Below are 144,179 nucleotides of genomic sequence, written 5' to 3' on the forward strand. Positions count from 1 at the left end.
TTGATGATAATAAAAGTGTAGAAAAAAGGAAGTCATGTGATCGGCTATAAAGGGATGATATATATATATATATATATATATATATATATATATATATATATATATATATATATATATATATATATATGAGAGAGAGAGAGAGAGAGAGAAATTTAGAGGCACAGTGGTTCAAAACTGACACCAGAGTGTTGTTATTAGGAAATTGTAGTAAAAACATTTCACCTTTAAAAATAATGTAATTGGAATGAAAATATATTAATCTCTTAATAGTCTGCCGCTTGATATCACTTTATTTACTGACACTATAAATAATTTTTGTCAAGAGAGGGAGGGGGAACTAGTGTAGACAGAGATGAAAATGGGGGATACGGTTTAAAGGACGTAATTACAGTGAAAGAAGGGAAGGGGGGGGGGTTCAAGGCCTCAGTTCACAGACGTCTAAGATCCCGTACACATCAATATAAGCAATTTAGTTATTAATATACTCGTGGATAGATAAATAGATAGACATATAGGTAGGTAGGTAGGTAGGCAGAGAGAGACAGAGAGAGGTTGAGAGTGAGATTTGTGTCTCTTGCTATTGTCTGGACCTTTTCAACTGATAGTAAAGATTGAGATCTGTAGCTGATAAACTTTGTATATTGCTCTCTCTCTCTCTCTCTCTCTCTCTCTCTCTCTCTCTCGACATCAGTGCTGACATATCGGTCCCTGTCCACCCCTATCACGAACCCAATAACATTTTACGTCGGTATCTCAATCTCGTCCGGACCAGTTATTGCGAAACAGGTTATTCGATTTCCAGTTATAATAAATCCATAAGAACGGCCTGTAATAATAAAAATACATGAAGTCTGAAGAGTCCATCTGTATTTCATTAATTTTGTATGATTATAGTCCTCTGAAGTGTTATTATAAAAAAATGAAATATTAGGTTACGAAATCTGCCGCTAGGTGGGGTAAAAATGGAGGGAGTGAAGTCCAGTTTCGCCCATACCTCGCCATTTAATTTTTTGCTTGAGAGGTATGCTTTGCGTTTCACAAAATATCTTAACACTTTGGAATATATTAAAACGACGTATTGTTTGGACTTTACTCGACAACAAGTGTATTCAGTACCGAAGAGCTTACGTATAATGCGAATGAAATATTGATGGTTATGTTTTTGTTCTCCATCTGTCAATTTCTTTCAGCCCAAATTGTCTGGTGCTAGCAGGAGTACAGTACAAATAATGTCCTTTTATGTGAAAGGGTTACTGTTGATCTAGAATACCCTGAATATATATTTGGGTATGTATGTATGTATATGTATGTATGTGTATAGTTAGCTTTAACAGATGTATAAAAGTTTTGTGGTACGTTGAGGTCGGCGAGTCATGGTTACATTTTGAACCACCATCATCACCATGGCGGGATTGACTCTGTAGGCTTTTATGGAAGCCCTTCAGGTGACACGGCACAATCCTATAACCGAAATTTTTGTGTTCCATCAAAAATGTTGGAGGTCATGGAAGGGAATAGGACTTTCGTGGAATTAACTTGGATATCAAAATGGTGATTGGCTGTTTGAAAAATTACCCGTCAGTACAGTTATTTCTTTCATCCCACTTGATTTTTCTCTTGTCGGTTGATTTTATTATGTCACCTTGCCAGCCTTTGTAAAAATAGGAATTACTGGTATAATGTACTGAAACAGGTTCATTTTGACGAATCGCAATGTTATTTCCTATTTTTATGACCGTCCCTAGGTGGAAAAAAATGGTCAGGATTATGGTGAATGATGGATTATGCGTGTAAACACCTTAAGGGAGTAATATATATATATATATATATATATATATATATATATATATATATATATATATATATATAATAGTTGTCATTTAGCACGTCACTGCACACCGAAAGGAAACAAGAAGGAAAATAAGTTAAAAAAAAAATAACGCCGTGCCGTAGATAACAACGTTCCTTATTCAGAGGATATTTTTAGGGTGAAGTATTGTGTTTTGTACTAAGCCCTTTTATACGGTGCCGTCTTTTTACATTTTATTCATGTTTTCGGATTCTTACACATCACAGGGATTGATGAAGTCTATCTTATCCCTTCAGTAATAGTATAGTAATAGTAGTAGTAGAAGTAGTAGTAGTAGTAATAATAATAATAACAATAATAATAATAATAATAATAATCAGTGCTGAATCAAATGATCTAGAGACAGCAAGAGTATGAGATCGCTGTATTGAAGATGTTGGAATTCTTATTGTATAAGTGCCGTTTGTAATGATCAAGCCGAAACCAAGACAAAATTATTAAGTCAGTGTACCTTAATGGTAGGTGCTGGAAAGGGACGCCTTCACGTGGTGACACCACTAGGGCTGGACGGTGGTTCTGCCTGCTTAAACGAAGTCGTCTGAGAGTGGATGTGATAGGAAGCGTTATGAGGAACACACTGAGGTGGTTTGGCCATGTGGAGAGGATGGAGGGTGAAAGACTGACGAAGAGAGTGTATGTGAGTGAGGTGGAGGGGGGAAGAGGGAGGGGGAGGCCTAGGATGATATGGAGGTTTGGGGTGGAGATGTATATGAGAGAGGGGGGTGTGAGTTGGAAGCAGGGCACTGAAATGGCGGGGGACAGGGCGACTTGGAGGCGATTTGTTTGTGGCCACCCCAAACGGGATTGAGGCGTCTGGCAATAGATAGATAGATAGTCTGAGAGTAGCGAGCATATTGAAATATTAACTACGTTATCGTAGCTTAGAGGTTAGCTTTTCAGTACTGGTGTGAGGGGAAGAAATAGAACAGGGGACTGTGGAGGGATGTGAGGGAGGGAGTAAAACTACAGGGCCCCTATTCGCAAAGTATCTCAGCTAATTCTTTCAGTAAACCAGTCTCCATCGGAGTTATTTATCGTCAAGGTCGTTTTGTTGTATTCTCCTACTCGACTGAGTGGTCAAGGCGTAGTCTTTTTTCAGGAAGAGGAGGAGAAAGAGGGGAAGTAGTTATAACAGAAAGTTTTGCGTTGCAACCGGGAGGGTTACACAAAACGATCCTGGGAGTAACAGCTGTATAGTTAAGGAGATCTTTTCAGGGCTACCTGTGGTATTACATGTGTTTGTTCAGAACTCCAAAGTTAAAGTATCCTGTGGAGTGGGGCTGCCCAGTTGTGCGGTGCTTTGTCACTTAAGAATTTTTATTTGGTTTGTAAAATGGTCAGTAGCTGTATGAGTGAAGATATACATTTAAAATATCAGCAAACAGTCTTATACATAGCTTCCAAGAAAGTTCATGAATACGGCCCATAGCGAGTCTGCTTACGCATTAGTCATTGAATATGTATGGATTACCAGCGAACATCGTTCACAGATAGACTTGAAGACCTACCTCATGTTGCTTAGTAAAGTAGCCGGGTTCCTCCTTAGTATGTGTTTTTGCTGCCGTAATTATTAAATCATTATGTCAATATTCGGAATGCACTACTTTGTCCGCTCCACACACACACACACACACACACACACACACACACACACACACACACACACGCACACACACACACTTTTATTTTTTTTTGTCTCATTATAGTATTTTCTTTTTAGTAATTGTCTTTGCATAGTGCTGTAGATTACTGAAGTACAACAGAATGAATAATATGCAAGGTCATAACGTCGCAAGGTATAATTGACCAAGAAGTTTCTCGTAACTGCCGAATTCGTACCCACACCGACCTCATATTTCGTCCAAACACAGGGGTAATGGCGGCCGAGTGAGCTACGAGCGTATGCCATTTTACCCTCGCTTCAAGGTAAAACGAAATTTAAGAACACAGCAAGCAAGTCAAGGTCGCGTAATACTTGGAAAAATGTATATAAATTTCTATCATAAGATTGATTTTCGTGTCAAGTACATGGGGAAAGTTTGAGCCATAGTAAGTTTTCGAAGTTTTGCCATTGGCGTTTGGTGGTTAGAGGTTGTAAAGAAGGAAAGTTTGACAAAAAAAGTATAATTCCTGCGATATAATTACAGAAGAAACTTGTCTGGGCTTGAAGTAGGGATTGAGGTTGGCATATTATTATTATTATTATTAGTAGTAGTAGTAGTAGTACGGGTATTAGTAGTAGTAGTAGTGCAGTAGTTCTTCATATTAAGTTTGTCCCTAATTAGTTTTCAATCCTACCGTTTTGAAATCAAAATTTCCTCATTATCCTAATCAAACTACCGTCCTCCATAAACGGAGAGATGAAAATGATAAGGAAAAAAAAAGTATTTACAGGTAATGTCGTGACCTTAGGTGTGGGTCTGTGATGTAACAGAGAGAGAGAGAGAGAGAGAGAGAGAGAGAGAGAGAGAGAGAAAGGTGTACATGAAGCAGGACGATTTCGCATGTTGGGAGTAGTGATAGACCACTCAGGATAACTCTGGGATTGGTCTCTCTCTCTCTCTCTCTCTCTCTCTCACACACACACACACACACACACACGTACGTTTCATGTCCTAAATTCCTCCCCCCCCTCTCTGATATTGAAGTCCTTAGATCGATATGATTGTGTGGGTGTATGCCCCTTCCCCACCTCTCTCTCTCTCTTTCTCTCACACACACACACACACACACACACACACACAAAACTTTTTACGGCCCGTCGAATCAGTTCATGCATTGATTAACCTTTCAGACCGAAGACTTCCTTATTCGCCTTTGTTACCAGACGATTTTATTTATTATTTATTCATTTATTTATTTTTACTCAGGGTGACTTCGAACTTCAGGAATAAATATAGCCTTCATTAACGAGTTCAGTGTGATGGCTTATTTTTGACACTTCTGGCTGCTTACAGACGATTTTATTCATCCCTGGAGACACTCAGAACTTAAGGAGTTAGCTACAGCCTTCAGTAACTCCGTCAGCTCAAGAGGACCTTTCTGTGTTGAATTATATAATCTGGAAGTAGTAAGCCTAAAACAGTAAAATGCCACCGTACTGATTAGGTTAACTCTCCAGCCACTAGGATGCTCTCGTGAATTGAATATAATTGACAGGAGGTGGCAAGAACAGGTAAAAATGACACCCTTGAGAGAGAGAGAGAGAGAGAGAGAGAGAGAGAGAGAGAGAGAGAGAGAGAGAGAGAGAGAGATTAAAAGAAGTACAAGAGGAAAAGAGGATCTGACCGCACTCACCTTTAGCCAGTTCACTATAAGGTAAGTTTATTAAATCGCTAATTGATAGCAAGAATAGCGAAAAATTAATTGTACTAAAAGGATAAAACAATCTAGTTATGCAGAGAGTTAATTCAGGACAAAATTGCACACACACACACACACACACATACACACACACACACACACGGATATTGCAGTGTGGATTAAAAAGCAGAGAAAATTATACCGACAACCATATTGTTTCGCTGGCTTTCGTGTCCGGTGTTTTTGAACCGGGGCTGAAATGTAATGGATTACTGCATTTTCGGTTTTTCATTATTCATACACGTAGGGCGGAAAGTAGCGTCCATATCACGAGATTTTGTTTATATTATCGGTGTGGTTTGTCTCAGTTCTTGGTAAGGACTGGAATGATTTGCTGTATCACGAGAGCATAAAGTTTTTGAGGTTTTATTGGATCCGATAAGAAGTGTGACTGGATTTTCCTAGTTTTGTTCGAGAAGTTTAACTGGATTATTCCGGTTTCGCGCAGTGGTGTGTGTGTGTGTGTGTTCTTACCTAATTGTTCTCACCTAATTGTATCTTTACAGGAATGAGTCAAGCTCGTACTGTCCCGTGTCTTAAACCATATTTATCATACATATCCTTAAATTTGTGAATTGTTTTGGCACACACTATTTCATTCGGTAGTGCATTCCATTGATCAGTTGCTCTGTTTGGGAAACTGAATTTCCTTACGTCTTTATCACCTCTCTTCTTATGCAGTTTTTTGCAGTGTCCTCTTGCTGATGCTTCCCCATATGTTAAGTAATCATTTATGTCTATTTTCTCCTTCCCTGATATGCATTTATATAACATTATCATGTCACCTCTTTTCCTTCTCTCCTGTAGTGTTGGTAGATTCAGTTTATTTAGTCTTTCTTCGTAGCTTAGATCCCTTAAGCTTGGTATCCATCTTGTAGCGGCCCTTTGAACTTTTTCAATCTTGTCTATGTGTTTTTTGAGATGAGGACTCCAGACTACTGATGCATATTCCAGGGTTGGCCTGATGAATGATGTTATTATCCTTCTTAGCATGTCTTCATTTATGTATGTGAATGCTGTTCTCATATTTGCAAGCAGTGTATACATGTTCCGTACCTTCTCGCTGATGTGGTCAGCCGGAGATAGTCTGCTCTTGATAATCACACCTAGGTCCTTCTCTCTTTCTGATGTGTGTAGGGTTTTATTTCCTAACGTATAATCCCAATCAGGTCTTTTTCCACTTTTACCAAACTTGATTACATGATACTTGTCCACATTGAATTCCATTTGCCATGTATTACTCCATTCATGAAGTTTATTTAATTCTTCTTGTAGCTCTTTACAAGAGTCTGTGTTAGTAATTCTCCTTTGTATTTTTGCATCATCTGCAAACATATTTAGATAGCTTTCATTTCCAGTGTTACTGTTTATATCATTTATATACACTAAAAACATGATTGGTGCCAGCACTGAACCCTGTGGTACTCCACTAGTCACATCTTTCCATGATGAGTAGTTTCCCATTAGTACTGTTCTCATTTCTCTTTTTATGAGAAAATCTAGCATCCAGCAAAGCAGTTTGCCTCGAATTCCTCCTTGATGGTACAGTTTCCATAAGTCTTTGGTGTGTGTGTGTGTGTGTGTGTGTGTGTGTGTGTGTGTGTGTGTGTGTGTGTGCGCGCGCGCGCGCAAGAAATTTGGGATATTTGTGTTTCTCGTATTCCCAGTGCATTGTAACTTGAATTGTTCGTGAAGAAGGAACATTTTTAGGGTAAGGAAAAGATCAGTATTCGATATTGGACGATTTAACGATTTTTTTTCTTCTCTCTTCAGGTGAGGGTAGTATGGGGGAATGACCGTCCACATCCAGGAGCTGACTGTGACCTCATCCGCATCACGTGTCTCGGGACTTAGGTCATCACTGACGTCATGCTGGCAGGGCTGAATACGTCATTTCGTGAACATACACACTTTCATCATCACATGATCACCCCAGGAAACCAGTGTCGGTAATCTATCACGTGAAAGTAACATGAACGCGAGGAATAGAACGCAGCCTTCGACATCCGCCAAAAATGTTCGATGGTCTTCCTTGTAACAAGCAGTAAATATTAGACATTTTATTACTGTAAAAATGAAAACTTTAGAATCTAGACAAAAAAGGACACTGTATTAATGATGTAAAAGGTAATATATGCATTGGAATTTAGAAAAAAAAAATGTATACCATCACACCGAATCCATTAATGATTAGCCATAACTTTCGTGCCCGATGACTCTGAATCATGCAGCACGCTGAAGCGTTTATCTGACATCGCCTCGTGCTCAAGGTCGGACAAAATACAAAAACAATTGAACAGCGAGGAGGGAGCAGCACTGAGGCAGCTGGAATTACTGAAAGGTAAGAACCATAATGACTACAGTACATGACAGTTGACTGACTCGAGGTCTCTGTTGATGCATCTAGTTTTAAGGTTTTTACTTACTCCAAAAATGTTGCAGGCAGTGTACAGTATATTGTTATTGTTAGTATTATTTTGACACGTGCTTCCCTGCTCGTATTTCTGTATCCCTTCTTTCCACTGCCTTTCAGTCAGTTATTGTCCTATGAGGTGCGTATGGACCCGAGACTAGGGTAACCGACACATAAGGCGAAGATGACTGGTGGCTTTTTCCTGAGTGGCATTATGCTATTATTATAAGAGCATGAAGTAAACCATTACGGGCCACATCCGGTTGGAGCCCCAACACTCACCTTAGCACTAGACGCCTATTTGGTTATATGGCCAACACCAGCATATTAAATAGTTTCCAGCACAATAGGAAAAGCTAACTTATCACTCAGTGTAGTCACCTGAAGATAGCACTATTGTCAAGTGATTGAATGCTGGCTGCCCCCACCTAATGGTTCCTGTTATCAGTAAACAGGTATACGTGGAGAATTGGTATGAGCCAAGTAAGGCGGCGCTTACAGTGAAAATACAACTTGAACCTTGTCTCAGAAGCTGGAATAAAGAATTCCCCCTCCGCCTTTGCAACCAACCAGTTTACACCAGTTTCCTCATCCCTTGCATGCTTCCTCCCTGATATCCAGGCAGTGGAGGTCAGATGTGGCAAGTTGCGAGCACAGTTTTTTATGTGCATCATACTTTACCCCATTGATTTTATTTTTGCTTACTCAAGGTCAAACAGGAAGGAGCTGTTGAAAACTCCATGTGATGTCTATCTATCTATCTATTGCCAGACGCCTCAATCCCGTTTGGGGTGGCCACAAACAAATCGCCTCCAAGTCGCCCTGTCCCCCGCCATTTCACTGCCCTGCTCCCAACTCACACCCCCCTCTCTCATATACCTCTCCACCCCATCCCTCCATCTCATCCTCGGCCTCCCCCTCCCTCTTCCCCCCTCCACCTCACTCACATACACTCTCTCCGTCAGTCTTTCACCCTCCATCCTCTCCACATGGCCAAACCACCTCAGTGTGTTCCTCATAACGCTTCCTATCACATCCACATCCACACCACAACGCTCCTTTATATCCTCATTCGTCAGCCTGTCTCTCCACGTGACTCCACAGGCTGATGTGATGTGATATCCGTAATGGGAATAAGAATTGTATGTTCAAAATATTGCTGGAATCACGTTATTGTTGCAACTTTGACTTTCATCTCCTACAGATGGCATGCGGGCGGGCGCGAGCGTGGGTGTGTGCAGGGTTGGCGCTGTGGGTGGTGGGCGGGTCATGGTGTGTGGCCATCACAACACATGCACCACCAACAGGTTACATATCTATTCTGTATCTGTCTAGCTGTCTGTCTTTATCTGCATGTCTTTGCGTGTCAGTTTAGTTATTTCTGACAAACTGTCAGTGTTGGTGTATGCCAGTAAGTTTGGTTCTTTTTTTCACCAGTGAATTTATGTCGGTGTCGGTAGCAATTTTTATGTGAGTCTACTTATCTGTATGTTTGCCTCAAGTTATTTGTATTTATCAAGCTATCTTAATTTTGTTTGTCAAGCTCTCTATGTTTGTCAGTCTATTAGCTATCTGTGTTTGTCATTTTATCTGGAGTACAGTATTTGTCTTTCTCTACAGCTCTCTGTATCTCTGTCTAGATGTCTCTGTGTATCTGGTCGTACCTGTCTGCTTGTGTAGCTATCAGTGGCTGTCTGTCTAACAATGTTTGTTTGTCAGTATCCATTAGTGCTATATACCGTATTTCTTTGTTTATGTTGTATTTATCATTGTATCTGTATGTCTTCTTTTCTGTGTCTGTTTTTCTTGTTGATATCAATGTCAGTTTCTGTCTGCCATCGTCTGTCAATCAGTCATTGTTAACAGAAGCCGTCATTTTATCTGAGTCTATCAGTTTGTGTCTTTTCTTTCCATTTGTCTGTCTTTATCAGTGTCATTCAATCTCTGTTCAGTTCTCTGTCCCTCAGCCACCCATTTATCCTTTTCATTCATAATTCACATCAGTCTGTCCACCCACTCACCATGCATAGTTTCTCTCTCTCTCTCTCTCTCTCTCTCTCTCTCTCTCCTGTAGATATATATATATATATATATATATATATATATATATATATATATATATATATATATATATATATATATATATAAAGGAGTTCCTTGACTGAGCCAGTCTCTGCCACATTTTCCTTGCAGACTTCTCTATCTTCACTCTCATCTTAAATGCCAGGACCAACTTTCCTTGCCCCGGGCTCCTGCTCTCCTCATGGGGCGGCATAGGATTGGATGATGGATGGGTGGATTTCTCTATCTTATCACTCCATCTCCTGTCTGGCCTTTTTCTGCTATGCTTACAATCTCTTGGTGTACAGTAAGTCAGCCTCTTGCACCAACGGTTATCCCTCATTCTTACTACATGGCCTGTCCGCCTCCATTTTTGTTCTTGTATAACTTCTCTAATGTCTTTGACTTTAGTCTGCTCTATCACCCAAGTTGATCTTTTCCTGTCTCTAATAATAATATATATATATATATATATATATATATATATATATATATATATATATATATATATATACAGTAATAACTCTAATATCCGGACACCCAATAACCGAACATCCCCACTAACCGAACCTTATCGTCCTGGGATCAAACATTCCCAAAATGGTCCAAAAATCCAAAAAAAAAATTTTAAAAATCGATTTTTTGCCGTCCGTAATTTGAACTTGCCACGCGCGCTGCGTGAGAGCATTGTTTTGGTTCGTCATTCCTCCGACGTCCGATAGAGCGCCGCTGCATCCTCCCCACTTCCCGCCTGTCTCTCACCGCGACTGGACCTACGCTCTTCGCAATGGCTGCCCACGTGCTCGCTTTTGTGGTGGAGCCGTACTTGCTGCAAGGCCTCCTGCTGCTCTCTGCCCTCCTCTTAGTGTGTGTGATGATGGCCCCGCCTCCTGAGAAAAGGAAGAGAGTGGTGTTGACTCTGGAGAAGAAACGGGAGATATTGGAGAAAGTTGATGCGGGTTGGTCTTCTTCATGCATTCTCCGCGAGTTTAACCTGGCCCGGTCGACTTTGTTCGATATCAGACGTTTCAGAGACAAACTCATGCAGTACACGGCTGACTTCTCGTCGAGAAGCAAACGCAACGTGGAAAGGAAGGTTATGTTTACCCCCAAGTTTGCAGAAATCGACTGATCCACGTTGATTTGGTACCGACAGCAACGTGCAGCTGGTGTGATGGTACGTGGAACGGAGCTGAAGGCTGCTGCTGAGAAGTTTGCAAGGCATCACAACGCCCTAGACTTCAAGGCATCCGAGGGTTGGCTCTTCGCATTCAAGTTGCGACATGGCCTTACTAACCGTAAAGCACATGGCGAAGCATTGGACGCTAACGAGGATGGAGTTGACGAGTTTCGGCACAAGGTGAAAGGCTTGATCGACAGGGAGGGCCTCACTCTCGGTCAAGTCTATAACGCAGACGAAACTGGCCTATTCTATCGCTCGGTGCCAACGAACACTCTAGCCAATGAGACGGAGAAGCGTGTACCTGGCCGCAAGCTTTCTAAGGAATGGATATCTGCTTTGTGTTGTGCCAGTGCTAACAGCATGCACCGGCTTAAGCCCATTATTGTTGGCCGTGCAAAGCAGCCTCGGTGCCTTCGTGGGATGATGGATGTCCTTCCTGTCGTATGGTACCATTCTTTGAAGCATGGTTCACAGCTGTGATTTTCAAAGACTGGTTTCACCGTCACTTCGTCAAGGAGGTCATCCAGTACCAGACGAAGACACTGGGAATCCCTCGCGACAGGTAAAGGCTCTCCTTCTCCTCGACAATGCACCTGCCCACACGTGCGACAAGGACTTGGTTGCTGAGAATGGCCGTATTAGGTGCATGTTTCTGCCACCTAATACGACTGCTCTCATTCAACCCATGGACCAAGGAGTGATCGTGGCAACAAAGCGCCTGTACCGTCGGAAGTTCCTGGATGAGGTGATGGTTGTTCTCGAGAACGAGGACGAGCGCAGGGAAGGACGTGACACTCGAGGCAAGCGGACTTTGGAAAACCTTCGCCGCTACAACATCAAGTCTGCGCTGTACAACTGGGCTAGTGCATGGAAGGAAGTCCCTGTGAAAACTCTTGAAAATGGTTGGTCTCGTCTGCTTCTCAGAACAGATGTGGAGTACGATTTTCTAGGGTTTGACGTGGATGACTTCCATGCACGGCTACGTACGCACGGCGACGATGTTGATGTGGACAATGTTCGTGAGTGGTTGGACGACGACGAGGGCGATCCTGGGTATCAGATGTTGTCTGATATCGAGATCGCGTCTTCGGTTGCTGGTGTCAGTCCTGAACTTGAAGATTCCGACGACGAAGGCGATGATGATGCGGACTCCTCTCAGCAGGACACTACTCCAGCCATCCCCAAGCTGAGCGCACTCCGGGAACATCTAGAGTTCGTCCTAGACTACCTGGAACACCCGGACTGCGACAGGGAGATGGGGCCCTTGGGACTCGTGGAGGAAGTGCGTGCTTTCCGGCAGCGCATCATCAATCGCCAGAATCGTCGGTCCTTGCGTCAGTCAACGATTGACAGTTTTTTCAGGCCCGTGACCCCCGCTGTGCCAAGCCCTGGTTCCACTCCGTTGCCTCCCCAAGACAGGCCCTCATGCTCCGAGCCACAGCCCAGCACATCAGCTACAGTGGAGTCACTGCTCGATGTGAGTTTGTGGCTTTCCTCAGAGTCTTCTGTAGTCGGTACGCCATCACCACGACCCACCGATGCACCCCTTGGTCGCCTGCCAGTGATACTCTCGGACTCTGACAGTGAATAAACAGCAAGAACTTCTCCACTAGACCACACGGGAATTTTGAGTGTTGTGCAGTGAAAAAAATGGTATGTTGTGTTAAGGTTTTCGAAATGAGAGAAAAGACTCAGTGGAAACAAAATTTAACGTAACTAACCTTCTTTGTTTTGGCTTTAGAAATTTTGAAAAGATTGGGAAAAGTTAATGTGCAACACTAAAGTTAACTGGAACATTATTTGGACTAAAGTGAACACTGTGAAGAGAACGGACTTCTGTGTGTTATTGACTAAGTTCAGTGCAAGACTTCAGGAAGAGTGTACTGCAAGTGCTTCAGGAAATCGTTCTTACTGTCAGAGTCCGAGAGGAGGCGGTTATTCATCGAGGTGGCCAGGGACTTGCCGTAAGTAGCCAGAATGTTTCATATTGTACTTTTTTCCATACTATACTTACCAGAATGTTTCATACTGTACTTTTTTCCATACTATACTTACCTCATGCATGTGCAGTAGGAATGTGTTTTTCAGAGTTAGGCTAGGTTAGGGTCCATAAGTACCAGAATGTTTATTAATGTATGAACATACGGTACTTCTAAACCCTCATTTTATGTTTCTTTTGCATTTATTTCAGTCATTTATGTGCCTTATTGGTGTGATTTGGGTGTTAAATAGGTGCTATGCATGTCCAGAGGGAGTTGTATAGGTGTTTCTCTGAGTTAGGGTCCATAAGTACAAGTCCATAAGCTGGGGCCCAATATCCGGACGAAACCAATAACCGAACCTACCGATGGCTCTATTGATCCGGATATTGGAGGGGTTACTGTATATATATATATATATATATATATATATATATATATATATATACTGTATATATATGTATATTCATTCATTCATTATCCAAGCCTACGTTGCCCCATTAGGAGCGTAGGAGCCTGGGACTAGGCAAGTTGGTCCTGACATTTAAGATGAGAGTTACCAGCCTCACTCATCCCTGAGTGGCATTACGTGAGCAGTAAACTCCAACCAACCCTTGGATATAAACCTTCACTGGCTCAATCCAATTGGAGCTCCGTAATTGCCCACTAAACCACCAGGCGCCAAAGTTTGGTTATATGGTTACCACCCAGCATAATAAATGGTTTCCTGATGTACAGGAAATAATTTGGCTTGTCACTCAGTGTAGAGTCACCCCCAGGCAGAAGGAAGAGGAAAGACTGAAGGAAAGAAAGACAGAAGAGGGAGTGTAAAGTCACCTGTAGGAAGAAGGATGGAGGATAGGAAAGGGCAGACACCTGAGAGCAGAACTACATCGAGTGAGTGGATGGTGAGTGCCTTCACCTACCACAGTATATATATATATATATATATATATATATAAAATATCATTCTCATCATAAACCATAATGAAGGTGGTGGCAATAAGAGGAATCTCATTATTGTCATCATCATTATCATCGTTACCACTACCATTATCATTATCAATCTCAGCCTCTCTTCCTCCCTGTGCAGGCCTCAACAGCCCAGTAACCCTAGGACCGATAAGCAACAATAGCACTGATGATAGCCACAACCACACCTGCCCCGAGGAGTCTCATGGGGGTGGCGTTAAGTTGGCTTCACTCAGGTGGCGGGAGGTGGGGGTCTACTATACCATTACAGCCTTCGTCATCATCGCAGGACTTGCTAAATTGGGTGAGGTGGGGTTAACTTATGTGGGGCTGTGAGAAGAGATACAATAGACTGAGTCATTTGTAGGGAACCAGAATGATTTCCTATAACCCTATAACTCAGGAAGCCATGGCTTCAGGTGGCAGGAGGGAGTATGATCTACAGTATTTCAGTGCAGAATTACACCATGCCTATGCCACAACTCACACTCTGCCACATCTGTCCATGTTCTCTCTGTAATACCATTGACTGCTTGTAGGGGTAGTCCATACCAGTTTGAGTTACAGTGGATGGAATATAGATTGAGGGGATATGGGCAGGTTTGAAAGTAGAGCTGTGCTAGTGGAATTCTAATTTGGAATGTGAGAGAACATGGGCATGTGTGGCAGGGTGTGGTTGTGGCAGAGCGTAAGTCTGATTTAAGATAAATTGGTGTTCAGTGGTGACTATCCTTGATGAGTATTTTAATTGAGTGTTTGACAGAAGATATGAGTACCAGAAAAATTAGTGACAGTACAGAGGCTTGGAGGTCCTGACAAGATAGTTAAATTTAAGGGTGAAAGAATGGTTTGGAGGTCTGACAGTTAATAGATAGGTAAATAAGAAGTGATACAAAAGTTTAGAGGTCTGATAGTAGATAGGTAGGTAGATATATGGTGATAGAGATGCTTGGAGCTGTGTTTGTGGTTATCTTGGATAAACTTTAGATTTGGGAACCTGGCAGTAGCTTAACATAGACAGATAAGGTGTGAAGTAACATTTGGAGCCAGGCATTAGATTATCAGATAGAAAGACAGATAAATGAGTAGAATATCAAGAATGGTAACATGAATGTCCTGTAACATATTTTTACCTGCACATTTTTCAGTGTTCCATCACCTACACTGGCTATCCAGCAAGGTGCCTGAGTCCTGCATCTTAGTCATACTGGGTGTGGCTCTGGGTCTTATTGTTTACTTCACTGCACAGTAAGTAACACCCTGTGCTGGACTCTTTATGAAGGGAAATTAAACATAGCATCTTCTCCTTCACTCTTTATATGGGTAAATTTAACCATCAATCCCTCACTTTTATATGGGGAATTTTAACCTTACAACCATATCTGTACTTTTATATGGGAGAATTTTGCCCTGCATCTGATATTTCATTTTAATATAGGGATTTCTGATCAGCTGATAAGGTCAGGTGTGGGTAAAGAGATGGGTCCATAATGATGTGACAAGGGTAAACCAGCTCTGCTGTTGGGCCCAGCTGAGGATGTCGCTGATTGCACTGCACACTTGACCCTCGTGCGGTGAGGATCTGTCCCTTCTCTTGGGGCTAAGATACGAATAAATGTGTGTGTGCGGATGAGTAAATTGGGAGTGTGTCGTCCTGTCTCAGCTACCTCCTTTTCTTTGTGGGAAGCAGCTTAAGTATATAGATAGATAGATAGGGAATTCAACTGAGCATCTATCCCTCACTTTAAATGTGGGGTAATTTAACCTAGCATCTAATCCTTCACTTTTCATGTTGGGGAATAAAAATCCTGTCTTCAGTTGCCACTGTAGGGGAGTTTTACCTTAATTATCAGTTATGAGTTTATGGATTTGGAGAAAGCATATGACAGGGTGGATAGACAAGGATTGTGGAAAGTGTTAAGAATATATGGAGTAGATGGGAAGTTGTTGAATGCTGTGAAGAGTATGTATGATGGTGCGAAGGCTGCCATGCGTGTGGATGGTGAACTAAGTGAATTTTTCTCTTTGAAAGTTGGTTTGAAACAGGGATGTGTCATGTCTCCATGGTTGTTCAATCTGTACATGGATGGGGTAATAAAAGAGGTACAAGGTAGGGTAGTGGATGTTGGAGTGGCCCTGGTGAGAGAGGATAGTGTTTGGAAACCCACTGTACTGTTGTTTGCGGATGATACTGTGTTGTTGAGTGAAGACGAAGGGGAGCTGCAAGGCTTGGTGGATGAGTTTGAGAGAGTGTGTAAGAAACGGAACCTAAAGGTGAATGTAGGGAAGAGTAAAGTGATGGTCTTTGAGAGAGGTGAAGTTAGTGAATGTACAGCGAGGTTGGATGGTGAGGAATTGGAAAATGTGAGTACGTTTAAGTACTTGGGTAGTGTGATGAGTAAGGATGGAGGTTTGGAGGGTGAAGTGCTTGAAAGGGTACAGCAGGGAAGAAAGGTTGCTGGTTCTTTGAAAGCAGTGATAAGAAACAGGGAAGTGAGCATGAAAGTGAAAAAGTTACTGCATGACAGTATTGTGATACCAACTCTGACGTACGGAAGTGAAGCTTGGACATTGTTGGAAGGACACAAGTCAAGAGTGAGAGCAGTGGAAATGAGTTATTTAAGAGGAGCCTGTGGAGTCACATGGAGAGACAGGCTGATGAATGAGGATATAAAGGAGCGTTGTGGTGTGGATGTGGATGTGATAGGAAGCGTTATGAGGAACACACTGAGGTGGTTTGGCCATGTGGAGAGGATGGAGGGTGAAAGACTGACGAAGAGAGTGTATGTGAGTGAGGTGGAGGGGGGAAGAGGGAGGCGGAGGCCGAGGATGAGATGGAGGGATGAGGTGGAGAGATATATGAGAGAGGAGGGTGTGAGTTGGGAGCAGGACAGTGAAATGGCGGGGGACAGGGCGACTTGGAGGCGATTTGTTTGTGGCCACCCCAAACGGGATTGAGGCGTCTGGCAATAGATAGATAGATAGATAGATAGAGTTTATATATGCATGGTCTCAGTTGATAGGATATTTAGCCTTCATAAAACTCATAAGCTGATCATTAATTGATTTTCCATTCCGACTCCATGGCTCTCATATCTGTTCGATTACCACTTATCCCATCTCCACTCAAGATCACGTTACTGCACTATCTATTTATTCAGATATTATTATGCACACACTCCTATTACCTGTCCATCCATGTATCCATTTAACTTTCTGTGCACTCCTCATTTGAGCTCATGCCATCACTCTCCATTTGTCCAGTTCCCTTGTCATATAGCTTCACTCCATCCAAGCATGTTGCTACTCTGTCCTTTTGTCCAATTGCCATTTCACATACCCCCTTTCCATCCATGCTTGTTACCATTGTCTGCCTGTCCGGTTACCACTTTACACCCCTCTCTCTACTGAGGTTCTTATTGCTTCATCTATCTGTCCAGCTAACATTTTACATACCATCTCACCATGTATGCTCTTGTTATTGCTCTCGCTAGCTATCTTGCTACTTTTGTATGCTTCCTATCTCCACTTCTGTTCATGATCTATCCATCTGTCCACCTAACTTTGTAGACACTATCTTTCAATCTAAGCTCTTATTATCAGTCTATCTCTTGGTTTCATTTTTGCGTGCCCTTTGTCAATCCAAGCTTATATTACCCGTCTTCTATCTTACTACCCTAATACACAGCCTTTCTCCATCCAGACTAGTTATGTTGGTGTCCATTTAGGCAGCTGTCATTTTACACACCGTATTTTCATCCACACACTTGTTATCCCTGTCTGTCTATCCACATACCTTTGTACGTGCCCTCACTAACCAGACCTCCATCTGCCTATGTAGTTCCCTTTTTTACATTTCCTCCCTGTTCACACACATTTTACCTTTCCATTGTTTTATCCAATTTTTTTTTTTGACACACCTTTCATTCCAGTTTCCATTACCAGTCTATCCGTTTCCCAGCTGTCTTTTTTACAGACCTTATCTCTGTTCACACTGTCCTTCAATCCAGCTACCTTTTTTTTACACCCTTTCCCCATTCCAGCTTTTGTTACCACTGCCTTTTTATTCACAGTGATGAGGGAGATGCATCGTGCCACTACCATGTTCCACTTCCTCACTTCACCTCCGATAAGTTCTTCTTCGTCCTCCTTCCTCCGTAAGTAGCCACATGGCTGAATGGTTGGATGAATGGAGGGTCAGGTGGACGGTTGCAGGGTTAGGAGGACCATTGCAGAATTGGATGGATGGCGAAGTGAGAGGAATGTTAGATTTTCATGCAAGATGAATGATGAGGTAGGTGAAATGCATAGTTGACACGTTGGGTAAATGGTTGGTTGATATGGATGATTAGATGATCAGGTGATGAGTGGATAGTTGAAAGGGTGTATAGGTAAATTTTTTGTGCTTGGTGTATGGTTTGGTGGGCTTTATGGATGTTAGAGTGGCATGGTTGGTAGTTGGATGGTTGGATTGTCAGGCAGATGGGTTGACTCTCAGATGGATGGTTGATTGGTCAGCTAAATGAATCATTGGGTAGATTTAATACAAGATGGATGATTGGAGGGTCAGATGGATGGGTGTGTGAAGATTTAGGTAGATGAATGGTTTGGTGACAGCCTGACCAAATAATGTATTGATTGTATGGCAGATGAAAGGTCAACTAGGCTTATAAAAAGATGGTTTGTTGGCAGATGTTGATTGATGGATGAGTATAAAAAAGAATGGTTTGTCAAGGAGTGTTGATAGATGGATAAGTATGTATAATTATCATAATTATTACCATCATCATCAACATTCAGTAACATAATTATCTTCATAATTTTCATCATCATCATCATCATCATCATCATCATCATAACTGTTTTCATCATTATCATCATCATCCTTCTCTTGCTCATTATCATTGTCATCACCATTAACAGCATTGTCATTAGTCTCACTCATCACCAGGAAAGACTTTCTCCCTCCTCCTCCTCCTTCTCCTCCTCCTCCTCATCCTCATCCTCAACCTCATCCTCATCCTCATCCACATCCTCACTCTTGTCATTGTCATCTTCAATTTCCTGTAAATGAAAGAAGTGGCTAGGATCCATACTGTATGGAAATGTAAAAAGTAACTAACTAACCACAAAGACAGGTGGATGGATGGATTTGTAATCAGTTTTCAGTGGCAGTGGGTTGGGATAATGACTGTGTTGAGCATGGTAGGAATATTGAGCTGGGTAGAGGGGATAGGTGGAAGAATAGTTCATTGGTGAGATAGGTAGGTAGATATTTGAATAGGTAAAGAGGCAGATAAATATAAAATATATGATAAATAGTGATTGATTGATAGTCTGTTAAATGCATAGATAGATGGATAGAAATACATGGTTACGGATAGACTGATGGTTAATTTAGTAGACGAGTAGACAGTGGTGCACTGGAGAGAGAGAGAGAGAGAGAGAGAGAGAATGTTAGGTTGACTATTAGATACAGGACACAGAAATAGCCTTAGAAAATAAATAGAAAAACATAATATGGTAGCTGTTAACCAGAGAGCAGTTCATCATCATCATCATCATCATCATCGTCTGTAGCCTAACTTTACCCATCCTCCTCTCCCACAGGATAGTGTTGGAGTCGGCATATTCTCTCCATGACCGAGCCTTCTTTGACAACCTGGGTACTGTCCTGGTCTTTGCTGTGGTGGTAGGTATTCAGGGGTAGATAGGTGGATGAGTTGGTGAACAGATGAATGGACAGATTTGTTGGAAGGATGGACAAATAGATGAAGTGATGGATGGATTGATAATGATGGATGAGTGGGCTTCTGGGCTTTGGATCCTTTTTCCTTGCCTTAAAAAGAACATAGATGGATGGTTGGACTGATGGATAGGTAATTGAGGTGGGTTAATAAGTGATTGATTGATATGGGTAGATGGATAAATGGATGGGTATATAACTCGGGTGGATTTATAAGTGGTTGAGAATGATGAATACTCAGTGTATGAATGAATAAACAGATGACTGAGCAGATGGAGGTGTGGATAGGGTGAATTTTTGGTTGATGGCATGGCTGAATGGATGTGTGGTTAGTTGGCTGGACCCTTATTTGGTTGATTAGAGGGAGAGCATAACTGAATGGATGAATGAAGTGTCAGGTAAGTGGATGGTTGGATGGATAGAGGACCAAAAGGTTGGTTAGTTGCTTTTGGATGCAGTGATAGATAACCGAATGAGTGAACAGATAACTGAGGACTGGTCACCATTAGATAGAGTATACATAAAGGTAAATATGTTAGGTAGATAGATATATAAATAGGTGACAGCATGAAAACATCAGTGAGTAACAGATGGGTAGATAAACAGGTGACAGCATGGATAGGTCAGTGAGTAAAATAGACATAGATAAATTAATAGGTGACAGCATATAGATCAGTATATAGACAGATAGATGACATTTTGGATAGATAGATAGATAGGTGACAGCATGAATAGATCCGTAAATTAGACAGTGAATAAGTAAAACTCACTTCAACCTGTGATCTTTCAGTACATCCCAGTTGTGAATTTTATTTTTGTTCTATATTTTAAAATCTCTCTTAAGTTCAGAGGGATCAGCTAAATGATTCAGAGTTTGGAGTCATTTTTGTCTGGATGCAGCTAGTGTGTCAGAGAATGGTAAAAATTGGATTGGCTATAAATGTTTCAAAGAGGTTCAGTTAAGTAAATGTCTGGTTTAGAGTGGTGTTTTGGGCTAATATGTTTTTCAGTAAGTTAACATGTTGGGTTTGGTTTCCTGCATCTTGGTGGTCATGCTTGTTAGTACAGTACGGTATTTAATTGATACCATACTGACTCGTGTTATCATAGTTTATTCTATGTTGTTCTGTGTTTTTCATTTCCCTCAGAAGAGGATCCTTCCCATCTCATTTATGATGGTGGGAAGATTGTTGGGGTTGTGATAGTGACGTCAGAAATAGATGTTTGCAGTTGTTGCTATGTAGAATTTCATTTCATAGTAAGCTAATACACATTTTATCTTTCATGTTGCATCAAGGGGACAGTGTTCAACATATTCACTATTGGTAAGTGCAACTGATTTTTCACTTAACACTCATGGCAGTGTTAATGTTGATCTTATATTTTATTTATACTTTGTCACATGTTAGGTCTGTTTAACTTCAGAACACTTATGTTAATTATATATTCATTTTATATTTCGTCAAGTGTTAGTCCTGTTTAAGCTTTCATATCCTTTAGTATATCTTAGTGAACATCAGTAATGTTTGAATTAGCATCAAACTACTAGAAATCCACTCTTGTTTGATGTGTAACATTTGCAGCTTTATTTATTAGTATTTTACAGTAGTCAGATCAATGTGTAAATTTTGGAAATTGAATGATAATTATACCCCACTGTCTCCATACTTTTGCAGGCCCAACTCTCTACGGAATGAATGCTGTAAATGCAATGGGTGATATTAACTTCACGTAAGTGTAAGGAAAATTCACAGACACCTCTTGCTTGAATGTAGAATGATGTTACTGCTGAATAGTAATGAGTCTCTTGGCAGACTTACATCATCATCATCATCATCATCATCCAGGCCTCCTTTCCTACCTTAGGGCAGCATGAGGTGTAGCAATGCCCAGACAGCCCAGGTTTGCCCAGTCTAATGAACCATGCTTCCATTCACTCACCATTCAATCCCCTGGCATCCTGGCTCTATCTGATACACCAAAAAACTTTCACCACATTCTTCAGCTTCACATAAACATATCCGATAGCATCAGTCCGAACGCTGTCACGTTAAAAAGGGGTGCCAGATCTCTGATCATGTGCTTCTTCTCACAACATTTGTACAGCCGGCTTGATCTCCTGACAGTCCCCTAGCCTCACCAACTTCCATACCTCTCTTCCTCACACACTCATCCACCATATCCATCCACCTTCTCCTTGGCCTACCTCGCCTCCTCCCTACTTCAAATTCGCTCAGATATACCTTTTTCACCACTCTGTTGTTATCCATTCTCTCCACATGACCATACCATCTCAATACATTTTCTTCAATTCTGGCGTCCACGAGTTCCTCACTCCGCATCTTTCGTGAGTCACAGTATTTCGTATCCTGTCCACTCTATGCACTCCACATACATTCCTCAGCAGTCCAACCTCCACTGCTCTCACTCTTGACTTTTCATTTTCATGCCACACCATAGTCACACGACCATATGTTAAAGTTGGCACCAGCACTCCATGCAAGCATTGCACAGCTGCAGCACTCAAACCTCTGCTTCTTATCAAGGCCCTCATAGCACTAACTACGTTCCTTCCTTGTGTCACTTCACCTTCCACTTCTTTTGCACATTTTCCTCTCTTTCCTATCACTGTACTCAGGTATATGAACTCTCACCAATTCCAATCTCTCTCCATTCACTGCAATGTGACACTGGGAGTCACCCTCACTCTCAGTTACCATCACTTTACTCTTTTCTACATTTACTCTCAAGGCACGATGCTCACAGACATCAGCAAAACTCGTCACTAGTCTACCAAGTTCTTGTCCAGTATTTGGAAGTAGCACTGCATCATCAGCATTCAACAAATTTGAGATATTCCATCCATCACCATCATCACCAATGCCATCTCTCTCCTCATTACTCATGTTTTTACTTCTCTCATCTTCCCATCCACATATATATTGAACAACCATGAGGACACCCTGTAATTTGCATATAATAAATGAGAAATAGTTCAGAATAAAATGCCATCTTGGCCCTTCTTGGTCATTTTTAATTCAGCCAGGGTATTATTATCTCAGTCATGGACAGGAAGAGTGATAGAGGTTGTTTTTTAGAGTCACATTCATGCAATTCCACACATCTGCAATTCCAAACTGACAAGGGCATACTAAAGCACAGTTCATTTTCACTGGTTAGTATAAGATCTCATGAAGTTTTGAGAGAGTGTTAAACAACAGTTGGCATGAACTGTACCGTATTGTCCCTTGCTGCCCTGACCAGGTTCTCGGAGAGTCTGGTATTCTCATCCCTGATCTCAGCAGTGGACCCAGTGGCAGTGCTGGCAATCTTCCAGGAGTTGGGGGTTAACAAGGACCTCTACTTCCTTGTCTTTGGAGAATCTCTCCTAAATGGTATGCAGGGGGGATGTAGCAATAACAAACTGGAAGTAGGGTGACATGAATCAGATTTAAAGTGTTTCCTGTCAAAATTTTAAGGAGCTTGATGGATGCACTTTCATTTATGTCTAAGGTCAGAGTGTTGCATGCTTTGATTTACTTGCATTAATTAAGTGGCAGCCTTTATCATTTTTGGTATTAGGGGGACAGTTTAGGCAGCATCACCAACCTATTTTTCAGATTAGCAGTGATTTGTCTTACTGAATGGGTTAATATCTTCAGTATGCTAACATGTCTTTATTTAGTGCTCACTTCTGCTGTATGATTTTATTCACCTGAGGGGAGACTTCAGATAAAAAAGGTTACTAGAGTTATTTCTAATGCCTTCACAACAACATGTCTTTCATAGGCCAAACAAAATTATGAGGACATAGCAGGCACGAAATGAAAAGGCAATAGTTGCAGCAGAGAGAGATAACAGTTCCTCTATCCCCAGAGCCAAGCAAAACTATGAGGGCATGGCAAGCATGGAATTATAATGCCATTGTTGTTGAGAAAGGGTTAATAGTGTCTTATGATGGCCAACAGATGGTGTGACTGTGGTGGTGTACAACACAATGCAGGCATTTATGGAGCAGGATGGTGCAGTGCCAGCAGGGCAGTACGCACTGGCAGTGGCAGCTGTTGGGGTTGTTGTATTTGGGGGTACCTTCATCGGGGTCGTATTCGGCTTCCTTACAGCTCTCATTACTAAGTCAACCACTGATGTCAGAGGTTAGTGTGGGGGTACAAAGAGTCCTTGCTGTAAGACCATGCATGAGGCAACTTAATGTTAGAACTTACTTAATAAAGCATAGGTTGATGAAGAATGCAGGGAATAGATCAGCTGGGAGAATTTGGCTTCCTCATACCTCTCATCACTAAATTCACTGTTATTATCAGAGGTTGGCAACAGAGTGTAAGGAAAGAAGTGGTTTGGGAATATGATAGCAAGTAGAAGGTAACTGAGTGAAATATAAATAGCTGAAGGATGAAGGGTATGTGAAATAATTTGGCTTCTCCACGCACTCGTGACTAAATCAACGACAGATGTTAGAGGTCAGTGCTGGAATGTAAGGAGAGAGACGGTTGGGGAATATAGTAAGAGATATGAATAGGCAGTGCTACTTACAAGAATGTCAGAAAAGGTGGTTTATAAACAGAACTAACTTACTGAATACAGAGTAGATAGATGAAAAAGGTAAAAATAAGATATAGCTTGACTTCATCACCAGGCTCATCACCAAATCAGACACTGATGCCAGAGATTGATATGGGATGTGAAGATGTTGACAGGTTAGGAATACAGTACTGTATATAGTGACAAATACAACTTCATCATCATCTTTTCTCTGTCTTTACCTTCATCTATGTCTTAGTCTTCAATATTCCTAATTCCTGCTGAACAGATGAGATGAGGTGTGATTTGGAGACAGAGATGGTACTTAAAAACTATCAGTCAACATGCCATGGGAAAGAGATCACACATTCACACATCAGTCCAACTTTCAAATATAAACAGGTAGTTGAAGGCACAACAGGCAGTGCCAAGGCACAGCAAACCTGTCCCCAGCAGTTGTTTTAGTGTTGATGTATAAACACAAGAGGATATCTACTCAAAAATGTCACATTTGAAATCAGGTGAAAATTGACAATTTTACGCCCATTTGAAATTTTAGGCCCGACCCACCTGACATTGACCCCCCTACTGCTAACTGGGGTGTGACCCCCCTGATGTAATGAGGCATGTTATAGGATGCAGGCTTGAAAGATGCACCTTTAGATTTTGTTTCATGTCAAGATGATGAATTTGAAAGGAGTTATGGCTTTTTTTTTTTTTTTTTTTTTTTTTTTTTGGGGGGGGGGGGGCATACAGCTTAGGCCTTGGCCTAATTTGGCCCAAAATTTAATCAGGTGATCAGAGGGTCATAGCCCATCATCCCTACAATTTTAGTCAAAATCACACCTGTAGTTTTCGCGTAGAGTTGTCAACTGACAGACCGACAAACAAACAGACAAACCGAGTGAAAACAGTACCCATCCCTGAGCCCCTCTGGGGTGGGGATGAGTAATGATACAGGTAATAGATAAATTCCCTCAATATGACCTGAGGTTGAATAATTAGGTCCTTTTCAACTCTCTCTCTCATGTTCTTCCGAACCCCTAACTTTCCTCTCCACACAACACTCCCCCATGATATTGGTTGATGTGTTTAGAAAAGCAACTTAACCAAACCTGACCTAACCCAGCCTGACCTGACATAACTTAATCTAACCTAATATAGGGTAACAAACCTACGATCTGTTACAGTGGTGGAGCCGCTGGCTTTACTGGCACTGTCATACCTCAGCTACCTCACTGCTGAACTCTTCCACTTCTCTGGTATCATCAGGTATGATTTTATTGACCTAATTTTCTTACTGATATCATCATCAGCCACATTTCATATTCTTATCTGGAGTAAGGTATTTTCACAAGGGTCTTTGACCTCAGTGAAAACTTAATTTAAGTATGATAGAATCCATAAGTTCCATCTTTTACTCTCGCTATGATTTTTGGTTTTTGGAGTTATGAAGTTGCTTGCAGGACAGATGCTGGGGTTACCACATCTCCATACCAGAGCAAAAGAATGTTTCCAGACCCCATTGCCACCCCTTTTAGATGCCTTTGTATCAAATGCACAGAATACTTAAGTAAGTCCTTCATGCAAAGGAATTAGTATACTTGATATACCCTAACTAATTTTTAGTGTAAGAGACCTTCAGTAGGTTCGATGTCTTCAGAATAATTACTTTGTCTATACTGTTATACTTGTAGTTTATTACTGCCTTTTTCCATTGTTACCTTTGTACATTTTATTTTATTTGGTTTCCTTGTCACTCATCTGTTGTCATGACTGTTTCCTCATGATAAAATAATTTTTTAACTTAATATTTGATTTTTTTCCCCAAATACTGTTTTTATCTCCTCATAACTTTTGTGACATTCCCTCATTCCTTCCCTTCATCTTTCCTCATGGTCTGTTTACAGTTTGATTGTGTGTGGTCTGATCCAGGCCCAGTACGCCTTCCAGAACATCTCCCAGAAATCATACACCTGCGTCAAATACTTCACTAAGATGGCCAGGTTGGTTGAGCATTATAGTGTTTGTTCTAGCCTGACAAGAATCCCTAACCCCATTCAGCCCACTTGATAGCCAAATGTAGTCAGATTGGAGAGTGGATATGACTAATAACAAAGGAGACCCCCCCCCCCCCCAAAAAAAAAAAAAAAAAAAAATACTATAGTGCTGGTGCTCTTTGTCTCTCTTAGGGTGGTTGATAAGAGGTTTACTTTATAGTCAGCAGAAAAATTTCTACTCCTAGTTTTAATGAACCTGGAACTGAGTAGTGTATCTCCATGCTTCATTATGTCTGGTAATTTTAACTAACTAAGAATTCTGGCTGTTGCCATAGTGTTCTACTTCACTGAGTTTTGTTTTGTTTATAAAGGCTCCAACATGTTTGCATGCATTGACTTTGATCACCTAATGGTGGCTCTCCATGCTGCCCAATCTCTGGCAGCCTCCCTATTGAGCCCTGTAGTTCTGAGGTCAACACTCTGTGACCTCATTCCAGATTTTTTTTCCTGTTTGAGAGGAATGAAGTCACAGTGTGTGCAGTGAGGTTGGATGGTGAGGATATGGAGAATGTGAGTGCATTCAAGTACTTGGGTAGTGTGATGAGTAGGGATGGAACTTTGGGGGATGAAATGCATGAAAGGGTACAGCAGGGAAGGAAGGTTGTTGGTACACTGAAAGCAGTGATGAGAAATAGGGAGGTGAGTATGGAAGTTAAGAAGTCACTGCATGATAGTATTGTGATCCCTACCCTGACGTATGGAAGCGAGGCATGGACCTTGCAAGAGGGGAACAAGTCAAGAGTGAGAGCAGTGGAAATGAGTTACTTGAGAGGAGCATGTGGAGGGACAGGTTGATGAATGAAGAAGTGAAGGAACACTGTGGGGTGGATGTGGATGTGGTTAAGAAGATTAAGAGAAATACACTGAGGTGGTTTGGACATATGAAGAGAATGGAGAATGAAAGACTGACTAAAAGGGTGTATGTAGGTGAGGTGGAGGGAGGGAGAGGGAGAGGTAGACCGAGGATGAGGTGGAGGGATGGAGTTGAGAGGTATATGAGGGAGGGGGGGGTGAGTTGGGGGGAGGGTAGTCAAATGGTGGGTGACAGAGCGACTTGGAGGCGTTTTGTCTGTGGCCACCCTTTGCGGGATTAGGGCGTCAGACTATAGATAGATAGACTTATAACCTTGCCCCCAGTATTCACAGCTCTCACCCTCTGCACCCAGTTGTCATCTTCCATTCTCTCCGCATGTCCAAATCATCTCAGTCTACCCCTCCTCATCAGAACACTAATACATTCAAGACCCATCCTTCCTCTCAACTCATTATTTGCAGTCCTAAACCCCCGGGCCTCTTATTCAAGGATGCACTACACATCCATCTAATCATTGTCATCTCTATGTCTGAGACTACGAATACCCTCTTCCTTTACTACCAAGGTCACGCTACCTTGCAGCATTACCTTCTAAACACATTCTGCCTACAAAAACCCCTTAGCAAAGAGGGAGAGCCCTCTCAGTGTCAGGAGGGAGCATCACTGTCTCTCATAAATATTTGTTTCTGTTCATCAGCTTTCTTCCTCCAGCCTCCCATTACATCAAGAGACACCTAACCTGTCCCTCTGTCTGGACTGTATCTTTTCAAGTTTTTATCAATTTATATCGAATACAGATATCCATCACTTAATATCTAGTACATTATATGTGCTGGCTAAATGCTACACAATTGCATGTGAAACAGACAAAAGTGAGGTACTGTACATAGTTTGGATCATGGTTTACAGATTATGAGTGCAAAAACACTTATTTCTAATTTCAGTAGCAGATGTATTCATGATAAAGTTTTTGTGAACCTTAGGAGCTTGGAGTAAAATAACTTTACATGAGTACAGTACTGTATCTACACATCATGCACACACGTTTCAGCAGATTTTTTTCACTGATTTATGCCCCTTTTGTTGTCAGTGCCACAAGTGATACCATCATCTTCATGTTTCTGGGGATGGTGTTGGTGAGTGATGAGCATATCTGGCACACTGGCTTTGTGCTCTGGACTCTCGCACTCTGCATCATCTTCCGCTTTATAGGTGATTTCCCATCCCACGTTATGGTACTCCTTTCAGAGCATAAGGTCCTGAGGCTAGGCAACAGTGGTCTAGAATATTCAGTGGTAGGAGACTGACATATACCTGTGGTAGCATTTTTTGTGATATAAAAATATTTGATCATGGCAAGAATTTGAACTGTAGCACTAATACAATGCCATTTCATTTTGAAGAACCCTACCACCACACCATCTGTCATTAATTGTAGAAAAATGTCATGTAGAATACTTGTGTTCACTGTGTTCTCCTATAAGAGTGTGTTTTGATAAGCCAGTAAATGTGGTAAGGGTATTTTTATTTGCCTTGTACAGTATTCTTTTAACTTTATATGAAAACTACACCTATGACTGAATCAAAACAGAGAACTCAGTTAATTGTTGTTCCAGTTTTTGTAGATCTCTTTTTCACTCTTGAAGTTACTTCATTCTTGCTGATTATCTTTTTTGTCTGTCTCATTACCTTTCCCCTTTGCTGGGCAGGAGTGTTTGCGTTGACGGGCATAATGAACCAGTACCGTGTGAAGAAAGTTGGAGTTGAGGAGCAGTTCATTGCAGCCTATGGTGGTCTGCGAGGAGCCGTGGCATTCTCCCTTGTCAACATGCTCGATGAGTCTTTGGGCCCCCGTCAAATCTTTGTCACCACCACCCTCGTAGTTATTCTGTTTACCATTTTTATACAGGTGAGCTGAAGGGGAGTATAAGAAGGAGAAGGTGGAAGGGAGAATGGGGAGGAAGAGGGTGGTTGAGCAAATGGAGGAAATAGTGGAAGAGGAGAACGGAAACGGAGAGAGGAAAAAAACAGAGTTCTAGAATAGGCCGAAGAAAAAGATGATGTTCTGAGAGGTGTAGGTTTTAGAAATACCTGTATGTTGTTTTTCTGTTGCTGCTTCTCATTTTTAGCATTGCAAGCAGGTAATGGCAAGGAAGAAGAAAGGAAAAAGTTGTGAGAAATTTGTTTAGGGAAAGTAGGGAGTTAGAATGCAGGCTACTAAATTTGCAGTACTGTATAAGTTGCTTTATTTTTATTTTTTTCTGAATCATACACTTTACTGACTGGACACAAACTTGTAAGTGAGGAAGAGATGGGTTTAAAGGAAAATAGAGGAAGAGGAGAAGAGTAAGATGCATGAATTTTATGTTTTTCCATACTTTAGTATAACATCACAATCAAGCTTTTCACTCTTAAGGGAGTGAGAGAGGGAGGGAGGTGAGGTGAGAGAGTAACAGAGGAGAAATATAATGCAGGGTTGTATACTATTCTGGTGTTGCTTTACCATTCTTTGCACTCATAACATTTTGCTAAAATGGCATTGCCTTCATTCAGGGTTGAAAACGGAAATACAGTACTGTACTAGAATTTTCTTATTTTTATTTATTTAGTATTTATTTATTCATTTTTTTGGAAGGCAAATATAGCCTGTCATGTTGGAAATTTGGTGATCTAGCTTAAATCATAGTTCATCAGGCAAGATTTGAAATTTGGTTATATAAAGTTCAGGTTGGGAGTCACAAAGGTGGCTCGACCATTTGGAAAAAGAAGGGGAGGAAGAGATGAAGCAGTAGTGTCAAAGTGTGAGAGAGATGGGAGAAGAGAAAGTAATCTAAGGATGAAATGAAGGAACAGAAGGAAAGGAAAGTATACTTAACCTAGTCAGTATGATGATATCTTGTTATTTTTTTTATTTGTTTATTTATTTTTTACCAAGTGTAATAACTGAAATGAAATTTAATCACATTGTCCTGGCTGGGATTTGAACTCAGGCCCCTTCCGCTCCAAACACGCGCATATTACCACTGAGCCAAACAAAGGATCCCTGTTTGGCTATGGGCAGTGCGGGCTTTTATAGATCCCTTAACACCCATCTTTTCTCCCCATGGTGATTAATTTGGGGAGTTTCGAACACATGGTAGCCTAGCATTGGAGACCACCATTAGGGACACTGTGAACCACACCGAACAGCTCATCCCTGGGATGTAGGGACAGGGACTCTGTCAGCTAACCAAGGAACAACATCAAATTGCCAACCAAGCCTCGCCTCACCTCACATACCACACTGCAGCCAGCCAATGTAATAACTGAAATGAAACTTAACAAATTAGTCACACTGTCCTGGCTGGAATTCAGAAGGCCCCCACACACCAGATGCGTGCATATTACCACTGAGCCAAGCAGAGGATCCCTGCGTTAACTATGGTCAATACTGGCATTTATAGACCCTATTACACGAAACAACCATAGATTTCGTAGGAAAAATCTCTTGTAGTAAAGTCATTAGATACAATATCCATTAACCCCTTCACTCGTGGGTTGTTCCCTAAGTTTAATAAAATTGTCTGGTGGTGCTAGAATAAGATTTGGGGGGGGGGGGAATTATTGTATAAGAAGGAAGACCATATATGAGTAGGAACAGAAATTATGAAGGCCACGCTTTACAAGGCACTGCATTTTGTGGAGAATGTGAGTAAATAGGCTGTGTCATGTTTCAGGGTACAACTATCAAGCCACTGGTGAGACTGCTACACATCCAGCGTGCCAGTAAGGGCCGCAGAAACCTGAGTGAGGAGATTAATAACACCACCATGGACCACATCATGGCAGGGGTGGAGGAGATACTTGGACAGCATGGAGACTTCTACCTCAGGGTCAGGGTCACTTTTCTGAGAAAAGTTCATGTGCTGTACACATGTCCAGTCTCTGCAACCTGCCCATACAGATGTCTCAGATACTGAATGAAAAAATTTGTTATTCAGATTAGAATATCAGAGTTTGACTGGGTTTAAATGAGATAATTAAACTGAATTATGTAGAAATGGAAAGAGTATGTAAGATAAAGACCTGTCATGAGATTTCACAGTTACCTATTCTGACCTCCCATCTTGCTGCTGGAGAAGGGTGCTTCACATGGTGGCACCACCAATTATATAAATGTCCATCTCCCACCATACCTTCCAAAGGGAGGGTGTTGGTCTTCAGGAGAAGCAAAACTTCAGCCTGCAGTTCACTGGACTTATGGTGGTCGAATGAGCTTGGGGTTACAACAGCTTTCAGTCTCATCAAAATGTAATTTTTTTTTTTACTGCGTTTAGTTTAAGTTGTTGTTGATGTGGCATAGACAGTTGAGAGGCATGATTACTGGGATGATTTGGAATGGTGTTGTAGGATTGGATGATGGATGGGTCTATCTATCTATCTATAGCCCGACGCCCTAATCCCGCAAAGGGTGGCCGCAGACAAAACGCCTCCAAGCACTCTGTCACCCGCCATTTGACTCCCCTCCCCCCAACTCACCCCCCCCCCTCCCTCATATACCTCTCAACTCCATGGGTGGATGTAAATAATTTCCAACTACAGTTAGCTTATACTGTACAGTTCAGTACACTTCCTCAGATATTCAGCATTTGCTGTTTCTGTCACTAGTTGCAAAGGTAAAAACATTTGCTCCCTGTTTTGGAAGTGCCACAACATTCTATGAGCTAATAACTAGAAAAGAATAATAATAGTATTCATCATTATCATCATTGTCGTCATCATCGTCATCATCATCATCATCATCATCATATGAAGATGATGATGATGATGAACATTTTTTCCGGCCTAAAGATGGGATGAAATAGGATCAGAAGCAAGGAGAGAAAAAGTATGACAGTGGGAGAACTGTCAACAAGATGCACAGTGAAATGGGCCACACAGTTGTCACATATTATTCACACCCCTGGAATCCTGGCATTACCTCATTAAAAAAAAAAAAAAAAAAAAAAAAAAAAAAAATGCAGATAATTTAGTAAGGGAATTATGAAGTTCGATAGACGTCACACGAACAGTGGGTGCCACTAACCACTTCCAACATCCTCTCAGGAGCTGCTGGTTCACTACAACGACAAGTACTTGCGGAAGTGGTTCCTGCGCCCCACCTGTGACTCCAAGCTTAAACGACTCTTTGAGAAGATAACTCTTTCGTGAGTTGGCATGTCTGAACTCTTAATGTTGCTTATATTTGTGACAATTTCAGTATACAGTACTGAAGAATTCTTCATATAATTGTACAGGGTATAGATATAAATCTTTTATTTGATTTAAAAAAGATGAACACTTTATCCAGGTTAAGCACTGCTTCATTACGTAATTTTTGTTAAATCCAGGATATTCTCTAGGGTTACAGTGCTATAAAGATAGAAAATATACGTCTAACGAATGGTTGATGATAATGAAGTAGAGTTAAAAGCACCGATCTTGTAGGGGTACAGAGTGTTCTGAATAACAGCTAATAACTTGACTGCAGTAGTGCATATGTCTTTGGGCTGAAAAGTTAGTGACTGAATACTGACATTTAGGATGTAGCTGTCAAGGATCAGGGTCTGTGTTCATGTACTCACAATGCACCTCCTGCTTAGTCATTTACTTTGTATAGTATGTCTTGATATTCTCATCAGTAATCTGTGGCTCTTATGTATCTGAGTGGGAGTTGATAGTGAGCGGCACAAAAATCCGAGGCAACCACTAATGGTACTCAGATCTGCACCTTTTCTTGGGTGACACACTAACTCTTTACACCATGTTGGTGCCCCGTCTGTCCTGCCATTCAGAAGAACTACTGTCCCTGAGCACTGTTACATTTAGATACTGATATGAATTGTAATAAAAAACGTACAAGGGTGTCATATGCATAAATACCGAAAACTGGATAGGAAGAGGTGCTAGTAAGTCTTTTGAAGTCTTTAGACTATGGCTGAAAGACCTTGTTCCATTGCTCTTTACTCCTTGAAATCATTATTCACTTGTCTGATCTAGTTAGTAGTATACAGGCAATCCTTGTTATGAGTAAGGGTTATGTTCCTGTTTATTTATTTTTTATTTTTATTTTTTTATTTTTTTAGCAGATACTGTACAATGGGGGGAAACTGGCAGGTTAATTGTATGGTAATAATGGAACTTCAGTAAGAGATTATAATAAATAAAAATGTCAGTGAAGGTAACTTATTATGAACATTTGCTGTATAAAATTATGTCTCCTTCTTTGGATGACAATGAAACTGTAATAGGCAGTTCTTTATAATTTTCTCTGGACTTAACAGCAAAACAGAACATCAGACACCCATTACAAGGACTAACTGTATAAAAGGATCTTCCCTTCCCCAGAGAGCACTATGCCCATCTGTATGGCCCGGTTGCAATGATCGAGGAACACGTGAAGCCCCTCTACACTGGCACCAGACCCAGCAAGAGAATCCGTAATGACTCCTTCACTGCGTCACATCAGGATGAGCTCTTACTGCAGCCAGGGTCAGTGTCAAATTGGGGGAGAGGTTGTCAGGTCAGGTTAGGTTAGGTTAGGTTAAAGGCATATTGAAGTGGTGAGAAGGTGTTGAAATATGACAAAGGGTGATGTGTCCTGGAAGGAAGGATTGTAACCTTGTTAGGAGAGGAATATCAGAGGTGAAGTGACAGGGTGGTGAAATATGGAGGACACTTGTGTTTCATGGGAGGATAAACACATTTTTATAATTTATATATAGGCAGGTGCAAGAGGAAGATCAACAACAGGATTAGAGTTAGATTAGTCCTAAGTTAGAAGCAGAAAGATGCAGAAAAAATGTACTGTATGATAGAATGTTGTGAGGGAAGGGATCATGCTGTGTTGGGACAAAAATTTCTGGAGGTCCCCCTTTGAGGGCTGCCCTCTCCCTTTTAGCTGCTTCCATAAGATACAGTTGTAGAAAATGTTGGTAGTATTGTTTTTCCCTGAACCAGCATTAGGCAGTACAGTAGACAAACACCTGATGCCATACGTAGATAGAGACCAATGCTGAAGATAGATAGATACCAGATAGGTAGTCTTTTGATAGTACCATCCCATTTTATTATTAACATTATTATTTCTTTTATGCTGCCTTGCATGTTGAATAGGACTAAAGTAACAAGGTCAGACGCAATGTGTGGATCACTGTTTGTTATATGTAGTGATGAGCATGAAGTGTTATGCTGGTGTGACGAGTGTATTTGTTTTTAGTTGTATGGTTTGTTTTGCTTTATTTTTATTTACTTTGCACTAACATGCAGCCTGTGTTTTTGCTTGTAGAATTAGCCTGGAAGGGGAGGTGTTTGAGGAAATGGACGAGAAGGAGGAAGTGTAAGTACCATTGGTGTTGTATGTAGTATTTCTTTCCCATTATTGTCTGGATGTATGTTTCAGAGTACACACACACACACACACACACACACACACACACACACACACAGATTGAAAAAGTTCAAAGGGCCGCTACAAGATGGATACCAAGCTTAAGGGACCTAAGCTACGAAGAAAGACTAAATAAACTGAATCTACCAACACTACAGGAGAGAAGGAAAAGAGGTGACATGATAATGCTATATAAGTGCATATCAGGAAAGGAGAAAATAGACATAAATGATTACTTAACATATGGAGAAGCATCAGCAAGAGGACACTGCAAAAAACTGCATAAGAAGAGAGGTGATAAAGATGCAAGGAAATTCAGTTTCCCAAACAGAGCAATTGATCAATGGAATGCACTACCGAATGAAATAGTGTGTGCCAAAACAATTCACAAATTTAAGGATATGTACAAATACGATAAATATGGTTTAAGACACGGGACAGTACGAGCTTGACTCATTCCTGTAAAGATACAATTAGGAAAGAACACACACACACACACACACACACACACACACACACACACACACACTTATAACCTTTACACCAAGTCTAGAGTACAATTCATTTAAACCCCATCATTCCTATGATCCTTATCCAGAATGCACCCACGCAATTTTATTCATATAAGGGATGACATCTTAAGAGTGCAGGGGTTAGAAACAGTGTCCAGTGACTTTTCCAGTACTGTGACATCTTTATTATTACTGTATATATGTATATACAACGCTGGGTGGTAACTATATAACCAAGAAACACATGTACTCCCTACTTGTCAACAAGTGGGTTGGTGGAGGGTTAGTGCCCCTCCCCGTAAAACAGATAACTCAAAGTCAAGTGGCCACCCCTTACGGGATTATGGCGTCTGGCAATGGATAGATAGATAGATAGATATATACTGTATATACATATATATACTTTACCCAGTACAAGTACACTACCATCAGACAGTTTTATCCTGTGATTTTATTGAACTTCAGTACAAGTACACTACCATCAGACAATTTTATCCTGTGATTTTATTGAACTTCAGTGCAGTCCTTAAGATAAGATTAGCTACAGCTAAGCCATCTAGTTTGAAAAGTTTCCCCAGAGCTGAACAAAATTGTCTGGCTGTACTAAGAACAATAAAAAAAAAAGGCTCCACATTTGAGGACTTGATCCTTGCTTGCCACCTCACACTGTATGTTTCTATATCCCTGGATCAACTGTACAGTATTTTGATTTCTCTGTATGACATATTATTATAGGCTGGCCTCATTAAATGTCAGATGTGTAACAAATATCACAACTTATTCCATACATCATTTATTATTGTACGATTGGGGGGAACTGTCAGTTCATTTTATAGGAAAAAATGAAACTGTGGGCAGCCTTTCTGTAAATTTATGTGGACTTTAAATTAGTATTACCGGTAAAAAAGATGACACATAATGAGGACAGTCTGTACTATGTTTTCACCTCTAGGTCCCTCTGGCATCAGACATTAATTCACATTTACAAACTCACACCTCTGTCACCCTTAGAGAGCCAGAGGTGGAGCTGCGACCCAAGCGAGCAACACCACTGCTGCCACAGCGCCAGAGTCGTGTGGGGTCACAGGAGCTGACACAACACGAGCCAACCACCACACCGACGCAGGACGCCCAGATGCTGCGTAGGGCACTCAGGAGCAATCCGTACAACAAGGTGAGCTGGTTTCCTTTTTGTGTGCTGATTGCCCATTTTATGCTACTGGCAAGAAGCAGCTGTTGTCATATCTTTTACTGAGGTCAACTATATTGCAGGCTTGGGGTCGTATGCAGGCTGATGCATCTATACATGTAAATGTTTTAAAGCCATTGAATCAATATACAAGTTTAGAAGCTATCAGACACAGCTGTATTAATGTGCAGTTGCATTTCAGTGGTGGCAGTGTTCACACAACTTTTTGCATTTTGCTGTGAATGCCTAAAATGTTGCTAGGCTTGTTTGCATAATAGTGGTCAGATATGCAAGAGAAGTTGGAAGACATTTTTTGCATGACCTGTCATACTGGCTCTGAAAAATCTATGCTCAAGAAATAAGAAAAAAAATTTTGAGTTTGAAGTTCAGTACAGATACTTCTTTCATACTGCTACCCCAGTAATGGTAATAATAGAAACAGTGATAATAGTTGATGGGCTCTGTGTTTCTGCCTTATAGCTATCCCTGGAGTAGGGATAGATGACACAGTCAAAGTGAGAGCCTGGTTGGTTCTATGAGAGGTGACCTAAGATGTTGGTGCCATACACTCAGGTGTCACCTAACCATGTGAGAGATAAATTTGCAGTATGTATCCTGCTTTGCTTGATACCATTTCATTTGTCAGTTGATTGCTTTGTTTGTGTTTCTTTGTGGCTTTATCTTTCACCTGTTCCTCCATCCCATAACTCGATGCAAGGTGCAAATTGTATTTCAGGATATCCACAGAAAATACAGTCAAGTGTTGAATCTTGAGATAATAAGAAATTGAGGCTTTCAGTAATAACATAGGTATTTTATTTCAGTAGAAGTGTTGTACAGGTACCTGTAATGTCAAATCAAGTGCAGGTGCATGTGCATTTGATCCCAAGTTTATTATAATTAGTGTTAATATTGTATGTGATAATGATATTTACAGATGTCAGCTGTAGGTGTAAATACTTGTAACATCTATAACATTCACCTTAAATGTTTCTAGACATTAACAGTAGAGCGGCAAGTATCTGTACGGCCAGAAACTTACACTTTCACCAGTACACTCACTGCAGTTAGAATTATATTTCCTTGTAGTCTTATAGTTCTGTATTAATCATACTGTATGTTATTTGATGCTAGTGCAGTAGAGTACATACCTGTATTTTTATTTGCCTTTGCATTGTTTATTTATGTGGTTGAAAAGTACATCTGTGAGAAATGAAATGAAGACAATAGTGGTACTGGTACTGCTGCAGTGTTGGAAATGTGTTATGAATGTGTAGTACAGACAGCTGATGCAAGAATGTGAGGGTGTTGCTGCACAGACATCTTGACATATCATACGATTAGTGTGATTCAGCATCTCAGTATGTTCTCAGTGGTGGCAGGATGACTTGTTGGCCAACTTGAATTGCTAAGTTAAATCAAGTTTTGTGTCCCCTTCAGCCCACATTCCTTATTTTCTGTAGCAGTTATTACACTTTTCTGACAGGTTTACTCCATGCTTGTCAGTTTCCTCAGATTCCAGGTTCTTGTCCAAGCCTTCAGGTGACTCTTTAGGTACCTCTCCCTATCCCCTCTACCAAGCAGGAGAGAGAATCTGATGATTACTTCATTGTATGTTATGTTTGTTTCACTACCTCTGACTTGGCGATACAGAAATCTCGGAAGAAGGTGGACCAGGAGGCAGCAGAGAGGCAGGCACTACGCAGGGCACTCAATCACTCGAGCAGAAGTGCTCGTAGTAGAAGGTACAGAGACAGTGTAGCAAACTAGAGGAACACTGAGGGTTTGCTAGTGTAGGGCGTTGATTGTATGAGATTGTGGTTGTGCAAGGATAGAATACCTGAGAATGTGATACTGTAGTGGTGTAACAGTAGGAGAGTGTAGTGGTGCTATGGTAGGAGATGTAGGAGTGTGGTAGTGGTGTGAGAGTAGGATACTGTAGAGCCATTCATTACTAGTACAGTACCTCATCAGTGTAGGAGCTGGAGGTCAGAGCTGAGGTGAATTTTATGGTAATGGGGTAAGAGTTGGAAATGTTGGGGTGTATTGCCTTATAAAAGTAGGAAATTTTAAGTACAGTATATATATTGATAAAATTGTAGTGGTATAGCGGGAGAAGAGTGAAAGGGTATTTTAATATGTAAGCAGTGTAATTTTGTAAGAACAGGATACCATACTGAGTAAAGATATGACATTAAAACCATTTTGTAAGTAAGATGGTAGGTGGTGGTGACCATCATCCACTCACTTGCTGTAGTGCTGCCTGCTTACTCCATCACCTATGTCATTCATTCTCTTCATCATCTCTCTTCTCTTCCTGTTTCAACCATGTTTCCTCTCACTTTAATTTTATTACTCTTCCTTCCTTTTCAGGTGGCATTACATTGAGTGACAATCCTAATGGTTTCCTGTACACCGGGAAACCATTTACAATGCTGGGTGATAACCATATAACCAGCCCATATGTGTTCCCTACATGTCAATAAGTGGGTTGGCAGAGGGTTAGTGCTCCTCCTTGTAAAACAGCTAACTCAAAGACAAACAGCCACCCCTTATGGGATTGTGGTGTCTGGCTACAGATAGATAAGTAGATGGATAGTTTGCAAGCAGTAGAAACATGAGAGAAGAGTTAGCAGTGGAAGAACAGTTACTGAGTGAGCAAAAGAAATAAGAAAGGACAGAGCATCTTGGCTTTTTAGAGATTTTTCTGTCTTAGACCTCCTCTTTGAAGAATTCCTGAGAGCCAGGTGTCAGTGAGATAGAAACAGATATAGTTACGACTTAGGGGTGCATATTACTGGAGCAGTAGTAACAATTTAGGAAGTGAGGCTCTGGAGGCAGAGTTGTAAGGACTTGAAACACGTCCAGGCTGGAAACATATGCCTATGGGTAATAAAATAACTAAAAACCCTTGACTGCTAGGATTTCTCTGAGAAACTTATTTGATGTCAGCATCCAGAACAGAAAAGGTTCATTGAGATGGAGTTTAACCATGTAATTTTTAGGATTCTTTCAGGTGAACAGAGTTGTATATTGTTAGCCATGAAGAAGATACCAAAGTGCATCCAGATCAAGGAAAGGGGGGATGATAATTCTAGGAAATACCTATTTTTAGTGCAGATAGAAACTCTTTCAATAGCTTTTAGATACAGTATTATTTTTGTTCTGAGTTGTCAGACACTCTTCATGAGAAAGCTTAGTAGACTGAGGAATTGAGATGGCTGGGTAGTGCACTAGTAATAGTATTAACAAACTTGTATTAGTGTAATAGTTTTGAAATATTCATGGAAAGATCTGACTGTTCAAATAATCCAAATACTTGTATTGGTTGAGACATCTGTCAACAGCATATGGTGTAGAACATTTAGCACAGACTTGCTGAACTTTACTGTAGTGTTGTTATTGATGCATTTCTCACCTCATCCCCAGCCGGGTGAGTGTCCAGCCTGGACCCAAGGTTCAGAGGTCAGCTTGGGGGGAGGAGTCTCGCAATTAATCAGTGTGTTATACAAGTAGGATGCAGATCAAAATGTAGAGAAGAGAGTCAGCATATTATACCTTACCTCAGCACAAAATGGTCACACAACATGATTTAAAACTAAAATGGAAAACCAAAAACTGAATGTAATAAATGCCCAGATCCTGGCTGCCTCAAGGTAAAAGCAAGTGGAGAGTGTGAGTAAGCACTGAAGTGTAAGAAAGTGTACGAGGGAAGTTGCAGCACACGTGGAGTTCAAGGCAAGCGTCTTACATGGATTACACTCGCACACTTGTATAGTTGCAATTACAAGTAGATGTGTACAGTACTGGTGACCTTCCCTGTGAGTCACAAACACGGCTGGGGGAACTGTAGTGTCTTGCCGCATAGTCTGATGAATTACTTTTTGTCATAAGTAGTACCTTCAGTTATGAAACTATAATTGTGATTAATTTTTATTTGCCTGCCACCAAATGAATGGTCATTGTAATAATTTAATGCTGTCTGTGTGCTGCTTGTGTTCTTGGTTGCTTCCACATGAGGGTATTTATGTGGCTGTTTTTTTTTTTTTTTTTCCCTCCACTACCTAGCATCACTTATTATTTATATTACAGGGCTGTGTTGCTGCAGTTGGCTGCCATCCTTAAATGCACTGAGTTTTTGTCCCACTGGCTAAATAATTTATTAACTATAGTCCTTTTTCTTTAACTTGGCCCAGAATTTTGTCTTTTTGCAGCTTATTTCATGTAGCTGAATGGTAGAATAAGATAATACTATGGTATGACATCCTTTCCATGACATTGATTCATGACTAACATCATAATCTAGTGTTAATCTCTAGACAGCTGAATATTCATGGTGGAGAGGTGATAATTTTAGGCCAGGTTAGAGTAAAAAGGGTATAGTCTATAAACTATTTTGTTTGAGCTTGCATGATGCCTGCTCATTACATTTATAATTTACACTTTCAATAATTTACAGTGACAGTTTAATGTGACCAGTATATTATTAAACAAGCCAGAGATGTTTTCTTTTACTTTAATGTCTTATTTGCAGAGTTAGCAGAGACAAATGGCTGAAGACTGGAGCATGTGGCATTGTGGGTGATCACAAGATAAAACCACTAGGCTGTTGAGATTTTTTTTTTTTCAGTGTGGTACAGTGATGATACGGAACCATCACTGTATTCATCTTTGATTTTTTTAAAAATTGTCTTCACTTTGAACACTTGTGCCTTTCCTCAATCTCCATTAGTTTGGCTGAAACTTTGATATTCTTTCCTTGGTTGTCAGATGCTCAGAAATATTTTTCACTGTGGGCATTTTGTAACCTTGTTGCATGTTACTTCATTTTACTGTATGATTGTGTCTCACCTTCAGTGTCTATATGCAAGAGAGATGTAATGTTCTTTCCCAACACACTTACGTGATGTGTGCCTGCTGGTAGTCACTGTATACTCTCTTTATTCATTTAGTGTACATATAAATTGATAATAGTTATGAATTCATGTCATTGTGCACTGTAAGCTAAAATTTGATTTCATTTCATTACAGCTAAATTCCATTGCCATCATCCATCATCTTGTTCACCTGACTTACACTACACTGTCAGACCAGGCCACTCTGCACTTTACACTTTACAGTCTACACTCTGCATTTTACCTTAAACACTCTGCACTTTACTGTCTCTCTCTTCCATTACAGCTCTCTGTTAACCACTGCTAGGCTGATTTAAGGTAGTTTACCTCCCCTGAGTCATGGTTAACTAAAGTCAATTGTACCTCATAAGAGGCTTGCAGCTTTGCCTGTGCAGACCTTCATTGTGCCTCATATAAGGTTTACAGCTCAGCAGGGCTTAACCCCTTCATCATGGGGAATGTCTTCTGTGGGTTTATTCTTGCTACCATCAGACAGTTGTATTCAGTTTAAGGGAGTTGATTATCTGTTGGTGGAGGGGTTGATGAAGGTTATATCTAACTTTTTCTTGTCAAAAAAGAATTTCTTAAGCTGAAAAAAATAATCTGGAGATAGCAAAAATATTATTAAAAATACTGTACATCACTCGACTGAAGGGGTTAAAGACTTTCTCTCCTCTCTAGCTCAGTCAAGTTTTGTAGCTCATTCTGTTTTAATCATTACAGGTGCACACTCTGCATTCATTTCTGCCCTTTAAAAAAATCCCTTTGCCTACCAAGATTTCTCTCAGCAATGCAGAGTTGCCCTGTTGTACCTCGGTTGATCCATAATAATTGTTATCATAATCATCCTCATCAGTTTGCACTTACAAGATGTGGTGAAGTATGATCTAGAAACAGAGAGAAAAAAGATCTTTCAAACAGTGTTCCTAGTGCAATGGATCATACAGTCATTCACACCTTATCCAAGTCTTTAAAGGCCAGCCATTAAATACTTGGGTTTTGTCAACTGAACATAATCATTTGTTATTCACCTAAGGAAAGTAACTACAATTGTTCTGTTTGTAGCACTGGCAATGTAACCCAAGCAATCCAGTGACATGTTCTGTTGACTTGTATTTGCACTTGCAGACAATTTTATTTAGCTTCTGACTGTCCTCTTTTAGTGAAGGGGTAAATGAGGGCTATGTCTGACCTCTTCAGTTTAAAGTTTCTTTAAAGCTGAATACAAATTGTTCAGAGATAGCAAGTAGAAAGGTACATTATTGGACTGAAGGTGTTTACAATGCTGAGGATACATTCCCCAGACCTCATCCTTTGAACAGTCATCTGCATCACTGTACTGAACAGTTATATTCTCTTTCCATCACACCTTTAATATCACTCCAAGAACCAAGCCTTATTGTCCCTTTCCTAACAAGACTGTGTAGCAGAAGTAGCAGTTATCCCAGGTTCATCTGAAATGTGAACCCAGTGGACTGCAAGCTTAAGTTCATCTCCTGCAGTTCACCATCCTCCTTCTGGGGGATAGGGAAGTAGTTGAGTGATGTTTGTAAAACCAGGTAGTTGAGCATCATGGTTATATCGTTGCTGCCAGATGAAGGCATCCCTCTCCAGCACAGATTCATCATCTTTAGCATGACATTTTTTTTTTTTTTTCCACAAAAATTGGGCAAGGTAAGACCCAGAAACAGGGAAAAAGGATGCACAAAAATAATGAGCTGTCTGCAGCTTACTCAGTGAAATGGTCCAGAAAATCATTTATACACAGCTGAAACATACATGCAGAAGTAAGTTTTTTGTACCTTCTGTTTTGCAGCTTAGGTTGCCACATCTCTTGTTTACTGATGTTCAGCAGTTTCACGATACCTTGTCATATTCATCCACACAGCACTGTTTCACAGGTCTTTATGGTGCCCACTTCTTTTCCCCAAGGAGGCTGTTACAATAAGACTTGCACACAACCATAGCACATGTCAGCTGTAGTCCATTATCTCATCCCAGAACCACTTTCCTCATTGTACTGTACTTTTCAGTTCCATGCCTCCAATACATTTCATTCTACTTCTTCCATTCACCACTGCAGTACAGTACATATTTTAGTCATCCAGCAGTTCTCCTTAATGTTTGTGTGTGTGTCAGTAACCTGATGTCACATCCTAAGACGGGTGACCCACCAAAAACCTTGAAGCACTTATTTCTCTGCTTGGTAACAGCCCTACCTCTCCCAGCATACAACCGCCTCTCCTACACTCACCCACCTTGCCCCTCCATTTTTTCTTGGTCTGCCGTTTCCTTATCAAATATAGTAGCTTCCACGACATCCTCCACCGTACCACACACATTTATTTCTCAGTTTTACCCATTAATGACACTCACCCCCATGAGTCCCTGCATTTTGTTCTTAGTTTTTCTTGTTTTCATTACATACATTAGACTGTAGATATGTCTGCCTCCACACCAGAATACACACATATTACAGTATTCCCAGTTCCACCCACTGATCATCCTCCACATTGTCCATCATGTTCTTAGTAATGCGTTCTTGCATTAAACATGGTAGTCTTAGGGATGTCTACCTCCCCACTACATATTGTTCCAGTTTCCACCCGAACTCCAAACATATTGTTCCTACTTCACTATAGTACTGTAGTCTCAGTGATGTTTCCCTCCATACCACAACATCCCACATATTGTTACCTGTTCCTTCCCACCAAATCACTCCCAGTTCCACGTGTTGATCACTCCTTCTCCTCTCGGCCCTTCTATCTTGCTCTTTGTCTCCCTTTCTTTCAGTAAATACAGGATCCCCAGTGATGTCCACCTTCCTGCCACAAATATTACCCTCACTCATGGCCAGTGATCTTTCCCCTTCCCCCACACAGCTGCACTACAAGTATAACCCCAACCTGGTGGGTGAAGAGGACCAGGAGCTCGAGGAGCACCTTCATCGCCGCCACCTTAATGCCCGTCGGATGACCCGGCTCGCCTCGTCCACTCGTCTGCCTGCAACATCCAACCGCTTCACCTCTTATGCCAACCGCCGCAACACCAGTAAGTCCAACAACTAGAAGCATTTTGTCTCTTTTGTGCATGGTGTTTTGAGTTATCTTACCATTTTGTTTCAAATTAATCATTAGTTTCTTTTCACATCTACAGTATATTTGAAGTTTGCCTAATTTCAGAATGAATATTTATTGCCTATGAATGAAAACAATTAATTTGTGCATTATAATATAACTGCCGTTGCTGCTGGTAGTTTGGTACAGTTTGGAACACAAGTTCACCTGACATTTCACCTCTTCTGCTTCTCACTTTCCTCTTTTTATATTCCTAAGCTGAGAGAGACTTTGTAAGTTTCTCTGTTCACAGATAATTTATACCGGTATATATATATATATATATATATATATATATATATATATATATATATATATATATATATATATATATATATATACAGTATATATATCCCATTGGATCCCAGGGGTGCTGGGCAAGGGATGGCAATGGGTGGGTACCAAGCTTACCGCCATCTGCCTATCGGCTCATAGTCGCGAAGCTCATAGGTCCCTGCCTGGGGGTTCCCTACTTTATAAAGGCTTGAAAAATCCCAGTTCTGTCCAATATTCCGGACACTGGGCTCCAATTTGTTAAATATATATATATATATATATATATACATACAGTATATAATATATATACAGTATATATATATATATATATATATATATATATATATATATATACAAACAGAATATAATATATATATATATATATATATTTTTCATTCATTGCCAGATGCCATGTATCCCAAACGGGGTGGCCAAAGGCTTAGAGTTAATTGTTTTACAGGGAGGGGCACTAATCCTCCACCAATCCCACACACGTAGGGAGAACGTTATGCCAACAGCATCTGGTGTTCCCAGGCGGTCACCCATCCAAGTACTAACCAGCATATATATATATATATATATATATATATATATATATATATACACTAAACTTTATATACAATATATATATGTATGTTTGTCTGTATATATATATATATATATATATATATATATATATATATATATATATATATATATATTTATATATATGGGTCTGGTTAGTACTTGGATGGGTGACACCTGGGAACACCAGATGCTGTTGGCATCCCTACGTGTCAAAGTGGGGTTGGTGGAGGATTAGTGTCCCTCCCTGTAAAACAATTAACTCTAAGCCATTGGCCACCCCGTCCGGGATACATGGCGTCTGGCAATGAATGAATGAATGAATGTATATATATATATATATATATATATATATATATATATATATATATATATATATATATATATATATATATATACTGTATATATATATATGTATGTATATATTTATATATATACCTGTATATCCATCCAATCATACGTTGCCCCATGAGGAGCGTAGGAGCCTGGGGCTAGGCAAATTGGTCCTGACATTTAAGATGAGAGCGACCAGCCTCACTCATCCCTGAGTGGTATTATGTGAGCAATACCCCAACCATCCCTTGGATATAAACCTTCACCTGCTCAATTCAATTGGAGTGCTGCAATTACCCAGTAAATCACCAGGTGCCATAATTTGGTTACAGTATATGGTTACCACCCAGCATAGTAAATGGCTTTCTGGTGTAAAGGAAACCATTTGGCTTGACACTCAGTGTAGAGTCACCCACCTGCAGAAGGCAGAGGAAAGAATGAAGTAAAGAAAGACAGAAGAGGAAGGAAAGGAGGGAGGAGGGATATATATATATATATATATATATATATATATATACAGCAGGCACTCACAGTACGCGAGTATATGGGCGGCAGAGGACATCACGTACTAGGAATTCATGTACTCTGCAAATATAAACTTATGGGAAAAATTACATATGGGCAGCACCCCCCTTCATGGGCAACCCTTGAGACTCCTTTCAAACCTAAGTACTGTACTGTATTGTACTGTAGAGGGAAACTAAGACAAATTACCTAAGATAAAGTAAACCAACAAGATTATAGCTTTACTAAATGAACATGGATATGTCCTAACTAAACCAACAAGTACAGTAGGCTTGCACAGTGCGCGAGAGATTGGGCGGTCCACGACCTCGCACACTGGGAATTCACATACTGGGAATACATAATCTTATGGGAATAATTACATATGGGCGGTACCCCCTCATACCTGGACATTTTTTGGCCCTTAGTGCCATAATAAAGGTCATATTTTTCAGACATTGTACTAAAGCTATAGCTACAATAATAAAAATATGGGTAGTCACTTTAACAACAGTAGACAACAGGCCTGATGACCTTAATTAACAGGGGTTCCGAGGCACGGCAACACTTACAGCGCCGCACTCCCCACCTCACCAACACTTCCCTCCACAGACTCCTCTTGAGCACCTTCCCCAGGAGCATCAAAGTCACTCACTTCGGCCATAAACCCTTCAAAGTCCAATGCTGACACTTCTGACATTGCATCCTCTTCATCCTCAACAGGAACAGGAGCAGACGATGTCACTGGTTCCGCAATTTCACCAACTTGAGCCCGCTGTGTGTAGCTTGTTATGAGCGTCTGTCTTCTCCTGTTTGTTTCTTCCCTGTGCCTGTCTGTGTAGAAACGGAAGAGTTTGTCGATACCAACCAGAAGTTCCTCCGTTCTTAGGTTGCTCACTTCCTGTTCCTTCACCTCTTCCTTGAGCTTATCCACGGCAGCAAGGATCTTGCTAATGTTTGACATACATAGCTCAGTCAGACAACACATGACGCACTGTGTGAGGGGTGGTTGTGCACTAATAGAAAATGGCATTTTTGAGCCACTCCTTGCCTCTGCCTCGCATTCTGTGCGGTAAACTCACGCATTCAAGGGTGTTTGGTTATGATTTTTGGTCACTCGCGCACAATGCGAATTGCGCACTGTGATGACGCGCACTGTGCGAACCTACTGTATGTGGCTGCTCACCTTAACCCAAGAGGACAACAGGCTTAATGGAGGTAAGAAGGGGATCCGAGGCAGGGTGAGGCACCTCGTGTGGGTTTTGGGAGAATTCGTCATCACAACAATAACAAGACAATATGCTGTCATTAATGAAGACAGCTATGGGTGACTCTAGAATATGTATTCAAAAGTGACTACAGCGAGGAAGAAACAAGTTAATTATTGTCTGACGGCGAATTGACTTGATGGCGAATTTTCTCGGAACCCTAGCGTGCTCCTCCTGCACCACCTGCCACACCACCCAACACACCACTTTCGTCACCAGTACTTTCGACACTTTCACTAGCTAATGCACTCACTTCGTTCATAAACTCTTTAAAGTGAAGTCATCACTTCCTTCACTCGCAACTGACTGTTCGATGTTCTTGAATTCTTCCGTGAATTTATCTAGGGCACACAGTACCCGGCTGAGCTCCATCATCAACAAGTCTTCATTCTCCATCACTGGTGGTTGGCGCTTCTTGGGGTGGCAATGTCGCGTGCATGGGGTAAACCCCGGATTTGGGCCACTCTTCGCTGCCGTCTCGCCTACAACGAGTTCAATTCTCATACTGTTAAAAAATACACTAAATTCGGGAAAAAAATAGGTCCTCACGTACAATAAGGATCGCGTACTCTGAACTGGTGTACTGTGAGTACCGACTGTATATATATATATATATATATATATATATATATATATATATATATATTTCATTCATCATCCAATCCTGCATTGCCCCATGAGGAGCGTAGGAGCCTGGGGCTAGGCAAGTTGGTCCTGACATTTAAGACGAGAGTGACCAGCCTCACTCATCCGAGTGACATTACTTGAGGAATAAACCCCAACAACTCCTTGGATATAAACCTTCACCAGCTCAATTCAATTGGAGCTCAGTAATTACCCACAAAACACCAGGTGCCAGAATTTGGTTATATGGTTGCCACTCTGCGTAAACCATTTGTTTTGTCACTCAGTGTAGAGTCACCCACAGGCTATATAAGCCAAATGGTTTCCTGTAAGACAGGAAACCATTTACAACGCTGGGTGGTAACCATATAACCAAACCATACGTGCTCCCTATGTGTCAGCAAGTGGGTTGGTGGAGGGTTAGTGTCCCTCCCTGTAAAACAAATAACTTAAAAGTCAAACAGCCACCCCTTACGGGATTATGGGGTCTGGCAATAGATAGATAGATATTATATATGTATATGTATATATATATAATCATCATCATCATCATCATCATCATCTTTAGCTGTTACAAGTCCACTGCTGAACAAAGGCTTCCCCCAACCTTCTCCACGAATTCATCGACTGAGCCAATCTTTGCCACGTTTGCCCTGAAAATTTCTCTATCTCATCTCTCCACCTCCTGTCTGGCCTTTTTTCTGCTGTGTTTACAATCTTTTGGTGTCCAGTCAGTCAGCCTCCTGCTCCATTGGTTATCCCATGTTCTTGCTACATGGCCTGCCCACCTCCATTTCTGTTCCTTTATAACTTCTGTAATATCTTTGACTTTAGTCTGCTTTCTCACCCAAGTTGATCTTTTCCTGTCTCTTAAAGATATTCTCAACATTGACCTTTCCATTGCTCTCTGAGATTGGATTAATTTATTTTCCATCGATTTTGTAAGTTTCTAGATCTCACAACCATACATCATAGCTGGAATTACAGTAAACGTTCGTTATATACTTTTCGTTCCATACAAACTGGCAAGCTACTTTTCATAATGTCTCTTTGTTTACCAAAAGCTTTCCATCCAGTTGTAATGCGTCTTCTTATTTTGCTATCGTGATCTTTAATTAACTTTAATATTTGCCCCAAGTAATTGTACTCCTCGACTTCTTCAAGAATTTATTCACTTATTCTGATGACGCTCTTTGGTGTTTGTGGATTAAACGTTAGTTATACTGTACTCTGGTTCATCTTTAGCCCTACTTTGAGACTTTCTTTGTTCAGGGCATAACATTTCTTGCAATTTCTTTGCTGTTTCTGAGATTATGACAATATCATCTGCAAATCTTAAATGGTTTAGCTTTTCTCCATCTATGTTCACTCCTTTGTTTTCCCAGTCTGGCTTTCTGAAAATACTTTCTAGGCATACTGTAAATCATTTTGTGAAATTTTATCTCCCTGATCCACTCTCTTCTCAGTCTTAAATTTTTCTGAGTCCTTATTTAACTTAACTGTAGCAGCTTCCTCTTTATATATGTTTTTGAGCAGTTTTACAATGTTCTCATTCACTTCTTGTTTTTGCAATGAATTTTAATTGCTATGTATTCCACTGAGTCGAAAGCCTTTTCATAATCAACAAAACCTAAGCACAGTGGTTTATTATACAGTACGCTCGCATAGTACGTGTGATCACAGTGTGCGAATCGCATAGTACACGAGTGACCAAAAATCATAATCATAAAACTTTGAGTGCGCGAGTTTAGCCCACAATAAACGAGGCAGAGGCAAGGAGTGGCCCAAAACCGCTATTTTCTCTGACTACGCCACCCCCCTCCCCGCACGGTGCACCAACAGTGACACAGAGGCTCGTGAGGAAGGTGCTCAAGAGGAGTCTACAGTAAGGTCTTGGCAGTAACGACTCCGACAATAATGTTTTCGGCAATAACGGTAAGTTAGAAGAGATACCCAGTTTCTGTTTGGATTCACTTGAATGACGGTTATTTTGCAAGTGCCAAGTTGTTATGCTGCCAATATGTCCATAACAAGATGAGGAATGAAACAGACAAACAAGAAGAGATGAAGGAAATTGCCAAAAATGTGAGCAGTAGCGAGGAGGAGATAGAGAATCCTCCCCTCACCACCTCCCCTGACTAACCCACTGCCGTCCCCTCTACCTCCATTGCCCCACCTGACTCACCTGGCATACCTGCAACTCCCACCATAATGACTGGTGTTGCATTCTGGAAGTAATGTAACATTCGACAGGCCATAAATTTCTTCATCAAAACCTGGAATAATACAACACTGGCAACCATTAAACAAGTGTGGTGTGGCCAGGGCCGCAGCGGGGGTACTCTAAGTGTGTTACCATGCCTCGGAACCCCTGTTATTAAGGTGACCAACCACATTTTTGTTATTGTACCTATATCTACAGTATGGCAGAGTATAAGAGCATAGTGGAAGAAAGATTGGGAAGGTATGAGTTAGAGCAGATGGAAGGGGTGGAAGATGTATGAAAGATATTCACGGAAGAGATAGGTGCAGCGTGTGAGGTAGTTTGTGGAGTAAGGAGGAGATGCAGGGGTGTGCAAGGGACAGCATGGTGGAATGATGAGGTGAAATGAACTGTGGAACAAAAGAAGGCATATAGTGAATGGCTAGTGAGTAGAGGTAGGGGAGAAGATGAGAGAGAGAAGAGAGAGGTATATGTGAGCAGGAGAAGGGAGGTGAAGAGATTGGTGAAGGAGAGTAAGAGGAGAATGGATGAAGAGTTTGGGAGGAATCTGAGTGTAAAATGGAGGGAGAGTAAGAAATTGTTCCGGAAGGAGGTAAAGAAAGTTAGACAGCGTGAAAGGGGATATAGTAGGGGAGTGAAAGATGGGAATAATAGATTGTTGGTGGAGAAGAGAGAGAAATTGAGGAGATGGAAGGAGCACTTTGAGGATTTGTTGAATGTAGAGTGTGAGAGTAGTCCGAGTATAAGTGGCTGGGGAATGGCTGGGAGGAGACGAGGTGAGAGGAGGGAGGAAGAGAGCAGTAGGGCGGAAGTAGTGGAAGCAGTGAAGAAGATTGAGATGGGAAAGGCCCCAGGAATTGATGGAGTGTGTGGTGAAATGCTGAAGTATGTTGTGGAGTGGATATGGAAGTTGTGTAGACTGGCTTGGGAAGAGGGAAGGGTTCCAGAGGACTGGAAATTATAGGTATAATTGTTCCTTTATACAAAGGAAAAGGGGAGAGAGAAGTATGTGGTAACCATAGGGGTATTTGCCTTCTTAGTGTGACTGGAAAAATATATGGTAGAATATAACAGAGGAGCTAGTTGGAGAAGAACAAGGTGGATTTAGGAAGGGGAAAGGGTGTGCAGATGAGATATTTGTTCTGAGATGTTTAGTAGAGAAGTATCTAGAGAAAGGAAAGAAAGTGTATGCTGCCTTCATGGACTTGGAGAAAGCTTATGACAGAATAGATAGACAAGGTATGTGGAAGGTATTAAGAATATATGGAGTGGAGGGGAAATTGTTGAGTGCTGTGAAGAGTATGTATGAAGGAGCTAGGGCTATGGTGTGAGTGGATGGTGAGCAGTTTTTTTATTTATTTATTTATTTTTTATTATTTTTTTAAATCTAAATGTGGGACTGAAACAGGGATGTGTGATGTCTCCATGGCTGTTTAATACATACATGGATGGGGTTGTAAAGGAGGTGCAATGTAGGGCAGTGGATGTGGGGGTGGCTCTAATGAATGAGGGTGGGATGTGGAAGATTCCGGTGTTGCTGTTTGCTGATGATACAGTATTGTTGAGTGAAGATGAATGGGAGTTGCAAGGTTTGGTGAATGAAATTGGGACAGCGTGTAGGAAGAGGAATCTGAAAGTTATTGTAAACAAGAGTAAAGTCATGGTGTTTGAGAGGAATGAAGTCACAGAATGCACAGTGAGTTTGGATGGTGAGGATATGGAGAATGTGAGTGCATCCAGGTACTTGGGTAGTGTGATGAGTAAGGGTGGAAGTTTGGGGGATGAAGTGCTTGAAAGGGTGCAGCAGGGAAGGAAGCTTGTTGGTTCACTGAAAGCAGTGATGAGAAATAGGGAGGTGAGTATGGAAGTTAAGAAGTCACTGCATGATAGTACCCTGACATGTGGAAGCGAGGCATGGACCTTGCTAGAGTGAGAGTAATGGAAATGAGTTACTTGAGAGGAGCATGTGGAGTGACCTGGAGGGATAGGTTGATGAATGAAGAAGTGAAGGAACGTTGTAGGGTGGATGTGGATGTGATTGAGAAAATTAGGAGAAATACACTGAGGTGGTTTGGACATGTGGAGAGAATGGAGAATGAAAGGCTGACTAAGAGGGTGTATGTAGGTAAAGTGGAGGGAGGGGAAGACCGAGGATGAGGTGGAGGGATGGAGTTGGGAGGTATATGAGGGAGGGGGAAGTGAATTGGAGGGAGGGCAGTCAAATGGTGGGTGACAGAGCGACTTGGAGGTGTTTTGTCTGCGGCCACCCTTTGCGGGATTAGGGCGTCGGTCTATAGATAAGTAGATAGATAGATAGCTATATCTGTAGTGTATGCCTGGAAAATTTTCCCTTTATTATGTCTCTAATGGTAAAAAAATATCAAGGTATGAGGGGGTACTGCCCATATATAATTTTTCCCATAAGATAATATATTCACAATGCGCTAGGACCAGGCCCACCCATCCACTCGCGTACTGTGCGAGCTTACTGTGCTCTATAGTTTTCTCAGTTAGCTGATTCATTGTGTGTAGATGACCAGTAGTCTAATACCCTCTTTGGAATCCTGCCTCTTCACGAGGTTGGCTTTTCTCCAAATTTTTTGTTATTCTGTTCGTAAGGACTTCAATGAAAAGTTTGTAAATGACTGATAATAAGCTAATGGGTCAATACAGTAGTTACTAAGATCTTTTGAGTCACCTGTTTTGTAAAGTAAAATTACTGTTGCATTACACCGTGTTTTGGGAATTTTCTTCATTTTCATACATTGAGTAAATAAGTGAGCAAGCCCGTTTTGTACTTCTACTCCTGTATCCAACAGTAAATCTGTTACTATTCCATATTCTCCAAGAGTCTTCCGTCTTTTCATATTTTTAAGAGAAACATTTACTTCGTCTGGTGTTACCTCGGGTATTTCGCTTGTGTCAACTGAAAAGTTGGTACTTCTGTCTTTGATGCATATCGGGTACAGTTCTTTGTAAAATTCTTCAACTCTCTTCACCATCTTATCTCTGCATTTAATGACTTCACTGTTTTTATCTTTCAGTGATGTAATTTGTTGCTTTCCTAGTGACATTTTACTTTGGACCTGTTTCAGACGATTTCCTTTTTTGATGGTTTCATTTATCTGATCTGTGTTTCTCTTTCTTTTATCTTCTCTTTGTCTCTTGTTGATAAGCCTGTTTAATTCCGCTCATTCTGTTTCATCTGTTTTTATATTCATTTCCTTTTTTTTTTTCTTCATAAGCCTGAGTGTCTTTTCTGAATACTTCTTGGCTTTGGTTGTGTCAGGTTTTTGTACTACCTCAGCTGATTCTCTTAGCACTTTTGTTAGTCTGTCATTCAGCTCATCAGTGTCACATTCAGCATTACTTAGAGTCTGAAATCTGTTCCTTATTTCCAACTGACATGCTGCTTTGTTTTCATTTAGTTTTATTGGGCATATCATTTTATCTTTAATCATCTTCCTTTCACTTCTGAAATTGAATCAGGCTGTGCAACCCATCATTCTGTGGTCACTCCTGATATTTACTTTGTTGATAACTGTGACATTTGTGATTGTGTTATTATCTGCTATAATGAAGTCGATTTCATTCTTTGTTTCTCCATTTGGGCTTCTCCAGGTGTGTGTGTGTATATATATATATATATATATATATATATATATATATATACACACATATATACACACACACACACACGCTTATGCAATAGGAATGTGACAGACATGCCCAAAATGTGAAGTAGCTGCAGTGGAATAGGTGAATTTCTGTCCCTGACTGTACCTGTATGCACATTGGTAGGCTGTGGTCGAGGTGATTGTTGGATCTGTGAATTAGATGAATGAGGGTGCTGGAAGTAAAGGTCTGCCACTACAGTAGTGTGCTGTGTAAGATACCAATGGATGCTGCTTGAGAATGGACTCTGCCTTTGACATCACTCCAGCAAGCCCAGGTGCATTTGCAGCAATGCTTTTGGTATTTATCAAAGGAAGGAAAAAAGTAGCAGATTATGGCAAAGTAACATAGGTATTCCAAAGCATTTTTGTAGTAGTGAAGCCTGTGTAATAACTGGAATTTGATTCGGTGCATGCCACACCACAGCTCTCACAGTTGGCTTTTGTACACCTGCTTAGTGCAGGGTTAAGTTTTAATTTCATTCATAATTCTGTTATTCTAATGCATTATCTCACATTCACAAGGGATGGCTTGATTCAGAGCATGACTGTGACATCACTGGAACCATGAATTTTACTTTGTGATTTTGAGTATCAGTATATTATGGAAATTCTATTTGCATCATCATCACTGACACCTTGCCTCCTCCAGAAAATTCCCTGAAAGAGGAAGACCATGACAGTTCTGCCTCTAAGCCTCTTTGGTCTCACATTTGTCAGTCACTCTTCCTTCTTTTCTTCCATACTACACAACCATCAGTTACCTATCCCCCTGAAAGGAGGATTGTATTTTGCTGGAGATGGGCAACTTTAGCTTGCAGTCCATGGACTTCAAGCTTCAGAAGAGCCTTGGACAACAATAACCATTTATCTGACACTCAGAAAGACTTTGCTTGGCAACCTATCTTTGAAGTATTTCATTACAACATTCATAGCATCTCATAATTTTTTATCCATTTAGTAATTACTATATACATCTCACTCCCATACCCCTGTCACACATCTTATTCCTATAGCCCTTTCACACATACCACTCCTGTAGTCCTGTCACACATCTCACTCCTATAGCTCTGTTACATATCTTACTCCTATAGTCCTGTCACACATACCACTCCTGTAGTCCTCTCACACATCTCACTCCCATAGCCCTGTCACACATCTCTTTCCTGTAGCCCTGTCACACATACAGTACCACTCCTGTAGTCCTGTCTCACATCTCACTCCCATAGCCCCGTCACACATCTCATTCCTGTAGCCGTGTCACACATACCACTCCTGTAGTCCTCACACATCTCATTCCTTTACCTGTCTTCCAGTCCAAAATAATAAATTTCTTTATGTGTGCCATCCATCCTGCACTTGCCTGTAGCTATTTTGAAAAAGATAATTTCCACAGTTAGCAGCCTAAAAAGTTCTTAGCTGAGATTTTTTCACATTAAAGTGCTGGAAGTAATAAACTTTTATGCAGGGTCCTCTATCACATCGAGTCTAACTGTTCTTACCCTTCAGAATATTTCTGAGTTATTCAGCGACTGTCTTCAACTGTACACTGCATTTTACCATAGTAATGCAAAACACTTCCCAGGTATTTAAAAGTATCAGCCACCTTAATTCCTACAACCTGGGAGACACCAGCTGAACAAAATTGTCCACCTTAATTCCTACAGTCCGGGAGAGACCAGCTGAACAAAATTTTCTGTCATTGGCTATAATAAAATGTAAATAATAAATAAATGAAATAATGCTTCCAAGCTGAAGGCATGAAGCACCCCACCTTCCATTTGTATTTTAGAATTCATCCTATTTTCCTTCTGTCCATAACTGTATACGAAAATTAATTGCCATATTCTTCTTTAACCATTAACTTGCTTTCCCTGGCTGCCTGCAGTTATATTTTATATACTGAATATTTTCTTTATTGAATGTATTCAGTCACAGTAAAACATTAATTACAGTACAGTACAGTATTTGACAGCAGGTAGTATTGGACAAAAAAAAAAAATGTTTTTTGACAGTAAGGCAAAGGTACCATTCACCATCCCATAGTATCAAGGATGGGTCTGTGCATGTTCACACCTTGTGTAATGCTGTGTCTTGAGGTATTCATTGCTTAAGTAGTAGCACAAGTAAATGGGATGAAATTTTGCCTTTGTAATATTTAAGAGCATCGGGGATCCCTTGCACATCCCTTTGTTCACATACTAATTGTATGATACAATTACCCTGCCAACAATCAGGATCCTGAAATGCAGGTGAGTGACCAGTCCAATTTTTTATTGAAATTCCAATTATCATCTTAAACTACAGTTTCCCTCACCCCTTGGATAGTAAGGTCTTCAGTAAAGAAGTAGCCTATGCAAGTAGGAGCTATTAACAGAGTCCTCAGTGTATTGAACCATACAGTCATCAGTATTTCAAAGTCCCTGTTTGTACAGTATTCACAACTAAGTCGCTTTCCAAACACCTGTCAGTCATAGCCTTTCCTGTGAGTGTAATGTTAACCTTTTCACTTCAGGGATATTATTTTACATTTTTCATGCCAGTGCTAGATGATTTCTTGAGCGTAGGAGAGACCTTCTGGGCTTTAGAGGGTAGGAGAATTTGATCACTTTTTAGAACAAAAATCAGAAGTTATCTTTAGTTCCAGCTTCCCTCCCCAAACAGTATTAAAAGAGCCACAAACCTTTTTGCAGGAAAATGATTGTCGAGATTATCACACTCTGGTGGAAAACTGCTTTACATTATATTTTACACATTGCATAAATGTACAGTAATACAATATCAGCAATAGCTAAGGCTTGTGTTCATTTGCTGCTGTTTTTCAAGCATCCATAAACAATAAATTTCTCCATAGTTGCATTACTGTACTTATCTGTATCTTGCATTTCCTGCAAAATGGATACTAATTTATATAGTACTGTATTATTTAGTTTATGATAATGCAGTAGGCCTTACTAATCAATACTGCAGCAAAGTTGGTTGCATCAGCAATATGCAAATAATACTGTAGTTAATGTCTTGATAAGTTGGTCTACCTTCATCAGCCATCAGTTGCTTTGATACGTCAGTTTGGTGTGAGTATAGTACAGTGATGGATGTGGTCTTGTCTACTGTACAGTTGTGAGCTAATGCTCACCTTCAGCCTCATCCCAAACTGGTAGGAAATCATGGATAGAGATACATGCCAAAAGATCATTAGGTGGCAGTTTAAATTTTTTTCAGTTGCACAAGTATCTTTGTCATCATAAACTTCTCCTATGGCATCTTAGAAAGCTTTAAACTACCACCTTCACACTGGACAACAGATCATAGTTTGCCGCTACAACTTCCCTCTGGTCTTGGACAGTATAAGAGGGTGAAGTAAAACTATGGCTCATTTATCCGTTACAGCTGTGATGTAACCTACCTATACCAGCTGCCTTGCCTGCCACACAGCTGATACTTGTACTCTGGTAACCTCCTGTGATTTAATTTCTAATGATTCCCCTTAGTTTGTATGATCTACATATTTAAAACTTTTTCTCCATTCCTTGTGGTTTCCTGCTGCTTTCATTTTGTGTGAATACCTCTCTGCTCACCTGCCATGTCTTCATATAGTATTCAACACCTCCTTTGCTGTTACCTTTCTCCATATTACTTCTCACATTATTCTTTACAGTAATTCTTCAGTCAAACATTGTAGATGTGTTCATAGAAATGACTGCAAAGTAAGAATCACCATACAAAAAGGTATTTATTTCAACAAAGAAATTAATAAGGGCTGCAGAAAGTATACAAACCTAATCCTGTGGCATGTTGTACCTCAATATGAATGTATTAATATCTGAGATCATAAGTATTGTTCATAGCAGTAAAATGGAGAAATGAATTCCCCAAGCTAGGCATCAAAGGCCATATAGCCCCACAAGGTTACAGGTGGGAAAAAAAATGGAATTCCCCCGAGCTAAGCCCTGTATTGGACTATATAGCCCCACTAGGGTTACAGGAGGGAGCTACCCCTCCCGGCACGGCAGCCCGGGCGAGGCTCGAACTTGCAATCCCCCGATCACAAGTCCAGCGCGCTACCACTGTGCTACCGCGCCCCCCTGGTTACAGGAGGGAGCTACCCCTCCCGGCAATGGTAGAACCGGGCGAGGCTCGAACTTGCAACCCCCAGGCCATGAGCTCGATGCTCTACCACTACCGTGCCCCCTGTTCATAGCAATGAGTTTATTAAAAACCTGAGTTCATTCAGCCCTGACCCTCCAATGTACAGCCTGACCCTTTAGCCAGAGAACTGCAACATACATCACTTGATAGTGCAAAACTGACATATACCACCACTCCTGAGTAAAGCAAAAGTTTTAGTTTTTCATATTTCCTTTGATTTCCATACTTTGCTGTGGTGTACTGAAGATTTGAAATAGATTGTGTGATGGCAACAGGAGCTGTTTTCAGCCATTCTTCTTAACGATCTCTTTTCCTCTGCTCATGCTATATATATATATATATATATTTTTTGTATAGTCCCCCCCACCTGAAACTCAATTTTTAAACACTCGCCCTGATAATACAGTGGTATGCATTGGCATACCCATACATTATTCTTTCACCTCACTGTGATAAAAACTCCAATAGAATAGTAAAAAAATGTTATGACTGAAGTATGGTGGGTATACCCATGGCTGAATGTGTTCTATTTCCTATCAGGGAAGTAACTGTTTTTTTTTTATGATGTTAGTCCCCCCCCCCATAAGAAGGGTGGGAGCTCCTAATGCAGTTTACCAGCTAGTAATGAGCAGGATGGTATGTTATGTGAAGTGTTTTTAAGCTAAGGCAGAGCTTTATTGTGAAAAGTGTGTTGATTACAATATAGTAACTTGGGAATAATTGCAGCACCTTCTCTTTTGTATGTTATTGTGTATCTTTTGTTCCAAACCTGACATTGTGCCTCATTGGACCTTTTTGATATGCCAATGCTTCCCACACATTAACCATTTCATTGTGTCCTCCTCACAGTGAAAGAGAGCAATGAACTTGCTGAAGGAGTGGCAGAGTTGGTGGAGCGTCACAACATTCGCCGTCGCACTATGTCCGCCCGGGTCCGCACTGGCCCACCTGCACCATATATGTCATGCTTCTCCTCTCCTGATCCAACGGACTCAGCACCAGCCTCCCCAACCATCCTGAGAGTCCTCCAGGAATTCAATAATGATCCCATTTCCAGTCTTCCTGACCTAAGGCCAACATCATCTCCAAATGTAATGCCCCCAGGAGGCATATCACCACCACTAAGAGTCCTCAGGCCTTCCATTGGTCCATCACCATTAGCCACAGCAGAGAACAGAAGCAGCAGCTCATTGGGAGACAGGACTGGACAGGCAGGGATTGGGGAAACAATGCCCTTGGTGGCTCAGGATCAAGGTAAGAAAGATGCAAAAACACAGGATAAGCACAAGGATGATCTTGTGTGAACAGGAATATCCTGCTGAACTTCTGTCTTCAAGGTAAATGGCCAGAAAGATTGGAGAGGGTAGGGAAATTTATTCTACCTCTGCAGGCAGTTACAAGGAGAATGGATGGGAATCGAAAGATTGAGTAAATAATTTTTTGGGAAAAGCTGCAATTGGATAAGAAAACTTTCAGGGGGTTAGCATGAGTAATGGCCATTACATGGTAATAATCAAAACAAATTAATATTTCATACATGTAATAACTTTTATATAAATTAGGGTATAATTCTGTGGAGTCTGCTGCTGGTATTATTGTTTTACTGAAATTACTTTTGTTGCTGGCTATGTGTATACATTTTTTTTTTTTTTTTTTTTTTTTTTCCAGCTGAACTGGTGGTCTGACATGTACAATTAACTGAACAGTGCATTTATTTTAGTGTTGTAGTGCTTTTCATATATTAAGGAACACAGTACCATGAACTGTGTGTTTCATTTTTGAACTATGCTTATGGTGATACTAAGAGTTTTTATCATCATCATCATCATCATCTACTCCTGTGTTGCCCCATGAGAAGCGTAGGAGTCCAGGGCTAGGCAAGTTGGACCTGACATTTAAGATAAGAGTGACCAGCCTCACACATCCCTGCATGGCAGTGCGTGAGAAATAAACCCCAATCACCCCTTGGATATGGAAACCTGCACAGGTTCAATCCAATTGGAGCTCCTTAATTACCCACAAAATGACCAGTCAGCATTATTTGGTTATATGGTTACCACCAGTGTAGTAAATGTTTTCCTGGTGTACAGGAAACCATTTGGCTTGTCACTCAGTGTAGTCACCCAAAGGCAGAGGGAAGAGGAAAGAATGAAGGGAAAAAAAAGACAGAGGAGGGAGTGTAGAGTCACCCACAGCCAGAAGGAAGAGAAATGTTGGAGAGAAAGACAGAAGAGGATGGGAGGAAAGGGCAGTCACCCAAGAACAGCACCACATTGAGTGGATGGTGAGCACCCCCACTTACCACTTAAATGATTTAATGCAGATGCAGGCAACTACAGCTGCACTGCCACTAAAGAAATAAGTGCTCTGAAATTTTCAACAGTGCTGTCACTGTGGAAGTTCTGGTGACTGTGACAAAAAGTGAGACTATTAATAGCAGTGGTGTATATTACCTTAATAGAACTGGAGTTTCGTACAGAACAAAAATACAGCTGTTACATTTCTTTTCTTCTTCATAAACATGATTTTAAAATATGCTTTTAGTAGGTAAATATTAGGGATCCATAGCACCCCTGAAATTAACCCCCTTAGTATGAGAGGTCATCTATAAGGTAAAGGTAAATGTGGGGCAGACACTGTGAGGCAATTAGTCACAGTTTGCATCTCCGTTACTGAGGCCTTTGAGCCTGTGATGAGTTGTTCACCTACCATCCAGGGACCCAAGGCCATTGCATCATCAAGATTACCACAATTCCTTCTCCTAGGTATTATCTTAGGCATTAATTTGCCTGACAACCCACAAAGGTAGAAAGGGCACCTAAGTTACATAACACCAGCTGCCTGCACCAGGATTTGAACCCTGGCACTATTAGAATGTCAGTTTTTAATAGCAATCATTGCTTACTACTTTGCCACTTAGGAAGGTCTCCCATAAACTGATTTCCTTGTCGTTAAACTGAAGGGGTTGAAGGACCGAAGCACATACGGATCAGACGAGTAGTTGCATCAGCGACACTTAAGAGACAACAGTTAATTTAAACTTGCTTGCAACTGTAGGCTCTCTAGCAGCAAACTGTGATAGATATGAAGTAACCCAAACTGTGACTTATAATGCATAAAGAGGTTTGACCACAAGCAGCCAGGTCAGTGGCATCAGTTTTTCCTCACGACACATCAGTCCTTTTGACTAGCAACCTGCACTGAATCACATAGTTCACTCACCAACCTTCCCAATAATCTCAGGTCTTGGAGTAGTCTGTGTGTTGTATATTTCACTTCTCTTACTGGATACTATTCCTTGTGAAGACACATTTAGGAGTTATTGTACCATAAATCTCTAGTAATCTGAAGTACAGGACTGTATATTAGGAAGGTCTATATTGAAATGTAAACATGTACAGTATTAAGAACATTTTCTTGGGTTATTTTCCATATGTTTCCAAAGACCAAAGACTTTTATATGAAAAGTGAGATGCTGAAGACTTTTAATGACACTGAACTGTAAATACTGCTGTATATATATTTTCCCAGTTGCTGGAGAAAAAAAAAAAAAAATAAAAAAAAAATAATGTGTGCATAACATACCAAAGTGAAAATTTGAAAGTTTTTGGATGAACAAATTGTGTCAAGTGAAGACCAAGAAAACAGTACCAAGACAGCCCTGGTTTGGCATGTTTTGTGACCCCTTTATTAAGGTCCTTATTTTATTTTTATTTTTTGTCAGGAAGGTGGGGGGAAAAAAAAAATAATAATCATCATCATATTGAAAAGGTTGCCAAAGATTTTCTGAACCCATGTTACAAGAGGTCCTTCCCCACTTGGAAATAAACAAATTATCTAAAGGTGGCCAAAATAAAATACTGTATTGTAGTGAAGTATTGTACAGTGCACAAATACCTGGGTCACTGTTGGGAAATAAACAAGTGGCATGTGTGACTGGAGATGACATGGTACACTGACCCATACAAGTACAGGTACAACACATCCTCCTATTGCCACCATTGCTTCATCAGTGTTTAAATGTTTATGCTTGTGTATGTTTACCTGACGTGTTGTTAAAGACTTTAAAAATGTACACCAATGCATTTTTTTTTTTTTTTTCATGAAAAGAATGAAGTTGTTCCATTTACTGTGTTGTAGTATATGCCACAAAAGTCAAAAATAAAAGTTACATATTATATGAAGGAACAGTTCCTATATACAGTAGCAGACAAGAGTGCAATTTCTCACTTCATTGTGTCCTAGTGTCTACACTGAAAATTCCCTTCCACAAGGACTGGGGCCTTCATATTAAGGAAAAATGTTGACTTATTCATGACCATAAAATAATTTTTTATTGACATAAGTTGGCATATAGTGTGTGGGTTAACTGTGAAGTCTTATACCAGAGGTAATGGTTATAGTGTGTTTTACTTTCTTAATTAAGAACTCCAGTCAGTTTGAAATATCTACCCAAGCTTGTTTTTTATTAATATGTGTTACCTAAACATTTAATTAACAAAAACTATCAAGAAAACTATATACACTGCCACTGTTTTATGTATATGTGTTATTTTACCAGACGTGGATATAAGCTAGGAGACTTTTTTGCAGAGAGTCCAGTAGCCCACTTACACATGAACAAATAGCAATGTACACCTGAGGGAAGTTCCACCTTATACACCTGCCTGCCAGTTCAGACCTTTATGTGTGTGGCAACCACTAGTGAAGCAGTAGCCAGACACTCAAATGTCTGATACCACTGTGTGGAGGAGGAGAGGTTAAGGGAGGAGGAAGGCTGAGGGAGCTGATAGTTCCTACACCTCCATCTTTCATCCCCCATCCTTCACACACAGTTACTAGATAGATGAATGTTGGCTATTGCTTCACTACCACTTGTCTCACATTTACTAATTGGAAGTGGCAAGCAAATGTATAACGCGGAACTTACCTTGGGCGTACATCCTCACACATCATCCACACCTCTGGCACACAGACATTCTGTCCTGCAGGACTGGTATAATGCTGTTACGATGGGGTTTTTAGAGTGTGATTGTATTTTTTTTTTTCTTCTTTTTAACAAGATTAACAGCAGAAGGATAAAATAATCCATCCACCAAATTACAGGCATCCTCCATTCATAAAAATAAAGGGGGATGGAAACAGGTGTGATATCTAATATGGTGTAAACAGCTGGAGGTAGAGGTTTATAAGAGTATGCTGGCCTACTCTCTGTGTTCATGAAAACACTGGAAAGGTTCAGCAGAGGCAGATGGTAAGGAACAGGTCCTGAGGACTGATGAAACAGGAGCTCCAGCACTCTCTGTCACCAGCATGCTATCCACCTCAGAAGTACTGTCCAGTTCAACTGGTGCTATAGTCTTCTCCCTGCACTAATATAGTGTCAATGAAATTCAATTTATGCTATTCCTTGGATATGGGGATATCAAGTAGTAACCATATGAAGTTTACAAACTGGTACACCAATTCCTTTCCTAATTCATTATATGACACAGAAAGTCGAAATTTTAACTCACTGTATTTTTGAGCTTTTAATAAATTTAAGGGTCTGGTAATATATGGAAAGTCAGCATTCCCAGTCCTGCTGTAACAGACAGACAATGTGCATCTTTTATATCTGTAAAGTACTGTATGTTCCTATTACATGATGATGCAGTTGTAGCACTGTTACATAATCACTGATAGCTTAGGTGTGTTGTAATGTTCTGAAAATATCTAGTTTTCTAGAACCCAGTTATTTACCAAAGGCTAATAGTGAGGGTTTAGCAAACACATTTAACAGAAGATAAACACAAATGGTCCATCCATCATCCAATACTATGTCGCCCCATGAGGAGCGTAGGAAGCCTGGGCTAGGCAAGTTGGTCCTGACATTTAAGATGAGAGTGAAGCACAAATGGTAAACATATCAAATTATGAACCAAGCACACCAATATATGTTAATAGAATAGCAATATTCTACATACTGTATATTATACTAACAGTTAATGTATTTTATCAAAGATGTAATTCAGTATCTGAAGTTTTATATACCATAACAAATGCCCCTTCAGTCATACTACTGCATTATTAAGGTATCATTTGAGTGGTGGTGAGGATGGATACATAAAATCCTCATTTCTCTATCATCATGACCTCCTTTCCCACTCTCAGACTGGGTGAGGAATATCAATGTCCAGACAGCCCAAGTTTGCCCAGTCCAATGGGCCACACTTCCATTCACTCATCATTCAAGCCCCTGGAATCCTGGCTCTATCTGATATGCCAAAAACCTTCACCACATTATGTAGCTTCATGTAGCCTAAATGTATCCTTGACTGATTTCTTTAAAAATATATTATTCCAGTTTATCCAAGGACACTCCATAAAGGAATTCCCTCATATGAGGTTGTTTCTGCTTTATAATATTATGCAAAAACACATGATTCAAAATTATATCCCACAACCCCAGTCATGTTTATCATGACCCATACCTGCATATTCAGTTGTTTAATCTTAAACAGTGCAACTCGCAGGATACAGGTGGGAAAGGCAGCAGGTGTGTCTGGGTTGACTGCTGAAATATTGAATGCCTCGGGAGATATGGGAGTGAGGTTAATCACTAACCTGATAAATATGATCATAGACGAGTGTGTTGTCCCAGATGATTGGCTGAAGAGTGTAATTGTAAATGTGTACAAGGGGAAGGGTGATGCCCTGGAAAAAAGGTAATTATACAGGCATAAAACTTTTAAACCAGATAATGAAGGTAATGAAGAGAGTTCTAGAAGGTACGATTAGAGAGTGAATATTGATGAGATGCAGTTTGGGTTTATGCCAGGCAAGGGGACCACTGATGTCATATTCACTGTTCGACAGCTTCAGGAAAACTTTGTTGGAAAGAGAAAGGAACTGTATTTTTTGTTGTTGATTTGGAAAAGGCCTTTGACAGAGTCCCTAGAGAGGTGGTGAAGCGGGCAATGAGAAAGTTTGGGATCGAGGAGTGGTTGGTTAGGGTGGTTATGGCCATGCTTGTGGGTGCTTGCACCCAGGCAATGATGAATTTGAGTGAGAAGTTTTTTATGAACGTTGATGTGCACCAGGGGTCAGTTTTCAGCCCCTCGTTGTTTATCATGGTACTTGAAGCCCTTTCACGTGACTTCAGAAATGGACTCCCTTAGGAGATGCTATATGCTGATGATTTGGTGTTGACTGCAGAGAATGAAAGGGAGGCAGTCAAAAGAGTTAGGAAGTGGAGAGATGGTGTGGGGCACAAGTACTTAAGAGTAAATGCAGGTAAAACAAAGGTGATGGTATCTAGGGTTGATGGCGGTCCTGTCAAAGAACAGGGATAGTGGCCATGTGCGATTTGTCACAAGGGCATAGGAAGTAATTCCATCTTGTGCTGTGTCTGTGATACGTGGGTGCTTAAGAGATGAACTGGTATTAGAGGCAGACTGTGAGATAATGCTGACTTCATGTGTGCGGTGTGTCGGGGAGAGCAGGTGGAGATTGTCGGGCTTGAAAGGACTGAACTTGCTGGTGATTCTCTTGAGTGTGTGGATGAGTTTTGTTATTTGGGAGACATGTTATGTGCTGGAGGTGGGGCTGGCTAGAATGAGAAGTGGTTGGAAGAAGTTCAGGGAGCTGTTGTCTCTCCTGACACCGAGAGGGCTCTCCCTCCGTGCTAAGGCATCTTCATACGCAGCATGTGTTTGGAGTGTAATGTTGTATGGTAGTGAGACCTGGACAGTAAGGGAAGAGGATATTCGCAGGCTCAAATGTACAGAAATGGCAATGATTAGATGGATGTGCAGTGCGTCGCTGAGTGTGAGGCCTGGAGGGGCTAGGTTTACAATGGAAGAGTTGAAGAGTAAGATGGGTATGGTGTGTATTGGTGTTGTGATAAAGAGAGGTAGATTAAAATGGTCTGGGCATGTGGAGAGGATAGGGGATGATAACTGGGTGCAGAAAGTGAGAAGTTTTAACGCTAGGGGTAGTGTTGCGAAAGGCAGACTGGAAAAGACCTGGGATGAGGTCACTGAGTGTGACCTCAGGGATAAGGGACTGAATAGGGAAGCTCCCAGATATCAATCAGCATGGAGAGCTGCCATTAGGTGACCAAGGCCAATGCATGCAAGCATATTGGAGCCTTCAAAAATGAAATGAAACGTATGGTATGCCACTACATATAAACACAGTCTTGCAGTACTAAATTTTAATTGTCTAAGGAATCTTTATGTTGAGGGATGCAAGTACAAAATTCATGTCTGCAGACTAATGCAGTTCCCCTACTTCTTGGGAGGGCATAAAAGTAGGAAAACTGATAATGTGAGAAGAAACCTTTCATTACGATGACTAGCCTTTTTGTATGTGTGGTCGTGTTACCTCAAATCAATTTAATTCAGTTTACGAAAGCCCTCTTGTACTGAAGCAGTTCGTGAAGGCTACAGGTACAGTTACTTCTTTTCCTTACGAGATGTCTTTCCTAATCTAAATAATATATGGTAGCAAGACCAGCAAACAAAATATAGTTGTTGTTGTACCAAACTGTAATGAGAGAAACTTGCAAGACATTGAGAAAACATAATTATTGACGTGATATAAGCCTCAGAGTCCCCAGCAAAGCCTGGAAGTCCATAGGCTGTTACTCTGTAAAGCTGCTGTCTCTCACTTCTCGGGAACAATCTTGCTGATCCAGTCCAAGTAAGGCTGGTTACCTTGGTCAATCTGGAGAAAAGGAAACACACAATATATATATATAAATATCTGGTAGCAGAAGGAGTGAAAGAAGTTTTTAGCAGTATGTGAAGAAAGGAAGCTTTTAGTAGTTTGTAGACAAGAACAGTGACAAGGTTTATACAGAAAGATGAGAGCAATTTCTGTACAGTAATCCCTCAATTATTCAACATAATAGAGCCAAAGGCATATCTGGATAGGGGCAAAGTTCAAATACAGAGCAATATCCTCTACTGTTACCATAATCTACCCATACCCAACTCTAAACCTGTACCTAATCTATATGTACAATACCCCTCCTAATTTGGCAGTGTTCTCTAGTCTTTCAGCTGTTTTTAGACAGCAAAACACAAATTGGAGTATGCAATATAATCATAAATACTAATAAAACAATGCATAAACAACAAAAAACCACAAAAACCCTACCTATATGCACAGTACCTCTTCTAATTTTGGCAATGTTCTGCAGTCTTTTGGCTGTTTTTAGACATCAAAACACACATTGGAATATGCAGAATAATCCTAAACACGAAGGAAACAATGCATAAACAAAATTATTAAAAAAACCCACTGTACTTACCACCCAGTGAACAGCAAACAGGCTCCAGCAGGTGTACAGGTATCCCATGTGTCCTAGTACTAACACTGTAACTTAGCAAAGATCAAAGAACTCCTCCTCCTCCATCTGCTGAAGCCAGGCAATTAGTGGCGACATGTGGTGAGGTGATGGAGCCCTGCCCACCTCAGGAGACTCTGAAGACAGCCACAAGCTCACGTCTAACGGCAACTCAGCAGCTGTCGACGTGCTTGATTGTGGGTCCGAGAGTGAAGACTGGGGTTGACAAGATGGTGGTGGTGGTGGTGGGGAGAAGGAGCTGGCACTTGTGGGGGTGGCAGGCTTGAAGGAGTAGTCGATATTTGTCTGACGATAGGTGCAGCGATTCTGTAGGAGGATGACTGCATCCCTGACTGCCCACAGATCCATCACCAGCTTGAGTGGGACCAACTCCCTGTTGCAATGAGGATGCTTGGCATATTCTAGCACCTACTCGATGCCAGTCTGTAGCACACCAAGATGAGGGAGTGATGGGGTGGCGAGGTGGCCAGGGTCAAGGACCTCGTCCTTCTCCTTGTTGCTTTCCTCTGTCAGCCCTGCAGAGACAGCAGCAGCAATATCTCCATCAGACGACGTCTGATAACCTAGATCCCCGCCATCATCATCCAACTAATCCCTCACGTCGTCAACATCCACATCCTCACCTGCATTTCGTAACCAAAGGTGGAAATTGTCCACATCAAATCCTTCAAAGTCGGGCAAGGCCTCGCATCCTTGAAGGAGACGAGACCAACCACTTTTCCAGGGTTTTGGCAGAGACTTCCTTCCATGCATTGGCCCAGCTGAACACTGCAGACTTGATGTCGTAACATGGCAGATTCTCTGAGGTCTGCTCCCCACGTGTGTCGACCCCTTCCTTGTCCTCAAGCACCACCATCACCTTATCGAGAAGCCTCTGACGGTATATTTTCTTGGCTGCCACAATAACACCTTGGTCTATTGGTTGCATAAGGGTAGTCGTATTTGTGGCAGAAACATGAACCTAATACAGACATTATCAGCAACCAAATCCTTCTCCGACAGAAGCGCAGGGGCATTGTCGAGGATTTGGATAGCCTTCACTTGGTCATGAGGGATACCAAGTTCCTCCATTTGATAATGGATAACTTCCTTGACAAAGTATCTGTGGAACCAATCTCTGAAGATCTTTGAGGTAAACCAGGCCTTCAAAGAATGGTACCACACAACAAGCAGGCTATCCATTAACCCATGGAGACAATGTGGCTTTTTGCCCATCCAACAATAATTGGTTTGAGGCAGTGCATACTGTTAGCATTGGCACAGCACAACACCGAGACACGTTGTTCAGACAATTCTCACCCAGGCACAGTCTTCTCTGTCTCTTCTGCCAGGGTGTTGGTGGGCTAGGAGTGGTAGAAAAGGCCAGTTTCGTCAGCACCGTACACTTGACTGTGAGGGAGGCCCTCCTTCTTGATCAGGCACTGCAATTTCTAGCAAAATGACTCAACTTCCTCCACTGCCGTATCCAAGGCCTCAACAAGTGTTGGCACAGATGGGGAGAAACTACACTGGGGGGTTTGGACTTGTAAACAGTACAGTACTGTACACAATACAACATGGGTAGTTTAACAATCACAATAGAGCATTAGGACATAAGCACTAACAGCCCATTAGCTTTGCAATACAATACAGTACAGTAGCTTGAACACAGGATGCCACAGAGTTAGTCAAAGCCTAGGGTTTGGTGACTGCATGTTCACATGAGCGGGAGCACACAGGCATGTCTTGATTCTACGACATTCACAGGTGAGAATGAGAGCGTGGCAGTATTGTTGGCGCGCCAAATAAGCCACAACCATGAAGGATTCTGATTGGCTGGTGAACAGTGGGCATTTTCACTGGCTCCTGTGTTTCGGGATTTCCCTAGGGGCGCTCACTCTCCACTCACTCGATGTAGAGCTGCTCTCGAGTGACTGCTCTTTCTTCTCTTCCTTCCTTCCTGTCTGTCTTTCCTTTTCCTTCAGTCTATGGGTGACTCAACACTTAATGACAAGCCAAATGGTTTCCTGTACACCAGGAAACCATTTACTACTGTGGGTGGTAACCATATAACCAAACTATGGCGCCTGGTGGTTTAGTGGGTGATTAAGGCGCTCCAGCTAGATTAAGCTTGTGTAGGTTTGTATCCAAGAAGTGGTTGGGGATTATTGCTCATGTAATGCCACTCAGGGATGAGTGAGGCTGGTCAATCTCATCTTAAATGTCAAGACCAACATGCCTAGCAACACGGGATTAGATGATGTATGTATGTATGCCGGTTGGCTACCACTTACGAGCCGGTTGAGACCCCTCAACGCCGGATTTTGCACTGACTCCCTGGTTAAGTCCCATTTCAGCACTGGATATTGCATTAATAAGCCAATAGCTGTGCCAGAAACCATGTTGGGCTGGATATTGTGACGATGAATACTTAAGAGTTTACTGTACAGTAGGTGCTGTGATGTGTGTGTGGTTTGGCCATGTGGAAAGACTGACACTTACTAAAGGAATATGAATAACCAGGAAGTTAGTGAGCACCAGAGGGCTTATAGAAGGAATGATGGTGTGAGACTAACAGAGGGCTTAAAGAAGGACATGGTGCGACAGCAAGAGAGCTTAATCGAATGATGGTATGAGAGCAACACAGAGCTTAAAGAAGGGATGATTGTATGAAAGCATAAGAGGGCTTAAAGAAAGGAAGATGGTATAAGAGGAAGAGAGGGCTTAAAGACTGGATGATTGCATGAGTTAGGAGGAATCAAACAGGGCGACTTAGCAACACTGTCACTACGAGGGTAGAGAACTGCTTGGGGCATACTGGAGTGATCGGAAGGGTCTGAATGAGGGTTTTTAACTTATACGAGGCAGCCTACTTCTTCCTTCACCTTTACCATACTTTTTTTGTGTCTACCTTCTTCCTATTTCTCCCATCTTTCCTGTCACTTTGTTACTCTTCTCTCCTTCTCAGGTGGCTTTACATTGAGTGACAAGTCAAATGATTTCCTGTAATCCAAGAAACCATTTACAACACTGGGTGGTAACCATATAACCAACCATACGTGTTCCCTACATGTCAACAAGTGGGTTGGCGGAGGGTTAGTGCCCCTCCCCGTTAAACAACTAACTCAAAGTCAAATGGCCACCCCATCTGGCAATAGACAGAGATAAAACATAGAATAAAGAGCATGTAGATATCAGATAAAGTTGTTTTATCTTGCTTTTCAGTATTACTGTACCTTTGCAAGCATAGGGAACAGGGGAAAAAAAAAAAAAAATGAATGCATACTGTGTTCCTACTTCTATTTTCTCCCCATTACTTTATTGCTGTTTTATGCTTTAAATCTTGGATAGGTGTAAAAACATCTTAAATTTCAAGGAATGTGTACAGATATTGTACTTGATATCCTTTAGTCATACTGAAACTACAGTATTATGCAATGAAACCATATACAGTATATTCCCATAGAGTATATGAGTACTGTATTTACTGTACTCACCTTAGATGAGATGACTTCACAAACATCATATGGATGGTTTTCTCTCACATACTTAGTCAGTTCCTCCAGCCGAGATGTACGTGTTTTTATCATCTGTGGGGAAGAACATCTTACACTGCTTAGCCTATAGTAAAAATCAAAGCCACAGCAATTGCATCTGAATTGAACTGAGGTAAGGTACCTATAAAATGATTTAAGAAATTATATTTTGCCTTTTAAAAAATTCTTGCATTTGTAGTGGTATGCTGACAGAAAATGAATATAGTACAATATATGAATTAGCAGTACAGTAATTACCAGTAAATTAGGTACCCCTACTGGTAACATCCATTTGGGACTGAATTTTCAACAATCATGAATATCAAGAAATGATTAAGAAGCACATATTATGTGCTGTAGTTGTGTGATTTAGCCCCTTTAGGGCAGGCAACTTATCAAGTATATACATGACCATGTGGGGTGGCATATTTTCAGAAAAATGAAGTATCAAGGAATAAGCCTAAACATGCATACATCAATGAAAATGGATAAAAAACAAAGGTATGAGGTGTTACTTAAGCGGTAATACGTCTCTGCTGGCTGTGGGAAGAGGAGGGGAGGAGTGTGGGCATGCAGCTTATCACCAAGCAAGTCTGGGGTGAGGCTTAGTGAACTCTTTGCTCATTTTCTTTTTCTTTACCACTGAACACTAAATTTAAAATTTATGCATTCTTTACACTGTTTAATGTCTTCAAAATCTTATGTATGTGTTTTCTATTATACTTGAACACTTATAACAATAAAAGTTACGTACGAATACTCTATATTACATGAACAATTATAACAATACAACTTATGTATGTTTATTCTATTTTACTTGTTTCAACGCTTGGATGGGTATAGGGCAGGGCAGTAGGTGACAAGGATGCCTTATCACCCAATTTCACTAATAAATTTGGACCGAAAAAGGCAGGACGTTACGTAATGATGCCCACCTCCTCACACATGGACGTTATATAACGTTGCCCTCCTGTTAGGGGTTAAAAAAAGATATGCATAACAATAAATAAAAATACCAAGCTGATGGGTCCTTGTCTGGAATATGTGCGAGGTGGTGGTGACCATCAACCACTTACTTGATGTAGTGCTGCCTACTTCTTCCTTAGCCTTTATCATTCTTTTTCTGTGCCTGCCCTCCTCTCTTCCTATTTCTCCCATTTTTCCTATCACTTCTTACTGCTTTTCTTTCCTTTCCAGGTAGCTTTATGTTAAGTGACGAGCCGAATGGTTTCCCATTAGCCAAGAAACCATTTACAGTGCTGGGTGGTAATCATATAACCAAACTATACGTGCTCCCTACGTGTCAGCAAGTGGGTTGGTGAAGGGTTGGTGCCCCACCCCGTAAAACAAATAACTTAGTGTCAAATGGTCACCCCTTGCGGGATTATGGCATCTGGCAACAGATAGATAGACAGACAGTAATACTATACGGTAGTGAGACCTGCACAATAAATGAAGCAAATATTTAGAGGTTCAAATGTACAAAGAGCATAATGAGTAGATGGATGTGTAGTGTGTGCATGAATGGCTGGCTGGGAGGGTGGGGGTGGGGGGATGGGGGGTAGAATTGCAAGCAAAGAGTTGAAAGGAAGGACAAGACTTAAAAGTATTACTGGAGAGTTGTGACTGTTTGGACATGTGGAGAGGGCAGAGGTTGTCAACTGGGTGAGGATGGTTGGTGTTGTTGATCAACCCCAGCCTGTCTGGCCAAGCAGACCCATCAACAGCAGGCAAGCCACTGCCCCTACAGGGCTGTCTCATGCAATTAATTGATGTGCCCTTGCAACTGACAGTGCTTTGCCACAGTGAGGTGTGGTGAAAAGCATGAAGGTTTGGTTTCTGGATGGTGGCTAAATTTGCATTTCTCCACCCAGTTAACAGGCACCATAGCAGGCTCCATTTCACAATGTAAGTTGGTTTTATGGTTACCACCCAGCACTGTAAACAGTTTCCTGGGTTACGGGAAACCACCAAGCCTGTCACTTAGTGTAGAGCCACCTGAAGGCGAGAGAAAATAATAAAAAGAGACAGGAAGGAAGGGCGAAGTAGGAAGAGAGGAGGTCAGTCGCGGAGGCAGAGAGAAAGGGTAGGAATAAACAGGCAGCACCACATCAAGTGAATGGGTGATGGTCACCACCACTTACCACAGGGTGAGGAGGGGGAGAGGTGTGAATGCTGATGCCTGAGGACAGGGTTGTTAGAGCCAAACTGAAAGAGACCTGGACCAAGGTCACAGAGTGTGACCTCTGGGATAAGGGCATGAACAGAGCTGCTGATGGAAGACTGGACAGTGTGGAGAGGCACCATTACATGACCAAGGCCAATGCATGCAAGAATGTTGGAGCCCATTTAAACAAAGGACAAAAGTAAGTGGTAAACATGAGTGAAAGGTAGTGTGGTGGACTTCAGTAACATGCTCAACAATACAGTGATGTCATGGTAGGTACCGCAACTTACCATTAAGACCTCTGGATCCTCATTAATCTCCTCCTTCCACTCATACCTGGTGGATGGGATAACTCATCAGTATCTCAATAAATACAGTACATACAGTATGTATACCAGAATCTGGGACAGCATTAGCTGTAAATGGTCACTACATTTTCTGACATTCATGCAGCATAATCACTTGGCCATTTCAGCTAATAACTGGTATCCCAATTTAGGTGAACCAAGTCATACCTCTGCTACACAATGATGTTGTCTCAACTTCATGTGTGACATATGTATTGTACTGTGCAAAGCCAGTAAACACTTACACACATGTGAGGTAACCACCATACAGCATTTCTGATAACTAGAAAAGCCACTTGACATATTATATTACTTTTACCAACAGCATAAACTGTTACAGTATGGTGACATATCTTCCAACCAGTAGAGAATTTCACTCAGCTTAACAAAAACATCATGACTGTTTTAGATGCCATCTCCAGTGACTCCCCTCATGACCAGATGGCCACTGAAGTAAAATAAAACAACCAGGAGGTGGCAAGATGAAAAAACTTAGGCATCACTGTACTGTGAGGGTATGCAGCAGCGTACATTGTTATCACAGTCTATCTGTCTATTGCCCGATGCCTCAATCCCGTAAGGGGTGGCCACAAACAAATCGCCTTCATGTCGCCCTGTCCACGCCAACTCACTGCCGCGCTCCCAGCTCACACCCCCCTCTCATATACCTCCACTCTATCCTTTCATCTCATCCTCGGCCTCCCCCTCCCTCTCTCCACCTCACTCACATACATTCTCCTCGTTAGTCTCTCACTCTCCATCCTCTCCACATGGCCAAACCACCTCAATATACTTCTAAAGCTTTCCATCACATCCACATCCACACCACAACGGTCCTTCACTTCATTTGTCAGAGTGTCTCTCCATGTAACTCCACATGCTCCTCTCAAAAAACTCATTCCTATTGCTCTCACTCTTGACTTGTGTCCTTCCAACAAGGTCCAAGCTTCCGTACGTTAGGGCTGGTATCACAATACTGCCATGATGAGACTGTTTTACTTCCATGCTCACTTCCCTGTTTCTTATCACTGCTTTCAAAGAACCAGCAACCTTTCTTCCTTTTTGTACCCTCTCAAGCGCTTCACCCTCTAAACTTCCATCCTCACTCATCACACTACCCAAGTACAGTAAAGTACTTAAACACACTCACATTTTCCATTTCCTCCTCATCCAGTCTCACTGTACATTCAGTGGCTTCATTTCTCTCAAAGACAATAACTTTACTCTTCCCTACATTCATCTTTAGATTCTGCTTCTTACACACTTGCGGTTCCCCTTTGTCTTCACTTAATACAGTATCAACTGCAAACAAGAGTACAGGGAGTTCCCAAACACTGCCCTCTCTCATTAGGGTTGCTCTAACATCCACTGCCCTACCTTGTACCTCTTTCATAATCTCATTTATAAACAGATTGAACAACCATAGGGACATGACACATCCCTGTTTCAATCCAACATTCAAGTAGAAAAAATTCAGTCAGTTTATTATCACACGTACTGCAGCCTTGGTCCCCTCACACATACTCTTCACGGCATCCAACAACTTCCCATTTACTCCATATATTCTTAATACTTTCCACATTCCTTATCTATCCACCCTGTCATATGCTTTCTCCAAATCCATGAAAGGTGCATACAACTTCTTTCCCTTCTCTAGAAACTTTTCCACTTAAGATCTAAGAAAATCAATATCTGACCTACACAACCTCTTCCCTTCCTAAACTTTCCCTGTTCTTCTCCAACTAATTCCTCTGTTATTTCCATGATTTTCAATAAGTATCCTTTCACATACTTTTTCTGTTACACTAAGAAGACAAATGCCACTATGATTACCACACACTTCTTTTTCTCCTTTTCCTTCGTATGGGGGAACAATTATACCTGACTTCCATTCCTCCGGGACTCTACCTACCCCCCAGGCCAATCTGTACATCTTCCATTTCCATTCTACTACTATCTCTCCCCTACACTTCAGCATTTCACCACACATTCCATCAATTCTTGGGGCTTTCCCCATTTTGACTTTCTTCATTACTTCCACTGCTTCCATCCTACTGATTTCTTCCTCTCTTCTCACATCCCTCCCTCTCCTAGCCATTCCCCAGCCACTTATACTCACACTACTTTCATTCTCTATATTCAACAATTCCTTAAAAGTGTTCTCTCCATCTGGTCACTTTTTCCCCTTTCTCCACAAGTATTGTACCATTTTTACCTTTCACTCCCCAACCAAGTTGTTTATCACCCTGTCTAACTCTCTTTACCTCTTTCCAGAACATTTTCTTACATTCCCTCCACTTTACACTCCATTCCTTCCAATTTCCACATCCACTCTCTTCTTACTCTCTCTTATTAATCTTTTCACCTCTCTTCCTCTCTACCTGTAACTCTCTCTTCCGTCTCTCAACTTCCTCCACACCCGTTTCTCCCCACTCACTGTATGCTTTCTTCTTTGATGCCACAGTCTGTCTCACCTCTACATTCCACCATGCTGTTCCTTGCATGCTCTTTCATCTTTTCACCCCACACACCACCTCACATGCTTCACAGATTTCTTCTGTGAATGTCTTGCACACAACTTCCATGTCCCTCATCTCCTCAAAATCATATTTACCCAATTGCTCCTCCACTTCTCTCTTATATTCTGCCTTTTTTTCCATCCTCTTGCAACCTTTCTACCCTCTCTGTATGGACTACTTCCTCCTGTTATTCCCTTCTCCTACTCCTCCATTTCATTTGAACCTTGACTTTCACCACCACCATGTGGTGGTCAGAAAGTCCACTCCCCCAACCTCTGTATGCTCTTGCATGCAGTACTGTACACACCTTCTCATTCTATCATCCACACACACAAATCAATCACTGACTTTCATTTATTCAGTTCACCACCAACCCTTCTCATCACTCACCACATATACCTGCAGATCATTTTGTCTAAAAAGGGTATTGGCTATCACCAACCCCCTTCCTGCACAAATGCCCACTAGAGCACTGCCATTCTCATCCACTTCTGCAGGCACACACCCCTCTCCAAGTACTCCATCCACCTTCACATTCCCTACTTTTCCATTTATATCTCCAATTAAAAACACTCATTCCTTTTAAACTTTTCCATGCTTCCACATTTGTCCAGAACTCTTCTTTCACTCTACTTGCATGATCTTGCATTGGCACATACACACACACAATTGCCCACATTTACTGTCCAACTTCTAATCTTACCCACACAGTCCTTGAGCCAACAGATCCATACTCTCTTATAAGCTCCTTTCATCTCTTGAACGCAACAATACAAACTCCTTCTTTTGTCCTCTCATTCTCACCTACTCCCACACATATACCCCATCCATACTCCCATTCTCTCACACTCACCTCTCCATCTTGTCTCGGTTATTCCATATACATCCATAGTACTGTACAATATTTAACAATACAGTATTTAACTCTTACACCACTTAAGGTCCACTCACTCAATTTATTTTGGCTAACACTATAATTTTTTTAATAGGTTTAGAAACCTCTACTTTTTGGGGGGGTGGGGTGGGGTGGGGGATTTTAAGGATGAGAAACTATGATCACTAGCGCAGAAAGCACACTGACATGTAATACTGTATAACTTATGAACTTTTCAGGGCTACACACAGTTTTTATTTATCTAACTGTTATCTGGCAAACAAGCGACATTATGGAACTACTTTTGTTAGTTATATTAAGAATCTACATTTTGGCAGAACAGCAGTGTTAACTCCAAGCATTTGAACTCTCCCACAAAGTCTGTAAACTTTCATCTCTGAGTTTCAAAGTCATCTATGGCTCTGTCTAGTGGTAAACCAGACAAGGTTAAAACCTGAAGTGTGTAAGGATGGATCCCTTCATCTCTCATAAGTCTGCCACAGAATTTTCATCCCTATGGACTGCAACAGAAGAACATGTCCACACTGACACCTGAAGGGGTCAAGTATCTATCACCAGATAACAGCCTACATTAATTGCTGCAGTTCGACATGTAACCTGAGTGAAGAATGTTATTCCCTATTAATTACCATAAAACACCATGTCACATCCAGGTAACCTGAGTGAAGACTTTTATTCCCTATTAATTACCATAAAACACCATGTCAGATCCAGGAGTAATTAATACTGATTGCCATTTCTGTTCAATGGCATCTCTCTACCCCCTATTCTTTCTACACCATATGATTTTACTCAGTTTTGGGGACACCTGGACAGATTAGAAATAATCACTATAAACCCTGCCTTCATAATGATGTCTTTGCTTTTATATGTACAGTACAGCTGTTTCTTAATTTTCTTATACACACTGTACATTTTTTATTTTATTCTTAAGGCTTCTGACTGATTACTAACCCCAACAATACAATGAAATTATCTGATACAGTACTATATTTTACACTTACAACTGCCTTTTTGTTTTCTATAGTTTTAGAAAGACAGCTGAGTGTGAAGGGCTCATGAGGGACTAGGTTAAGGATTTAATTGTTAAAACCGAGTACACAGAACTGGACAGGCTCACTCAATTCTGACCATAATTTCCAAGGCACATAATGAAGAGAGATCTATCTAACCTTTCTGATTCACTACTGCCTACACTCTTTGATATGAGACTAAGGGTGATTACATCAAACAATAACAAGTGTTCTATAACTGATCATTGAAAACTGGTGGCTTGCTTACACTTTCATCCACTCAGATTTAATAATATGACTGCCAGTATCCTGGACATATAAATGCGTGTGGAAGATGATGTGAGTGAGGGAGGGAGGGGAGGGGAGAGTGAAGGTGGAAAGGAAGGGGTGACTTACACAGATATGATGTTGGGTATAATGTTCACACATGCTGCTAATTTGTTCTTCACCAGGCCTCTGTGGGGGAACAAAAAGTCACACAATGAGTCCTTGCTCTATGGCACATTCTTGTTAGCTAAGAAGGCTCCCTAACACTATTTCCATACTATTTTATTTCCACAAATGACTTACATATACGTATTGCCCTGTACAGTATGTTATTTATGCAATCTGTATTGTCATTATAATGACATGTTATAAATAAATAAGCAGTCAGGTCTGGTACGAATAAATCACTAAAATGGAAGTTCTAGGCAGCCTCAGCCTAACTAATGGCTGTACAACCCCTACTATTTTTAATCTCTTCAACGTATTTTTTAATTTGTTCTTAATACTTCCAGATGATTTTATTCAACATCTGGTATACTTTCTGTAATGAAGGGGGAAATGAATGGAATATCTAATGCCTCTAGTTCAACGTCTCTCCAGAGCTATTTAGCTGTTTTGAAATTCAAGAATACTACTTTTAACTAAAGAGGCACTCAGTGGACCACATCTCTCTGACAAAGGCAACATAATTTCCAAACCACTTTTCCTATTGGGTTAGGGTTTTCCGGATTCAGAATCTGTAATATGATCCGGATTGGTCCCAAAAGTTAACTGATTGTTCCCAGGGACATGGGCTACCTACCCACCAAATCTGGACCAAATCTCTCTTATTTTTCAAGTAATCCTGCTTACAGACAAACAAACAAACAGACGTGAAAACATGCTTTCCTTGTTGGAAAGAAAATGGACTGAATGTGCCATTGTTCTTTTTGCTACCTTTTCAAGTGATGATGCCTTTTTAAAAATCAGATGATCAGATGATTACTGGTATACAGTATATACAGTACTCAGGAGGGAATTTAGGTTGCATACAGTCTTTATTAACCCCTTTACTGCTTTGATGTTCTACTTAAAGTTGAATAGCCAACAAAGGTTTGGTATGAACAAGAATAATATAACATGTGGTTACATAAGTCCAGGACAGATGCCAGACCATATAGGATTTTGCTAAAATGAAGTACCACATGGGTATTCACTTGAGTGAAGTACCTTGCATAAGATAATCCTTACGAGGCTAAAGTGAAGCACCGTATGAACATTTGCTAGAGTGAAGCAACTTGCATATACAAATCCTCTGTGATTTCTGGGCCACTTATAATGATGTTCCTAAATCTAAAAATGACACTGTTGGGATGAAGGTGCTAAGACTATTGTATATAGCTGAACAACCAGTTACTCCTGATTTACATTTTTTTTTTTTTTTTAATAGCTGCGATATTATGGAATGGCCCTGACTTCTAATCACGAGGGTAGGAGGGTGTGAGCTGAACATTACCCAGCAATCTTCTTGGCGACCTCCTGTGACGGTGCGGTGACAAAAGCCATGGAGTGAGTACCAGGGGTGTATGAGGCAGACGAGGCCATGGCAGTGGTAGTGGTGGTGGAAAGAAGGCAGCGGGAGGCAGAAAACAGCACTGGCGCCAACACACCAACCTGAATACACAAAAGGAACACCACTTGCAATACACTTCAGAGACAAAGATTTGCCTAATATTTCACCTCTCGTACTTCTCACTTCTCTCTGGTGACTATTCCTATGCCAAGAGGGCTTTGTTATGCTTCTCTTTCTTATATACTGAATCAGCAAGGAAAATGAAAGACATGTCTGACTTGTGAAGCTGAGGCAGAGAAATACAGTAAATTCTCAATTATCCGTTGTCACAACATCCGGTGCTGCTGGCTCGGCTCTATTAACCCCTACACCGCGGGCTTGTTTTAAAATAACTTGCGTGTGCTGCGGGGTTATTTGGGCTCCGACAGACTCTCAAAAAATATTTGCCAAAAATTAGTTATTAGTCCTAGAATAATAAAATTACATATGCTTATGGCACATACCTTCAGCTTTCTCCTGGAATGATTGTTGAGCCTTCGTCGGTTACCGTAGGACTTGTGGAGACCTCTGAAGTAGGGCAACGAAGTCTCCACTTTACACTTCCCGACAACCCGTAATATGATTACCACAGCCAGATACAAACACTATAAACACTATTCTACAATTTTCAAGTAGTTTGGGATCCATACTAAAAAAAAAAAACACTGTGAAAGCAATGGAAATTACGAGCGCGTCTGATCGTCGCACTGGCACTAGTTCGCTCATGGTAGTCTGTCATTTATTATTCATAAAACCCCTCACACTTTATATTTCTATTACTATATAACACTTATATATATCTACAGACTTTATCCATAAGTTTCCTTCAGTAGTATTAGTTTATTGTCACTGTAGGGATTCAATTTCTTTCAGTAAAATACGTAGCATTCACTTTCTCGTCCTGTATACTGGCATTGAGAGTGAATGTCACTTTCATCTTCACTCTCATAACTCACAGCATTCAGACATGCTAGAGTGAAACTTTCACTTTCATTACTCCTAGGGTATATACACGTATTCTTATAATACTACTCATTTACATTTCTATTTACGTTCTCTATTTTATTTACGTTATTTACATTTCTATTTTATTTACACTGTGTTGTGCACTGTCACTTGAAATAACTTATAAAACTATTTTCCATTGTTCACATATATTTACATTCATTACTTTCATTTGCTGTTTACACATTATTTACACATTATTTACAATTCCACTTGCACTGTTTTACTCAATAGAAAGATCGTAGTCACTCTTTTATCAATTGTCAGCCCTTTACCTCTTTCCACACGAGGTTTAGTAGGGGGTAAAGGTCACAGAGCCATTTGCATGGGGGTGAAAAAAGGCCTTGAAGTCAGCAAGATGAATCATACATCCTCTCACTTCGGAAGATGAGAGTACACTGATAACGCAGGGGCAGCCTAGAGGCCTGCTTTAGGGGTTATTCAGAGTTACCAATATTACTTCTTGAAACAGCTAAGTCTAGCACTGATATGATTGGCAGGAAATCTAGACAATACATTATAAATTTGGTAGTTCCAGGTGAATGTAAATATTCTCCCTTCCCTCCTTACATGTATATTTATTACGAAAATAGATTAGAGGCCTACTTAGGAGATATATAATCAGAGCTACCAATGTTAAATCTTGAAACAGCTTTGTGTAGCACTGATATGATTGGCAGGAAATCTAGACAATACATTATAAATTAGGTAGTTCCAGGTGAATGTAAATATCACTTAGGCTTCTCCCTTCTCTCCTTACATGTATATTTATTACGAAAATAGATTATACGGCATATTTCAAGGGGAAAAAAACAGCGAAAATTAGCGAACAAGTGCACGTGAGGTGTTGTCAGGTGATAATTAGCCAATTCCAGGTGTATGGCACTCTCACTTACCTGATTTCTTTCTTGTATATATTATTTGGTATAAGAATACGACATAGGGCTTATTTCAATGGATGAAATCAGTGAAAAATTCCAGGGAAGATTTACTTAGTGTAGCATGGCCGGGCAGGCGAGAGCATAGGGTAATGGAGGGGGGGTAGGGAGGGGAGTCAAGAACGGGGAGAAATGGCTAAATTGTCAACAATGGATGGGAGTACAGATGAGATTAGGAGTGCTGACTAGTGTTGGACATTGTCAGTACTGATAGATGATACAAGCCCCCACTTGAAAGCCCGGGTGAATTCAAAATAACACAGAATCACAAAAGTGACGCCCCGCGGTATGATCCCTTGCTCCCAAGCGTCACGAAAGTGACGCCCCGCGGTTAAGGGGTTAAAGAAATATCCAGCGCTGAAATGGGACATACCCAATTTAACCGACGTTCTTTGCAATACCTGGCATTGAGGAATATCAACCGGCTTATAGTAGGTAGCCAACTGGCACTGTATCACTGTACTGTATCATTATTTTATTGTGTTTTATGCTTAATTTTCATCTTTTACTCAAGGGAAAGTTTTTAAGGATAGAAGTTCGAGATGGATAGTAACACAATATCCAGTTTGACGCAGAATATTGAGTCGATGGGAGTACCATGCAATATCTGGCGTTTTGTTTTAACCAGCGTAGGGTGTGGATGATTACACTGGATAATTGAGAGTTTACTGTAGTAGCTACTGTATTTAAAATTTTCTTCCTAACTGAACATACTGGTACATTATTTGCAAAAAAAAAAAAAAAAAAAAAAAAAAAAAAGGTATTTGGCATTCACTACTGCAACACAGTATTTTACAGTTCTTCTCTTTTATAAATATGGATCAAAAGCACCCTTCCAAATCACACTGCCTAACTTCAATATCAAGAAAAATTGTCAAACTAGACACAGTAGCCTACTTATTTAAAGGTTCCTGTAACTAACAAGCAGAAAATTTATGTATTGTATAGAATATGCTTAACCCTTTCAAACCAGTGAATTTCATATTCTCACCAACACTTGACAATATTATTCAACTTACAAGGGACCACCACTAATGACAGCCTTGACACAGGATATTTATCCAACCTGTCTAGATAAAAATTGTCCTAGGCTGAATAAAACTCTCTGTAATTAACAAAAATAAATACTGTAAAAAGTGTATAATCAGAATGCAGGGGTTAACATGCAGTAATATAAAGGGTACCAGTACCGGTAGTAGTAGATTTCAATATGCCATACAGATTTCCACACCAGTTATTGGTATCTGCATCTGTATATGTCATCTATGGCAGAAAACACCGGATAAAGTGATGAGCATACTGTACTCTCCTGTCCTTGTACCATATTTCAATACAATAAATAACTGTGCACCAATAATAATTCTAAGCAAAGGGAACCATGTATGGTCACTTTTCATGCTCATCTGTGATATGTCTAAAGTCAATTCTATCTACAGCCAGATGCTGTAACGCCACAAGGGGTGGCCGTTTGTCTTTGAGTTCATTGTCTTACGAGGAGGGGCATTAACCCTCCACCAACCCACTTGTTGATTCGGTATGTAGGGAACATGTATGAGTTGGTTACATGGTTACCACCCAGCAATGTAAATGATTTCCTGGCTAACTGAAAATCACTAGGCTTGTCACTCAATGTAATGCCACCTGAGAAGGAAAGAATAATAATAAAAAGTGACAAGAAAGATGGGAGAAATGGAAAAAGAGGAGGGAAGACAGAAAATGAATGATAAAGGTGAAGGAAGAAGCAGGCAGCACTACGTCATGTGTGTGGATGATGGTCGCCACCACTTACCTGTCTAAAGTCCAGGTACAATATACAATACCCTGTACTGTACTGATACTAGAGGATACTGTAGTTACGGTATGTATTCTATGATTGCTTTGATAAATGTGCAGTACGTTTCTTTACACGAGTATTCAAACTTACAACCACGTGGTATTACTGTATACTATGTTACACTAGGGGACATGCAAACATAGAATACTTTCTACTAACAGTTCAGTTTCAAAACCTTGAGTAAAACTCCAAATTTCATTAGTGTACAATGTATGTCTACACCTTATCACTTTGGGGGGAAGAGAAAAAGAAAAAAAATGCAAAACAAGTTAGAGAAGATGACTCGTACCGAGAATGCTAATATGACTTTACTAGTAATCATGGTGGAGTGTGTCCGTCCGCCCAACTCTCTGCACCCAGTACTGTGTGCCAGAAAAATCACATTAGGGCTGTGTTGCGTGAGACATTTAATACAGTACCAAACCTGACGCTAACTACAGTAATGTATTCAAATTTTTCTAAAGATAACTGTTGTAGTACTGTAAAGTATATGTATACTGTACTATTGGAACAGTTGGGGGCAAAAGTTCTCCTACTACTGCATTCCAATGTTCTATTTTATTTCACACTTAGGGCCTGTTCAACACTTTTGTCCCTGATGCATCATATCACTGACAACAAACTATGGGTGGAGAAACATAGGCTATGAAACCTTGGAATTATGAGAGGAAAATGTCAATTAGAAGTGAAATATTAGGTTAATTTTATTCCAACTATAGCTGCATAATGTACAAAAAATGCTCAGGTCAAAAAATGCTGACAGTTTATCATAAGCTTCTCTTTGTACGAGTTAATAATTAAAAAAATAATAATAATGACAATAAGCACTACATACAGTAAACACCATTATATCATGTGATAAAAAAGTTTTGCAGAGACGACCTCGAACTCCACCCCAGTCCAAAAACATGAAGAACTTCATTAGTATGAAGAAAAATCAGGCACCTTAACTTAATCATGAAAGCCACAACCTCCAGTTTTCTGGAAAAACACGATGTTGTGCATTGCCCAAACCATTATATCTTTCTCATCAAGTATGGTAAGGTTGCAAGTGCAGTTTCAAAAAACAAACTCAGGTACGGTATGGTAAAATAAATACAGTATACATGGTAGCTGTATACTGTATATCATGTTTTCTGTACATTCTGATTATGCAGAAAATTTATAATGCAGTACATTCATGGTTTTTATACTATGCAATGTATTTCTCTAGTAACATCACCACCCTTTTATTTTTTCTAAAAACTTCTAGCACAAATCAACTTTATTTTCCTTAGCATATAAGGTAGCTTTGTTTACTCTCCAGTCCCACATACAGGATGCCATTTATTTTCATCTCAATACCCAGACTGGTTTGGTTAGGTTAGGTTAGATTAATTGTTACTGATCTCCAAGTGATTACAATAAAAAGATCAGACCGAGGTAACTGCCATACTGATTTGCAAGAGAATGGTGTAGTGTGATTGTTTGATGAGCTATTTAAGTACCTTATCAGTAGTTAAAATGATCAAATCCATGAATGTGGTGGCATAAACATTTACTAATCATACCAAAGTAATGAGTCTGGCTAGGCTGTTTTTGTTCTTGGGCAACTCCAATCTGCCTGGCTGAGCAGACCCATCAACTGCAGGCAGTACCGGTAACCTTCCCTGCATGGCCCTCCCGGACAATGAACCGATAATGGTTGGATGGTGGTTAGCCCATGGTTATATTAGACTTAACAGAGTACAAACATTACATACATGAATTTATGTCAGAGTTTTTGTGGATTTGGGCCTAGTCTTAAGCTAATGATGCCATAAAAATTTACTGATTACAGTATACCAAAATAATGAGTTTAGTTAGGTTGATTTTGTTCTAAAGTGACCCAAATCTGCCTGGCCGAACAGACCCATCACCTGCAGGCAAGTACCGGTACCCACCCCTACAAGACCCTCCCATACAATGAACCGATAACAGTTGGATGTTGGTTAGCCCATGATTTGGTTAGATTTAACGGAGTGCAAACATTCTGTAAACGTACTTATGCCAGAGTTTTTATGGATTTGGGCCACACCTTAAGGTAATAATTATGCTGTAATTAGTGGTTAAACCATGGTTTGGCTACATTTTAAGATGTTCACACATTATGTAAACCCTTGGATTTTACAGTCTTCCTAGACTTTGGGCAACCCTTTGGTTAACATCTGGACAGTGGTTACCCTATGACTGAATAGATTTAATGGTGTAGACATTAAGTAAACAATAAATCAATACCACATTTTTTTTTAGCCTGGGCAAAGATTTGGATACAGCTTGGATACTTTTGGTAGTACATCTTAGGTAATACGAGTAAATACTTTAGTGTTATGCAGATTGCAGTACGGTATATGATTCATAATATTTTATGTCTGTTGCTCCTGGCTCTGTTATTATTATTATTTTTTTTTTTCCTTACAAAAATTAGTCAACCATTAAGAGGAAGGTGCTAGTTCACTCTTGCCAGTGAGCAAATGTTACCAAATATGGAAATAAAAGATGAATACAGTCTGATGAATACAGTAAACCTTATACTGCAATATTTGCCTGCAAGGAGCATGCCAGTCGCTGTCACTACCTATATGCATCCTAAGTTCATAATTTTGTGGGTATCAGTAGCGCAACTTTAGCCTCATCATTCAAAGTCATGGGAATCCATTTCGACAACAAGCTTATCTGATGGCGAGATAGGTACAGTGCTTGAGTTGGAAAACACAGTGGGAGAGGTACCGTGGTTCTACAGTAGTCTGCGAGTTGGTCTCTCTCTCTCACTTTCACTAGATGCCACTAGGGGCTGCCTGGCCTTAGACCCCTACATGCAAAGTGGGCAATTTGATTTCGGAGTTTGATCAAACCGAAATCTGGTTTGCTACCAAGTTTGTCTCAACTCTGATCCTGGTTAGTGGCTAATGGCTCATTTAACATTACACTAACTACAAAAATCCTATACATTTTATCTTTACTGAAAACCATAGATCAACTTTAGCCCTATTTTACTGGCAACATTACCCCAACTTTGAGACAACATTTTTCACTAAGGGATGGAGGTTTGGTTCTGGATGGATGCCACACTTGTCTCTTTCCACCCAGTTAACAGAGGCACCATAGCAGGCTCCACATCACACCAATATTTGGTTATATGGTTACTACTTAGTGTTGTAAATGGTTTCCTGAGTTACAGGAAACCATTAGGCTTGTCATTCAAGTGTAGAGCTACCTGAAGTGCAAAGAGCAGTATCATAATAAAAGTGACAGAAGGATGAAAAAAAAAAGGGATTTGGTATTAGTGAAGTTTAGGACCAATATGGCTTTCAGCATTTTCAGTCTTACTATCCTCTAAATCTCTCTCTTCTGAGCATTTTGAACCCCATCAATAGGTGCCGCAAATGTATAACAACATCGGAAATGCTTTTTGAAATTTTTCCAGAATTTGACTTCAGACAGCTCTGGTGGAGATGTTGACTGTAGCGTCCCGTGACCCTTGTGTGTTCATAGATGTTTGCTGCAGCTGGCGAGAGCCGGTAGTCGTTGCATGATGACGTGTAATTAATCTAACCAATCGCTTTTGTTTTCCAAATCACGTGATGATGTGACAGGCAGGAGTCACCCCAGGTTTGAATTTCAAAAGCATCAGTCCACATCAAGACTTGGAAACGGGAGGACAGTGTAGTGGGTGTGCTCTGTTGCACCATAGAATAATACAAAGATACTGGCGAAAGAACAAGAGGAACATAAGTTTCCAACAAAAACATGGAGTCCTGCCTTCGCAAGTGTTATGTGAGAAATGCCATTAATAAGGTATGTGGTTGGCTGTTAGGCTAGCAACGATTCCACGGCGTCAATGGGGTCTTGCGGGGCGGAGCCCCCCGGTTAGGTTTGGTTGGGTTGGGTTAGGTTAGGTTGGGTTAAGTTAGGTTAGGTTAGGCTGGGTTAGGTTAGGTTAGGTTAGGTTGGGTTGGGTAAGGTTAGGTTAGGTTTGTAGACAAGGTTTTTCTGATGGGTTTTGATGTGGTTTGAAAGATTCTGACCTTTGCTTTTGGCAATGCTTCGTTTTCCCTTCTACCACACCCAAAGGGGGAGGTGGGGAATGGGAAAACGAAGCATTTCTGGTGGAAATGGAGGTCAGATTCTTTCATTACACATCAAAAAACATCAGAAAAACCTTGTCTACATGTTGAAAGCCATACTGGTCCTAAACTTCACATTTACCAGGGATTTTTTTTCCTTTGGTTCATCAACAGCCCACAGTTTTTCAACTGTGTTCCATGACACTTTCTTAACCAAATAGGGGGTCTTCTCTGGCATTTTCTTTGGAAAACTGTTTTCACATGATTTTATGATCATTCTGAAAATTACTTGTCAGAACAATGACATGGGGACGTGGATCTTGAAAGAGCTTCTTTCAAGTAATTTCCAATCGTGATGCCTTCTGTCATTATTGTATTTCCTACCGTTTTACTCCCTATCAGTCTTCCTGAATGAACCAATCAGGTAACTGAGAGAAGCATGACAAAGCCTAAGCTTTGCCTTTAGCCAATCAGTGATGGCCTAGAAATACCCAGAGTGTGTTGAATGTGTCTCCTCTTCCCTGCAAGGCAAGGCATTGTGTGAAGGCTGTGCTCGTGAGTTCAGCATTGTTATTAAAAATAAATGTGACATGCCTTAGGATTTTTCCTAGTCATGGAGTTAAAACTAGTGAAGTCAAGTGTCCGAAGCTTAATAAAGTGTGCTGGTACAATAAGGATGGAAGCTACTGGCAACAACACTCCATCACAGCTGAACCACATGCACGCCAGGGTGCATGCAGTGTCCCTATCCCAGATGAAATAGGCGCAATCAAATTGGACAGGCATGCTGAAACAGCAGTGGCTTCCTAAGGTACGGCAGCCCAGTTCTGAGCAGCTTTAAAGGTTATGCTCTATGGCAATCTGGATGGATAATGTCATTGAGGGGTCTGGGGGGTAAAGTTCCCCCAGTTAGGTACAGTACTGGTACCTGTTTTGGCATTCCCAGGTTCTTCTGATGGTTTTTCATGTTTTAACTGATTTCTGAAAGTCATTTGTCAGAAATGCCTGTTTTTATCCATCCAAGGGGGCAGCGAGGAGGGAGCAAAAACGGCAAAACTGGTCATTTGCGATAAAAAGGACCATAAAAAAACATTCAAAATACATGAAAATCATAAAAAGGGAAGTCGAAACTCAAAGAAATGAGCTTGTTAAAAAAAAAACACAAAAAAAAACTGATGAGTGGAGGGCTGACACAATAATGAAGGTGAAGGAAGCAGCAGGTAACACATCAAGTGAATGGATGATGGTCACCTACACATACCACAAGTTTAGCCCGGTAAATTAATGTTATGAAATACAGCTTATTAGCCAAAACCAAGAAAATGTGCTATGCATCATCTTAAGTGCCAAGATGGCTAGAAAATTTCAGTCCATGTCATCAAACTTGAAAATAAATCCAGTTGGCAGACAGGCATTTTAACGCCCCACAACATACCCTACCTGGAAGATCAAGGCAACGAATACGCACCTGCCAAGAACATTTTAAGATGATCAACTACTTTGCCTTATATGAACATGACAATGAATATACTCACGAAATTATTTAGAAGAGCCAGTTCGAGTTTTGTAATCCCAGCGGCGCCTGCAGTAGAGCCAGATCAGAAGGAACCCTTCAAGTTTGATGTCGTTAGAAATGTGTTTGAAAACGGACCAATACTGATACATTCATCTTTCTTTTAATGTTATTTGAGATATTTTATTGATACTATAATTATTTTAGGGGAGGAAATTGAAATACTTTTGAAAGGTGCACACGATTCACATAATCCCAAAATAGTCAGGGGCACATCCAGTGGGCACATCAAAGTTTGACACCTTGGCTTATCTAGTATTGGCTAGTCTTATTAATTTATGGTTTATTGGATTTGCGTAATCAACACCTCATAATAAAATTTCTGAAAGCATATAGCTAATGTGTACAATAGTTTTAGTCTACGACGAATAGGAAACGCGACTCGTACACGAGGATCATAAAAAAAAAAAGTTATCCCAAAATTAACTCTGTCCTGAATTACCCCTGTGACATTTGGCTAATGTTTCGCTCAAATAATTGATTCAGAGAACGTGCATGCCTTAAATACTTTAATCTAGGAAGGACTTTTCGTGGCTCAAAACATAAGAAGCATTAATGATGTCCATATAAATTTAGAGATAAAAATGAAGCTTGCCGATGATTATTCTGGAAGAGATTTCTTTTCTAATTTATGCTCGTGCTCTGCATGTTTTTATCAAAGGAAAGCATCAGACAGCATGCACAGGTTGTCCTGTCCAAGTTTGACGTTAAATAAAAAGTTGTTCGGCGATTTCTGACACATTGTGGGGTCCTCATTCCTTTCCTGGCGAATTTCCAACTTTTATTTTCCATCCTAGGAGCATTTCCCTGCATACATGTTCTGTATCACGCTACCCCTCCCTATAGAAACATACTTACTGAAGAATCGTGTAGATAAGAGTTGTATCTGAGGCTGTAATTAGAAGTAATTGGCGTAGAATAAGAAGGGTGTGCACGCCTGGGGAAGAAGGAGTTGGCCCCTATAACGGTGCTCCTCCCAGACGCAAGGCACACAAGCCCAGGGTTGCCAGGTGCGCGCGTTTCGCGCCAGATTGGGCGACTTTGGAAGATGATTTGCGCTTAAATTTGAACGGCTGCGCGTTGCGCTTTTTTGGGCGCTTTTTGAAATGACTGAGAGCGTATTGGGCGATTTTGTGTTATGGATACGTTGTTCATCAAAATAAGAAAAAAAGTAAGAAGACACAACGTATGCCTGATGTACTCAATACTCGTATGACTCAGGACTCCTTGCCCTGCCTCTCCCCAGACGCATTGTGAAGCCCCAGCCAATTAGCATCTCTACCTGACCTACCTTTCCATGACCCCAAGTGTGTGTGTGTGTGTGTGTGTGTGTGTGTGTGTGTGTGTGTGTGTGTGTGTTAGCCATTTGTTTTAATCCTGAATCCTCAAGACTCAAGGCTACGCCTTTCTAGTGAGTGTAAATTTAGTCTTCTTAGTCTCTCTTCATATGAAGTTCTGAATATCAATGTATAATTTTTGTCATTCTTCACTGTGTATTTTCGAACGAATATAAGTCCATCCCTATACGTTGCTACTACAGCGCTAATGTCCATCACTTATGTGTAGTACAATTAGCACCAGAGTCATAATGACCACCCTGTTCCTCCCCTACATCTACCTCTTTGTCTGAACGCCTCACACCCTTTACCAAGCCTGCCCATCCAACCCTGATCCCATAATTACTGACGACGCAAAGCTCTCCCTCTGCCCCATCTGCCACTCCATACCTTCTGTATTATCCTTCTCTCTCTCTCTCTCTCTCTCTCTCTCTCTCTCATCCAGATTAAAGTCCACTGTCTCCACTCATCCTGTTATCCCCCTACCCCTCCCTGGAGAGCAATTACCACCTCCTTGTAAATGTTTCACAGGCGCAGCCGTCTGACCCTCTTTCTCACCTGACCCCACTCCTCTGGTCTGACTTTTCGACCGCCACCTACTACAACTACTACTACTACTACTAATACCACCAACACACACACACACACACACACACACACACACATACTACGGGTTAATAATAGAGAAGAATGACAATAACTGGCTCTCACCACTCCCAAGACTGATGGAGGAGAGGTGTGTGTGTGTGTGTGTGTGTGTGTGTGTGTGTGTCATTTTGCTGTCTGCGCTTTTTGGGCGCGTTTTCGGGATGGATTGGGCGCCAACAGCACCCACCGACCTGGCAACACTGCACAAGCCGACCTGTCAGTGCGATTTGAGCTTCGGTGAGGGGTGGATGCGTTGCTCCTTTGTCGGGAAACCTGAAACTTGCCCCCTCCGTCGACGCTCCATTTCTTGGGATTTTTCCACACCTATAAGTTCATATATGTGTGTGTCCTGGACAGGTATGGAGGGAATTGAGTGCCTGACGGGAGGGATATAGTGTGAAACTGGTATATGCCCTTGGAAGGAAGTGCTGGTGAGTGTTACAGATTTTTTTTTTTTTTTTTTTTTTGCATAAAGTTTTCCTTCATTATGAACTCAAGTCTCGCCTTATCGGAGATTCCGTGTTTTTCTTGAGCAGCCATCAGATACCTCTCAACACATGGGTATTTCTTTGACCATAGTGGTAGTTTCTCAGAAGTTTCACCCACATGGTGCGGTATAACCTGTCACTTGCTAACCTTGCCCTATCTGTGCTATTTTTGTCCATTGCGAATTTTACCATATATGTGTTTATGTGAAAGCCTGTACTGCCATCATTTAACATTTTGGCACTCGTGACCGTTGCAGTACTACACGTCTTCGTAAAATGAAATTACTTTTGAAAATAACATAGGGTAAGTGTTTTGAGATAAGGTTTTTGCAAATGTAATATCACTTCGTTTTGGCATCCATTTAATAATTTATATACCACTTATTAAATTAAGCTGGTACCACCCTGAATAAAACATACAAGTGTGTTCGTAGCAGTGAAAATTGAAGCACTGAATTGAATAATTTGGTATCGGTGTGATTTAAATACCTGAGTACTGTAAAGAAAAGCGTTAAAGTTCAATAAGCGTAGGCTGTGCTTCGAGTTTTTCTGATTTTTCCTTCATCGCTATGTAGGTTAGGCCAGCTTCCTCCTAACCTTAATTTTCGTTACTTGTATGAAATTAACAGTTTTGTATTTGAAAGTTTGAGTGTGCTTTTTTTTGTTTTTCCTTTGAGTATGGTAACATTTTTTTTTTTTTTTTTCGTCCATCTTCCTGTTCACCTTCGTCTTTTCTAGCTGCCTCCCGTGCCTCCTTGACTCCTCCTCACCTCTCTCTCTCTCTCTCTGACATTCGTATCCTCCCTTGCATTCTATAACTTTAATCACCATTTTATGTGAGTTTATTTTCTTGTTTCTTGCATATTTGTGGATGTATTGTCTGTTTCCCTCTTTTCCATTCTCCTTTCCATTCCCTCCCTATAATTTTTTTTGTTTTGTTTCGTTTTTACCTCATCCTCCCGTTCCTACATTGTTCTCATCTCCCCTTCACTTTGGTGCCTTCCAGTCTTCTCCCTTGTGCATCTCATTCCCCCCCCCCTCTCTCTCTCTCTCTCTCTTCCTTCACCTGCCCTTCAATCCTTTCTCCTTTACCCCACATTTTTTGCATTATATTACTTCTTCTTATCCTTCTCTTTTCCTTCTTTCTGCCTTCCTTTTCATACTTTTCCCTCCCTTTCTTCCCGCTTGCCTCCTTCCCTCCATTCTCTCCTTCACCCCTCCTTCACCCTCCTCCCATGACTCCTTCGTTGCTCTTCCTCCTCCCTCACCACCTCACCTCCCACATAATCGTCGGCTTCCGTCTCGCTTCAGGAGGTGTATGTGCTCGATAGATAGACAGATGGCAAGATAGACACTTAAGCGGGGGATAGATTGGTAGGCATTTAAACGGGTGGGTAGATACAGTGCAGATGGTTGAGCAGACTTACAGGAGGCTGGAGATTTAAACGGATGGATAGATAGGTAGGTAGATTGATAGAAATATAAAGGGTTGAATACATTGACAGATATTATTTAAACGAATTGATAGACACTTTACTGGATAGATGTACTGGTGTAGATAAGCACTTCAAATTAGTAGATGGAGTAAATAAATATAGGTAGGCAGTTATGTAAGCTATGTAACCTGAAGATAGAGTTTATTGACATGAATAGATTTACTGAACTAGGCTAAATGATTGCAAAATTGGACTAGTCTGTGTAAGTTGGAAAAGATGCTTGCCAGACAGCCTAAATAGGTACCGTAATAAATAGATAGATAGTTTAGAATCCTGATAGAAAGATATAATTGCTTAGGAAAATAGATTGGTGAGAAATACGATAGACATTCTGTAACTAGATAGCTGTGTTTAGGTGAAAGAATTACGGATATGCAAAAAATTACCGAACGAACCAGTTTATACGTTGCGATATGTAGCCTACCAATGGGGAAAAAAGGTAGATTGACGTTTTATTTAAGAATACTTGAAGTTTATGACGTAGTGATATTGATTAACAGGAGTGTACGATTATGTTCTTGATAGATTTTACACAAACACGACAGACGTAAGTAGGCCTTGCGAATGATTGTATTTCTAGATCTGTAAGTTGATAAATACGTTTGCAGGTCCTAAATCTTTAACCTAAAGAACTGATGCTATATATACTGTAAACATTTGAGACAGCCACGGCATCCAAGATATCGGTATATAATCTCATGTATATAATTACTGTAATAGATTATGAAGTTCCACATCATTACCACGTTTCATAAGTCGACTGGCAATTACTGGGTTTGAACGTTGAATTAATTTACCGATCGCATCACTAGGTAAACCAGTGCTATAAGGCTACCTGATTTATTACGGCGTGTCTGATTTTACTGACGAAGGAGAGGTAGACCAGGAACGGAGTGACGGCATACCCTGATCAAAAGTTAATCAGCGAAGTAGGCCTAATTATGAGTGTTGGTTTGATTTATTGTTCATTTCGTTATGCAAATCGGAACTGGTAGTGACTGGATATACTGTAGTTGCCGGTGTGTGATGTCTGCAGCAACCCCATCACTACAAGACTGCCTGCTTGGGCTGTCAGATCGTCCGGAGAGAGAGAGAGAGAGAGAGAGAGAGAGAGAGAGAGAAAGAAAGTTATTACTGTGAAGAGCTTGAATGCAGTACTAGTTTCGTCGTAATCCTATCCACATTGATCTTTTTACATGCATAAAAAAATCAACAGTAATATAACCGATAGCCAGAATGTACTGTACAGGCATCGTCGTACTGAAAGGTGAAGGAGAGGGAGGGTATGTAGGGTCAAGGTGGAGTGTATGTGGGGTGGTGTGTGGAGAGTGTGGTGTGTGGAGAGTATGGTGTGTGGAGAGTGTGGTGTGTGGAGGGAAGAAGGGAGTTTCAGAGTACAGTAAAAATGCCTGGAGGTTCTTTTTTCGAGGCCACCCGAGGCAGGATGCGGCGTCACGCAGCCACGCATAGCCTAGATGGATGGATGAAAGTGAGGATGGTGAAGGTAGTAACGTATGAAAGGAATTTAGTGAGGATGAAAAAAATAGGTCTAATAGTAATAAGTGATATGCTAATACCAACGGAATAAGTCTGAGCTAGTTATAGATATAGTGATAATCTACAATTAGGCTTTAGTACCATAATGAAAAAAGGTCCATCGCATATAACCTCATTTCCTCATATCAGTAGCCTGAATAGCAAGACTGTATAATGAAGTCAGTGACTAGTGGAAGAGGCAGACTAACAGTACCTTCAATATGCCGTACATCAAAATCGCGTAGCTACCCAAAGGCGTTAGGTTAGCCAGTATCTGTGTTCCTGACCATTGACCTATTGTTTTCATCATTAACATCGACATCGTCATCGTCATACCATTATGTCAGTTATTATGAATGGGGTGGGAAGGATTCAGAGAGACAGAGAGGGAGAGAGAGAGAGAATCACAGTGCCAGCGAAAATGTGTCGCATTTCCATTCACACATTAGTCCAACCTTTGGAATTTTATAATAACTGGATGAAGATTACCGGTATGAAATGGGTAATGCAGGTATGAATGCCCGACTAATGTTCCTTTTCTTTGGCCAGGCAGGTCTGGGTTGTGGAGAGGGGCGGGGGTTCGATCTTTAATATGGTTGAATAAATGGAACGTAGACCTGAATTGATGAGTGAATGGACGAATTGTGTATATAGCTGGGCACTGACGGTAATACTCCGACATTTTTGTGTTTTCCTGAACCGTTGATGTTGAGGCCTTAAAATATGATGAATGGCTTTTTTCATTGGGCTCCCTAATAATAGTTTTTCGTGTGTTTATCAGAGCCGATACTTTCGAAAACTTTTAGGATGAGTGGATGAATGAATATTTCACTGGGCACATTAATGATAGTTCTGCTTTTGTATGTGATTTTATTTTTTTTCATTTGTTATTGCTTGAAGTTATGACGATGATGATGATGATGATGATGATGATTAGCCCACATGAGTTTGAAAGGACTTTTTTTTTTTATTGGTCATTGAAGTTCCAGAAATAGCATTAGTGAAAGGGGCGCTTGGAGCAAGACGAGGCTTTTGGGAGGCATATTACCTCTCTCTCTCCCTCCCTCCCTCTCTCTCTCTCTCTCTCTCTCTCTCTCTCTGTATTATCGAATTTATTGCATTCACAGCCTCTTACCTTTCCATCATATTGGTTTGCAGTGCTCATACCCCCCCCCCCTCTTGGTTATCGAATTTCTTACATTGACAGCCTCTTTCCTTCCCTTTTTATTGATTTTCCATTCTCATATCCCCCCCCCTCTCTCTCTCTGTTATTGATTTTCTTACATTCACGGCCTCTTTCCATCCCATTTTATTGATTTCCACTTCTCAGATCCCCGCCTCACTCTCTCTCTCTCTCTCTCTCTCTCTCTCTGTGTTTATATACGGTATATTTATGATCAGATCCTCGTCTCTTTCCTCTCTGCCCATCTCTGTCTGTGTCTGTTTGTCTGTCTGTCTGTCTCTCTCTCTCTCTCTCTCTCTCTCTCTCTCTCTCTCTCTCTCTCTCTCTCTCTCTCTCAAGGACCCTCAAGTAGTGTACCGAATATACCTCCTTTTAAAGATGGCTGCCAGGCCTGACCAGAGTGTTTGTTTTGTCAGCAAGCCTAAGAGGGAACAACGTTGGAATTTCCTTTTTCACATTCCAAAACAACCATTTTAAGAGGCTACCTTGAAAGAAGTAACCAGCCCTTATCTGTCTCTGTTATCTGTGTGTGTGTGTGTGTGTGTGTGTGTGTGTGTGTGTGTGTGGCCTTTGATCGCACCAGTGCTTTCAACCAGCTTTCTTCAGCAATTAGAAAACGCACGTAAAATCAAACATAATGTTTGATTTTACGTGCGCGTTTTCTCCACTTTTTCTTCCCATTTTCTTTACGGGTTGGTATTTTCGATGGGTCAGTATGCTGTTCTGCCGTAGGTGTTAAAAAGGTGGGAGCCAGACGGAGAAAGTTGGGTGCAGTGTAGTCAGAGAAAGTTTGTAAAATGTGGGTAGAGAGAAGGAGAGAGTGACGAAAGGTATCGGCAAATTTCAATGTCTAGTTCTCTCTCTCTCTCTCTCTCTCTCTCTCTCTCTCTCTCATTTAGCTACGTACATACATCAACCCAATGTGTATCTCTTATACTGTCTACTGGTACTCTAATCAGTTTCTGTTTAATGATTTTCTGTTTTTTTTAGCTTTCTCTTGTGTATCGTGCTGTTATGGATTTTCTCGGCATTCTCTCTGTCTCTTTCTGTCTGTCTGTCTGTCTGTCTGTCTGTCTGTCTCTCTCTCTCTCTCTCTCTCTCTCTCTCTCTCTCCCCGCCACATAACTTCCCCTCTTGACAGGATTAGCGACCCTTTTCCCCTCCCTTCCATTTTCATCTTTCCCTTCGTCTCTCCGCTACCCTTCTTCACCTTTCCCCTCTCCCCTAACTTCCTCTCTCCACCTCTTTCTCTCTCTCTCTCTCTCTCTCTCTCTCTCGTTTTGTTTACATTGTCCCTTCCTTTGCTTTTTCCTCATCAAACCAAGCTTGCCGTTTTGCTCCTCCTTCCTTCCCATGTACACACACACACACACACACACACACACACACACACACACACACACACACACACACACATTTATCCCATATCTTCCCACATCTCTCTTTCCCTTCCTCTTTCACCTCCTTCCCTCGCTATCTCCTCCCCTATCTTTCCGCCCTTCTTTCCTTCTCTCCCTCCTTTCTTCAGTCCCCTTCCTTCATCTCTCCGTTCTTCGTTTTCCTTAACAATTCCTGTTATTATCATTTCGTTTTGAGCTATTTCATATGCGGTGCTCATTTAGTCTCTCTCTCTCTCTCTCTCTCTCTCTCTCTCTCTCTCTCTCCTCCTCCTCCTCCTCCTCCTCCTCCTCCTCCTCCTCCTCCACCACCTCCTCCTCCTCCTCCTCCTCCTCCTCCTCCTCCTCCTCCTCCTCCTCCTTCTCCCTTTTTCCTTGTCTTTCCTCCCTCCATCATTCCTCTTTCTACCTTTTCCTTTATCTTTTTTACCGTTCATTTAGCTTCCTCCCTCTCATTTCCTTCTTACCTAGCCAGCCCTTTCCTTCACCCATTCTTCTCCGTCCTTTCTTTCTCCTACTCTCCTTTTTTGTCTTAATTTCTTCTTCCTTTCCTTCTCTTCCTTTTCCACCGCATCTTGCTTTATTTCTCTTTCCCCCCTCCCTTTCCTTTTCTCAGCCTCCCTTTTATTCTTATTATCTTTCATTCTTCCACTTTTCCGTTGTCATTCAATTCCTCTCACTTCCTTTCTCTCACCCTTCCTTTCACTTCCTTTCTCTCACCCTTCCTCTCTCCCCTCCTCCCTTCTCTCCCCTCCCTATCAACGCATCCTTCCTCCCCTCGCTGACCCTCTCATCCCAGTTAACCTTTGCCCTCTTGGAAAACGTCTAGAGAGGAAAAGAAAAATAAAAGAAAAACGATAGGACGCGGGGAACGGTTATAGACGGTTAGCGCATTTTAAATTCTTCAAACATTTTAAGACAATTTGCTCGTGCTTAACTAGGCTTTCTTCCTGCCTCCGCGTCTCTTATATGCCCATTTTTTCTACTCACTTCCTTTCCTTTTCTCTGGTCCGCCTCAGAGCGTTAAATTGTAATGTGGCGGAGGAAGGGAAGGTTTAAATTAGGCGTGACGAGCGTATGGTTGATGGCTTAACGAGTGTAGCTATGGACCAAGCTGTGACCAGCAACTCATTTTACCGTTAATACAGACATACTTTTCCTTTGATAGATACCTAGCCTTATTTTTTCTCATTGAAAGTTATTGATTACCTTGGCCTAAAAGGAAGTACTGGTAGGCCTAATGGACTTTGACGGAGAACAAAAACATCTTTTCAGAACAACAGAATAGAGGAGCAGACATCAGTCTGCCTGTCTATTGTCGTTTCATCATGCAGGAAGAACCTTGCAGGTCACCAGACATTGTTCAATTACTCCTTAGTGCTACCGTACTTTTGCTTGGTATAAAGTAAGTTGTAGCCACCTAAAATGTATGTCTTGATTTTCTAATATAGGTATCATTTACTTGCTTTTTTTTTAATCCAGTAGAATCAGTTGTACTCAATGCGAACCTGCAGACTGCCAGGTAGAGATAACGGCCGTTTAAGAGCTTTAGGCTGAAGTATTGATTGTTATATATTAATTACCTCGTATTTAAAGTTTGTCAACCAATTAATGCACATCTGATACATCAAACAGTGACGTTACAGAGATGTGTCAGAGTGAAGGACGTTTCCATCATAATAAGTAATGGTGTGAAGAGGTACAGGAATGTCGTTTCTGCCTTAGAGATTTTTTATAAGTACGATATGTAGGCCATGCGACAAGTATTTTGTGTTTAGTAGGTGCGGGGTTATTTTTGTTGACTCGGGATGCAGTGTAGAACCTCGGCTAATTTATTACCACATTAATTTTTACTTTTTTTTTTTTTTACCGATACGCAGTTTACGCCTATATTAAAAAGATAAAAGACATAACATACAGGTAAGGTGAAATACCGGTACAGCAAAATATTTACTACCAGTAGCTACAATTTTTCTGTACATGGGTCATTATTGTCCACGCGAACGCTATACATGCAATCAGCGTTCATAAACTCAAGGCATAAACTATATACAAGGGGATTTTAATGTGAAATGGGCAAACTAAATCGACAAGGAATAGGTGCTTGGGAGCCTTCTAGCTTAACAGCAGTTGTATGCAGTGACATCAAGAGAAAATTATTATAGTGAATGTAGACCTAGGCTACCCGGACTTTGCGTTTTGTAAGGAGGGCTGCACCCTTGGAGTTGTTATGTGCCTTTGTCGCTTGTCAGTTTTAAGCTTCCGCCCACGTGATGAGTAAGGGGTTGCCAGTTTCCTATCTCTCTCTCTCTCTCTCTCTCTCTCTCTCTCTCTCTCTCTCTCTCTCTCTCTGTGCATGTTTTTTCTGACCCCTATTACTTCATGGTATCTCTCTGTCTGTCTATCTGTCTGTATCATCTACATTTAATTATACGAGTAAACTGTGTTTATCTCCTATATATCTGTGTTTGTCGTCTAGCTGCAACAGGCTCTCTCTCTCTCTCTCTCTCTCTCTCTCTCTCGTGCAGTGTATGGTGTTTCACTGATATCGGACATCATATTACGGAGTCAAATTGCATGCACACACTCCCCTCGCAAGCACACGCACATGCACTCAGTCCTTGCACTCAGTATTCGATTCAGGGGCGTTTGTACCGAAGTTGAATCTGTCTGTCTGTCTGTCTGTCTGTCTCTCTCTCTCTCTCTCTCTCTCTCTCTCTCTCTCTCTCTCTCTCTCTCTCTCTCTCTCTCTCCTGCACGGCCCAGAGCCTCTTATCTGTATTTTATTGCATGCACAACTGTCACTTGCCTCGCTGTGCGCCCGTGCAACGTAAGCTTGTACACTGAATTAAGATGTATTATTGCACACCCTCATACTTTTACTGCTTGTGGATGCATGTGTCGGATTTGATGTGTTTATACGGAGTTTGTGTGTGTGTGTGTGGGGGGGGGGCTTTGTGCTTGCAGGTGGAATTGTGATTGTTTGTGTGTTTTTCTTGGTTAACGATATTTTTACTGTGCTCGTGGAAGGTACCGGTAATATATATATATATATATATTTTTAATTGTTTTAGGACATTTTATTGTGCTTGTGGGAGGTATTGTTCTTGTGATTTTATTTTTATGGTGCTTGGTTGAGGTGTTTTTGTGCTTGTGGGTTATTGACTTGAGATACCCTACCCTACTTTGATGTGTTTGTAGGCCAAGAATCTAGGGGACGTTATTGTGCTTGGTGGAGGTATTTTTCTTGTGATTGTGGGTTTTTATTGTGCTTGTAGAAGTCATCGGCCCTTGTACTAGTGTGTTTTAATGTTTGTATATTTGTTGTGGGTGTATGTAGACCTCTTATGCTGTTGCGCTTGTATTATATTGGTTTAGTGTTTGAATGTTTTAGTGTTTGTGTTATGTATGTTTATTATGGGTGTATGTCGATTGATTAGTCTGTATGGGGTGCTGTTTCGCTTGTATATATTGTTTTTGTGTTTAAATGTTTTAGTGTGTGGGTGGGTGTGAGGCTGTGTTGTGGGTGCATGTAGATTTTACTGGAGCTTGTGGGTAAAGAATCCAATTGTGCTTGTGTACATACCGGTTTTGTGCTTGTGGGATTTAATATGCCAAGAGTATTTTGTGCTTGTAGTGGTTTTTACTTTTGTGGTGGTAAGTTTTATTGTACCAGGAGTGTATTTTGGAATTTTTATGAGTACTTTTAGATGCTTTTGTGTGTGAATGGTATGTATTGTGCTTGCAGGGGGTATTAGTATGCTCTTTAGCATTCTCAGTACGGTAACATCTTTTGTAGTTTATTCTTTCTGCTTCACAGATGATTTTATTCAAGTTAAGGATTTCTAGTATTGAAGGCGTTGAAGACTCATAACCCCTCTAGGTCGAAAAGTTGAATAAAACCATCTGGAGGTGGACGAACGGACTAAAATATAACGGGAAAAAAAACTCGTAGTGAAATTGGTGAGGGACGAATAACCCATGGAATAACCTAGGCAAGTAAAAATGACGTCGTATTAAAAGGGTTAAATGTCAGTGTAGGTTATGCGATACGGTATTGCTTTCCTTTAAGATTGTTTACTCTGTTCCCTTTGTCAGACAGTACGTAAAGTCGACTGTTTATTGCGCATAAATTATTTTTAGGAGTCAGTCTCTCTCTCTCTCTCTCTCTCTCTCTCTCATACTGATCGTCTTCCTTCTATGTGTGTGTTTTTTCTTTGTGTTGAATGCACTGATAATGGCGCATGTTGTGACGTCACTTCCGGCAGCTTCCCGCCAAGAGGCTGACAATAGCAACTGAGCAGGTGTCGGTATATTATAATATAGACGAGGTGCTGCTTCAGGCTTTCACTTGCCAAGGAATTGGGAGGGGGAGGATAGGAAGGAGATTGTAGTTGAAATGAATTTTTGTATTGTCTGAAGATATTTTTCGTTTTTTTTTTTTTTTTTTCATTGTGAAGGGGGTTCTGTGAAGTTAGGTGCTGTGCATTTAGATCTTTATATTATGTTTTTATTGGTTTTACTTTATATATATATATATCATCATCATCAGCCGTTTGCGTATCCACTGCAGGACCGGCCTATCCCAACCGAAGTGGGGACGATACAGCCAATGTATCTCTGCCAAGTGGCTTAGGCTGTCTGGTAGAGACTGTATGTAGGGTGTGAAGTGCTTGTAAGTGTAATTGTAGTGTTGGAGTGGCTTTGGATGTGTGTGTTGTCTGTGAACCATGTGTAATATGCCCACGCAAGCCGACTGGGTGCAAGCATGCTTTATACAGTAGTATGCGACACTGGTTCAACCACAGCACCCCTGATGTTCGCCAAGCAGTAGGTGGCCAGGAGAACGCTCCCAAAGTTTTTGACCCTGGCGGGGCGCGAACCCTCGCTCTCCAGTGTACGAAAACGCACACTTTACCACTGTACCGCAGAGGCTCCGTATGTATATATAGGTATATATATATATATATATATATATATATATATAAAGTCGGTAGCTACCGGTATGTAGCCTGTGTATTTATGTATATATGTATAGCGTAGTGTCTTACGGTAGTACGGTAATTACACTAGGTATGCAATACTGTAATTATTATTATTACACTCTAGGCGGTGCCGTTCACGGAGAGGGAGGAGACTGGGGGAGGGGAAAAGAACACGAGGGGGGGATAGAGAAAGGTATGGGGAAGGGGATCATGTGGAAGACAGGTGAAAGGGAGGATGGGTGAGGAGAAGAACTGGCAAGAGAAGAATGAGAGAGAGAGAGGGGGGGGAAGGGGCTTTTAAAGGGATTAAATTGACCATTTTAGCTACCCTTTTTCTTCCCCACTTCCTCTTCCCTTCTTTGCTTCCTACACTCGCCTCTTTATGATCTTTCCTCCTCTCTTTCTTCTTCCTCACCATTTTCCCTTATTCCTTCCCTTCCTCATCTTTCTGTTTCATCGTCTTTTCTTTCTGTTTTAGTTCCACTTCTTGCCCCTTTCTTTTCTTCCCTCACCCTCTTTCTCTTTTCCTTACCTCTTCCTCCACTCATCTCGTTTCTGTTTTCCACTTTTTTCTCATCTTTCCTCCCTCCTTCCCCACTTTTCTTCCTCCTGTCTACTCTTCTATTCTTATGCTCTCTAAATATGCCTCTTTTCCTTCTAATTCTTCCTCTGTCGTTCTGTGTTGTATTTCTTCCTCTTATTCGTAGCATTATTGTTTATGCTTATTTTATTTTCATCATTTACCCACTTACATTTGTGATTTTCTCTCTCTCTCTCTCTCTCTCTCTCTCTCTCTCTCTCTCTCTCTCTCTCTCTCTCTCTCTCTCATTATCCTGTTAATTCTTGCTTTCTACCTTTTTTCGTTAATTTTATATTCATTAGACTCGTTTCTGCTTCGTGTACTCTTATTAAATTTCTCTTCCTTTCTTACTGTTTTCGTTCAGTTTCTCTGCTGTCTTGGACTCACAGTTTCTCTTTCTCCTTTTTTCTTGTCCTGTGAGTTGCCCTTATTTCTGTCTTGCTTTCTATCTTTCTCTTTTCTTAAGTTGCCGTTTCCATCCTGTTTCTCTTTTTGTTTTCCTATTTCCTTTTGTATTTTCTAAACTGCATCCCTATCTGAATACACAGTCTCTCTCTCTCTCTCTCTCTCTCTCTCTCTCTCTCTCTCTCTCTCTCTCTCTCTCTCTCTCTCTCCACAGACTTGCATGCATATGAAGGTGCGGTTTGTCATTCTTTCCCATGATTATCTTTGGAATATATGTGAGCTAATTGGTCATGCTTTCTCTCTCTCTCTCTCTCTCTGGTCACTAAGGCAGACAATCATTTTTCCTCAAGTCTCACTTTTCCCCTACAGTACGATACGCAACCATCGAATTTTACATCCAAGTCCCCAATTGTATATACTGCTGGGTGAACAGGGACGGGAGGGAAACAAGCTTTGGCCAATATTCTGACCAGCCTAAGAATCGAACTCGACGTCTTTCTTTTGCCAGCAGGATATGCAACCACTGGACCACCTATTTTCCATTGCTTCAGAATACAGGGTGGTCCATATATAGCGCTTCCCTTACACTCTCCCGGGCAATTAATTTTCTCGTGTTTTGGGGACGGCTTAGTGTTAGCAGTATCTACCCAGCATCATTTATTTATCTCCAGCTCCCATTGCCACACCCACGCCCCACACCAGCAGGTTGAGCCGTCCCTGCAACACGCAAAATACCTCCAAGTCGTGTTCTCGATGGCGTAGGAGGCTTCGTAACACCGCTTCCTTGGCGATCTGTTTTGCATATATATAACACTAATACTATTTTGAATGTTATTTTTATCGTTTTAATAGCGTCATAGTTTGCATCAGGATAATAAGGTGTGATGTAGAATAAATCGCCAAGGGAGAAGTGGTGCGGAATCGCCCGGGGCCACTCAGAATGCGGCTCATATTGCAGCGCCATCTACGGAATACCGGCTTAACCTGATGACCGCCACGCCTCCTGTATCCCAGTCAGTGTGAACGTAGAACCAGAATAGGGATCTGGTTTGTTAATGTGATGGTTGCTTGTCGGTGTTTTGGGAAGATTGGGACACAGAATAATAGATGTCAACCTTGAGTGACCCTCGTGCTATCGATAGGTGTTAATATCTTCTACAAATTGAAGCTGTACCGGTATCTGTGGACTTTAGCGAGTGTAAGTTGTGTATAAAAATTTTTGCATGTACACACGATCAAAAAAAAATATCGCACAGGAGGTACGTTGATATCTGAAATGATCATTATAGCTTGTGTAATCCCTGGAAAATTAATTGATTATCATGTGAATATGTGTTCCGTAACATTATCAACCATAACTTGTCAAAAGAAGCCTATCTATGACAACATGGGGGACAATCATCAAACATTTCGAGAGTTCATCGTCCATGGCCTCAAACTGTTTCGGGCCAAATGTGCACCGATACTTTTCTGATCGTGTGTACAGAGAAAGAAATAAGTATCTTCCCAAAGTTTGACGAATATATAGTGGAAAAATCGAACCATCTGACATATTCACCAGTAGAGACGGGGGTTTCATTGTCTTTCGCCAGTTGTAAATTTTCTTCAGGCGGAACTGGGAAGATAGTTGTTTCTCTGACCGTACAATGCTTAGCTAACCAGACGTATCAGTGTAAAAGTGAAAACATAGTCAGGCATAATTATTTCGGATAATGATTCACTGTTAGGTTGTCGTACGTAGCATTAAAAAATATATACCGTACCGCCTTCAGTCCGATGATGTATTTATAGCGTTGTTTTTAGTATACCGGTACTCATAGGATTTTCTTCAGCTTGGGATAAAGTTTTCAGATTTCAGGGATTGGATATACAGTAGCTTTCATTTATTCCTTCACTGTAAAATCCCTCCTTTAAGCTGAGGTAAGAAAATATACAAATGAAACACCTACACGATAGGCTACAAGTGGTTAACCTTTAAATCGTGCGACGTCTTTTGTTGGTGTATTATTGCTACCTCGAGACTATGTTAATAACTTGGGAAGGATCTTTTGTAGTGAATGGTTATTAAATGATGTATATACAGTATATCCCTCCAGCTCTATAAGTCCCTCCTGAGCTAAAAATGAATAAATGAATAAATATAAGGAAAGAGCAGTAAATAGGAATAATAAACTAATTTTAAAAAAAGTACTGTAACGGGATTTGAAGGGGTTAAGATCCTTTGTGCATGCCGTACGTCCCCTGGTGGGTAGGCCTGGGGATGGGTTTGGTGTGGTTACTTAGTCCCACGCCTAGTACTTTCCACCACCGCATGATTATACTCTTTTCACATTAACCTAAAATTGACAACTTTCTTAAATGCTGAACTGGAACAATAGCTTAACGTTTGAATACTGGGCTGTCACGAAGAGGTGCTACAGAAATGGTACCGGATAGACTCGAAGTTGCCATGCAGCTGTCGTCTCACCAACTCGAATGCTGAGTTGTAGGACGGTAATAGATTAACACTAGTATATGGTGCTGATCACGAAGAGGTGCTGCGGCAAAGATGTTGAGCCATAGTACTGCCTTTTCCTGCTAATGAACTACGTGAAATAAGCTGCAAACCGACAGAACTCTGGGCCAAGTTATGGTCAAAGAACTGTTAAGTCCTACCTCCAGTTACTTTGCTTTAGGATTATTGTCTTTCCTTAGGAGCAGGTGAGATGGTTTGAGCTATTTCGTTTTCCTTGCCACACTTTCCCTTTTCCCTTTCAGGTCTTTCTTTCTGTTTTCCTTATTTTCATCCTTCCATTTTCGTTGTTTTCCCTCTCTTTAATTCTTTCGTCTTTTCCGTCTTTTCCTCCTTTCTCCGCCCCTTTCCTTATTCCCTTTCTTTCCCTCGTTCCCCTTTCCCTTCTTTCAAGTTGATTCTCTCTCTCTCTCTCTCTCTCTCTCTCTCTCTCTCTCTCTCTCTCATTTGCAAGGTCTGTAGAAATTGGTATGCGATAAAACACACCCAAGAACAAGAATGACTACAGAAAACCAATAAGTCATAACACTGCAAAATCAGAGAGAGAGAGAGAGAGAGAACCAAAACAATGCTTTTAAAACCACGGAAAAACTGCTAGGCTGGGAGAAAGTGAGAGTTAGAGATTTAAGTACAGCGGAATGCAACACACAACAATGATCCAGAAATATTTATAGCAAACGAATAAGAAAAACAAAGATACAGAATCAGTAATTGGAAAAAAAAATAGAAAAAATAACAGCAACAGACTATGTAAAAAAAAAAAAAAGAAAGAAAGAAACAGAACAAAATCTTAAATATAGGAATCAAAATGACACAAAATAAGGATAAATAAAAACGATAAAAAATAGAACTAAAGGATATAACCATGAATTAGAAAGAGCACAGCAACATAACTAGAACAAGACCATCAGTCCAGAGATAAAAATAACACCCAGAACTAGGATGCAGAAAAAAATTACTGTAGAAATAATAATAATAATAATAATAATAATAATAATAATAATAATAAGGTTGGCCGTATCTAGGAAAACAGGACATAAGAACTAGAAGGAAATATTTATTGAAGAGAGAATAATAACCTCTGAACGAGAGTACAGAAAAAAAATATATAGAGAGAGAGATAAAGAAAACAATCAGATCCAGAGCAACGACATCTAGGAAGAACACAATAACAAAAGTAGAACAAAGTGATAAGTAGGCCATAACTCAGTGACTTGCTCTTTTCACACCCGGCACAGTACAACACCCACTTCCTCTTCACTACACAGACGTAAATAGAGTGAACATTAACCTCTCGACATAGGCTACACGTAATATGTAAATGAAAATAAAGGAATGATATGAGTAACAGCAAGTGAAGTGAGTAAAGTAAATTAACCATCTTGCAGGTGTGTGGAAGTACAACTAGAGAGAAATATTTAACAAAATGTGCAGCCAAAGATTGTGAAGTGGAACCGGTATTTGGGTGGGTAGAATAAAAAAAAAATGTCCCATTCCACTAGGCATGCTGTTGATAGGGCTCTCTCTTCTGTGCTTTCTCTTACCTCCCCCCCTCCCCCTTGATTTATTTTAACCATTCGCTTTTCTTTCTTGAGTCCCACCGGGCATAGTTGAATCCGCCGAATTACTTCTTTTTCTGCATTCCTGTATGAGATAGCTACCCATGACATGATACTGTATGATGTTTTTTTTTTTTTTTAATCTGACGGAACTGAGCCACTTTCACAACTTCAGTACTGTTATGTTTGGATGAAATTCGATGAGCCTTCGGTACTGAGGTAGAAATGAGCGTTCTTGGTTAACTCATCAAATCATCCCTCCAAAGTCAGACTACAGTTGGCCATTAACTCACTTAAAAGGGGGTAGGGAGCTTTGTCAGATGAAAACAAAACGACTATAGTGCACAGTGGTTAAATGTGCTTGTGTGGCACCAGTTGTTGACGTGCGGGTTGATTACTGTGTTATGGAGACGGCAACAGCTGAGTGCAGAGTAGGCGGCAAAGTAAAGAAAACGATGACGGTAACGGTAACTCCCATATAACCTCCTTCTGTTTGTAGTTGAGGGCCCAAGGCTAGGCTACCGTTGGCCAGAACCATTTAAGGATGGCAGACTGACCTACGCCCATGCCCACATTAAACAAGCTAGAGAAGAAATCCAGACAGGGCACCTCTGGAAGATTGGAACCGTTGCGCTTGAAGGTAAAAAAAAAAAAAAAAATAGTTAACGTAAACACATAAATAACAGAGTTCATGGTGTTAGAAAAGTCTCTGTAATAAGGAACAGGAGCTGAGATAGTGTAAGGTGTGGCAGTGTGAAATGTGGTAGTGTCAGATGTAGTAGTGTGTCGTGTGCCAGTGTGAGGTGTGGCAGGGTGAGGAATGGCAGTGGTGCAAGTGTGAAGTGTGGCTGAAATGTGACAGTGTGTGGGGTTATACTGAGATGTAGCAATGGTCTATCAGTGTGAGATGCGGCAAGTTGAGGTCTAGCAATTTGAGGCGCGAAAATGTGGTTGTGTGTGTGTGTGTGTGTGTGTGTGTGTGTGTGTGTGTGTGTGTGTGTGTGTGTGTGTGTTTGCTGTTGGGCAGCGATTTTTCTAACTGCCAGTATATTTTAAAGCAATTTTCCAGGGTCATTTGAATCATCATTTTTTATCCAGTTAAAGACGTTGTGTGTGTGTGTGTGTGTGTGTGTGTGTGTGTGTGTGTGTGTGTGTTCTCATTGGGTGTGGCAGGTGTGGGTTGCGCAAGCTTAATTAACTGCCTCCTTAGTATGTAGCTGAGGTATTGTGGTGGTGGTGGTGGTGGTGGTGGTTGAGATTCGTCGGTTACCCACCAAACCACATTACTTTACTATCACTACCACTTTCTTCGCATTGTAATCATTAGCTTTCTTTTACCACTATCACTCCCTTCATTACCATACAGTGCAACCACCATCGTTACGACAACACCACTGCGATTACTACGATACACTACCACTATCCCTTTGCTATTACTGTTACTTTCATCTCATTGTAGCCATTTGACGCGTTTCATGCTATCACGCCTTTCATTAACTTCCATCTTTGTACTGTGCCACCGCCATCGCTACCACAGCGTGATTTCTGTCTCTGCCACTTTCTTCACCTTGTCACCAGTTGACACTCTTCTAACTAGACTAATACCTGTCATCATCATCATTATCACTCTTACTATTTTGTACCATCATCTTCGCTATCACAGTACTACCGAGATTATTTCGATATTGCCATCATTATCACCACTGCCTTCTTCACATTCTTATTAGACACGCATCATACCACTGTCACTCTCATCACCATCATTATCATACCGTGCCACCATGATTGCTGTGCGAATACCGTCACTATCACTGCTACCTTCATTGCATTATCGCTGTTATACCTACTTCTTACCATCATCACTCTCATTGTCATCATTCTCACCGTAGTGTGCCACCACCATTGCTACCACAACATTAGCCTTGTTACTACGCCACTGCCATCAGTACCACTGCCATTTGCTATATCGATCATATTAGGCTATTGTTAAACATGCTTTATACCCACAGTCGCTCTCATTACTATTAATTTTTATCATGATATTCTGCCTTTACTATCCCTCGCTATCATCATTATAGACGGTTTGCCTTTACGTGACGGAACTTGGCCTCTGCCACAATTAGTACTTATAGCTGCATGATATTCGATGAGCCTTAGTTAAGAAGTAGAAGTGAGTCCTTGTTACCTCCGCCAAGGAGGTTATGTTTTCACCCCTGTCCGTTTGTTTGTTGGTTGGTTGGTTGATTTGTGAGCAAGATTACACAAAAACTACTGGACGGATTTCCACGAAACTTGGTAGAAGAATGGGCCTTGGCCCAGAATACACTCCACTAAATTTTAGTGCGGATTGGGATAAAGATGCGGATCCAGGATTTTTTTTTTTTTTTAAACTTTCTTTAACATTGCGAGATAGGGCGTTGGCGTAGGTATGCGCTCTACTGAGTGCCATTCTGGTTTTTTATAGTTTATTCACTTTTGTTACCTTGGCTTAAATATTTTTCCTTTTGCAGTTTATTTCTCGTAGCTCAATTGCGGACAAAGACGGTGCTACAGCACTACATCCTTTACATAATTATTCGTGACAAGCAGCATATTCCAGCGTTAATGTCTTTTACTGTCAGATCCATTCTCCAGTCTGACTATTGGTCATCAACTAAGCTGGAAGAGGTCGATGATAGTAATTTTGTCAGGTTAAAAGAAATGGGCTTGCACACTACCACCATCATCACTATCTCTACACCTCACTTTGCCATGTCTATTGTACTGCCAGTACCTGCATATATCTCCGCATATTATTATCACTATAACAAAAACCACGCTGCCACCATCATCACACAACTTCATCGCCACCTTTATACTCAGTTCTACCATCACTACCACTACCTGTATCTCCCCACACCATCATCACTACCACGCAGAAACCACAGTACCATCCTCATCATCATTAAGCACCATCATTCCCTCCAAAGCCCATGTATTTTATTATATGGGCTTTGATTCCCTCTACCACTCACTTCTACCATCACAGCCACATTACCAGTACCTATAGGCTAGGCTATCTATGTATACCACAGTCACTACCAGTCACTTCTACCGTCACTACCACCTTACCAGCACCTCAGTTTCCACATACCACCACCACCATTACTGTTAGCCTATTTAATCTGATCTGAAAAGGGATGAGATCCTGAGCCTTCAGCTTTCTGAAAGCTGACAGCTGATAGGTTGTCCGAGTGCAGTCATTATAAACTACGCATTGTAAAGTATTTTTATTATATTGGTTTCAGTAATCGTTTGACGAAAAGATTGCCTAAATAAAATGTTATGCGTAGTTATTTACTTAGATTAATTTTAAAAACGGGGCCTTACGAAGTTTATCAGGTGTCCTAGATACGGGTGAAGTTTTGAAATCACGGAACAAATCAAAACCCGTCCAGGTAATTTTACGAGTGGCTTGGTTTTTTCTCATTTTCAGGCAAATTAAGGTAAATTATGTCATTACTGCGATAGTTTATAAAACAGAACATAGTAGAACATCGGAATTGAAATGAAATGTAACATATCCCCGAATTTTGATGAATGATAAACGGAGGGGGGGGGGGAGGGTAGGCCGCTCGTGGGATGTCCCACTTGACCAGCCAGGTGAATATTCAGATTTACTTGAGAGCGTTTTGCTGTCACATCAGTTTGAATTATGCTTTCTACTTTCGCATCATCAGTAAGTTTCCTATCTTTTTAGTTTCGAATATCTAGTTACAACCTACAACAGAGCTGTGACAAGGTCTGGGCTGTGGGATATTTAAAAGTGACGGGTGGCAGCTTTTTTCACCCATGTTTACCAGTCAATTTTCACTGATATTCCGATGTTTTACTTGGTTAGATTTTACATGATGTCGCAGTAATGACAGTTTACCTTAATTTGCCAGAACATGGCGGGAAAATCAAGGTACTCATAAAACGTTTTCTTGGACGTGTTTTGATTTGTTCCATGAATTCAAACTTTCATACGTATGTAGGCCATCTAATAAACTTGGTAAGGACCCGTTTATAAATTCATCTGTACAAATAACTATGTATAACATTTTATTCAGGCAATCATTTCGTCAAACGTTTACTGAAACCCATATAATAAAATTAATTTACAATGCGTCGTTAATAGTGAATGCACTCGGACAGCCGATCACCTGCCAGCTTTCAAAAGCTTAAGGCTCGTGTCTTCTCAGATCAGATTAAATAGGTTATACCACTCACGACCAAAACAACATACCATTACCACTACCACACACAACCATTACCCCCACCACTACTACCACACGCCACTTACCCCATACACTACCATACTACCACCTATATCGCTACAACACACCGCCACACCACACCGCCGCACCACATACCACCACCACTACACTGCCACATATATCACTACCTGCATCACCACTACCACATACTGTACCATACACCCCACCACACTACTACCACCACCACCACCACCACTACCACAGCTCCACCACACCACTGGCATCACAGCTCAGTTAAATTAAATGCTGCAGGGAAAAAAAATCTAATCCTTGTTGTATGATAGCTGTGTGTGTGTGTGTGTGTGTGTGTGTGTGTGTGTGTGTGTGTGTGTGTGTTTCTACCACCAATGTATGCAGTGAAGGGTTAACACACACACACACACACACACACACACACACACACACACACACACACAAGACGGGTAAAGCCAGTACAGAGTCGTGAAGGTCGAAATTGCCTCGCCTTACCTACATTACTTTAACCCTTCCTGCCCACAGCGACCTCGGCCCTATGACCTAATATGCAGTACCGGTGCTGTAAAGACCAATGTTGCCTGGGGTAAGGCGGGATTCTCGGCTTTATGACCTAATATGCGGTACTAGGGCTATAAGGACTACTGTAGCTTGGGATAAGGTGGGATTGTGGACCTTACTGGCAGCGTCTTATGCCTCACCGGCCTCCAGTTGCTTGACCTCTGCTAGCTGGTTTAAAGGAGTGGACAAAATTAAATTAGTAAAAATAATATTGCAATGTATCGTGGTAATGTCAACCCCCTCAACCCAGAGACGTGTGTGGCAATTTCATTCCTTCCAGCTCTGTACGATTTTCTTCTAGTTACGAGAGACTTATGGAACTGGAAGGTGTTAGATATACCGGTAGCATTTATTAACCCCCTCACTACTTGGATCATAGGATGCCCTCAAACTAAACAAAATCGTCTGGTAAGAACAACGTTGAAAAGCAGATGACGGACCTGGGGGTTAATAATGAAGTAAATAGTAATGCACACACACACACACACACACACACACACACACACACACACACACACACACACACCACACACACACATACGGTATATATATATATATATATATATATATATATATATATATATATATATATATATATATATATATTTATATATTCTTCCTGCATCGAAGCAGCTATGTTCACCTACTGACAGGTCTTTTAAACTAAGAGGATTAAATATAGCCTTATTTTACCACTCAGAACTAAACATCCATCCCAAATTGAGTAAAAATCGTTTGGTTGCAGCAAGAATTATCTAAAGCATACGTCATCGGACTGAAAGGGTTAATCCTTGGAGGACAAGAATTTTAAGCTGCCGGCACAGGTCTCTCTCTCTCTCTCTCTCTCTCTCTCTCTCTCTCTCTCTCTCTCTCTCTCTCTCTCTCTCTCTCTCTCAATTCAAGGGTAGCCTCGCTTTCACTATAGTGGTTAGAATATATAAGAAGGTAATGATGTGTGATCCAGAGTTTCCATATATCTACTAGCTATATGGTAAGCGATGGCATGAGGTGTGTGGCTCTGTTACCTACCGTATATGAAACTGTTGGGCCTCGGAAACGGACCGTCTTTAGTGTATGCGTAGTCGAATAAAAACGAAGATACTTATCCAGATCGCAATAAATGACAAAAATAAATAACAAAGGCAAAAAAAATATATATATATATAGTAATCAGACCCGTATTATCCCCTTTGAGGTGTAGGGTCCCCGGGCTAGGTTTCCGTCGACCAGTACATTTAACTGTAACTGACCAACTTCCCCTGATGACATTACGTTATCGAACAGCCTCCAGTCGCCCCTTCTGGATCGTTATTCCGACCGGGGCGTTATAACCACTGTGCCACCAGGGTTTTTGGTTATTCCAAGTCAGTGATTAAGTGCTGGGGTTATCAGGTGCGTGGAGTGCGTAAGGCCTCAATGGTTTTCTCTGCTCGTGCGTAACTTGCCGTGTTACCTGCGTATATGAAGGTGGAGGAATATTAAGGGACTAGTTCGTTCACTGGCAGTATTTCTTAAGGATTTAGTGAAGGCAGATGTGGCAGTGATGGTGGGGTAGTTTTGTTACTCCTGTGTATTCTTTTTTTCTTAAGTCAGGATCCCCCTCAGCCCATTTCTAGCTAATGAAAAATGGAGTTTGGATGATGATGATGATGATGAGGAGGAAGACTATTATTATTATTATTACTAGTGGTAGAGGTATTAAAAACATAAGAAGAGAGGATAACTGCAGTAGGCCAGTTGGCCCATGCTAAGCAGCTCCTACAAGAGTAACTGAACTACTGGAATGAGATAAGGATAGTAGCCTAGTTGCTGCTGTAGTACCGTACTGATAGTGGTGATTGTGGTGGTAGTACCACAATAGCAGTAGTTGTCGTTGTTGTGGTAGTGTTAATGTTACTAGTAACAGAAGCATTAGCTGTTAGAAATTATATGTATTGATATTGGGAGGATGATACCCCGGCAATAGTATTTACACCAAACAATATACAGTAACTAGCTGTTACTACAACTTTAGAATGGCAGTGTGTCGGCATAAATGTGTGTAGTGATTTTATTCTAGAAAGTTGGATGAGTGCAGTGCTTCTGGTCACGGCAGCTTAATGAGGGGGACTGGTCAGTGGGGGGATGTGGGGGAGGGGAGATGTAGGAGGACGGAGAGTGAGGGGGAGGGGAGGGGGTTTGTAATGTTGGGAAAGTTGAGGCTCCATTCTCTCTCTCTCTCTCTCTCTCTCTCTCTCTCTCTCTCCTAATCCCTCGCTAATCTGTCTTATCCACCGTCCCATTCTCTCTCTCTATTATCTGTCTGTCTTCCTGCCTGTCAATACCTCTCGTGTGTTTGAAAGACAGGTATCGCTTTAGTAATCTTTCTCTGGGTATAATTCTCTCTCTCTCTCTCTCTCTCTCTCTCTCTCTCTCTCTCTCTCTCTCCGTTTCTGTTACTTCCTCCTCCCTTCCATTTACAGGATACTTTCTCTAGATAAGAATGGAGATGTTATGTAGAATCTTACGACCTTGTAGTTATGTACACTGCTTTCTCACAGTTTCTAATATCTCCCTCTCTATCCCCCCTTTTTATCTCTTCTGTCTCGCCTTTCCGATACTTTCTCTGGCTCAAAGGAAAGTTAATGATAGACATTTCCGTGCTCTTTCTCCCCATCATTCTCGCTCCTACTCCTGTCTCTCTCATTCCTCCTGTCTTCGCTAATGTACGTTACTTTCTCTGGTGGAAGAAGTTGCTGTGTAATACCAGTAATGCACGCTTTCTTGCCCTTTCTCCATTTCTCCCTTTGTTTCTCTCCTTTCCCTTTATCACTTGCTTGTATCTCCCTTTCCTGATGCTTTGTGTGGACGAGAAGCAGCTTACTGGTACTGATGTCCTTAAATTAAAACACTTTCTCTTACCCTTGTCCTCGATCTCCTCGTATCTCGTAAAGGGTCTCTGTGGGTCTAAAAGTATATGTTATGTAGATACTTTTGCCCTCATAAGTCCACGCTTTCTAGCCCTTTCTTATCTCTTCCTCCCCCGTATCTTAATGTCCAGTTCACGCCTTTTCTGTCACTCACTCCATTTCTCCGTTCCTTCCTCCATTTCCTTTCTCTCCCAGGCTCCCCCCCCCCTTTTTTTTTCTAGTGCTTTCTCAGAAATTAGAGACAACGCGTAGATACTTAAGTTCTCTCATGTCCACACTTTCCAGCCCAGTCCTTCCTCCATTCTCTCCATCTCTCCCCCCTTCTTTTCTCTCGTTCCCAATACTTTCTCTGGGTGAAGATAAATACAACGTGTAGATACTTTAACCATGTTATGTCCACACTTTCCTCCCGTTTTTATCATTCCCACGTATTCTACTTCTTCCTTTCAATCTTTTCTCTTCCCGGTGCCCTTTGCTTTCTCTCCGTCTCCCCGCTGCTTTCTCAGGGTCACGGTGAAGATGAAGACAGTATACCTAAGTCATCTCATGCCCACACTTAGTTTCTCCATTCTCTCCATCCCCCCTTCTCTCCCTCCTTTCTTCTCCCCATCCCAGTGCTTTCTCTGAGTGAAAATAAAGACAACGTGTGGATACTTAGGCTCACTCATGTCCACTCCTTCCCGCCCTTTCTCCGCCCCTCCTTCCCGCCCGTGCCTTTTTCCCGCCGCTAATAAGGGCTGTATGGGGGCGAGGCTGGAGGTAAATGCGGTATTATTTGTAACCCCGCCGCTCGGTCAGTGAGGCTCCTGCTGAGTGTACTGGAGGGCAAGACAAAGCCAAACCGCGTCTCTCAATGGAAGAAATTCCTTCCACCTGTTTCGGTTGGGCCCACCTCCGTTTTCTTGCGCGGGCCCTTATGCTTGACGTCAATCTATCCAATTTTTACCTTGATTTCTAGGCTGACCCTGATAGATTTTACCTGAACTGTATTTTTATGGATTATAGTTAAGGCAGAGTTTGGGAAATAGGTTTAGAGGTAAGGTTTGCTGTGTTTGCGGTGGATCTTGAAGGATTTGAATGCGAGGATGCAAACGAACGCGGTGTATACAGGTCAGGCCAGCCCCGGGAGCCATCGCCTACCCCTCTTTCCCGCAGCCAATCACCGCACACCTCTCCCCTCCCTGCTAGCCAATCAGAATTTTGCTCCTCGTGGCTCGCGCGTTCTGATTGGCCAAGGAGGCAAGGAAGACGTGTAAACATGACAATTTCCGGCCAAGACAGGAAGAAGGCTGCGAGGTGTGTGTGAAAATGTCAGCAAAAAACTATAATAAGGGATAACGAAGATGACAGGAAGTGTATTCAAGGGTAAGGAAAGTGAAAAGGGATAGGGAAAGGAAAATACTGAAAGGAAGGAAAAGGCAAGCTAGAGATAGAAAAAAAAAAAGTATGCTGAAAGCTTCTTGGACGTTATGTAAAGTTTGATATTGAAAAATAGGAAGTTTATGAATGCTTAAGGATTCTCTCTCTCTCTCTCTCTCTCTCTCTCTCTCTCTCTCTCTCTCTCTCTCTCTCTCTCTCTCTCTCTCTCTCTCTCTCCATATGAAAGCCCCTTCTAAATTAGTATTCCCATGACCATCTTCCCACCATCCATTTCCTCCTCCAAGTTTTCCGTACTTTCTTTCTCTTGTTTTATCTGTACGCCTCCTTTTTTTTCTTCATTTTTATTTATCAGTATCTTATATTGTCCTACACTGCACTGGGAAAAAAAATCAAACCTCCCCAGCGTCTTCTGTCCCTACTCAGCAACGATCCCTCCTCCCACGACACCCATCCTTACTGATATACTCACTTACTTCATATTTTTCCCATCTTAAGAACATGAGAAAGAACCACACCGGGAAATTTTTGTTTTTGTACGAGAATAAGACCATTTCCTCTCTCTCTCTCTCTCTCTCTCTCACACACACACACACACACACACACACACACACACACACACACACACGCACGCACGCACGCACGCACGCACGCACGCACGCACACACACACACACACACACACACACACACACACACACACACACACACACACACACACACACACACACACACACACACACACACACACACACACACACACACACCTAAGTCCCCTCGTGTTATCTGTATATCTTTTTTGTACCTATCTTCCCTTCATCACAAGTACTCTATCTTTCTCTTCCTAAACTTCCTCCCTTTCACACCCCTCCGCTATTATAGTGTTCTCTCCCCCTTCTAAGCTCTCTCCTTATTCCTCTTCCCATTCCCTTTCTCTCCTTTCCCTTTTACATCCCCATCCCAATTCTTTCTCTTCTCTCTCAAAACCCTCTCCTCTTGTATTGTTTCTCCCTTTCCCTCTAATTTTTCTTTTACATTCAGACCTCTTCTCTCCCTGTATCTCCACTCCCTGCGACCATCGTCCTTCACCTCATATCCTTCTCCCCTCGTGTTCCTTCTCCTTACCTCAAGTTTCTCCACTCCCTCAAACCCCTTTTCTCTCCCTCCATCCCCATTCCACCAGACACCCCTTCTTCTCCCCCCTGCCTCTCCTATTTTCCCCATTACCTCCGATTTCTTCCACTTACCAATCCCCCTTTTCCTTCATTCTTCCCTAATCCTTCAGACCCCCCTCCCCCTGCATGTGTTTTCTCTCCAAACTCTTCTCCTTCTATTCTTTCCTTTCCTCCACTCCTTCAAATCACTTTTCTCTCCTTCCTTCCCCGCTTCCTCTGCCACCCCCAACCTTCGCCACAACCCTACCCCCCAGCCTTGAGCGTCTTCCCCCCTGCGGCGATGAGGGAGTGCTTTCTCAAGGTGTCTGGAGAGAGAGAGAGAGAGAGAGAGAGAGAGAGAGAGAGAGAGAGAGAGAGATTAACACGAATTTGTAGGCGTCTCTTGGGACTTTTAAGGCAGTGGAGACAGAGAGAATGGGGGGGGAGATTAGTCCAGCTGCGTAGGTGTCCCTTGGGACCTTTAGAGCAACGTAGAGAGAGAGAGAGAGAGTAATTACGTTTACTGTAGTGCACTGGTAGGCTATATGTTTTAGAAAAATAAGATTTAGGAAAAGACAAAAATCGGCTGATAAAATTACTTGACGTTTGCGAAATTATTGTTTTTATCCCATTCATTAAAATATATTTGCTGCGTTGAATGAAGCTGCTGACGGTAACCACAATAAATAAATGCAAAATGAATGAAGTAAAATAAATTAATAAGAAATAAAGTGTCGGAGCTCTGGAATGTGTTAAATGTCAGTTCCCGCGTACCTGACGTCAGTCCCGTCTGCCAGGGTACGGTGTTTTTATTTGATTCCTGCTGCCACCAAAGTACTGCATTCAGCTTAGGAGAGAACTCGTGTAGTAAACGGATTAGCCAGCTATTTAGAAGGCTATCCAACCCCTCCGGTGCAACGTGTCTATCCTTCACTGAATAGAATCATAGGAAGACAGTAAAAATCATATAAAGATGACCTCCTTTGGCTGTGTAGGTTGTCAGTTGTACGTACCTATCTAATGTTGTGTATGTTATTTTCTTCATTGTTATTTTTATATTTGTGCTGTTTCAGTGTATTATCGTATTAGTGTTGTAGACCAGGAAGAGCTGAGTAATGCAGTGTGCAGAGAGAGAGAGCAGGTTGCAGGAATGAGTGAAGTGTGTGACCTTAAAACGTAGTGAGTGTGTAAGCAACCTTGATTCTTGCCCTCTGGTATGTACGCAAGGCTTGGGGCAGTACGGTATCTCCAGGGACTGCCAGCATCAGTACCATCCCTTCGATGCCCTTCCGTAACGCATTTTCATGTATGTATGTATGTATGTTTTATGTATGTATATTTCTGTGTATGTATTCTTTGCTGCCACCTGACAATTTTATTAAACCTATAAAAGCTCTCGTATTGAACCAGGTAGCTTACGATTTTGCCTGTAACACGTAAATATTTTCCTTTTTTATGTTTACGTTTGTAGACATGATTTGCACAATTATCATGCGAAATTATTGACATGCAAGTGATATATGCAGAAATGAACTGGTATGGTGTCAGGGAGCCTCCTAAACCCACGAGAATAGGGTGCCGTCCTTGGGGAGTTGTGTTGCGAAGTATAGGAATGGCTCAGTATACTTTACCACCGTGCAGTACTGTTATTAGCCATTAAAATACTTGTAATATCAAAGTACTTGTAAATCTGGTGCAGCTACTACTACTGCTACTACTACTACTACTACTACTACTACTATTAATAATAATAATAATACCACTACATTTTTTAATACAAGGAAGAAGGAACCAAAGGCCAGGAGCTACAGCTAATAATAATAATAATAATAATAATAATAGTAATAATAATAACAACAACAACAACAACAACAATAACTAGAGGGGCACTCAGTGGAGCGCATCTCTCCGACAAGGACAACGGATCCAGAATCAGTAATACTATCCAGATCGGTCCCAAAAGTCAGTCGAATGTTCCCTGGGACATGGGCTATCTACCCATCAAATTCGGTCCAAATACCTCTTTTAGTTTATGAGTAATCCTGCTAACAGACAAACAAACTAGCAGACAAACAGACAAACAGGGGTAAAAACATACTTTCCTTGTCGGAGAGCATAAGTACGACTACTCCCTTTCCCCAGCGGACCAAACATATGGAAGTTTTGGAGGTCCTAATTTAATAAGATAATCGACTGTAATTGCCACCCTTGCCGCAAACCCTCACATTAAAGTACCTTGAGTGGTTTTTACGAATGCCATGTACTGTAGCTGTCACTTGGAGGAGAGCTATTATTATTATTGTTTTGATTATGATGATAGTTCTCCTTTTTCTCCTCCTCCTCCTCATCATCATCATCATCTTCGTCTTCCTCCTCCTCCTCATCATCATCGTCTTCCTCCTCTCCTCCTTTTCTTCATTGTAAGGCTGTAAGCCTTATATCAAGCTCATTTTCTGTGATGCGTCGAAATTCCCATTCATCTGGTCGGGTATTACACGTCTGATCGTTCATACACACGTAACTAATCCACTTTAAACACACACACACACACACACACACACACACACACACACACACACACACACACACACACACATTAAATGGTGTGCATATCAAACCTTACTGTAAGTTATGGTAAGTTTGGTTAATTTATGGACAGATGTTTCAGAGTTGTCCGAGATGATGATATTCGTTTTCCTCTTCATTATTATTATTATTATTATTATTATTATTATTATTAGTGGTATATAGAAGTAGTAGTAGTAGTAGTAGTATAAGTAGTGTCAAAGAGAATGGTAGTAGTATTAGTCATAGTTGTTGCCAAGTGGGTATAGGACTTAGGAGTGGCCTTGACTGGAGCTCTCATTGTCTCTTTCCCCATTGTAGTGAGAATAAAACAGTAAGAGCTGAAATTGGTAGTAGCAGTAGTAGTAGTAGAAGAAGTAGTAGTTGTTGTGAGCTGAAATTGGTAGTAGCAGTAGTAGTAGTAGAAGAAGTAGTAGTTGTTGTAGTAGTACGGTAGTAGTAGCAGTAGAAGTAGTAATTATTACCACAAAATCATAGTAAAAAGTCTAGCCAGCTCCTCTGAGTGTTTGGTTATGGTGCGTAGTAGTATTACTGCAAGTGTCAGGCTTTGTAATATATGGCTGTATTGTTATCTTTTTTAATTAGCTTAATATGTCATCCTGCTCCTTGCATACCTTCACGTCTACCATATTTCTCTCTCTCTCTCTCTCTCTCTCTCTCTCTCTCTCTCACACACACACACACACACACATTCCTTCCTTTAATTCCGTTAGGTGAGCAAGAAGCAGAAGACCTTGTGTGGCCCCCCTGCCTGAGCTCTCCCCCCCCACACCCCCCATACCCACACCTGTCACCCACATCTGCATCATTTATTCACATAGCCATATCTATCCTACTTATTTATACTTGTCTACATTTAACATATATAGTACACTTGTCCCTATTTACATGTATGCAGTACATACCCAGACCTACATACCCACACCTATCCTGTACATTTACACTATATAGTCTACACCTACCATATAAAGTACACATGCCCCCTTCCATTCATCTGCAGCATATACCCACACACCCACACATACACCTGTATGGGCCACACTTAGCCTATACACCTGAACCTCATACACTGGCATCATAATATACCCACCTGCCCACACACACACACACACACACACACACACAAAATGTTTGCCTTTAACATATACACCTCCACAGCCTCTTTATTCTCTCATCTGCTGTATATCCCCCACACTCATCTTTTTACAATTAATAGATACACATACCCACACCCTAACATACATACACCTATCTTTACACACCTGCAGCATACAGTGTATCCACACCTGCCTCCCACACCTGCACATTCCTACACCCACACCTGCTGACTCTCCCACCACACGTCATAGTCTGTGGGTGTTTTTTTATGTACCGTTTCTGGGGTGGCTTTATAAGGGAATGTGTGTGTGTGTGTGTGTGTGTGTGTGTGTGTGTGTGTGTGTGTGTGTGTGTGTGTGTGTGTGTGTGTGTAGGAAGGAGAGGGGGAGGAGAATATTTGTATGAACAGTTCACGTGCCTGTAATTGCTGTATGTGAATGTTCATGTGTGTGTCATCCAACGTCTAAAAATGGATGTGTGTGTGTGTGTGTGTGTGTGTGTGTGTGTGTGTGTGTATGTGATGAGTATGCTAGTGTGTGTATGTGTGTACCGGTATGTAGGTGTATGTTCATGAGTATGTATGTATGTATGTTTTTTTGTGAAAGGTGACCGTATATGGGAGAGGGGAGGGTGGGGCAACCTTGCGGAACGGGTAGTTGGAGAGAGAGAGAGAGAGAGAGATTAGCCAATAGGTGAGCTAGCATCTCTGTAGTCAGGAGGAGAGAAATGCCAACGCCTATTCCTAATGTTTTTACTCAGTAGAAATCGGAGGAAGGAGGAGAGGCAGACCGAGAAAGATGAGAATGTGACCTGAGAATGCCAGTTAGAAGGGACAGTGGAAAGGTGTTTTAGCCCACTTAGTATGATAATTCCTTTATTTATTTATTTATATATTTTCTGTTATGCAACTGGCTGATGACTTTACTTACCCTAGGGGAGGCTTGTCGTAGTGAAAGAATTAGTAGTAATCTTCGGTAATCATGCTGAAATAAGTAATTGTGTGGAGAGAAAGTAACCACGGGGGAAATTTTATGGGACTATTAAAAATTAGGTATAAGACATTTAAGGATTATCGAGTAAAACACAGATAAGGCATTGGGGAGAGAAAAGAGGAATGTAAATAAGGTACAGATGGAATGTGAGTATATGAAGGGAACCATATCGAGATGACTTTGACTTGTATGAACTTAATTACAGCGCTGGTAGTAAGCCCGCTTATAATACGGTATCCTTTATTCCCAGCCACAACGTTACTCATTATAGCTTCTGACATTTGGGGGGTCCTTTCTCTTAGGTGTAGGGCCAATGTAATAACTTCATCTGTTGTTTGCCTAAATAAAATGCAGATTACTTATATCGCAGCCAAAAAGTTAAAAAGACTGAAATTGGGTGCAAAATATAAAGGAATTCGTGAGTTACAAAAGCATGAGTTATGAAAAATAGTGTTTGTGAGGAAAAATGAATAGATAATGTATATACTATGGGTCAAAAAAATATCAGTGCACAATATGCGTGAAACATTTGGGACCACAGAGCGGAGGTCACTGAAATATTAGTGTCCGACCTACCTCACGTTGGTAGCCCTGATGTCGGGAGGTGTCATATATCGCCAACAAGCAATATCCACTTGCAAACATGTAGCAAATGTTATGTTGATATAAGCAGATGTTGTTCATACACAATGAGACGTTGGTAATGAACGAATGCTTCCGGTAGGCATTAGACCCCCTGTGCACCGATACTTTTTTTACCCATAGTACAAGAAAAAAAAAAAAAAAAAAAGGTAAGGGACGAGACGACCACATCAAGGGCATTCATACAGCTGTCAGGAATAACGTAGAAAATGTTAGTGAATTTGTGGGTGTGAAAGGAATCTTTAATCGAAAAGACCTTAAGGAATGTGCAAAGAAAAAAAAAAAATGTAAGAACTCAAACTTTGGTTAGGTTTGCATGGGTAGATTAGGTTAATTTTAAGTTAGGTTGCCTTGGGTGAGGTTGGTGTAAATTAGGTTGGGTTGAATTCGGTGGAGTTAGATTTCATTGGTCTAGGGTTAGGTTGGACTGAATTAAGTTGTGTTGGTCTAGGTTAGGTTTGGCTAGGTAAACCTTTCTCAGTTGGGCGTGTTTTTATAGTAATGCTGCATCTTTCCACGCATCGCCTCACAATAAAATAAGCTTACCCACGATTATGTTGGATTCTCTCACATTTACGCCTAGACGAACAAACACATCAGTCTATCCATGTTTTGTTTTGCCCAGACATATTTTGCAACATTTTTTTTTTTTCACCGAGGCTTCTATGTTCACAGTTGAATGAAATTGTCTGACGTTAGCTGGAATACAAATACTGGAGTTGTCCTGACCACGAGAGGTTCAAGTTGCTGTTTTCTTTGTAATTTCCCGTGTCATGTTCTTCTTTCTGTGAGCATGATTTACCCCACAGTTTCCCCTCCACCTCAGACCTTCCCATCCTTCAGTCCGATGATGCTTTGTTCCCATTTATTTTCGTAATATACGGTAAACGCGATTTTTTTTTTTTTTTCCACAGCCTCTCACGTTCCGGGGATTAATGAAGGCTGTGTCTAATCATTCCAGTTCGAAAAAAAATCTCTTCTAAGCTGAGTAGGGTTTTAAGTAATTGGCGAGAATGTAATGCAATATATGTCATCGAATTCAAGGGGTTGATAGAGAGAACTACTACTACTACTACTATTACTGTTACTATTACTACTACTACTACTGTTACTGTACTACTACTACTACTACTTCTTCTGTTATTATTATTACTTTTATTTATGCATTAATTTACTTAAAATTACTATTCCCAAACGATTTCTTCTCAGTTCAATGGAGACTTTCCAGACTGCAGGGATCAGATATACTCTTCATTTTGGTAAGTTGGGGGGGGGGGGAGGAAGGGTGAGGTAGAGGAAAGACAAAACTGTTGGGTAGGGAAAAAGAGGTAAGGATGAGGTAGCGAGAGGGAAAAGAGGATAGGGTGAGAGTGAGGGAGGGAAAAAAAAGAGGTAAGGATAGGGTAGGAGGGGAAGAAAGAGGCAAAGGTGAGGTAGAGGGAGGGAAAAAAGTGGTAATGATAAAGTAGAAGGGAGGAGAAAAAAAGAGGTATGAGGTAGAAGGAGGAAAAAAAGAGGTATGGGTGAGATAGAGGGAGGAAAAAAGAACTAAAGTGAGGGAAAAAGGGGGATGAGTTGACCACATGAGTAATGACGGTGGAGATTGATTGTTTACAGCTGACCACAACCCCCTTACCCCACTCCACCCCACTCCCACTCTTACATTGGTCTTCCGTCTCTCTCTCTCTCTCTCTCTCTCTCTGTAAATACAATAAATTATATATATATATATATATATATATATATATATATATATATATATATATATATATAGATATATATATATATATATATATCGGTCTATTCAGTTATCTCTCCTTCCCTCTTACTTCCTTCCTTCCTCATTTCCCCCCTGCCTCTCCTTCCCTCTTCTGTATCCTCCTCCTCCTCCAACCACCATTGCCACAAAACCATTATTATCCGTACGACCACGACCACAACACCTCCTGGCAGCCAGTAGTACCACCATCCATACTACCACCAGTCAGTACTACCACTCCTAACAACTCCCATTCATGGTCCTACCTCCATTGACCCAATCACGCTATCTGCAGCCACCATTCACACTACCACCATCCATACTACCACCATTTAAACTACCCCATCGATTCTACTACCATTCACATTGCCAATAGGTGCTGCCATCATTCACGCAATCACTACCACTAATCACACTACCACTACCACGTTCGTACCACCACCATTCATCACCCACGTGACTGTTGCCACCATTCACATTATCACCACTCCACCATTCATGTTATCACAACTGTCACCACTAACACTACCATTACTACAACCATTCACACTACCACCATCCACACTAACACAGTCCACTTTTCCACTATCACCACCATTCAAACCACCACTATCTTAACCACCGTCACCCATAATATCACTATCCAAATTGCCATCATCCATCCTACCACTGTCACCACCATCCATGCTACCACAACTTCCACAGTCACGACTACCACCAACCTCTGTCGACAGTTACTAGCTACCAACTTTACTACCATCACCACAATTACCACCATCGTGTCCCATCATTATCGTGTTGTTTATTTCTTCCTCCTCTACTCTCACATTTAGCATGCTTTATCTATTTTTATCATTTTTGTTTCTTTTTCGTTCGTTATTGCTTCTAGTCTTTTATGTTTTATCTTTTTGACGTGCTTCCGTTTTTTCTTTATTTGACTTTCATACATTTTCTTTGCTGTGGTCTTTCTCTCCTTCCTTCCCTCCTTCCTTCCTCCCCTTCTTCCCTCCTTTCCTCCGTCCCTCCTCTCTTTCTTTCTTCTTTCCTTAGTTTCGTCTTCAGTTTCCATCCTTTTGTCATTGTTTCTTTTGTGTTCTTCCTTCTTTCTTTGTCTGTTTTATCTTGTACTTCCCCTTTTCCCTTATCACAGTCTATCCTTTCCTTCATCTCATTCCTTCTTTCTTGCCTCTTGCTTTTTTTCCGTTTTCCTTTTTTTTTTTTTTTCAGTTCTGTTCATTCATCCTTCCATCCTGTAATCTTTTTCTTTTTTCTGTCCTCCCTTTTTTTTTTTCTTTTTGTCATTCCTCCTGTTCATCCATCCTTCCATCCTCCAATCATCCTTTTATCTGCCCTTCCTGCCTTCTGTCCTTCTCCATTATTTCCCCCCCCCCTCCTTCCTTCCTCTTGTCTTTCCTTCCTTCTTTATATGGCTTTCATGATTTACGTTTCCTGTTTCTCGTTCATTCCTTCTGATATCCATGTATTATTTTTTTATATTCTCTCTTCCATTTCTTTCTCCATTAGTTTTATTTCTCTCATTTTCTTCTCTCTGCCTTTCTCTTCCCTACTGCCTTTCGTCTTCATCGGCTTTTATTATCTTTTATTCCACCTACTGGTTCTCTCTCTCTCTCTCTCTCTCTCTCTCTCTCTCTCGTCACCATCGGGTTCACGTGAGCGAGCAGAGAGAGTTGTGTTGACAGCTTTCAAGGCCCTATTGGCAATCACCACTTCAATTTACGGCCCAATTTTCGTATTTGTGAACTATCTCTAATTCTGTTTAAGTTTTGTCAGTCTGTCCTCAATTTTACGACTCCGTACACCGTATTCTCGTCAGCTTAAGAGGCTTCCCGGCACCTCTCCCTTGCAGGTTTCTTTCTGTATATGGCGCATTGATGGATTCGTGTTGAATATTTATGTAAACTAAGCATGTCGATATTATTAAGGTAAATAGAACATTCAAGAGAATATAAACATCTTTAGCTCGAGGAGGTCATTAATTCTAATTTCCACCAGACGATTTTATTCACCTAAGGAGGGAAATTTCACTATGGAAAAGTTCAACATATCTTTGATCAATTCTTTCTGTACAAGGGGCCTGTCCTTTATAGAAGAAAATTTGTTGGCAACAGGAAGGGTATAATGGAAATGATGACCAATTTTTTTATTTTAACTTTATAGGAAATTATGATGGTAAGCCTCAAGAATTAACGTGAATATGGCCTTTGTACAGGTTGGTCCATAAACAGCGCTCCACTAGAAACTCACTTAGAGGTATTTTGTGTTTTTAGGACGGCTTTGCTTGCTGGTATGGGCGTGGGTGTGGCAGTGGGAGTAGGAAATGAATGCATGTCACAGGATAGACAGATAATACTAACTGAGCCGTCTCTGCAACACGTGGAACTTCGCCCGGTAGAGTGGAGGAGGAGGGTTATGTATGAACCTCCCTGTTTATCTGGTACCGGTACTTTTCAATCCTGTTTCCTTTTTGTACAGTGGTCATGTATGTTTAGGTAGATATAAATGATAGGTAATGCTGACAGATCACGTGATGTATGTATCGTGTGTGTATGACTGGATATATTATGTGTGTGTGTAAATGTGGACATAACAGGCAGCATATGTGTTGGCATGGCATAACATTTCGTGAAGTGTTTACCATAGCCACTTCGGATAAATACACACCATTGCTTTCATCGCGTCAGCTGATCTCGCGACTCTGTTTACATTGGTCAGCTGATTGGGCAGGTGTTGCCATATTGCCGCGCACATAATTACTACGTTTATTTTTTTTTTCCCCGGTATTTTCTTGTGTCTTCCTGGCATTTAGTTCTACTTTAGTGCTTCTCCTCCCCTCTTCACCTTATATTTTGTCTGTTTCTTCCTTGCATTCTTTCCGTCTTCCCATCTTCATTCTTCTCAACCTAGTGTTGCTCGTTTTTTTTTTCTGTTGAGTCATCGTCATGTGTGTCATTTCCTTTTCCTCCCTGCCTCCCTCCCTCCCTCTCATCTTCCCCGCCTCATTATTTAGCCGTCTTTGCCTTATTTTCGAGTTTATTGTAGTGTTTTAATATTATTCACGCGTATTATCTTTCTGCTTTTCTTTTTTTTTCTTTTTTTTCCCCTCGCTTTGCGTACCTTTCTTACATCTCCATTGCTCACCCCCTCCATTTACATTAATTTCCGCTTCCTTTGGTCTTCTTCACTCATCGTCTTCCTTCCCCTCTTCTTTCATTTCTTCTTTCTTCTCTTCCTCGTGTCAACTTCCATCTTTCTTCTCTCTTTCCTTCCAGTTTCTTATTTCCATCGTCCCTTTTATCTTTTTCCCTTTTTCCTTCCTATCTTTCATTCTTCCATCATTTATCTCTTACATTCATTCATTTGTCTCCCATCCACCTCTTCTCTCTTATTATTCCATTGTTCCACTTACCATCTTTACTTCCTTCTTCCCTTCATTCATGTTTGCCTTCTTCAGTATCATTCAGTTTTCTTCTTTATGCTCCTGTTCCTGCTTCATTCTCCATTTTTTACTCATTTGTTTTCTCTTCCTTTCCTTCTTCATTCATTCATTTATTCAGCATCTTTTCTTTTCTTAGTCTTTCTTCTTTCTATCCACTCACTGCTTTGTCTCTTCCTTCTCGTTTCAACCCTTCCTTCCGCCCTTCCATTCATCCATCCAGTCATCCATCCATTTGCGCACCCACCGTCTATCAATCCATCCGTCAATTTTGGCCATATGTTAAACCATGTATCGTCTTTTAGATCATCCATGCATCCATCGATTCAGTCATCTTTCTATCAGTTAATAATACCTTCCTTCCTTCCTTCCTTCCTTCTTTCCTCCCATCCACCCATCTCCCTTTCGTGCCTTCCATGTTCCTTCCTTCCTTGCATGCTTGCTTCTTTCCTTCCGTGCATGCTTGCTTCTTTCCTTCCGTGCATGCTTGCTTCTTTCCTTCCGTGCATGCCTGCTTCCTTCCTACCTTCATACGTTGTTCACAGCTTTCTCTATCCTTCATCCGCTGCCTTGTAGATACAGTCGTAAATCCTGTCCAATTCAACAGTAAAATATGTCTTGTCTGCAATTTATGGCCCATCCTGAGAATGCCGAGAAAGTGTTTTGTTAGGGTTTTATGACGTGTTAGCGATGTACAGTTTTGGGAAGGAGACAATGTGTTGGTTGGTGTTGGTAGTGCTTATTATTGTTGTTATTAATGTTGCTGTTATTGCTACTACATACCCCACTACTGCTACTGCCACTACTACTACTGCTACTACTACTACTACTACTTATTATTATTATTATTATTATTATTATTATTATTATTATTGCAGTTTTTATTTATCATTACAATTACCAGCGTACTGACGATGAGAATTACCATAACCAGAAGTTCTAAACATACGACTGTAGTATATCAAGTTCCATGTATGGTAATTCTGTAACTTGTCTAATTCCGGTGTATTTTTTTTCTCGATGCATGTGCATATGAGTGCATGTATGTGAGTGGTAGTGTGCGTGTGTGTGCGTGCGTGAACAATGGATTGTCTGTGTACGTATCTGGCCTTGACATGTAGCTTGGAGATCAGAAGGGAGGAAATGTGTGTGTGTGTGTGTGTGTGTGTGTGTGTGTGTGTGTGTGTGTGTGTGTGTGTGTGTGTAATTAATCCGTCAACCGCCCTCCTCAGCCCGCGCGCGCACGCGCGCGCGCACACACACACACACACACACACACACACACACACACACACACACACACACACACAAATCATGTGTGTATTGTTTATGACAGGTATATTGTGCATGTTTCCTGCTTTCTAATGCAGCTTCTTTTTTTTTTTATCATTGTAGGCATTAGTTTGTAGGCATTAGTTGTGATATTATTATTATTATTATTATTATTATTATTATTATTATTATTATTATCGCTGTTGTTGCTGTTGTTATTATTATTATTATTATTATTATTATTATTATTATTATTATCACTGTTGTTGCTGTTGTTATTATTATCATTAGTATTAGTATTATTATGTGAAGCTACAGAATGTGATGAAGGTTTTTGGCATATCAGATAAAGCCAGGATTCCGGTGGTTTGAATGATGAGTGACTGGAAGCGTGGCCGATTGAACTGAGCAAACTTGGGCTGTCTGGACGTTGTTACTCCTCACCCTACCCTAGGTTGGGAAAGGAGGTCCAGATGATGATGATGATTAGTAGTGGTAGTAGTAATAGTACTAGTAGTAGCAGTAAAGCTTGTAATAGTAGTACTTGGTTAGTATTGTTGTTGTTGCATAATGACCGCCGTCTTAAACAGTGCTACGGTACCTCCACTATCGCTGCTGCAAAAACCACGATAGCGGCCACTTTCACCAACATCACCACAGCTGCTACTACCACAAGCGCTACTGCTACCACAATTACTACTACTACTACCACAACTACAGCTCTCTAGCAGCACACATGGCCTAGTATCAGCAACATTCCAACTCGTGCTGAGTCACTCCCACAATCTCCCGTCTCCCCAGATGAAGAGGGAGAGAAAAAAAGAAAAGAATGAAAGATTTCGTAAAATTATTATTTAATATATTTATACCTGTGTGTGTACTGTACATTATATATATATATATATATATATATATATATATATATATATATATATATATATATATATATATATATATATATATATATATATATATATATATATATATATATATATATATATATATATATATATATATATATATCCCATTGGATCCCAGGTTTCCTGGGCGAAGCACTGAGCTGGGAGGGTACTAAGCGTACCGCCCTACGCCTATCGGCTCATAGTCGTGAAGCTCATAGGTCCCTGCCAGGGGATTCCCTACTTTATTAACTTTTGAAAATTCCCAGTTCCGTCCTATAGTGAGGACACTGGACTCAAATGGGATATATATATATATATATATATATATATATATATATATATATATATATATATATATATATATATATATATATAGATATATATATATATGTGTGTGTGTGTGTGTGTGTGTGTGTGTGTGTGTTGCAACACATGCGTTTTGTCCCCTGTCATTACCAGCACTGAACATCATCCCAGGTTTGACCCTTCTTGCAAATGGTGAAGTCAGTAAGTTGCCTAACCTAATACTCAAGCATCCAGGTGCAATCACGTACCGTGCACAATCCGTCTTGCCTCGGGAGGGTTATTTTTGTTTGAGTTGGGTTGACTTTGGTGTGGTTGGCTTAGGTTTGGTTAAGGTTAGGTTGTCACGTTAGACTGGGTTGAGTTAATTTAGGTATAGCTATGTTTGGTTGTAGGCATATCACATATTGTCGGACTGTTTATCGATCGGTTTGTGTGTCGGTCTTTCGATCTCTGACTATCTGTCTACATTTGTGTGTGTGTGTGTCAGTCATTTGTTTACCTGTCTGTATATCTATTTATCTGTGTGTATCTATACATATGTATGTTAGTCTGTTTCCATTACTGTCTCTGTCTCAGTTTATCTATCTATGTATCTGTCTATCTATCTATCTATTTATCTATCTATGTATATATCTTTCTGCCTATCTATATATCTATCAGCCTGTCCGTGAAGTTTGGAAATTGTCCTTTTTAACCCCTTATGGAGTGTGCAGTTAGTATTGCGCGATGATCTTTTGTTTTAAGCGGAGGGTGAAGGCTGGGGGTGGTGCAAGGCGGTATGGTAGTGGTTGCCCTCTGATCCATCACACACACACACACACACACACACACACACACACACACACACACACACACACACACACACACACACACACACACACACACACACACACACACACACACACACACACACACACACACACACACACACACACACACACACACACACACACACACACACACACACACAGATCGAGAGAGACCCATACCACTCTGATGGTATTGTGTTTTGTTCCATCAGCGAAGTTACAACCTTTAATCTGGGTAGTACTTGGCTGTGTGACCGCTTGGGAATATCAGATTCACTCAGTAAGAAAAGGTTACAATGAGTGTTGCTGTTGTACTGTTGACGATTGTTATTATCAATTATTATTATTATTATTATTATTATTGTTATTATCATTATTATTAATATTTTTTTTTATTACGTGTTTTATTTCACTTTTGTTAGTCATCCTTTCAGAACAACGGCATCGTTTTTGTTGGCTCTGCTACTGCTAAACGTTATCATTCCTCTCCGGAGTGACCTCGCATTCTGTAGGGGTTACTGATATAGTGATGCTAACAACAGAGACTGAGTTAAATATCATGGTTCAGACAGTTGATTAAGAGTGGTGACGTTGCACTCGTTCACACCCCATCACCGACACTGTATTGAGCTTTGTTATTGTTGACGTTGCACACCCTTGATATTTGTTGTTTATTGGTGTTGCTGTTCTTGCTGATCCTTTATGAACGTTGTCATTGTTGGTGTTCCAGTTCCTTGATGCATATCGTTGTTGTTTTTGTCGCTGCTGGTATAGACTTGTGTAGACGCATGATTCTTACCTGTTGTTTTTGTTGTAGACTCATCATGGTGACCCTTGATTCTTGCTATCTAGTGTAGACTCGGATGGGGAAAGGACATACTCCCCCCCCCCACCCACCCTTTTCGGCAGACCAGTGATTACTAATAATAAATGACAAGGTTGTTTACCAAATATATGCAATAAATATTTTTTGTAAATGTTAACACTGAATCGTGTCAATAAAGAGTGGGATTTCATTGTACTCCTGTGATTAAAACAAGTAAAATAAAAGTTAAGTTTGATTGTGCTATTTAATATCGTTGTGATATCGTTAGGAACTACGCCTCTCCTCCCCCTTTTTCAAAGTGCTGTGTCCGGCCCTATTTTTGTGGTTACCTTCCTTTTTTTTAAAGTCTTGAATCGTGTTGTGGTTTTACTGTTAATGTCATATTTCCATGCCTTTCATGCTTGTAGTGGCTTACCCACCCATGAGACCTATTTATTTTTTGCCAGTGATGCAGTCTTTTAATGCTTCTTCCTTTTCTTATTTCAGACTCACCCCTACCCCTCCTCACCACACGCGATTGGCATTGGTGAGTAGCGCTTTAATTGTGTGTGTGTGTGTGTGTGTGTGTGTGTGTGTGTGTGTGTGTGTGTGTGTGTGTGTGTGTGTGTGCTCTGGATGGCTTGAATGATGAGTTAATTTTGGGCTTCTGGTTTTAGGTGGACGCTGATGATAGTTCTAATTTTATTTTTGCTGTTTTGTCTTCTGTTTTCTTTCTACATTTGTGTTGTTTTTTCCTACTTTTGTGTTCTCTGTTTTCTCCTAGTTATATGGTTCCTGATTTCTCCTAGTTTTGTGTTTGTTTTATTTACTTTTTTATTTGCTGTTTTCTCCTACTTTTATGTTTTCTTCCAGGTCTGTGTTGTCTGTTTTCTCCTGGTTTGTGTTTTGTTTTCTTTTCACGTAGTATTATAGTGTATGCTTTCTGCTGCTTTAATTGTGCTTTCTTTTATTTTTTTTTCTCCTTTTGGGTTACCGCACCTGTTTTTCAGTTTGTGGATCCTGTGTACCGCATTTATAACAATGGGAATTGAAAGATTATGATAATGGTGGTGGTGGTGGTGTTTAGAAAGAAGAGAAAGATGGTGATGGTGACGATGGTGATGGTGACGATGGTGATTGTGGTGGCGACAGTGATGGTGGTGATGATCTTGAAAAATTTTAAAGTAACTTTGATGTCGATTATGTTGTTGAGTTGAAGGATGGTGGTGGTGTTGATGATGATGATGATGAATGGTTAGTGTGTATTTTTGCAAGTTCATCTCTTTTTCCATGCTTTTTCTTTCTCCCATACATTACAATTCCTGCTTCACTCTCGTCTTAAAATTGTGTGGAAGACTATGTAGTAAAATTAAGGGTGGAGCATCATCTAGTAATGACTGTAAAGGATGTGTGATCTTTGTAACTGTAAATTTTCTCTCCTTCCATTTCAGTGCCTTCCTTCCTTCCTTCCTTCCTTTTTTATTTCTCTTTACCTCCCCTGCTCTTCCTCCTCTTCATCATCATCATCCCGACTTTTATTCCTTCCTTCTATCCTCCTCCTTCTCATCATCATCATTATCATTACCATCATCATCCCTCCATTTATTTCTTCTTTCCTCCTCCTCCTCCTCCTCCTCCTCCTCCTCCTCCTCCTCCTCCTCCTTCTCTCATAACCGATGCATATCATTAACGGTATGGGTCATGGACTGAAGGAGAGAGAGAGAGAGAGAGAGAGAGAGAGAGAGAGAGAGATGCACCGAAGTGGAAGGAAGAGAAACAGGAAGGCTCGGGAAAGGGAAGGTAAGGGGAGGGGAGGGGAGGGAAAGGGGGAGTGGGGAAGAAGGTTAGGTTCAGGAGGGGGGAGGAAGAGAAGGGGAAGGGGAGGAATGGTACGGGGGGGGGAGAGAGAGTGAGGGAAGGGAGGAACGGGAGGGAAGGGTGGAACGGTAGGGAAGGGGCGAGAGAGGATTGGAGGGTACGGGAAGGTAGTGAGTGGATGGGGATGGGAGAGAAAAGGGGAAGGGGAGGAATGGTAAGAGACGAGAGAGAGAGAGGGGGGTGGGAATGTTATGAGAGGTGAGAGAGAGGGGGGGGGGAAGGCAGGAATAATGGGGGAGGGGAGAGGGGAGTGTGTGAGGGAAGGGGAAGGGGAGGGAGGAGAGAGGGGATGGGAAGGGGTACACGCCCTATTGGAAACGCCACCTGACTAACTGGATTGACATGCACATACACACATACACGTACACACTTCCATTCATACATACTCCATCGCGCGCGCCACACACACACACACACACACACACACACACACACACACACACACACACACACACACACACACATAATCACTCACTCACTCTGTCCAATCAATCAGTCAGTCAAGCAAGCAAGCAGACAAGCATGCAATCAGTCATAAACGGATTATAAACAAATCCTTACAAACTCATGTGTGTAATCTCTCTCTCTCTCTCTCAAATATTCGTGGCGTCATAGTCATACATATTCATGATTGGAATTTACATAGTACACTTCTCTCCTCACCGCCTGTTACTGAGAGAGAGAGAGAGAGAGAGAAAATTGAAAGCTAGTGAGGAAATAGATGAATGGGCAATGAAGTAAGTATTGTATGTACACTATCTACCATCCAGTATATATATAAATAGATACATTGATACCTATATAGAATGCTGATAGATAAAAAAATGAGATATATGTTAAATAGATAATTATATACATACTCCTGCATACATAAAAAGATTAGCTGGAAAAGGAGTGTGCGTTATTTATTCAAGTCATGGGTGCAGTGTGTTTGTGTATGTATTTTATTACGCCTGCATCTTTGTTTTGTGTGTGTGTGTGTGTGTGTGTGTTTTATGCTGATGTTCTTTGTGTTTATTATGTGTACAAGATCTGCCTTATTTGCGTGTATACATGTATGTTTATATACTTGTGTTTGGATGTATGTGTGTTTGTATACTTGCGTTTGGGTGTATGCATGTTAGGTATATTTTTATTTTCCACTTTAGTGACATGATAAGTTCTGTTAGGTACTCGTATGTTAATATCATTTGTGTTTTTCTGTGCAGGTATGTGTGTATCTATACAGTATATGTCTCTGTGTTGTATATGTATGAATGTGTGTTTGGAGTATGTATGTATGCTAGTCTGTGTGTGTGTGTGTGTGTGTGTGTGTGTGTGTGTGTGTGTGTGTGTGTGTGTGTGTGTGTGTTTGTAAGCGTTTATGTTTGTGTGTGTGTACTGCTTCCGGCCGCCCAGTCCCAGTTCTTACCTGCTCTAATTACCAGTGTCTTACCTCCTCTCTCTCTCTCTCTCTCTCACACACACACACACACACACACACACACACACACACACACACACACACACACACACACACACACACACACACACACACACACACACGCACACACACACATACATCATCATCATCCTGGCCACATTTCATGAAGGACTTTTTTTTCTTTATATATTTTTTCGGAACATGAATCAGAGGAGAAATGAAACCATACGTATAAATAATCGTCCATCTTTAGTCGTGAGTTTAAACAAACTTATATATAATGAGTTGTCTCTCATAACTAAGATTTTTATTAATTTTGCAGGAAAGTAAGAGAGAGAGAGAGAGAGAGAGCGAGGGGGGGGGGGTATGAGGAGTTTTTGTGCGTTTCGTTCGTACAAAAACAAGCGTCATTTACGAGTGGATTTTGATTGCAAGTTTGTGAATGTATGTAATGATTGGCAGGAACTTCATGGCTGCTTGCAGTGCACGCCAAGTTGTGGATTGGTTCCCGCCTCTTTTATGGCCTACTCATTATTGATATTTTATTCCTGCTCTCTTTTGGCGATTTTTTTTTCGGTTAGAAGTGTGTGTGTTTATGATGGGTGTGTGTGTGTTTATGATGGGTGATATATAGGCTTCAATAACCCCTTCCGTCCGAGAGATACTTTCCAATCCGCTATAAATAGTCTGGAGATAGCAAGAATAAAATAAGAAAGGCGTCATGGTGGTGAATGGTCGCCTGGAGTTAGCAAGAATAAGATTAAGGAAATGGCCTGACTGAAGAGGTTAACCCATTGATTATTTCTTTTGTTTCCTTGTTTCCTTTCTCAATAAAATTCATGTGTAGATTGTGAGAAAGTTAATACACAGGTTTGAAGATGGCGGTTAAAATTGATGGGTCCCACAATAGTGAGTGAAATTGTGTGGAGGTAGGAAGAGCAAACCCAAACGAGACGTCCTTTGAGTGAAGAAGGAGTTACAGAAATAGAGGAAGCAGCCTAGATAAACAGTTACAAGAGAGAGAGAGAGATAGACAGGCAGATAGATGCATGAATAGTTAGCTGGAAGGATGGATGAATGAACAGATATAGATGGATGGATGGATGAATGAACAGATATAGATGGATGAATGAATGAACAGATATAGATGGATAGACGAATGGACAGACATAGATGGATGGATGAATGTACAGATATAGATGGATAGATGAATGGACAGATATAGATGGATGGATGAATGGACAGATATAGATGGATGGATGAATGGACAGGTAGATAGATGGATGGATGAATGGACAGATATAGATGGATGGATGAATGGACAGATATAGATAGGTGGATGAATGTACAGGTATAGATGGATGGGTGAATGGACAGATATAGATGGATGGATGAATGGACAGATATAGATGGATGGATGAATGGACAGATATAGATGGATGGATGAATGAACAGATATAGATGGATGGATGAATGGACAGATATAGATGGATGGATGAATGAACAGGTATAGATGGATGGATGAATGAACAGATATAGATGGATGGATGAGTGGACAGGTAGATAGACAGATATAGTGAAACGGACGGACAAACAGATAGATAAACTGCTAGATAGATCCCCCGATAGAGAAAGAGTAGGAGGGGAAAAAAAAGTGAAGTAGCGAAGACTGAAAGAAATAGTTAAACAGACATCGCTGACAGACAGACAAGCAGAGGCAGACATGCAAGAGGGGAAGGGAGAGGGATGTGGGAGGGAGAGTGAAAGGAACTGGTTAGGGAGGATGGGAGCGAGGGGGTAGGTTGGTTAGTAGGTGGCTAGGTAAGTAGGTGGGTGGGTAGGTAGGAAGGGAGCTGGGTACGAGAGAGAGGGAGGTAAGTAGAGAAGTAAGTAGGTCGGTTGGTAAGTAGATATGTAAGTGGGATGGTAGGTAGGTAGATGCGTAAGTAGGTGGGTGGTAGGAAGGGAGGTAGGTAAGTAGGTTGGAGGGTGGATTGAAAGGGAGCTGGGTACGAGAGGGAGGGGAGTAGGTAGGTTGATCGGTAAGTAGATATGTAAGTGCGATGGTAGGTCTGTAAGTAGGTGGCTGGGTAGGGAGTTGGGTAAGAGAGAGAGAGGGAGGGAGGTAGAGAAGTGGGCGGATAGATAAGTATTTGTGACGGTAGGTACTCAAGGTAAGTAGATGTGTAAATGGATTTGTAGGTAAGTAGGTAGGTAGATGACTTGATAGTGAGGTAAGCAGGTAGATAAAAGTGAAGTTTGGTGCGCAGATAGAGGTAGGTGTGTAAGTATAGATTGGAGGTGGGTAGCTTCATTGGAAAGTAAGTAGGTAGGAAGGCAGGTAAGTAGACAGGCACGAAGCTATACTGGGTGAAAGGAATTAACAGGGAGAGAGGAGGTTAGCTGTTGGTAGGTAGACGTAGGTAAGTAGGTAGGTACTGTAGGTAGGTATGACTGAAGGAATGGAGTGGGGAAGGAAGAAACAGACACATGCCGGTATATACAGTACATTATTACAGACATACATATGTTGATATTTATATGTGCTTGTTTTTATGTATGTATGTATGATGGTCGGTATCTGGGAGAGAGAGAGAGAGAGAGAGAGAGAGAGAGAGAGGTGAAGAAGGAAGAAGCTGAGTATGTGGAAGAAGAGAAGGACTGAAGGAACAGAAGAAGAGGCGAAAGGAAAGAAAGGGAGGGAGGGAGGGAAAGGAGGAAACAAGAAATGAAGAAGAATGAGGAGGGAGGGAGGGAAGGAAGGAAAGGCGACCAGGAAAATGAAGGGTAAGGGAAGGAGGGAACGAAGGAAGGAGGGAGGGAGGGAGGGAGGGAGAGGAAGTGAGAGAGGGAGAAATATGATATCTTTAGGGGAGAATCATCTACCTGTTATCCCTCCCTCTCTCCAGGGAGGGAGGGAAGAAAGGAGGGAGAGTGGTAGGATAGGAAGGAAGGTGAGAGGGAGGGAGGGAGAGAGAATGAGAAGGAAGAAAATAAGGAAAGGGAGGGAGAGAAGGAAGAAATCCTAGGAAAAAATTAAAGAGAGGAAGGGAAGCGGAAGGTATAAGGAAAACAGAAGGGAGAGGGAAGGAGAGGAGAGAAAAGGAAATGAATGAGAGAGAGAGAGAGGGGGGGGGTATATAATGTGATGAAAAGGAAATGGGAGAGAAAGGTAAGAGGATATGAAAAACAGCATTATGTAAAGGTCTCTCTCTCTCTCTCTCTCTCTCTCTCTCTCTCTCTCTCTCTCTTCTCAGATATTGTGTCCATATCTTCTCACGTTGCCAAAATCCCGGATGTGTGTGTGTGTGTGTGTGTGTGTGTGTGTGTGTGTGTGTGTGTGTGTGTGTGTGTGTGTGTGTGTGTGTGTGTGATGCTTGACTCTTGAATATGAGAATCTCTGAAGAAAATGTTGCGATCACGTTTATATTCTTCTTCTTTTTCTTCTGCTTCTTCTTCATCTTCTTCTTCTTCTTCATCTTCTTCTTCTTCTTCTTCTTCTTATTATTATTATTATTATTATTATTATTATTAATATTATTGTTATTAAATAGATGTGGGTTGTGGTAGGTGGAGGCACTCACCATCCACTCACTCGATGTAGTGCTGCTCTTGGGTGTCTGCCCTTTCCTCTCCTCCATCCAACTTTCCTTCCATCCTCTTCTGTCTTTCTTTCCTTCAGTCTTTCCTTGTCCTTCTGCCTGCGGGTGACTTTACACTCCCTCTTCCATCTTTCTTTCCTTCATTCTTTCCTCATCCTTCTGCCTGTGGGTGACTCTACACTGAGTGACAAGCCAAATGGTTTCCTGTACACCAGGAAACCATTTACTACGTTGGGTGGCAACCATATAACCAGATTTTGGCGCCTGGTGGTTTAGTGGGTAATTACGGAGCTCCAGTCGGATTGAGCCAGTGCAGGTTTCAATGCAAGGGGTGGTTGGGGTTGATTGTTCGCGTAATGCTACTCAGGGACGAGTGAGGCTGGTAACTCTCATCTTAAATGTCAGGACCAACTGCCTAGCCCCGGGCTCCTGCGTTCCTCATGGGGCAACATAGGATTGGATGATGAATAGATGGAAACAGATGTGGACTTTTGTGTGTGTGTGTGTGTGTGTGTGTGTGTGTGTGTGTGTGTGTGTGTGTGTAGGCGTATGTGCATGGGTGTGGTGTGCGTATACTGTATGTGACCATGAGGCAGTGTTACCAGTCAGACAGGAAAACCTCTAAGGATTACCCCACCCCCGTCAAGGATTACCAGCATAATATTATAGAGTAACACACCAGGCCTACCCATTCCCACACCCACGGTATTAAAAGGTCAGAGGATGTACATACGTTACGTGCAAGTACAGAAGAGGTTTGACGGGAGAATATATTTTGATTTTATATTTTATTTATTGATTTACAGTATTTTGTTCGAGAAGAGGAAATTTTAATATTGTTAATTACTATATATTTGATAAAGTTTTAGATTAGAATTAAATTTTGGATATGAGTGAGTTCCGCTTTTTTTTTTGGGGGGGGGGGGGCATGAGTAAATTTTTTGTTATAAGGAATAAATTGAGGACATTGGCTACTAAAGCTTGATCACCAGTGGCCAGATATGAACATTAGCCACTGACTACGGACGTAGGCCAGTTGAGCAAAGCTTGGTGGACATGTTTGTTTAGGTAATACATTTTGTTATTTTGACAAGGAATATAAAGAAGATTGGCCCTTATCTGCAAAGTGTGTGTGTGTGTGTGTGTGTGTGTGTGTGTGTGTGTGTGTGTGTGTGTGTGTGTGTGTGTGTGTGTGTATGTGTGTGTGTGTTTTACGCAACGAAAATGTGAAAAAGATATGTAGCCATCGTTCTTCAGGGTTTCATACTTTAGGATGAATGCCAATAGGAATTGTGTATTATTGGGTAAATTATTTTTTAGGCTTTGTCCAAACTCACCAGCATGTAGTTAATTCAGGTTTAATGAAATTGTGAAAAGAAAACAAAAATCCACATTTCTTTTTGGATTTCACAGCAACGGTTTACTAAATACCGCCGCTGGATGACTGACGGCTGAGGTAACTGTCCATGCGGTGCCAAAACCCGCTGTGGTGTGGAAAAAGGAAAATGAAAATGTTGAGAAATAGATTAAAAAAATACAGTATTGATAATTGTGATTAAGCCTTTGAGCACGATGTCATTTTTGTTTAATTCGTGATACGGCCATCCGCTTTTATTGTGCTCACTATAGAACTCATTTTGCAGTCTCCATAAACTCCTTCATTACCAGGACATTTTATTATTTTTTATACTACAACCAGACGATTGTCTTCATCGTAGAAAAGCCTTCTCGTAGTGGAGGTGTTAGACACAGTCGCCTTGAACCAGGTAAGTATTAATTGGTCATTCATGTTACTTCAGAACCATTTCATTTAACATAGTAAAGGTCCTTCTTATTGTAGGGTATAAAGTAGCTTGTATCTTGTCCCAGCGGCTGGGAAATTTCTCCCAATGTGGATAAATCGTTATGAGATAGCTGTAATTAAACAAAAATGACGTCCCTCGTGTTGAAAGGGTTATTCCGTTGCATATCAAGAAGTCATTTATAATGTTACTCTTCCTGCAGCTCGGCGGTTTTATGTCGCAGTTATAATGGATTTATTTTCACCTGATGGAACTGGGTCAGCCTCACACCTTGAATAGTCGTGACTGCATGGAATTCGATTAGTCATAGGTATGTGGTAGGAGTAAGCCTCCTTGGTTACCAGTCAAAGCAACCCTCCAGTCTCACTATAGTTGGCCATCAACTTAACGGATGAGAGGTTACGGATCCTGCCAGGTTAGAACACAGTAGGAATGAGTTGTTTTGGTTACTAGTCAGATCAACCTAAAATGAAACTACAGCTGGCCATCAACTGCACTGAAAAGAGGGAAGCTACGGATCTTGTCAAGTTACAGCAAACGTAGTATAGTGAACTGATCAGTGGGTATGAAACTGGGTACGGATCATTTCAGGTTAGGACAAACGCACTATTGTAAAGTAATTAAGAGATAACAGTGCAATGGGTGGGCAGGGTGAGGGGGGAAGGTACTGAGTCTGCCGTTAGCGTGCAGGGAACGGGTTTTACAGGGGGTCACTTAAATGTCTGACTGGCGTTTGCGACATACCCTCGGAAATCGTGACTCCTCGTGCATACCTGAGCTGGGTTGCCTTCTGTGGGTAGTATAGGAGTACAGTTTGGTGCACTGGATTATCAGTAGTGATGTAGTTATTTTCCCTATCATTATCATCGTCATAGGTTTGGTGTCGTCGTCCCTAAAACGTTAAAGTGTTCATCGTCATTACAACAACAACAACAACTACTACTACTACTACTACTACTACTACTACTTCTACTTCCACCACCACCACCACTACTACTACTTCTACTACTACTACTGCTACTACTGCTGCTACTTCCACCACCACCACTACTACTACTACTACTGATACCACTACTACTACTACTACTATCATTTTCGTCACTCATCATCATTATCAGCCTAAGCCAGCCTGTAATCAAACTGTATAGAGTAACTGACAAGGTTAATTTTATTCTGAGGTGTTTAGAATATTGGATGGAAAACGGACTTAGGCTGAAAGAGTGATTAGAGTTATAAGTATTCTGAGAGAGAGAGAGAGAGAGAGAGAGAGAGAGAGAGAGAGAGAGAGAGAGAGAGATGGAGGTAGATTATAATGGAGTGTAAAAGAGAAAGGGAGAAAAGATATGTGAGAGTGAGAGGAGTCCGGTGGGATTGAAGTAGGAGGCAGTATGATGGAGTGAGAAAGAGAAAGGGAGCAAATGTGTGTGGGAACGAGAGAGAGGGGACTGGAATTGAAAGTATAGTAGAAGACAGACTGATGGAGTGAGAAACAGCGAGAGAAAGAGAAAGAGAGAAAAGGAAAGAGAAGGAAGATGAAATGACTTTATGAGACAGGATGATGGAATGAGAAAAAAAGAGAAAGGGAAGGGAAGAAGAGTGAGTGAGAGAGAGAGAGAGAGAGAGAGAGAGAGAGAGAGAGAGAGAGAGAGAGAGAGAGAGAGAGAATAAGAAAACCCTGTGAAAAATATGAGACCGTGAAGGAAGAAAGGAATGCCATTAAACTATTCATCTCTGACGTCACTTCCTGCCCTCTCACCTCTTCATTCACCGATGCTACCAACTACCCCCACTTCCCCCTCCCCCACCCCCCTCGCTGAGAAAGTATTAACCTCACCTCTCCTCCCCCTCCTCACGACCTTTGACCCGTCTCGTGACCCCATAGCCTCCTGCTCCGGTGCCATTCATCACAAAACATCACGCCATTTTGGGGGAGATAAGAGTCGGGTTGCGTAATAGAGAAATTCTTTATTACGCGAGCCGGTGTTATTGGGAGGTTAGGGGAGTGACTAGAGTGGGTTGCATCACCGAAAAATTCTTTAGTACATGCACTTGATTTTTTTTTTTTTTTTATGCTGGTTGAAATGAGAGTAGGTACATTCTTTTATACACGAGTCTGTGTTACTGGGAAATACGAAGAATAACTGGCAGTAGGTTGTATCAGAGAGAAATTCTTTGGTGCTGGAATCTAAATTTATGGGAGATTGGAAGAATAACTAGAAAAGGAATAACTAAGTCCTTTAGTATACTAGTCGAAGTTAATGTAAATTTTGAAAATCGGAAGGGGAATAGATTTTTTTTCGGTATTCAGAATGAAGTTATCGGGAAATTTGAAAAATTATTGGAAAGAAAATACTGCAGTTAAATTTGTTGGTATACGAGCCATAGTTAATAGAACTAAAGGGTGGCTTGACTGGGTTGTTTCGTAGGCGTTCTTTAACACACGAGCCCCTATTACGAGTACTGGGAGTCTGGACGAAGACTAGATCGCTGGATTGCACTTGGTGGGTGAAATCAGATTGCATAACAGAGAAATTCTAAAATACGCGAGCCGATGTTATTGACTCCTTTTAATCTGTTGGCTTTTTACAATTCAAGTTACCGTCCGACTTTTTTTTTTTTTCTGAGAGAAATATTTTGTAATGAAGAGATTAATAATATTAAGGTTGTATGTAAGCCACCCAGTTCGGAAAGTCTCTCCTAAGTTGAATATAGTAAGAAGGTAGGACGCATAAAATAAGCTGTACATAATCAGAGTGAAGTGGTTGAAAGTTTGAAATGGAACTGATTTTGGCGGGAAAAAGCGGTTGTTTAGTTGAAATTTTCTTGAAGTCACGGACTGGTGCTACGAGGAGCTTGGAATATAACTATTTTGGCATATGAAATCGAGTTGTGTAATGGATATATAAATTTTTTACTACACGAACCGGAATTATTACGAGTTTTGAATGTGACAGGCATATGATACAGGTACGCTATTAAACACAGGAATGTCTAACTGCACCAGCGCATAAGATGAGAATGTGTTGTGTCACGATTTCTTTTATGGTTTGGCGTCATTTTGTGCAGATAAACATAAGACCAGTGTTGACATTCTAGCTGACGCCACTCGGATGTAATTTTAGAGTTGGCAGTTATTTTTACCTGAAACTTGGAGCCTAGTGTAATTTCGTGACTTGCGTTTCCTTCTTCCGGTTCTTACCGCAGACTGACGATATTATTTAGGGTAGGAGTGATCCTTTATAGTGAAAAGGTTGTGGAAATGTTGGAAGTTGTTTGTTTAATTACTAACATAATTATGGAAGGCCAGTTAATAGGTAATAAATAAAGCCACCCGTCTAACATTTAGATTACATTCGATACTGATTTTCAATATAATTCAGCGTTATTACAAAACCATTTGTGTGCATCATCGTTATCATCATTGTGTATTCCGTTAAGAAGTTCATGTTAACGCATTAATTAGAATGACCCTTGAATTTCAGTAGCAGAAGTTTCTATGTTCTAAACACCATATTCATTACAATCTCATTTTTAGATATAAAATTGTTCAGTGCTGGTAAGAGCGTCATCTCATGGTGGGTGTAAGAGCGTGTTGCGTAATGCTTAGTGTCT

The 144,179-nt window shown here is 41.0% G+C and overlaps 2 protein-coding genes across 3 annotated transcripts; one reads left to right on the forward strand and one right to left on the reverse strand.

Annotated features, from left to right (window-relative positions):
- Positions 1-8,999: 8,999 nt before the first annotated feature.
- On the forward strand, positions 9,000-59,334 carry LOC145405013 (putative Na(+)/H(+) antiporter nhx-9). Its single transcript, XM_080276513.1, has 20 exons — positions 9,000-9,057; positions 13,963-14,145; positions 14,990-15,089; positions 17,915-17,998; positions 19,452-19,533; positions 20,885-20,912; positions 21,264-21,318; positions 22,852-22,982; positions 23,556-23,741; positions 25,317-25,398; positions 26,037-26,132; positions 28,091-28,212; positions 28,710-28,909; positions 30,717-30,872; positions 32,086-32,186; positions 33,367-33,510; positions 34,307-34,357; positions 35,932-36,094; positions 43,887-44,055; positions 58,586-59,334. The coding sequence occupies exons 1-20, from the start codon at positions 9,000-9,002 to the stop codon at positions 59,038-59,040; spliced, it is 2,646 nt and encodes an 881-aa protein (XP_080132639.1). The 3' UTR covers positions 59,041-59,334.
- Positions 59,335-65,823: 6,489 nt separating this feature from the next.
- On the reverse strand, positions 65,824-88,907 carry LOC145404860 (protein CutA homolog). 2 transcript variants are annotated; one of them, XM_080276364.1, is made up of 7 exons: positions 88,803-88,880; positions 83,472-83,544; positions 79,310-79,467; positions 77,944-78,003; positions 73,064-73,109; positions 70,568-70,660; positions 65,824-66,445 (listed from the first exon to the last, which is right to left on the reverse strand). In XM_080276364.1, exons 2-7 carry the CDS (start codon positions 83,502-83,504, stop codon positions 66,386-66,388), a joined length of 450 nt encoding a protein of 149 aa, XP_080132490.1. In that variant the 5' UTR covers positions 83,505-83,544; positions 88,803-88,880; the 3' UTR covers positions 65,824-66,385. The 2 variants fall into 2 exon arrangements, with proteins under 2 accessions (XP_080132490.1, XP_080132491.1); XM_080276365.1 differs by lacking the exon at positions 83,472-83,544 and having other exon boundaries at positions 88,803-88,907.
- Between the last annotated feature and the right edge of the window lie 55,272 nt (positions 88,908-144,179).

The sequence above is a fragment of the Coenobita brevimanus genome, chromosome 65, assembly GCF_032717465.1.
Source record: "Coenobita brevimanus isolate Jiangsu-jjx chromosome 65, ASM3271746v2, whole genome shotgun sequence".
Lineage (NCBI taxonomy): Eukaryota > Metazoa > Arthropoda > Malacostraca > Decapoda > Coenobitidae > Coenobita > Coenobita brevimanus.

What these genes read in the sequence shown, in the direction of transcription:
- LOC145405013 (XM_080276513.1), top strand. Translation starts at nt 9,000, where the DNA reads ATGTCTTTGCGTGTCAGTTTAGTTATTTCTGACAAACTGTCAGTGTTG. An exon ending in CACTTCTCTGGTATCATCAG is followed by an intron (nt 25,399 to 26,036) that starts GTATGATTTTAT and finishes GTCTGTTTACAG; the next exon opens with TTTGATTGTGTGTGGTCTGA. An exon ending in GGAGCAATCCGTACAACAAG is followed by an intron (nt 36,095 to 43,886) that starts GTGAGCTGGTTT and finishes TCCCCCACACAG; the next exon opens with CTGCACTACAAGTATAACCC.
- LOC145404860 (XM_080276364.1), bottom strand. Translation starts at nt 83,504, where the DNA reads ATGATTACTAGTAAAGTCATATTAGCATTCTCG. An exon ending in AGGATCCAGAGGTCTTAATG is followed by an intron (nt 70,661 to 73,063) that starts GTAAGTTGCGGT and finishes TCTTCCCCACAG; the next exon opens with ATGATAAAAACACGTACATC. An exon ending in GTGAAGTCATCTCATCTAAG is followed by an intron (nt 66,446 to 70,567) that starts GTGAGTACAGTA and finishes CCTTTTCTCCAG; the next exon opens with ATTGACCAAGGTAACCAGCC.